The sequence below is a fragment of the Trachurus trachurus genome (genome assembly GCF_905171665.1).
Source record: "Trachurus trachurus genome assembly, chromosome: 8".
Taxonomy (NCBI): Eukaryota; Metazoa; Chordata; class Actinopteri; order Carangiformes; family Carangidae; genus Trachurus; species Trachurus trachurus.
The window spans coordinates 29215722-29355367 of record NC_139905.1 but is presented as its reverse complement, the minus strand read 5'-3'; the positions used below and the strand labels follow the sequence as shown (position 1 = coordinate 29355367).

Genomic DNA, 139646 nt, shown 5'->3' with positions numbered 1-139646 from the left:
ATTCCAAATTTTAGGAGCACAAACAGAAAAGTTAGGGGCACACGCAATAAATTGACTTGCAAAGCAAATATTCACATTTCATTTTTCATTCATGATTCTTACACACAATGGCCTGCCACCTGTAATGACAGATACCAGATTCTTTAAGTTGTCCCTTCCATGTTTCACCAGTGTGAAAAAAAACAGCAAAATATAGGCTACTGGTTGCACAGACATGCCCAAGTAGGCCTAGATGAAAAATTTACTTGCACTGTCCCAAATTTTAGGGGCAAAATGCCTCCATTTAGGGGCAGTCTGGAATTACCATTATTTCTTCACTGTTCATATTCAATTCATAAATTATAAATATAGAACATTATCCAAGAAATGGCTTCTTGGGCTAGCCTAATTTGTTGATAAAGTCGTTAGTACTATTTAAGATTACATTAATTTATGTTCTGGACACACAAACAGGACAGTTTTCAAGCAGGTGTCTTATTTCCTCTCATGACATCATGAATCTAAATCAGCTGAGCTTCAAGGACAGCCGCTCCTCTGGAGATCCATCAAGGCTGAACTGCTGAGACACAGGCAGGACCCCTCACCATGACAACGGGACACGGCCTCCATGGAAAATCTACATCCCTTTTCTCCAGGTTACCACGGCAACCCCAGCATCCTTGATCCCAGCCAGGTCTCCAGCTACAGCAGTTGATGGTAGGCCACTCTTGACACTCAAAATAGCACAAACATTTAATCATCAAATCTCCTTCACATTACTTGTATAGTTGCATGTCCTCTCCCCCACCATTACTAAGTCATCATGTATTTTATTTGATTATTTCTTTAATTGTTATGATTATTAAACATTGCATTTACTCTGTAGTCAGTCTAGATATTTTAATTTCACGCTAGTGAAATGCAAGTTGTTGTCCTGTTATGTTGGGTAAAGATCCAATAAACTGGTCCAGACTTTTTGGGTAGGCTATGTGGATCCCTGATGGGGGCTAAGCCACCAATAGGTTACTGTCAGAGCAGGGGTGTCACTCTCTGTCAGAGACCCGAACTATCCCTTTAACACATAAACATGTTCCACACAATTTTCCTTATGAGAGTTCAATCAAATATACTTTTCAGTGACCCATAATACGTAGGATGTTAAATTCACTCCTGCATAGCTAACTCACTGTGTTGCCATAGTATCGCAGCACAGTGAGTGAGAGAGAGATTTTGTGGTTAATTAATTTGTCCATCTCTATATGTGTGTGTCTGTTCATTCAGTTGTAAGCAGTAGGCCTATGTGCAATTTGGTGTTTGCACTTGGAGTGTTTTTTGGGGCCACAAACAAAATCGTGTTAAGGGCCACCAAAATCCTAGGACCGGTCCTGCTTACTACCACTAGAGCCACTGAAGATAGTGGTGTGGTGGTTTGTGGTGGCAAAAAGTTTTCTGCCTATTCAATAAAACATTTAAAAGAAAGTCTTCATACTTAAAGCAGATATCAGTGGAATGTTTTTGTTAATATAAGTCCTAAATAGTCCTATTTTCCGTCAGCAATCACTTACATGAAGTATTTCAGTCTAAACACGAGTCTCTCCGTCACTCTGCTCTGCTGTAACCCGAGGAGAAAATTTTCCTTGTGGGATACAAGTGTTATCCAATGAGGAGAGAGAACGGCATGAAGGGCTGTGTGTGCAGCCAAGGGATGCGCGTGAATGTGGTGACGTAGCACGAGGACCAATTGATGCCTGACAAGGGCGGGGGCTGCTAACTCATGGTGCGTTCAAAGAAACTCGTACTTTGTGTTTTTCCTTCCTGTGAAGTCATACCAGTTCGATCTGGTACGAGTTCACGGGTCGGAAGTTACGAGTGGCCGTTATAGGGAACTTTCACAGACAACAGGATGGTAAAAACACGAGCTACGGGTTACCTGGAACGCTACCAAGTCGTAGTTGTGACTTGAAGCTGTAACTTACGGTTTCAAAAGCCTGCCTTGAACGCAGCATTAGCCGAAACGGCCGTGAAGCTGATATCTGCTTTAAGCTGTTTTTCTTTGTTTTAATAAGCATTCATGAATGGAGTCACACACATAGCTACAACCGCATGAACAGTCAGTCAGTGGGTGAGTGAGCTAGAGTGTTCTCAGGCCCGCTATCTTTATAGTTCCCAAACACATACCAACAGACAAAATACAGCACCTTGGTGGTTCTGCCTAGCTTCACCACCAGGCAGGACACAACAATCCCTTGTAAATTCCACAGGACACTCTGTCGTGGGAGCTTAACCTTTAACCTGTCCTGAGTGGACTGTCTGCTGTATCTCACAATGCTGTCATCAAAGGGATTAACTGAGTACCACATATCACAAGGTGAAAAGAAGTTCTGTTGGTTAACTTATTATACAACACTTGTAAAAAAATAAATAACATGGGTTAAATAACAGAATGTTCCATCACTTTCCACCCTTTTTTAGCATTTTTATGCTAAACCAGTGGTTGTTGTGTTACAGAACAGTCCTCACCATACTCCACTTTGGGCAAAATCTTTAGGGTAGAACAGGGTAAGTTGCCCCCCTTAAGAACAATTTTCTCTGAAAATATAAATAATTTGAATGTCAACATAATATGTACACAAGAAGTATTCCTAAGTTAACACATTTAGAGGGTAATCAAATCACACCAGACTACAACTTTGTTATTATAAAACAAAATGTAAAATCTTGAAAAGGGGCATCTTACATGGGGGGAAGATGCCCAGCTTACCAGCTCCTTGGTAGTTCTGCAGTGTTTATAATGATCTATATTCTAAGACAGAGTGAACACACCAACATGCTGTATATACAGTATCTTATTATATTCTGAAAAATCTTGAAACCAAAAAGGTAGCCAGCCTACATGACAGTTCCTTTCATCAGAATAGACCCTCATAATTGTGACCCTGGAAAAACATAGAAGTGGGGTCTACTGTATATTAAAACAGTGTGATACAGTATAATCAACTGTGCACTCACAACATGCAGCTGATTAACATAATACAGTTGCAGACAGTTTCATTCTTTTAAGACAATCAAATTATATTATATATTTTCATGTTGAATTTATCAGAATGTGAAATGTCCAATATAGTTTATATAATAATTTACCAGCCAAAATTAGAGAAACTATCAGTCAAACAAATATGTTCTTCCTCATATATTCATAAACATGACCCAGTTCAATCCAATTGATGACAACAACTCTAAAACCGCAGCCGACAACATATTAAGTCAGCAACATGCTGCGACATGCTGACTCTATCTCAGTGAATCTTTTTATAGCTGCCTGGCAACAGACACACAGCCAAACTCAGGGCCATCAGGAAACAACAGGGAATTCCACAGAAGACAAACAGAAGCTAAACAGATGAAATGACAAAACATCAGGGACACTCCAACACACAGGAGAGGTAAAGGTTTATAGCTACACACCAGGAACACACTGGATGTTGTTGAACATCTTGGTTTTCAATTCAGCGACCACGTTAAAATGGACACTCTGTCTGCAGGACAAGTGTCTCTTCCCTCATAGGTACAGATGACCTGCTTTCTATAGGCTATGTGTTTATCAAAAAAAAAAAAAATAGACAGAGAGAGGACTTCTTGATGTCATATTGACACCAAACTAGCAACATAATGTAAAACTATCCCCTACAACTAGGGGATAGTTTTAATGTCTATGTACGGTGCTAGCTACAGGGTAGGTTAGCTTCCTATTTCAAAGTAAAAGCACAAATTCTATCGTCATTATGTTCTATATGTAAAGGGCAACGGGTGTTTTATTTTGTGAAAGTAACTGGAAGTGCGTTGGTCACAACAGCTAGCTTGAGTAGCGCCAAATTTGTCCGAACAAAATTGTAAACAGCTGGTATTTAGACAAATTAACGACACACTGCTGATCTAAACGGCTACTTTCTCGCCTAAAAATGTTTGAAATGTCGATAAAGTGATATATTTACAGAGTTTAGAGCTAAAATGAAATCAGCTTCTGACTGCTGATTTCGGCTCGGGTAGGAGGCAGGCTAACACTACCCATGCACTTCCAGTGTTTGAGCTAAGCTAATTAACGGTGCGCCAGCTCTGCCCGTATCTCCCTTTGTTACTGCACGCACAGTCGAAAGGATGGTGTCTATCTGCTGGTCATGGACTCGGGAGAGAGGCAAGACACGGAAAAAAAATGTTGGCGTATCCCTTTAAATCTGTGCATCTACCAGTGTGCATACATTTTTCCTCTTTCACCTCATTTTCTTTTTGTTTTGCACCTGGACACACACACAGTGGATGTGCATGCACTATTTTACCCAAAAAGCTTTTGCCCCCCTTGTTAAAACATGAACTAACTGCGATAAACCAACATTTTTGGAAAGCTGAGTTCAATTTTACTACCTGAGGCCTGATTACTGCCAGACTCAAGAAATCACTTCAATAGAACCTATTGAAATATCAAATATTAAAATGTGTTTAATGATATTAGAAAAGTAAGAAATTAGGAAGGAAGGGGGCAAATACTTTTTCAAGGCACTGTAACTTTGTTGTCCCCATGGGGAAATTAGTTTTTGACATGCTCTCATACATGCACAGACTTGCTGACAAATTTATACCACCATTCATATATTGTGTAAAATAAAGTATGTATAAGTATAAAAGGACATATAGCACAACCCTTGCACAACTGTATGGGTTGTGCAATATGCCACTTTGTGCAATACACAGGCTATATGTATTGCGAGTGACATATTGCATAACCCATACAGTCAGTCATATTCCAGTCAATCTATAGTCATGTTTCCTTCTCCTTCTTCTTTCCTTACAAACATGGTGGTGCAAGATGGCAACACTCTCTAAAGCAAGACCCTTGCTACAGTATATGTATAAAAGAAGAAGTATAAGGCTACGAAAACCAAACAAATTTTATTTTATAGCGATTATACACTAATACAAATATATTCAGATTTTGCCAATAAACCCTGCCAATTATTACAGACTGGACCTTTAATGGATTTACTTTAACGATAAATACAGTCACCCCTGTGGTGTAATGTCTTTATGGAGAAAGTCCTTCAGTTTTGGAGTTATATTTGAACAGGAGAAAATACTGCCATCAGAGCAGCATTAAAAAAACAAAAACATATACCTGTATACACATGGGATATGACCAAATCCTCTCTGTGAGCCTGTTGTGAGGTTATCCAGTGCAGTCTGGGCTCTGTGCAGGAAATTGCAGCATCTCCAAACAATTCCTGAGCTGCTGACCTGACCCTGGTCCTCACCTAACCTGCTGCTGGGCTCTGAATGAAAATACAAGGTCAGAATTCAGTCATCACAACGTGCTGCGGTAAGAGGCCCATCAGTCCTATCCCTCCATGAAATGTTGAAGCCGCTCTTTATCAACACTTGTCATCATAGTTCGATCGAAGCAGTAAAACTGATTGACATGGTTTATCTCACTCAGATGAGACAATCTAATTGCTGGTTACGTTGGTGTTATCAGACTGACATGAGCATATTCACACTGATGTTAGTAATGAGGCTGTGATAAACTGTTTCAGGCTGGAGTCTACAACATGTTACCTATCGCAGCTTGATTCAGTGGTTCTCAACTTCTTTGGGCTGCAAAAGTAAAACCAAAAAAAAAAAAAAAGGTTAGGTGGTCAGATCAGTGCCACAGATGATTTGGGGGGTGATACTGGACACACCGAAGGTCTAACACTAATCTGCAGCTGCCCACATTATGTTTTTATACATTATCTTTATGCATGAATCATATTTACCTCCTTATCTTAATCTATAATATGTATATATGCATGTATATGGGCATGAAGGTATGTGTATGCAGGTGTCTATGTATGAATATGTGTTTTATTACCTATTTTTTATAATTTTTTTACTTTTACTTATCATTTAGTTAACTAATTTATTTATTTATTTTATCTATTTATTTCTACTCTTAATATTTAATTCATATTCTAATTTTCCCTGTTTTTTCCTTTTTTTGATTACATTTTTATCTTTATTTAGTTAATTTTTTTTAAATTCATTATTATTACTACTATTTTATTTTGTTATTTATTCATCAAATTCTTTATTTTGATTGTCATTTAACTAAACGACCTGTCATTCATTTATTATATGAAGCCATATGTCAGGAAATGTTCGTACATGTAAAAATGACTAAAATGTTTAAATAAAAAGTTGTAAAAAAAAAAAGAAGAAAAAAAGAAAGAAAGAAAAGTGCCACGTCTGTAAGTTTACACACTTGAAGAATAAAGTTGAATATTTTGAAAATGATGAACAGCATGAGAAAATTGTAAATGCAAAAAAAAGCAAAACTATAATTTGATGTAGGTTATGAATTGAATAATAAAAATAGAGATTAGAATAATTTAAGGACACCTGCTGTTGCAGACAGAGGCTGGCAGGTGGAAAAGAGAGAGAGACCATCCCTTCCTCCTCTCCACAGGTTTCCTTCCAGTTCCTTCCACCTGAGTAGCAGAGACTAAACCTCATCAGATCATTTACACAGCATCACCAGCAGGGGGAGTGACGGTTACACGGTCTAACACTGTCAACACAGGCTCCTCATCCACCTGACAGGTGTGTCCCATCAAGACACTGGTCACTGCAAAATGTACCGGTTTATCCCACAGCACAAAGTCAGAGATGTTTTGAGGCAGTTTGTAATTGTCTCATTGTACGATTTCACTATGATTATCAGCACAGTTGAACAGACAGAATGAATGACAACTTTTTAAAAATAAAACAAGGAGGTAAACAAGGTAAAATTGGCTTTTTTTTTGTTGTTGTTGCCAGTCCAAGTGCAATAATCACGCAGTGTAATCAGCATCTTGATGTGTCATGAGCTCCAACACAGATTAAAACACATTGATTCAAATTTGAGAGAAAGACATACTCATTTTTAATTCAACTCAACAACTTACACCCAATGAAAACATAGGAAACCAGAGTTCATCTTGAAGACAATCAGGGCCGTTGCTAGGAATTCTAGGCCCTCTTAAAGAATACTAGAGTGGGCCCCTACCCACTAACTTTTCCACTTTTTTTCTTAGACTACGTATGTATTATCATTTCTTATTTAGCCTACTTTGTTTTGATGCTAATGCAGCATTACTATGAGTATTAGTCAGGGTCTTATGCAGAATAAATCAGTCATACAAAGATTAGACTACTGGGGTTTTTTTGTGGGCCCTACTGGGCGCTGGGCCCCTAGAATTATCATCACCTTTCTCCCCTATACAACGGCCCTGAGACAATAAACGATCACTGACTGAAACAGAGTTAACAATTCAAATCAAAATTTTACACAGGGCCCCCTCCAAATGCTAAATGTTTAATATGGACTCAATGTCCCAATGTCCCAAATGCAAAACAGAGACCTGGAGTGTTACCTATATGCTTGTGGTTTTGCAGGAAAATACAATAATGATACAGATCATTAGGGTTGAAAATAATGAAATCCTGCCAACAGAATATTACTTTGGAATTCAAATACCTTCATTCCTTATGAATGAAAATGTACTAAATGCTAATATTCTGTCCCACAGCATGTACCTATTTCTTTTAACTGGAAATTCAATCCACCATATGTTAGCATAGGGTCGCAATAGAGTGTGTGTCTTTGGATAATTTCATGTGAACGATACATAGCAAAGATAATGTATTTTGCATTTGTTTTGTTCCTTTAATGTGCATGTTGCTTAGACACAATTGCAATTTTCAGTCAACACATATCAATGAACTCATCACTAATGTTTGAATCTACTGTAGAACAACAACAACAGTGTAGTTGTAAACGTAATTTCTAGGGTATGAATCTATTATCCACAGGGAGCAAACGGTGACAGCATGTTATTCTGCTGTTCATTCAAAAGCCACCCCCCTGCCCTCCCCTTTGCCCCATCTCTACCCCCCCTCTCCCCCCTCCCCCCTCCTCTCATTCTCCCTGTGAATCTCTCCCTCTGCTGGCTAATAATACCTCTGTTCAAGCCTGAGTATACAGGCCTTTGATGGAGCCGGCCACTCCAGACTGCCGTGCGTCAGCCGTGACGTCAATGCATCCAAACACACAGGGCTCTGTGTGGAGGAGCAGCCTGCTGTGGGTGGGTTAGCCGTTAGCTGCTGCTGCTGCTGCTGCTGCTGCATCCCTGATGTAGCTCTGCCTGGCAGTGGCATAGCACAGTGAATGAGAAAAGAACAGGAGGAGGGGGGGTGGGGGTGGGGGGGTAACGTATGAATGGAGCATGCTGGGAGGGAGGGAGGGAGGGAGCAAGAGGGGGGGGGGGGGGGGGTGACAGGAGGGACAAAGAGAAAGCAGCGTACCAGAGAGCTCTCATAAACTGTCTGCCATTTTCACACTGAATGGATGTGACATACAGCTGCTCTCACTTGTGCTCACTCTAATATAATCAGGAGGTGATGGATCTTTTCCACCTGAACAGTGTGTGAAAACTTTACTACAATACTCTATTTTTCAATTCCCGCTGTCTTGAAGGGATATTTCAACATTTTGGCTACATTGGGGGATGCCATAATCCCTATAGTTTGTTACCTTTAATTGTCGGTGCAAGCTATTTTTCGATCAGCGGTGCAGAGACGCGAGCTGCTCAGCTAACGCTATACGGAGGCATATGGTATTTCCGGGTTTCCCCCATCAAACTTATAGAATACACAATCCAACAACTCCAAAACTGTCTTGTGGACAAGTTGTGACCTGCACATTCACCACGCTATGAAATAATAATTATGTAACATTATACGACACACGAAGCAAATACTCAGAACTACTTTCGCTTTTGAAGTCACTGTAGCCGTGTCTGGAATGTCGTTCCGGCTACATATTTCCCTCTAAAACAACTCTGTCTCGTAACGTTCCATTATTATCTCATAGCGTGGTGAATGTGCAGGTCACAACTTGTCCACCAGAGCGTTTTGGAGTTGTTGGATTGTGTATTTGATGAGTTTGATGAGGGAAAGCCCGGAAATACCATATGCCTCCATAACTTGTATCTCTGCTCCGCCGATCTGAAAACCGCTTGCACCGACAATTAAAGGCAACAACCTACTGCTATGAATAGGGATTATGGCAATGGGCGAATTTGCCAAAATGTTGAAATATCCCTTTAACGTGTTTTTGTTGTTGTTTGTAATGTTCAATATGAAAATGCATGAACAGGTGGATCTGAACCCACCCCATGACTCCTTCCCGTCAGGGCTTTTTATAGCATCTCCTACATATGTCATATGCATGCTAATGCTAATGCTAACTGTTTCTCCAGGGACCACATACTGACTGATGTACACTAACCATATCATATGGTCTGGTTAAAGTGCCCAGTGTTCAGACATGAGTGCAGATTCAGAAAAAAAAAACTGTAGTTTTGTGAGAAAAGTTTGTAGCAACTGCTCATTGAGAGAGGGAGAGAGAGTTGTGGGGGATAAAATTATCTTTTACAAAGGTTTACTGGTGAATAGTAAACAAGACCCACTGCACAGCCAATATTAGTGATGAGGTTGTAGGTGGATGCAGCAATTAAATCAAAGTTAGCAATCTCACATTATGACTTTGACTTGGCTTTGACTTTTATGTGTTTTTAACTGTGTCCTTACGTAATTTTCTAATGGTGTTTTTAACTGTGTTTCTAATGAAATGTTTATCTTTTTACGTTGAGCCAAAGGCAATTTTTCACCTGGTGGACACTAAAGATTTATTGTATTATTGTATTGTATTGTACTTAGACTTTAATATGGCCTGTCGATTATGCCTATTGATACAAACTGTCCAAATTATAGCAAAGACAGCAAACTTTAATGCACTGGCAAAGCCAACCACAGACAGTCACATATCACTCATCATTTATTTCATAATGCTTTGTTTATTTATTTATGAAGCGTTGACTATGGGACATTGGATGTTGATGTTCCTGGGGGACTGTGTAGGATGAGAATGATGATGCTATCAGTCGTGTCAGTATCCTGCTGTGGACGTGACAGGAAATGATGACAGGCATACACCAGGTTCAGGCTAATTCATGCACTGATGGCTGCTAACTTATATACTAATCATTGTTTTTGGCTGGACTTTTGGGTAGCAGCCTGTAATCACACATATCACCAACTGATTGACTGATAATATATTTCCACCACTGCTCTACTGAGCTGCTGTGGTTTCCCGTCTCCTCTGGAACCGTATGGAAGCAGAGGAGTGCTTCCAGTACACTGAGCTTTGACTTTATTACAGCAAATACACTGCTTTCATTATATGAAGCATTACTACTAAAGAGAGGCAGGGGGTTACAGCAGAGATTAAGATAGATTGTGTGTGTGTGTGTGTGTGTGTGTGTGTGTGTGTGTGTGTGTGTGTGTGTGTGTGTGTGTGTGTGTGTGTGTGTGTGTGTGTGTGTGTGTGTGTGTGTGTGTGTACTGGGTGTGGGTCAACCTTTCTCTCTCTTGCATTATCGCTATAATAAAGGCCTTTAAAAGGATATTTCAACATTTTGGCAAATTTGCATATTGCCATAATCCCTATAGTCTTAGCAGGAGGTTCATTACCTTTAATTGTTGGTGCAAGCTGTTTTTAGATCGGCGGGGGAGTACACGAGCTGCACAGTATTTCCACATTTCCCTCATCAAACTAAATACACAATCCAACAACTCCAAAACGCTCTGGTGGACAAGTTGTGACCTTGTACATTCACCACACTTTGAATAATAACGTATAAATATGTAACATTACGACAACATTGGAGTTGTTGGATTGTGTATTTAGTTTGATGAGGGAAACTTAGAAATACCATGAGCCTCCTTAGCGTAACTCTGAGCAGCTTGCGCCTCTGCCCCGCCGATCTAAAAACAGCTTGCACCGACAATTAAAGGTAATGAACCTACTTTATTAGTTTATTATTAGTTTATTGTGCGTGGACAGTCCCAATTAATCAACTACATCAAATGACAGTAAAAAGGGCAGCTTTAGCCAGCATGGCTAATATTCTGCTGTAGTCCCCGGCTAGATGACAATGGGCACCTTTTTTTTTTATATGTGTACTTCTATGACTATAGGGATTATGGCAAAAATGTTGTAATATCCCTTATTATTAAAATATATAGAAAATATATAAAATATATTATAAAATATATTGTGTCTCCTCTACCTTTCTTCATGTCATAACTTTACAATAAATCCAGTTGAAATCACTGCTTAGATTTCGTCATGTGACATCACAGATCAGACATTAGGTTTAGACCAAGTCTCTTTTTGTTTCCAGATCATATTGTTGCCTGAGGACAGAGCAGTCCTCACACTGATCCACCAGCCTGTGGTTACTAACAACTGGACAATCTGGGTCTTATTGAATTGATTTAAATGAGTGTTTTGTCTCTCCACTGTTGAGTCCTGCTCCACACCTGTGATCACCGCTGCACTGGAAAAATGTGGCAGATTCACCTGACATGCTGACATCCCGTCCTGCTGCTGAGACGGTGTGTTTTTGGATGATAGCGGTCCTGGTTGAGGTGAGTTTGACAAGGTTCTTGTCACATCTCCCTCTGGCTTATTAGATAATAGGTCAATACATCATCAGCGCTTGAAATCATGTAGACAAAAACAAGAGCATCTGAAAGTTATTTGTTGATAATTGCTCTAATTTTAGTTCCTTTCAGTGAACTAACTAGTTACATCAAGCTGAGTGTCATAACACACACACACACACACACACACACACACACACACGCTCCTTCCTTGGCAACCCCACGGTTACTAAGAGACTGATTGCAAAGAGGCAGTGTTTCCATGGCAACACTAGTGGCTGACTCATCTTCACTGCAGTGCGCGCTCCTATACGAGCACACATGCGATGGCTTGTTTGTGTATCAGCGTTCATTCATTTATTTTCCACACAGTGTTGGAAGAACGGAGAACAGAAAATGATCAAATATGATATATGATCTAAATGGGCGTGGAGCATCATCATCATCATCAGCATCATCAGCATCATCATCATTATTATGTGTCTTCCTCTCTTTGCTATAAAGCAATGTAACACTTTGAGAGCCACTGTTGCACCTTGGCTGCATGTCTTGTCCGAGCGGTGCAGTACAGAGCCCCCGCCACACACACACACACACACACACACACACACATAGGCTACACACACTCCCCACACCCCACCACCCCAACCCTCCCACCTCTCACCTTAAAGAGACAGTAACCCCCAGATGGCAGAAGAATTGTATCATTTTGAGTGACACTCGACTCGAGTACGGTTTTGAGGTTGATTTCCATGTTACATGAACAGCTGGAGTTTCTCCTCAGATGATGCCACTCCAATTAACCATGACAACAGAGTTTCATCCCTCAGTCTCTCAGTGGGAGCCTTGACATATATTTTGTTTACTTTTTGTTTGTGACATGATTTGCTGGACCAACAGCTGAAGGAGTAAATGTCAATTTTACAATTTCTCCAGATTGCCGATATCATAATGTATTTGAAATAGCAATATAACCACATGTAATATCCAAGTGCACCTGCAGTTTTTGTTTCATAAGGGTAAAATGTGTCTCAACATTGTTGTGTATTGTAAGCACCACTACCATTCAGGAACTCCACGGCCTACCAATCATATTCTCCACAAATATTACATCATCGTCATTTTTATATATTTCTTTTTCGGTGAAACTGAATTGAATGACCATCCACATTGAAAATGCATATTGCAATCACACTACAATAACCAAAATAGATTTTTTTTTTTTTTGCATATCATTCATTCCCTAATTAAAACTGATGTGAAGAAAAATCCTTGTCAACAACACTGATGACAAGAAATTTAATTTAGTCTTTAGTCTATAGCTGCTAATTGATTTTGGAGCTTTACATTGAGTTTCAGCTCAGTGTTAATCTGCTTCACTCTCTGCGCTCTCAACTAAACTTTAAAGGTACATTGTAGGAATTACTCCCATCTAGCGGGGTGGTATCACAAGCAACTCAATCGTATTTTTCATGCTGCATTCACGTGAAATTGGGCAGACGGACGACGGCAGACAGCCGCTGCACGTAACGGCATAAACAAGCCTCTATGTAAACAAGTGGTCCGTCAGCACGAGGCAGATGTGGTATTGTTTACCTGACCCACGGCTTTCTCTGGACTTCTGTGACTAAAATGACATCTGGTTTGTTACCGACGGCCGTCTGCCCGACTGCAGGTGAATGCAGCATCAGTGTAACGCTCCATTCCTCCTCACTGCGTTACCGCGGTGACTTTTCACAGACCTCGACCTGAGCCGACAGCTCTGGTGTCTCCGCTGAGTTTCCGTGGTTTCCTACCGCCACGTAAAAACATGGCGACACCACATGGCAGCCAGCACCGAGCTTACCCGCTCCATGTAGATATGAATGATATGAACGGCTAATTCAGAGCTGAAAGGAACACTTCAGTTTGTTGATGGGGGGGATTACTGATTAATGAAAAATAGACTTTTGAACAAAATAATCGATTTTCGTGAATAGATAACAGGAGAAGTTACACAATGTCCCTTTAAAGAGGCCTCATGAGATCAGTGCTGACCACAGAGGAACAACAACAACAACACACAGGTAGCTTTGTACAGAGCGCCACAACACACAGGACTGAGAGCTTCTGCAGTGACAGACTCTGAATGTAAACACATGCCCCACAGGGAAACTATGGTGGGCCACGGCAACACAGACATCAGTTGTGTATGCAACACAATGACACAATGGAGTTTTAGAATCACATGTAACACACACACACACACATGCACACATAAAGACATGATGGTAATTGCTCTACTGCTACATTGGAGAAGCTGTAAAGGAGTTGGAGTCCCCTCCCCCTCTATCCATTACAGGGAGTGTTCCTCCTCCTCTTCCTCCCCAGCCTCTGCATTATTAATGCTTTAGTGTGAGCAAAATGACGCGTTCCTGCTTTTTTATATCAGGCTTTGTTCCACACGTGACTCTATTTCTTCATGTGTGCATGTAGTGTATCTCTCTATCTGCAATGTAAATGCACACTTTACATTCAGCTCCTGTGTGTGAGCTGTGTGTTCTCATGTGCACATGGTTTGTACAAAATAGTGCAATGCACTGTGTATTGCACTTGCAGGCAGTCCATGGGTGCTTTCAGCCTTTGCTTTGTGTGTGTGTGTGTGTATGTGGGTGTATCTCTTTGTGCCGGAGGGGGTGGGAGGCTGAACAGGCGGTAAGATTCTATAAATAGAAAGCTCTCCAGCTCTCTGCCTGTTTGGACCCAGAGAGAGAGAGACACACACACACACTCAGAAAGAAAGAGGAGGAGAGGCAGTGAGGCATGGCGTCACTTCCTTAGTGAGGTGATGCCCATAACAGGACAGACCCCAGGAAGGAGCTTTATGGCCGTGATTCCCTTAAATAAAATCAGGCCACATCTGCTCGTGACCTCGCGTCACAGGTGAGTGGGCGTGAGCCGTGAGCCGAGGAGTTCCGTCTGAAAAGTCCAGTTCGCACAGGTGGAAGTCTCACGTTTGACACCATAAATAAAAAGAAAAGAAAGACAAAAAAGTTGAACATTAAACATAAATATCAAAAGCTTTGATTTGCTGGTGTGTGGTTTCAGACAGGTATAATGATAAAATGAAATCCTGGAGCTCCCTGACATAGCATGGCTTTAAAAAAAAAAAAATTCTACTGTTATTTTATATTATGTAATCCAATGTGTTCTTCTTGTGCTTTTATATACTGTTTTTATTGTAATCAGTGCAGTTGTGTCTTCTGTTATTCCACCCCGATGGACAATCAAGATCTATTCTATTCTATTCTATGCCACTGAGGGGGTTCTGAGGACTTTGGCCAGTTGGTTGGTACTGTAGCTGATTAAACATACATTTATTTACTTTTTATTGGAATCAACTGATAGATTTAAAGCTCTTAATTTCTTGAGAACGACAAGAAACCAGTGTAGCGGCTCACATTTCATTTGTCGTAATATCAATCAATCCATCAGACATTATTAGTTAACAGCACTTCACATACAGTGTAATGCAACTGCTTTGCAGAATAAAGGCAATAAAAACAATAACTCTTGTTGTCAGCGAGTGTTTATGAGAGTATATGAATGTGTTTGAATCCTGTGTTCCTGAACTGTGATGAGAGGTTGTAATATGTGGACCTGTAATGATTCTGGTTCTTGCTGAAAGGTAAAGCTCAATTTAAAAGGGAGGAAAAGACTGCTTCTGATTGGGTCTAGTTAAAATGAAAATTATTTTCCAGTTTTGCATGTTGATGTTCTAAATGTTGGGCTGGAAGAAAACAAACAGTTTAATCTATTTTTATATCCACTTTAAATAATCACCAGGAACCCTCATGCATCATCATGAACCTCTTCATATCAAACCTTTCCCAACATTCAGCTATTATTTAACATCTAACTAAAAACAGCATGAAAATAGAACAGTCATTTTATTTAATTTATTTCCCATTACAAATAAACAAATTTGTAACGGGACTCTGCATATACATACAATATGTAGCCTAAATATGTCAGATTTAGCTCTAAAGCTAATTTTCACCTGCAGTCCCGCAGTTCACACTAAAACAACATTAGACAAGAACAAAGCACAACATGGTACAAATACCATATTGATGCACAGTCCACCTGTTCAAACACCTGTAGTGTACAGTCTGAAAAATGTTGAGAGTAGAAATGAGCCCTGAACTAGAAATAACTTGTGCATGTTAGCACGTCCTGTCCCCTGGTCCTGAGGAAGAGACAGATAACTGATATACACAAGCACAAGACAGGCCCATGTTTTATTCTACAACATAACACATCAGTTAATATTCCTTTTGGAATTTCCTTTAGGAAAAAAAAGGTTTTATCAAGTGTGTAAATGAGACTAGAGAGGTTAAAAATCATCAGTTCAAAACTGAACTCTTGGTCTTTGCTTTGTAGAAGACGTAAACATTAGATTTGACTTCTGGCTTCAAAAATCACAAGATTATTCTACTGAATGTCAGTATCATCAACTGCTTTTTTTCTTTCTTTTTCTAATAATCCAAAACACAAAGGAAAAAGCCTAGGGCCGGTCATCCATGCAGCATTTATGAATGTCGGGGGTGGAGCATCTGGTGGAGCCCTAAAAGGAGGGGGGTATTTATTTTTTGCTGTTCTAAGCAAATATGAGCCAGGTCTTTCCCCAGATATTACTGATGCTATGTTTCAGTGAAATCACTTTGAGCAAAAATAACCAAGAGTACTGTTTATCTTCCACTTAATATCTGTATCAGTCAACAACAAATATTGAAAAATAATCCAGATTTCCCCAGTCCTAAAATGTAATCTTTGATGGAGTGTGTAATTTATTTTAATCAGTGGTTATATTTGCATTTTACATTATATTTTTCATTAATTGTTCAGCCCTTGTTGACAGCGTTTAAACAATTGTCTTGTTCTGGAGATGTTGTTGTGTCCCTGACCAAACCTACAGTACACTCAAGACATATCTAAGCGTCTCCACAAAATCACTGTGTCTTCTTGTGTGGACACAACAGTGACTCATCTCACAAACTGAGATGAGTGTGTGGTGTATGGAGGACAGGACAGGACTCACAGGTTCAATCCACGTCCAGTGTGTTGTTGATTGGTTACAAGAAAAATATTCCATATTTCACATATTGTTTCTTGTGTGGATCCCCATTAGTCTTCACCATAGTGATGACTATCCTTCCTGGGGTCAATTTAAAAGGTAATACAAACAACAGTGAAATAATCAAGCAATAAAGTCAGAACACAAAAATATACAATATGCTACTAATAAAGATCATGTGAGGGTTACAATCAATTATGGAAGAGGAAGTTGAGTTCATAATTCTGACTTTAAACTCAGAATTCTCAGAAAAAGTCATAATTCTGAGGAAAAAGGTCAGAACTCACTTTTTTCCCTTCTTTTTTTTTTTCTTTTTTTTTTACAGTGGCCCTAATCCTCTTCCGTAATCGATAGTTTACAACAAAGAAGATTTAAAAAAAAGAAAATAGTTGACCAAAAACAAGTAATAGGCTGAAATCAGTGTAAAACAAAATGTATCTGTGTATAACAGCTGTTGGGGACACTATCTGTTTCAGACACTATTAACATCATCATACTGTTGGGTAAATATCCATTGTGCCAAATGGAGCAACTCTAAGCCTTCCTCCCCTGGTTTTATTAATGATTTAAAGCCCCAGTGTGTAACTTATTTGGCTTTTTATTAGCAAAAATAAATTATTGCTTTCATAAGTCGAATCACATTCGCATACAAATGAAAGCTTTCTCGTACCTTAGAATGAGTTGTTACAAATCGTTACAAATACATAAGTGGGCCACGCACCGAACCGAGGTTGCCATGTTGCATCGCCATTTTTTTACGTTCAATGGCAGCATGACCGTAGGTAACCATAGAAACTCACCGTCTGTCTGACATCTGCCCGACGTCTGCCAGATTTCACGTGAATGCAACATCAAGAATGTGTTCCGATATGCATCCGCACCGCTAGATGGGGGTAATTCATTATACCTTTAAAAAGATAAAGAGCAAATATGCCAAGAAATTAAGCCTGAACTTTGCCCTTCTTCTGCTGTTCTAAATTATAACTTTTTTTTTTTTGCTGCCTGATAAAATGTATCTTTTTTTGTTTTGTTTTTGCTTCATGAATCCCCTAATGCTATGTTTTTGCACTACCATAGCCTACTCAATTTGCATCTGTATATTGTTATCCTCTTTCAGAGTTTGTATTTTCAGTTGCTCAGTCAGTAGAAAAATAGAAAAAAAAAAAATATTGGGGACACTATGACCCCCTCCTCCACGCCCCCGCCTTCAGCATCCATCGTCCTGCAGGCCGAGCTGCAGCCACACAGGTGAGGCGGTTACCTGTGTCCGGCTGCAGAGCAGAGCAGAGCTACAGCTCAGGTTACATAAGAAGCAGACAGACTGAGCTCAGCTGCTCCAGCTGCCTCCTCCTATCTCTTTAAATGAGAGGAGCTGCTCCGCGCTGCGTGCGCGTGTATGCTTGTGCGAGCGTGTGTGTGTGTGTGTGTGAGTGGAGGAGAAATTACGAGACAGAGAGGGCCACTCTGTTGTGAAGGAGGACGAGTCGACAGAAAACACAACAGAGAAGGCTGTTGAGCCCGCAATCTAAAGAGGGGAGGGGGTTTTTCGGGAAGCAGGTCGTGTACCGGTTCTCCCCTTGAAACTGGATTTGATTCTGGTTCTGGACCCGGCCGCTCTTCGTGTATGTATGGACTCGGTAGGCGCATCTCTCGCCTCCCGATAGGACATAACGGGCAGGGCAGCCTCCGAATATTTATTTATTTCAACCCTCTCTGCGCCGCAACATTGGGAGAAACGTGATCGAGAGGCAGCGACGGCAGCAGCAGCAGCAGCAGCTCTGATCATGGATTAATGCCCGAGCCCCATTTTCATCTGAGAGGTAAGAGATGCTGCGAAAAACAGGCCGGGCGCGGAGGCTGTGTCCATGGGCGCAGTGTGTGTGTGTGTGTGTATGTGTGAGTGTGTGATCGTGCAGTGTGTCTGTGCTTGTGATGGATGACGGCTTGTTGGGTTATGGCAGCAGCAGCAGCAGCAGCAGCGGCAGCAGCATCCACACTGCGGCGGCTCCTCGGAGGAGACTGCGGAGGGATCGGGGGGGAGGACGGTGGTGGTGGTGCGGGTTCGGGTGTGCACGGCGCGGCGCTTGCTGCTGGGTTTTGTTCCGGGGCTCTTTGTGTGCGCGGTGCGGCCTGTGGGAGACGGCGCTGATCAGCCGCATCGAGCTGCGTATTATTAACAAACACAATGACGCCAGCGTCTGTCAGTGACGCAACCTCTTCCCTTCTCATCTGTGCAGCAGCAGCAGCAGCAGCAGCGGCTCCATCCCGATGCCCTGTCACTGTTCTCAGCCTCCCGTTCCCTCTGATGGTTCACTTAACGACTGGAGCCTTATAGGTCCATTTTTATTAAGCAATCAATCATCAGTGTGTTTGGAACGTTTACATCCCACCCAATACCGGTGTTTGTGTCCAGTGATCAGAGGCGTTGCAACAGGGCAGGCAGCCCAGGCAATTGCCTATAGGGCCCTGAGCTGGAAGGGGGCCCCCAGGGACGGCTGACATTGGTCCATATCGGTGACAACCTGATGTTGTCACTGGCTGTGTACATCGAATGTTGTGCATAGTCAACCCAGTATCATATATAAAAATGTAACCACCTAGCGACAGCAGAAAACACTGCCGTTTCTAATTATTCTGGCTGGATCTGAAAAAACAACAAGCAAGCGAATGATTATGTACATTCACTGAGCAGTTATTATGAAAATAAAATATATATTTCTTGCTAGAAATGTAATCAAAGGGCATTTTTATGCAGAAACTACCTCAAAATATTGATTTTTCTACTAAAAACTATAGAAATATTTGCTATGTTTTTTGTTCTAATGGCCGGAAACTTGAGTGTCACGTGACTTGGACGCAAAACAATAGGAAAAAAAATAGTCCGAAAAAATGTAACCGTCATACGATTTAAGAGCTGTTATTGTAAACCCTCTATGTTTTTTCACTTTGGACCAACGTAGGAAAGGTATGTTTTATATGAGTCTGAGTTATCATAGTATGCAGAATTGAACCATCAATAGTTTGGGATTTTTGGATTCATTAACAGTTAATGTTTGTGGTCCCGGTGGGGGCTGGGGGCCCTCCAAGTTACCTCTTGCCTGGGGCCTCCAGAGTGTCTAGAGACGCCCCTGCTAGTGATTGTTTTTTTTTGTTTTTTTGGAGGGGCTGCTACAGTCCCCATAATGCAACTATCTCTGGACACTGAGATAACCCTGACGACATCACTATGACATCAACACACTTGACAAGCTCCCACATGGAGGTAGATCCAAGATGGCAACTGATCCATAGGTGACTAAGGTGACTGAAAGAGGCCATAAGAGCAAAAAAAAAATGTTTGTGTTGGAAGATAACTAACAAACAGTCTTTGCTCAGTAAAGTTTCTGTATGAGGCTAACACTCTTGACATTTATCTTAGCATAGGAGCTAAAAACAAAAGACGCTGTGGCCTGTTGCATCGACCAGGAGCCCAGAACCAGAGACAGCTCCCTGCAGAGATCCAGAGGAAATGTTGAATGCTGATATTGTGAAAGTAGTTCGTCCCCTTGAGACCAAACTTTTCTGGTAACATAGAAACCACTGCCTCTGTGACTGGAGTGAGATTTGGTGAAGAATGTATGAAAAAGATGTCGGAGAAACAGTGAAGACTTTCCTGGGCAGGCATGTTGATACTGTCAGTGGTCAGGTGTAGGTTGGACCAGGTACTGTCCACTTGTCTTGGCAGGAAGAAGGTAACAGAGGGACTCAAACAAACGATGCCCTCCATTAAGTTAATGTTGTATTAATGTAAAGGGACAGTTCTCATCTTCTTATTGTCATATTTGCGGTTCGGTCTCCTCGTATGGCTGACCACCATCTCTGTATGTACTTGGGTATGTGTCTGTTCCTGTTTTGCTACAAAACTAATTGTCCCTTGAGACATAAATAAAGTTGTACTTGAATTTGAAGTCATCTTGAGCAGAGATTCTTAAAGGGATAGTTCAACATTTTGGCAAATTGGCCCATTGCCATAATCCCTATAGTTTTAGGAGTAGGTTCGTTACCTTTAATTGTCGGTGCAAGCTGTTTTTAGAACGGCGGAGCAGAGCCGCAAGCTGCTCAGAGCTACGCTATGGAGGCTCATGGTTTCCCTCATTAAATACACAATCCAACAACTCCAAAACACTCTGGTGGACAAGTTGTGACCTGCACATTCTCCACGCTATGAGATAATAACACAACGTTACGAGACTGAGTTGTTTTCGATGTAAATTCATGCAAAACCGCTGATGCCCCCGTTGGGGGCAGTTTTTCGGCAAGCAGTCTCTGCATTTGCCTCGAAAACAACTCTGTCTCGTAATGTTCTGTTATTAATCTCATAGTGTGGTGAATGTGCAGGTCACAACTTGTCCACCAGAGCGTTTTGGAGTTGTTGGATTGTCTCTGAGCAGCTCGCGGCTCTGCTCTGCCGTTCTAAAAACAGCTTGCACTGACAATTAAAGGTAACAAACCTACTCTTAAAACTATAGGGATTATGGCAATTTTGCCAAAATGTTGAACTATCCCTTTAACAATCACTGTGGTACTGGTACTTGTTTGGGGAACAATATTTCATTTTTTATGTATACATTGGTGCATAAGAAATGACAAATAAAAATTCTTGTAATTCTTGTAATCCTCTTATGTAGAATGTCTTAATGATTTGATGCAGTGATAAACAGGTAAAGACATTGGCAGAAAGGAACCATCAGAAATAAAGTAGTTACTGGGGAAGTCCAGAATTAAACAGTATGTAACATACCTGTGAGTCTCATATCACACTGATGACGGGGGTCAAATTGAACACATAATTTTGTGATTATGATTTGAATGTATTCCAAGATCATCAGGCAAAAGGTGAATGTGACACTCAGTAAGCCTGTGCATTTACAGGACCTGAGCACCAGTCACCACAAAACACTGGGGATCCGTTAAAGGGAAGTGCTCATGTCATTGAGCTACAAGGCCGTAAGTCATGTCAGTGACATAAGGAATAAAACATTACTCAACCCTCAAGTCACTGCACAGAGGCTAGCTCTAAAATAAATAGATACAATCTAACAACATTAAATAAATATATGCAGCTGAAAACCCCATATGTGCCCAGTGAAGTGTACAACATTCTAGATGGCTCTAGTTATCTCCATACTCTGCAACAACTGTTGTTTTCCCAAAGTTCCTCCATGAAGCCCTCAGGGAAAATCTAATCTTCTATCTTAATGTGATGGGACACATTACGACACGACATACTACTATACGAGAACCACACCCATGCAATAGTGATGAAAATGTTTGGAGATGTCACTTTCAGATCAAGTTTATTTTCCTCATGGCCAACACTGGATTTCTTGATCTTCAAGGTAAACAGTCGTCAGTTTTTTGGACATGGCCTCGATCCATGATTCAAAGTTTAATCAGGTTTTGGTTTTGAAACCACCTTGGCACTGTTTGCCTTCAGATGTCTTGATATTTGAGTCTTGAATCAAATTTTGGTGTCAACCAGAAAATGATCGCAACCAGGAAAACCAAACAAAGGAAGAAATGAGTATGAGAAGTTTTAAGTAAAATGGAATTCACTGTGAACAGAAAGAATAGAGATTGGCACTTAGATGTTAGGAGGAAGTGGACCACCATGCAGGGCCGTTGCTAGGAATTCTGGGGGCCCTGAAAGAATACTAAAGTGGGCCCCTGACTTTTCCACTTTTTTTTTTAGACTATATGTATTATCTTTTTTTTTTAATTTAGCCTACTTTGTTTTGATGCCAATGAAGCATTACTATGAGTATTAGTCAGGGTCTTATGCAGAATAAATCAGTCATACAAAGATTAGACTACTGGGGGTTTTTGTGGGGCCCTACTGGGCGCTGCGCCCCTAGAATTATCATCAACTTTCTCCCCTATACAACGGCCCTGCACCATGTAAAAGTGGTCCATAGGTTAAAGGTCTATCCATAGGAGACTGGTGGTGGTGGTGGTGGTGGTGATGAGAGTTGGAGCTCAAGGATGGGAACATCTGATTGGATGGTTTAACAGGCATCTGTGGTCACCACATCTCCAACGGCAGAGAAAGACTTTTAAGGTTTGACAGATCACACGTGATTGGATGAAGACCAGAATGAGCTGGTGGCTCTTAGAGGCAGCAGGAAACGCTTCTTATGACTTTGATGCCATGTGCAGGGAGTTAACCTTTCTGACTGAACTTTCACTAAGTTTAATCAGTGTTTGGTTTTAAGGCTTCAAAGCTCAGAGCCGATCAGACATGTCTGAACTGTGTGTGAAACTGAGGGTGTAGTTGATGACTGTTGTGGAAACTCTGTTTTTTTTCTTTCTTTCTTTTTTTCAGCAATTGTGTTTATTAATTTTCAGAGGAAATTATCACAACACTACAACAAATTACACAGGTGCAAAAGAGAACAGTCACAGTAACGCTCATCTTAAATGCTAAATATGACAGGGCGATAGAATGTGTTATTTCCTGAAGTGTCACTGGTGGTCCAATAGCTATCTTTGTTATCCAGAAAAGCACTTCAAATAAAAATTAAAAAACATACATAATAATTACATACAAATATTCAGTCATGAATGGTTGACATTCAAGGCTAGCACACCTCCAATGCTTTCCTCCCCTCTAAGAATATCATCAAAGATCTCCACATCTTGTCAAAAATGGGGTATTTATTTACCCTTCATCAAGAGTTTTTTTTGAGCGCAAGAGAATCCGACAGTCCTGCAAGTCAAACATTTAGGCTTGGTCTGGATATGTTTTGCTTGTGACAAGCAAAAAATAATCATAGTCCTGTTTGCCTTGCTTTAGTTTACAATTTGCAGGATGAATACCAAAAATACACAGTTTGGCGAACATTAATAGTCTTATTCCTGTGACATGTGAAATCATATTCGTCACTTCAATCCAAATAGCCTGGATCTGTGGGCAGTCTCATAAGCAGTGATATAATGTGCTTGTTTTTCTATCATGTTTGTAGCATGTGTCAGGATTATTGGGATTGAATTTATTCAGCTAAATTGGTTATATATTATTAAATGTGGATAGATGATGATATGTGTCAAATACATCCACAATGCCATCATGTCTGTATTCTGCTATGTCAAAGGTGTTGTCACTGACATGTGGTCAGACCACAGTAATGACTGAAACACAGACCAGTAAGACTTTTGAAAGAGCAGTGGCTGAGAGGAGTTCCTTTTCAGATTTACAGTTTACAGTTTCAAACTCTGTAAAAGTGTGTTGTTTAACATGGTTTTCTCACATAATGCTGGGTATATGAAGCTCATCTCCTCGTACTTCACTGACCCTAACCCATCAGGCCCTTAAGCCCCGCCCCCTCACATGCTTGGTTCAGACAGGTGGAAGAGAAGAGAGCATCACTGTGGTTGGGAGAGGAAACACTGGCCACATGTTCAAGCCTCAGTATTTGTTTATGTTGTTTATTAGCTTGTGTTGAGGTTGGAGGAGTTGCAATATGATGCACCTTATCCTGGAAACCATAGAAACCAGCTGTGCAGCAGGATCCTGTGTGTTAGATCACAGCTGGAGGTCTAATGAACTTTCAGAGTGTTAGAGGCAAAAGATGGAGGTGTGTCACCATTAGCATATTGTCGCTTATTGCTAGTGCTACAGTCTATTAGTTGATTAATCATTTTTTACCACCAGCATAAAGAAATGCTGAGTTCAGACAGAACAAGAGGCTCTGAAGCTCCTTTGAAGTAAACGGTCCAAGATTATGGAATTATAAAGGATTAGTTGGTAAGAAGTTATTCATCTGAAGTTATTCATTATGTTTTTTTGTCTGATTTCTTTATTGAAAATACATACAAATGAAATAACACATATATGAATACAGTACAAAGATAAATAAGAGGCAGATAACTCAAATGAGCTTATTTGCCTCCTGAATAGTGAATATAAAGATAATGACAATTGACGATAGAAGATATTATGTCAACCCAAAAATTGGCAGAAAACTAAAATAAATAACAACTGTAATAGCCTACCAAAACAAAAACAAGAAAATGAAGTGAGTTTCAAATGAGATGCATTCAGATCGACAGAATCGATTAGCTTCAAAACAATAAAATAGAGAATTTCATTATAATGAATATAATAATACCTAACCCTTACTGAAGATCTTGTATCATCAGTCTTGTTCTGAGCTATATTGTTACAATACATTTTTAGTAAAACAAGGAATTTTTATGTAATTTAGATGATGATAATGTAACATTAACACCATGTGTTTTATAACCTCCTAGTTTACTTGTTTTTTATGTTTATTTTTAATATAAATGTATGTTTATTTACCTACATATTAGATACATTTTATACACTTGGTTGGTTCAGGTTGATCACTTCGAAAGAACTGTAGATGAACTAGGTAGACTAGTAGTCACAGGAACTGACGGAATTTTTGTAATTGGCGAATTGTTTGTTGTGATTTTATCAGATGACATCATTTGACAGGATCTGACGTAGACATGTACAACTTTTAAACCGATTTTACAGTCACAAAAGCAGGAGGTTTTAATCAGGACAGTGGCTTTGTTGTATAAAGCTGTTGAAGTGAGCTGAACCCCAATAACTACATCTGACAGAGTGGTTCCTCTGGCTGTGCGTCACTGCTGTTTGTAGGTTGGGCCATGAAGGATCCACCTGTTGGAGCCTTCGTTGTCCAGGGAAAGAGGGGCAGATTTCTTGGCTGCGTTTGAAAGAGTCTTTGAAATGGGACAGTGAGGTTATGCCACTGTGACGCTATCAGTCTTCTTCGCATACAGGCTGCGAGGGACAAGACCCCTGAATTGGGACGCGGCTAATGAATCAGTGAGCCTGGTAAATGTGGTTGCGCTGAGAGAGGGAGTCTGTGTGTTCAGGCTTGATATCATGGAAGAAACCAAACCTTCCTGACTCATCCTGAATGTGGGGACAGCTATGTTGAAGATTTGAGATTTGAATTGAAAGGTTTGCTGGATTGATTGTTGATGGTGGAAAAGGTAATGAGGGAGGCTTAAAGGTCCAGTGTGTTATAATTGGCAAGGTTTATTAACAAACTCTGAATATACTACCCATGAATATACAGCTCTGGAAAAAAATAAGAGACCACTCCCAAAATGATCAGTTTCTCTGGTTTTACTATTTATAGGTATGTGTTTGAGTAAAATTCAAATTTTTTTGGTTTTTGTTTTATTCTATCAACTACCGACAACATTTCTCCCAAAATTGAAAAAAAAAAATTGTCATTTAGAGCTTTATTGGCTAATGACTAAACTAGTCTAAATAACAAAAATATCAAGTCTTTTCAGACCTTGAATAATAATAATAATGCAAAGAAAACATGTTCATATTTATTCCTAAAGAACACAGCAAGAATATTTTAACTCAGGAAAAGAAAAGAATGACTGTTGTACATGTAGAGATGCTTTTAAGAAACATTTTGTGAAAGTGGTCTCTTATTTCTTTCGGAAAAAAATAAAGGGTTTTTACCTGTAGCGTCTCATACATATTCAGCATTAGTATCACCACATTTGTAATACTGTGCAATGAAGTGTGGGGAAATACAAACAAAAGTGTCATGCACCCACTGTTCACACTTCAAAACAGAGCCGTAAGAATTCTACACTATGCCCAGTACAGAGCGCACACAAACCAGTTGTTCATCAATGCAAAAATCCTCAAACTACACGACTTAATTAACTACAAAACTCCAGAAGTGACACACAATCTGAGAGGAAATATGTTATTTAGGCAGAGGAGAGTGAGAACTACGCTAAAATCATTTTCTGTCTCAGTCACTGGTGTCAAACAGTGGAACAAACTAGATGATGAGGTTAAAAATCAAGAAACCTGTGGGCTTTTAAAAAAGAAATACGAAACTCTATTCTAGACAATTATAAATTGATTTAAACCCAGAGAAAGGGGTTGAACGTTATTCTGGACTGGCTGTCTGGAGTCCAGACCGCTGCTCTGCTGTTGTATCACGTATGCTAAGAAAGAAAAGTTGTGATGAAATGAATGTAATAATAATAATACATTTATTTGTATAGCACCTTTCACACGAATAAAATTCACAAATGTATTCTGAACGGTAATCGGGGCGGGACCTGATGAGCTTTATGCTCCCGTTTCCCTTTCGGTCATGTTGCTTGTATTGTGTAACTGAAATCGTGTGTGATGAAGTCTGATTCAATTAACATGTCCGAAATAAATAAATAAAATAAAATAAAAAATAAAATACACACTCACAACCCAAAGCAACGGACCTGCGTCTCCCGTTGTGTCCCGGTTCCTCCTCGGCCTGTGTCTCTCCTACTGTTTCCCACAGAGCTCTGCCTTGTTTGAAAGGTGAAGGAAGCCCATATGTTCAAAGACATCGCCTCCGAGACGTTGAATGTGTGTTACAGAAGAGAAACACACATTTCAGGACAGAACAGACATGTCCTGTGATTTGTCAGCCTCCTTCCATATTTAATAGAGGGTAGGCTACAGTAGACAAAACCTGACAGTAATATTCTCAGCTGTCAGGATGTATAAACGTGGATTTAGTTACACAGAAAAAGCCTGGTCGTTACATGTTATAGCACCACAAGCACTGCAGTCCAACTGGAGGAGCTAATGCTACATCCAGCTGACAGAGTAACTTCACTAGCCAGTAAGCTAAGGGGAGCTGGTCTGGTCTAACGCACTTTCGTTACAAGTAGAGCTAATGACCGTGAGTGTGACTGCAGCCTATACTGCCTGCAACGTTTTTGTATGTATTTACATAGAAATCCTCTAGGGGTCAACAGAAGTTCTGGACTATAGCTTTAAATACAAGAGGGAGGGTCATTTCCCCAAAAAACAAACAAAATCCAGCCTGACAAGCCAGACTATATCATTAACATGTCTAGTCTGGCAACGACCGGTAGACCTCGGCTCAATCCAGGGGGCGGGATGAAGGCTGTCTTTCAAACTGCCTCTGCACCAATAGGGTAGCGCTACGACCAATCAGAGCTGACGTAGGATGACGTTAGCCTGACAAGCCAATTAAAATGTATGTCGTCATGGCGTTAAGCCCGCCTAACGACTCTCTAAACAGATAGAGCGCTGTGATTGGTGAACACAATCTGTGTTGGAGACTCGAAAAGTTCCTATGGCTCGTTTCTAGACCCACCTACGGAACAAATATATTTGCTGCCACTAGGGGGCGTCTAGATTTCTAGGCTAAACAAAATCATGAATACAGTCCAAACAGTTGCTATAAGAGCACAGAATGGCCATTATCCACCTCTCTGTATTGATTTTTCGCCGGCTTCCTTGTAAACAAAGGCACATGGCCAGACAGGGGGCAGCAAAACAGCGGAAAGCGACCAAAAACATTTATTTATTGAAATGTGGTGATATCTGATGACCCGCGGCCACTGGTGACGACTCTCTGACCAACTTCACCCATTTTGGAACTGCGGCCGAGCAGATACTAGCTTACAGGTACTTTTACGTAAAGGCCGAGTCGAGTCGAGTTGAGCTGGTACCATGTAGTGGAAACGCAGCTTTATTATAGTGTTGAGTTATTACTACTGCTAATAATACTGTTGAACTGCAAAGAGCAAACAAGACTGGAAAGAAAAAAATTGAGTGAATGTCTATCAGGTGCATGATTGGAAATAATGTAACTCTTCTAAATAGTGACCTTGCAACATCCCTTCTCTGGTAACACTTTATAATAAATACACACTATTAAGCATTAGTTAAGCATTAACAAATACTGAATTCTTCATTTATAACGCATAAATACTCATTAGGGTCATTATCAAAATACGGTGATTTTCCGAGTCAAAAAAGTAAAAAAATGTAATTCAGTTTTCACAAATTTAATTTAGTGGGAACTATTTATTAGCATGTTGACCATGTTACCGACTATAATGGACAACTATAATATTTTTCTTTTTTTTTCATCTATCAAACGTATTGAGTTTTCTGTCATTGGTGTTATCACATGGTAACACCAATGACAGTAACACCAATGACAAATATCTATAAAAGGCTAATTACACAAAATAGTGTCCAAGCTAGCTCAAAGCCAGCATGAGTTAGCACCTTAAAATCTATAAATTATACTTATTAAACTGTTTTTTTTCCATAAAAATATTTCATTATAGCGCAAATCAAAGTAACACCAATGACACAAAAAAAGAACCACATTGAAAAATGACATTTTAATTGGAAATATCTTACTTTTTACTCATGAAAGAGACACTCACAATGTATTGTCTTAAATGGCTCTTTTTCTTCTTCTTTCTGACCTTGGGAGTTCTCTTACATGTTCTTAACCTTTCAAAATAATGGTCTGTGATACCAGTAACACCAATGACACCAAATCGAAGGACAGAATTCTTTTAAAAATATTTTTATTATTAAACAGCCAATTTAGATTTAATTTTATTCATATATTAAGCCCAGTGTTTGCTCATTATTGACCACTTTTTTTTTTTTTTAAACAAAAAAGAGGAAATATTTTTACACTGTCCAATAGCGTTGAACCATGGCAGTGGGACAAGTGTTTTTTTAGGTACAAAGGAAATTAAAACTGAAAAAAATAAAACAAAACAGTAAATATATAAACTGAAATTATCATCATCATTTAAAATGGTTTTAAATTACATAATTTTGGTTTAATGTGGATGATCTTTTTAAATTTTCAAGCATTTGTGTGTCTGGAAAGTGCAGGGACATGTTTTTCACCGTATTTTGATAATGACCTAGGACTACTAGTGAATATTCATGTGTTATAAATGATGAATTCAGTATTTAATGCTTGATAGTGTACTTTATATAAAGTGTTACCCCTTCTCTTTACAGGATCTTAGAGTGTGAGGTCAAAAGGTGTCTCGTAGTCTCATATTGTTTGTTGAATATGAGCCACTCCTTTGTGAGAGTCATTGCTGGATCAGTCTGAGCTCCTGAGATCTGGATCAGGTTTCCAGTAAAGATCTCTCTGCTCAGAACACTTCACAAACACTCACACTCACAAACACGGCTCACTCACACATATTTTTGATAAAGTCACCACAAGTAGCGTCTCAAATCATGATTCGTCCTAGTTTTGGTTTGATTCACATCCTCTCCAGCAGCACAGACAGTGAGACAGCAGAGCTCTGAAGGTGTGAAGTGGTCTGTGATTGGTCTTGACTTTCAGGACTTTGAGGGCCTCTCTTGGGGGGTTATCAGCCTCTGTACCAGTCCCACACTAGTGCAGGTCATCACCGCTCTCTAGACCTATTTGTATAACCTTTTTATTTAATAAACAGGGGACTTTACCCCTGTGGAATACGTCTGTGGTTGTGTTGACAACAGCAGGCTCTCTGATGCGCTGCTGTTTGAGAGGTTTCCTGTCATGAGAGTTTAACAGTGAGACAAGCAGGAAGCAGACAAGCTTTTAGACTCTGATCATCATCAGACAACTACTACTACTACATGATCTTCAAATCTGTGCTATTGTTTGCTGTTGTCTGCTGCTGCAACCCTGTTAGTTTCCCCACTGTGGAACCAATAAAGGATTATCTTATCTTATCTTATCTTATCTTATCTTATCTTATCTTAAAGTTATCTCATCAATATCAACAGTGAATCACAGACAGGGTGCCTCCTCTTCATCTTTTTTTTTTTTTTTTTAACACATATCTTTATTGATTTTTAGTCTTAACACAACTTACTTCCCTCCCCCCCAACCCTGAACTGGAGCCATCAGTTAAAAAACAAAAAAATAATGACATTTCCTTTGGAAAATGAAAAACCGAAACACAAAAACAATATACAGTACACCTGCCTGTCATCTAGTTAAAATTGGTTACATAATCAACTGAAATAAATAGGCGAGAGTGAGAGAGAAATTAAAAAATTAATTAATTAATTTAAAAAAAGAGAGAAACATACTCAAAATATACCTATGCATTTAAAAAAAAGAAAGAAAAAGAAAAGGATAGTATTTGTGTATGTAACATGACAACAAAAGCAAATGATAATACAAAAGGTACAAAAATGAAAAGGGAACCGTCTTACTTGGAAGCAGTACAATTTAAGGAGTCAGTAAGTCAGGTCTTGATTCCAAAAATATGATAAATGAGTTCCATATGTCATGAAAAATGTGGCTTTTTTGTTTGATTGTACAGTCTTTCCATCGCTAAGCAAGAAGAAAGTTCATTAATCCACATATTCAAAGAAGGACAATTAACACTTCTCCATTGTCTGGCAATAAGACGTTTTGCATGTATTAAACAGAGGTTTAATACAGAGGTTTAGCAGCTTATTCTTGTGCGTTTTCAGGGCCAGTGTTTTGGGTATCAGGCCGAGGATGCAGATCTCCGGGAAAGTGTTTGCACTTCCAAATACAGTGAAATAGGGTTCCTCCTCTTCATCTTCATTTACTGTGAAATCTCTGACCCCGATTTCTGCCCAGCTGCAGTCTGGCACTGTGTGTGTACTGTTATGTGTGTGGTTTGACTTAGGTTGTATGGCGTACAGACCTAAGGTGTAGCATCAGAGTGAATAAGTGTTACAGCCATTGTTTAGTTGAATTTAATTTCATTTCATTTCTTTATTTATTGAATTGGGACAGTGCACATTCATCAACACTGACGCATTAAGCAGCAGTGTAAATGTGCCGGACTTAGCACAACTGCTAAATTTCAGCCGCAGTCCCAAGGCAGGTTTCTAAAAAACATAAACACATAAGACTTTAAAACCTTGTCATGGCAAGTCATACAATGGACAATTACAAAACAGAACACAGACAGACAATATCAAGGCAAAACAGACGCAGACAAACAAAATAAGAACAGACAATTTTAACCCACAGTTAAAGAACAATATACCATATGCCCCGGGAACAGACATCAGATTAAACAGTATTTAAGCTATATGGGTACATGTCTGATTTGTTTTTAACCAATGTTTGAGATTTTTTTTTAAAGAGAAAGTAGTTGTCGCAGTTTCTGATGTGTGATGGTAACTTGTTCCAGGACTGTGTTCCTCTTACAGAAATAACCATTTGACAAAATTTAGTTCTACGCCTCGGGACATTACAATCACCTCTTGTTAAGGCTCTGGTTCTTTGTCCTTCATTATTATTTTTTCATTTCAATGCTATATCTGTCTTTGCCTGTTTCTGTTTACACTGGCTGGTGCATGCTCAGTGTATTTAAGTGGTGCAGGGTGTGTTCATACCTGAGCTCCGAGCTGACACTGGCTCCATTTTGTAGATCTGGAGACATCATTAACCAAGCAAAGCAGCCCAGTGGCCCCAAACTACAGGGGGCCCCTCCCAAAAGGCCCCAGGTTAATTGTGTGGCTGTGACTCTTTGGTAATTTGCTGTCTAATACGCAGCATTGAGCTCAGTGTGAATAGAGAAGATGAGGTGGCCGTGGCTCCTGCAGCATATCACCTGCTGCTCAGGTCACTGTGTCACCATCTATTTTAAATACTTGCGTGTCTACAGCTCAGATTTTCCTCTCCGTCCTCGTTTCGTTCGGCAGATGACAACACCACATCACAACAACATCTGGTGATGAGTGACAGACAGATGCTGTGGCCCTTCGTTCACCCTGTCTAGAGAATGTTTGAGGCGTCACAAAGTTGTGTTCAACCCAACCACACAGAAACACCAAGCTTTTAAGGGATAGTTCAACATTTTGGAATATTCGCCCATTGCCTTAATCCCTATAGTTTTAGAAGTAGGTTTGTTACCTTTAATTGTCGGTGCAAGCTATTTTTAGAACGGTGGAGCAGAGCCGTGAGCTGCTCAGAGCTATACGCTACCGAGGCTAATGGAATTTCTTGGTTCCCCTCATCAAATTAATCAAATACTCAATCCAACAACTCCAAAACGCTCTCATGGACATGTTGTGACCTGCACATTCACCACACTATGAGATAATAACAGAACATTACGAGACAGAGTTGTTTTCGAGGCAAATGCAGAGCCGGTGGCGCATCAGCGGTTTTGCATGAATTTACCTTGAAAACAACTCAGTCTCATAACGTTACATTATTATCTCAAAGGTATGGTAAATGGGACCGAGTTTTTCAGAGCATTTCCTGATTGCGTCCAAATGCAATCAATGTCCTGATGTCAAACATTTGATAGTGTCAGCTCATGCACTTATAGTCGTCACGCTATATGGCAATCGTGACTGGTGGTCGGTCAGAAAAAAGAAGGGTTTGTACAAATGAAAAATGTTTGAAACAGATGAAAGTTGAACCAACAGATGAAGTTCCAAACAAAAATAGAGAAATGCATAAAAAACATAAGAAATGAGAGTGTTCACACATCTAGGGTTAGTGTATTGCAGAGTATTTATGTGTATATACAGACATAAATATAATGTGACTCATTACAAACACTTTCGTGTTTTCTCAAACTTTCCAAGCCACAACCAATCAGGATTTGTCATAATCCGGCAAAACAGGGGGTTGGGGGAGCCTTCCAATTGGACCGGGCCATTTTAGAACATAATCAGCCTTCAAATGCGTCCATCGAGGGATGCAGCCGCTAAATTGTGACGCGGCTATGGCGTCTCCAGTGGCGGAAGGCCACTGTCACCTGAACTATGTACAGACTGAGCCACCTTACCTGTGGGCAGAACTACCAGACTACCGGACAGGTTACCAAAGCAGACCAGAGAGACCCAGCTACCAACACACACAGAGGGGACATGGCCTTGCAGGACGTTGTGATTGCATTATGTCTTTACATAGACAATGTCTGCTGCTGTATTACTGTTTAAAATGTCATTTGGTGTTTGTTGGTGGATGCAGTCTCTGGATCCAGATCTTGAGCGTAGATTTAAAACCCGGACATGTGTAATAAATCGAGTAAGCTGCTTCAGTCAATGGTTTTTGAGAGACATGGACTTGGGGGACGGGCTGTGTGACTCATGCTGCTGTGTTGTACATGTGTTGGTCCTCTGCTGTTTGTAGTAGGACTGTGATGGAGGGAACGTGTTGCCATGGTCATCTTTGGCCCCGGGCTCTCTGCAGTAAACACAGAGATAGTACTCCACTCTTCAGCACTGTGCTGGCCAGTGGAAGCTGTCAGCTGATATGATTCAGGGGGTGGGGGGACGGACTGTGAACGTCTCATCACTCAAATACAGCTTAAATAAGGGAGTTTCTACCAGTGGATAATACTGTGTGTGAATGGGACACATTTAAAATGGGTACAGTATATACATATGACACATAGAGGACAATATGTGTGGCGGCCTGGGAAAACCCGTTGGAAGTCGCTGACATTCTATTGTGGCAAATAGCCAAAATAGGTGGAAAAGTACTATTTCCACGATTTTGATATTTTGTGTGATTCTGGTACTTTGAACTCCCTACTACATCGTAGTGAATAAACATTTTAAAAAATGGAAAGTACTTAATTTTATGTTTTTGTGGCGAATAAAGCGTTTCATTTTCAGCTGCTAAAGCCATTTTTCTCACTTTTCAGTTTTTTGGTCATAATAGATTAAAATGCCCATAACTTTTGATCTGAAAGGGCTATCTCAGTTATTCAAACAGTTATGAATAGCTGAAAACTTTTAGTTTATGGAAATATCAAAAAATGAAAATGTCAAAATCCCACCATGTGAAGGGTTTTCAGTTTCAGTTTAATTTATTTGACAAGGGACATTGTAAATTAAAGCAGAAGTAAGCGATCCGGTCGTTTTGGCTAATGCTGCGTTCCAGGTAGGCTTTTGAAACCGTAAATTACAGCTTCAAGTCACAACTTACGACTTTGTAGCGTTTCAGGCAACCCACTCGTGTTTTTCCGACCTGTTTTACCTGTGAAAGTGCACTATAACGGCCACTCGTAACTTCCGACCCGTGAACTCGTACCAGATCGAACTGGTACGACTTCACAGGTCGGAAAAACACGAGTTACGAGTTTCCTTGAACGCACCATAACAGTCCTCGTCCCTACGTCACCACATTTACGGCGTCCCTTGGCTGCACACACAGCCCTGCATGCCGTTCTCTCTCCTCATTGGATAAAGACTGTAGGATACGATAAATGTTTTCTCCTCGGCTCAGAGCAGAGCAGAGGGACTGACAGACCCGTGTTTCAGTCCAAACACTCTATGTAAGTGATTGCTGTCGGAAGATATAACTATTTAAAGCAATACTTACCGATCTGGCATTTCACTCAGCACAGCACAAACATTTGAAAATCAACAGCTCCACCTCCCTCACAAGTCCCACCCACGTCTCCCTCCTGCAGCACCTCCACGAGCCCCCTCCCTCCCTGCTGCATGCGTTGGCATGGCAACGGTAAACAGAACAGGAACGCGAGTGAAACGGGAACAACACAAACAAACACAACACCGGAGTTTTAAACCGTATAAACGGACTCGGTGATGATGACTGATGAGTTTTATAATAAACTGTTGTTAGCCTACTGCTACTGGAGACGCAGGGGAAGTGATTGTTACAGATTACAGTTCTCAACGAGCCGGGCTGGCGGCCGGACCAGCGCCACCTGATGCGCTGGTTCAGGCCGAAAATAAATCCAGACCGAGCCGAGTGGAGCCGCGCCGGTCCGGACTTCAACCGGGTCCGGACCGCTGAGAACTCACAGCGCTAACAGTAGCCTAGCCGTTAGCACAGAGCTAACAGTAGCCTAGCCGTTAGCACTGTTTCTATATCTATGGTTAGCACTGGATGCTTTATAGACACATGTGACTTCCTGTGTTTACGTATCACTCGGGGCTGCTCACTATAACGTTACAATATCAGACATGAAACTCCGCAAACAGCTGCGGCTGCAGTTATTGGTCTTTTAAAAAACTATTTATTTCCAAAAACCTTCTTTCTTGTGTGTTGTGATCCATGGTTGTGACTCTAGTCTCCTCTGCTCATGTCCTGCTACTGCTCTGTCAATAAGCGTTCTTCCTGGTCGGGAGGGGGGAGAGGAGGAGAGGGGTGCACAAAGTGATTACATATTAAGTAGGTTCGGTCGCTCGTCAAATCTTATTAATCGGACCGAATAATATTATTGGTCAGACTTTTCTCAGAATTATATGAGAATGAAAAAATGATGAGTTTTTAACCCTGTTGGGTTTCTCTTACATTTTAATGTATCATCAGATTATTAATAGCATTTTAACTTAGACAAAGAAATGTGCAAAAGTTCCAGAAAGGTAAGTATTGCTTTAAGACTTATATTAACACAAATATATCACTTACTTCTGCTTTAATGAAACATTGTAAAAAAACAAAACAAATGTAAATGCACCCGAATTAGCTAAAAAAGCTAGTTTTCATCGCCAGTCCCTTTGCCTGATGATAAAAGGCAACCTTTAAAAAAAAGCAACAATGAGATAAAATACCAAAGACATATTAATAAATATACATTTGCATTTTCCCAGGCCACCACACATATTATACCAGAAAGGCCCAGTGTAAGTCATTTAGTGTAATTAAATGTGATATGCATTCATCTCTGTGATGTCACTGTGATGTCATCCTTCATTAAAGATGAACCGAAACAGATCGTTCAGGTTTTAGCATTTTGACAGTTGTTTTCATTTTGTCGGATCAGTAGGAAAAATATGTTGCGTTTTCTGGAACGAAACAGCTTGGTAAGCAGACTGTATGAGGGCGGGGGTGGGGTGGAGGTTGGGTGGGTGGGAGGGGGGGTGGGATTTTGCACAATAGAATTTCAGTATACAGTATAATAGAGGCATTAACCCTGAAAGTGAAACTGCAGTCACTTTCTCTCTCTGGATGTGAACAGTCATGTTTATAAACCAGGCCACCACAGATTAGCAGGTGTAATTCCATACACAGTACCTGTTTTTATCTGTACATATTACATTTTTAAATTCATCATTATATTATGTACAAGACAGTCAATCCAGGCTGGTTATGAGGGCTTTATTTGTAAGTCCTGTTATCGCTGCTGTAGCATTATCACACCCTGATAATAACAGATGGACAGGCAGATACTGTAGAGGAAAATACAGGTTTTACTGTTGCTGTGCATCTCTACCTTCCAGTCAAAACTTATTTTAGCCTAACCTGTGACATCTGCGTGTACATATCTCCATGTGTTTCTCTGACAGGTCAGTCAACATTGCTCGGGGTGCTCGCTGTAGCTCGCTATGGTCGACAAAACTGCATTATGTAACGGATGAAGCTCGGTGATGCTACAGCAGAGGCAGAGCCATGAGTCTCCATCTGCTTTAGGGACCGACAACAAATGGCTTGACGGCAACCAAACGTAAAACGCGGCCAGATGTGCTCGCGCCGAGGCGTCTTCTCGATAATTCATACACGGCGCATATATGCAGAAGTATCCGCACGCGTAACCGGCCGTAGCGGGTGTGAATGGCGCAGCTGGTGGTGTCGGCGGAGCGGGACAAAGAGATGCTGTGGTGTGTGAAGCCCTATAGTCAGCAGGTTACATAACTGTGAGCCGTCCTCCTGCTGCTGATACAGTGAGATCACAACAGAGCAGACTGGATGAGGCCGCAGCTTTCATTTACACTGTGATGTGTTTTCACTCAGTGTCCATCTCTGTTCAACACGCACCACAAAGAGCAAGCGGCCCTATTCAGACAGCTGCTGAGCACGGTAACATGTCAGCTCAGATGACCAATATCTCCTGTTTATTATCATGAGCCACAACACATCATCTGAACCAGGATCATTACAGTTCAAAATGTCTGTTGTGTCAGTGATTCTTCATATCAGTGACAAGACAGATTTGAAATTTCAAAATCTTGATTATTTTTTTAAAGGTTTTTGAGGTTTTTGTCAATTGAACTATGTTTGTCACGTTTTTCTATAAAGGTCACAAATTATTTTAAAGGGACATTGTGTAACTTCTCCTGTTATCTATTCATGAAAATCAATTATTTGGTTCAAAAGTATTTTATTAATCAGTAATCCCCCCCATCAACAAACTGAAGTGTTCCTTTCAGCTCTGAATGAGCCGTTCATATCATTCATATCTCCATGGAGCGGGTAAGCTCGGTGCTGGCTGCCATGTGGTGTCGCCATGTTTTTACGTTCAGTGGCAGCGTGATGGTAGGAAACCACGGAAACTCAGCGGAGACACCGGAGCTGTCGGCTCAGGTGGAGGTGGCGTCTGTGAAAAGTCACCATGGTAACGCAGTGAGGAGGAATGGAGCGTTACACTGATGCTGCATTCACCTGCAGTTGGGCAGACGGCCGTCGGTAACAAACCAGATGTCAGGTCAGGTAAACAATACGACATCGCCATGACAACATATTGTCACGTGTATTGTTTTGCCTCGTGCTGACGGACCACTTGTTTACATAGAGGCTTGTTTATGCCGTTATGTGCAGCGGCTGTCGTCCGTCTGCCGTCTGCCCAATTTCACGTGAATGCAGCATGAAAAATACGATTGAGTTGCTTGCGATATACAACCGCAATGCTAGATGGGAGGAATTCCTACACAATGTACCTTTGAATTAAATAGAGTCTGTAGGATCTTCCTGAAAAACTAATTATAGACTATATAGACTACTATAGGCTGCCATTTCGCTCTCTATCTTGATGGTAGTAGCAAATATTCAGAGGAGAAGTTTGAAGGCCAAAGTGGAGAAGGGTTCCATGTGTGTCTGTCAAGGGCAGTTGAGCCAGAGAGGATGGGACAAATTAATGTTGCGTTTCCAAACTGCAATGAACAAAACTACAGACTCTACCGTCACAGATGTTTTTTCTCTTGTCAATTTCTGGAGTCTCTTAACTTTACACACATTTTCGAATCAATCACATCTTGTTTTAGATGTTAGATTAGTCAGTGATTTATTGTCTGCACTTTAGTTTATTTAGTGTATTTAATCTCCATAATGTAGAGTGATACTCAAAAGCATAAAAATTTGCACATTAACACATAATTGAAATGCAGCTGGTTTATAGACAAATAAAAGGATCTAAAAAAGGATATTCTCTGAAGCCAAAAAACAACAACATCAAATCCATCTGGAGCTGACAGTAACAGAGGTGACAGGCAAACAGGAAAATATGTGTTTTACATTAACTTAATTGAAACCATCAGAACTATAAACCACTGTTAAACAGATGAAATGTTTTCTGAAAAAATCACTGACAAGAATTGTTCCTGAGCTTTCACTCTGCGTCAGTAGTTTGTTTAGTTTTTCATGGAGCTGGTGTTACTGTCATCATGCTATGGGAACCCTCAACTCACTAAGATGTGTTCAATGTCCTAAATAAAGTGAGTCAGTGGACACAAAGTCAGTAATATAATAATATTATAAGGGACAAATACAAATAAGTAAAGTATTTCCTGACTTTCCTGGCTTAGACCTTTTTCTACATCTGTCATAGAGACAGTTTTGGCCTGTTCACAATGAGAAAGGATTTAGTGAAAGAACATTTATGTAACGGAGGTCCGCAGGTATAGTCACAGTCACAAGGTACCAGTGAGGAGAAGTGACAGCATGTGGTGGTTAGCGGTACTGAAGTTAAACTCACTCACCCATAAAAAGACGTGCTAACTCACTTGCCAATTGGTCATTGACCTCTTGGCGAAACGGTTAGCATCGTTGCCCACGGTGCGGTATAGACCCGGGTTCGAAACCCACTCAGGGCAGGTCAGACAACATCGGTCACACGTATATGTATCTACTAGGTTTTTGTCGCAATAATGATTTATTTAAAGGGACAACGAGGAGTTTTGGAAAGGCGAAGTGTTTTCACACTACATTTATGAGCCTCTGCGCGCACCATGAAATTCTTTGACCGGCGCGAGACAGACTCATGTTTTAATTCATCAAGAATTAAAGTCAGAGGTTCAAAGACGATCATATACCGTCGTAGTCCCGACCATAAACGGCGATTCGGCGGCGTTATTCTCATGACTCGCCGCAAAACCGAAAGTAAAGAAACGCTGGTCGGCTCGCCCAGCATTTCCACCACCACTAATAATAACAAAATAACGATAGAGACGATTATCGAAAATGGGCCCATTAACAAGTGTGGGTAGCGTAGATTCATCCACATTAACGTGAGACTTTTTTATAACCAAATAGAAACTCCTCATTGTCCCTTTAACTATGAAGTGTTTTTCATGATCCTGAAGAGAGGGAATCTGTCTTTATGAATTTAGAGCTCAGAACATCATACGGGGATTTATATAGGTTTAAGACTGTCTTGAACACAAACCTTGTGGACGGGGGATGAGGACAGGTGTATGTGTGTGTGTGTGTGTGTGTGTGTGTGTGCGTGTGCGGGTGCGGTGTAGTTCTGAACGGGACAAGGAGGAGATTCTGAGGACATCTGGTGGATGAGTGGAGGAAGCAGGAGGGGAGACACTGAGGCAGATTGTCCTCTGTGTGTTCAGTCTGAGATGTGATAATGATGCTCCTCTGATAACTTGAAGGAGACATTTAGACCAGAGACTGACTGTGTCTGTCTCAGCTGCATCACTCCTCTGTTGGATGTCTCACTGCGAATAAGCTCCTTCTTTAATTTTGCGAGAAGGAAGTGCCCACAGTTAAACTGTAATTCACTTTAGAGTGAATTACTGTATGCTGCGTTCAAAAACTGAATGGAATGAGTTGAAGAGTCTGAGCAGCAGCTGTGATAAGAGCTGCTCCACTTCTGTACACTGTCACTGCTTCCTGTCTCATCTGAAATGACAGTGAACAACATCATCACAAAGATACTACATTTCAATTTCTATAATTTGCTATTTCGATTTTTTTAATGGCTCAGTTTTCTCTGTTTGATGATAGATGATTCACCTCAGGGATGCAACTTCTTCTTTCATGCTCATGATCATAGGCGAGGTAGCGGGGAGAAAGGGGACCTAACTATCCAGGGCCCGAGTAGGGAGAGGGCCCATGAAAATCCTGAAATCATTACTTTTTTGTGTGATGTTTTTATTTCGAATGAATTGGGCCCTCCAATTAATTGGTGTCGTAAATTAATTTCAAATATATTGATAACAGAATGGACTCTGTGTCACAGTCCTACCAACATATTGGACATTTTGGGTGCCCCCTCTTGGAGGCGCAAAATGGTTTAGTGTAACGTCAGTGAGCCCAGATTGAATGACCTGGAGGCTAGCTGTTATCAATGCAGCCCAAAAAACATAAATTGGGATATCAGAAAAAGGAGGAGCGGAAAGAAAAAGAAAGAAGGCAGAATTAGGGGAAGCAACTGTTAAAGGGATACTTCAACATTTTGGCAAATTGGCCCAATGCCATAATCCCTATAGTTTTAGGAGTAGGCTTGTTACCTTTAATTGGCGGTACAAGCTATTTTTAGATCGGCAGGGCAGAGATTCAAGCTGTTCAGCTACCATTACAGAGGTTAATGGGATTTCTTGGTTTCCCTCATCAAACTCATCAAATACACAATCCAACAACTCCAAAACGCTCTGGTGGACAAGTTGTGACCTGCACATTCACCACACTATGAGATAATAACGGAACGTTACAAGACGGAGTTGTTTTCGAGGTAAATGCAAAGCCAGTATAGTGTTGAAAAACTGCCCCCAACGGAAACGCGCATTGGGGGCTTTGTATAAATTTACCTCGAAAACAACTGGTAGGGGCCCACTGACATTTGTACAGGGCCCAGAATTTGGTGCTATGCCCCTGGTCATGATGCTTGTGATGAATGAGTGTAAGCAGGTTTTCCGTGTTCCCCAGCTCACCGTGCGTCTCCTCTCTCCTCCAGGTTCCCGATGTTGAACATGTCCACCCCCAGCGAGCTGAAGTCTCCCTGTGTGACTCGTAACGGTATGGTGAAGCTGCCCCCCAGCCAGCCCAACGGCCTGGGCAGCGCCAGCATCACCAAGGGGACGCCCGCCGCCAAGAACCGCCTGTGCCAGTCCTCCTCGGTCCCCTCCATCCTGCCCCCTCCGCCCTCCTCCCTCCCCTACCACCACCACCACCACCTGGACGGCCCCGGGATGCCCCACTCGGCCGCGTCTCTCCTGGGCTCCGACATGGAGCCCGGGAAGCCCCTGGTGGGCCTGAAGCCGGCCCTCCGCCAGCTGCCCCCCCTCACTCTGCCCAAGCCCTTGCTGCTGGAGCGCCAGCTGGTCCTGGATGAGAAGCTGCTCAACCGACTGCTCTGGTACTTCACCACGGGAGAGAAGTGCGTGCTGGCGCAGGTGTGCAAGACGTGGCGCAAGGTGCTATACCAGCCCAAGTTCTGGGAGGGCGTGACCCCCATCTTACACGCCAAGGAGCTCTACACCCTGCTGCCCAACGGGGAGAAAGAGTTTGTCAGTCTACAGGCCTTCGCCCTGCGCGGCTTCCAGTCCTTCTGCTTAGTGGGCGTGTCGGACCTGGACATTTGTGAGTTCATCGACAACTACCCGCTGTCCAAGAAGGGGGTCCGCTCGGTCAGCCTGAAGAGGTCCACCATCACAGACGCCGGTCTGGAGGTGAGTCAGGAAGCTCTCAGAACACCGGGGGGTTACTGGTCATTCTGTAGGTCATGCATCATAGCAGCAGCTGTGAGCAGACAACAGTGTCTCTGGGATATTTGTGTTAAAAGAATAGTTCACCCAACATTCAAATTGCACTCATTATCTACTCACCCTCATGTGGACTAAGGGCTGGGAGAAGTTTCAGAGTCCTCCGTGGCTTCTCTGAGTTACAGGGGTTCTCGGCGTAGCAGTGCATGTCCATATAACGGTTGCAAATGGATACCAACTGTCTTCGTAACAAAAAGACACACCAAAAAACATCCAAATACCTCCATGCTGCTCGTATGTAATGTCCGTCTTGTATTGAAGCCCCGAAATGCGAAATTGTTCCGAAAAAAATTCACTAAGTCTATATTTCAAGCTAGTTTGTAATGGAAGCTCCTCTTCCTGGTCCGTCCAAATCTCGTGAGATTTGCGCAGGCGTCAGTGCGATTACTGACGTCGGCGCAAATCGTGCAAGATTTGGACGAGCACTATGGAGGTATTTGGATGTTTTTTGGTGTGTCTTTTTGTTACGAAGACAGTTGGTATCCATTTGCAACCGTTACATGGACATGCACTGCTACGCCGAGAACCCCTGTAACTCAGAGAAGCCACGGAGGACTCTGAAACTTCTCCCAGCCCTTAGTCCACATGAGGGTGAGTAGATAATGAAATTTCAATTTTGAGTAAACTATTCCTTTAAGAGCCAATTATTCCCATCATTAGGGGCCAGGCAGCCGAAGGTATTGTTTTCACCAGTATCCTTCTTCTTCTTCTTCTTCTTCTTCTTCTTCTTCTTCTTCTTCTTCTTCTTCTTCTTCTTCTTCTTCTTCTTCTTCTTCTTCTTCCTAAGAAATCCTACTTCCCATACACGAAAATTCACCAAACTTTGCACAAAGTTGCAGTCCCATGCCAGATTAGCTCCTCATGGGTGGTGATAATTTCAAAGTTTAAAAACATTGAAAATTCCTAACAATCAACCGTACCCGCTACAGTTTTGCAACTTTCACCAAAATGTAGCCCCAATACTTGAGTAACTTTTGTACGATCAACTGCAGTGCAAATTACAAAGTCCATCACTTGTTTCAAAAACTGTAAAACGTATTAAACCTTTTCTCAATTGTCACCAAATTTGCTACACTGCATCTTCAGACTTAATTCTCCACAAAATTAACACCCCCGTTTTTGATATTTGAAAAACTGAGCTGACAGTGCATGGAAATATTTGACTGTAAACATATACCAGTCAATTATTGCAAAATATATTTCAAATGTTCCTGAATTTTTTTTTTTTTTTTTTACAAAACTTTGGAGTGACTGGCTTAGTCCATTTGTGAAGCCACACAGGTCTCACTCTCAGCCAATTAGCTCCATGAGTTAGAGGCTGGTTCTTGGTGCCAGAGGTTGTGACTTAAAGTCTCATCTAAGGCAACATGGACGTTGGAACGCCAATGTTCTTGTTGTTTTCCTATTTTGTCTCTTGTTGCTCAGAGTTGCCTAATTGCCTGGCCCCGACCACTGCTGCGAAGTAGCTTTAATCTGATCTTGTTTCTGATGTGATCTTGATAAAGACAGTGTAATGTCTAATCCCAGGGCAAGAAATACAACAACAGAGAGTCAGAGTCTCCAGTCTGCTCCACTTTACTTCTGTTACAGATGTTTCACATTAAAAGCTTTAAAGCTGCTCAAGGTCTCTGCACCTTTAATTTGAAACATCTTTTTTTAAAGGGATAGTTCATTTTGGCAAATTTGCCCATTGCCATAATCACTATAGTCATAGCAGTAAGTTTGTTACCTTTATTTGTCGGTGCAAGCTATTTTTAGAACGGCGGAGGAGAGCCACGAGCTGCTCAGAGCTACGGTACGGAGGTTCATGGGATTTCTTGGTTTCCCTCATCAAACTAATCAAATACACAATCCAACAACTCCAAAACACTCTGGTGGACAAGTTGTGACCTGCACATTCACCACGCTATGAGATAATAACACAACGTTACCAGACAGAGTTGTTTTAGAGGTGAATTCATGGAAAACCGCTGATGCGTGTTGCCTTCAGGGACAATTTTTCAGCAAGCAGTCTCTGTATTTACCTCGAAAACAACTCAGTCTCATAACATTCTGTTTTTATCTCATAGCGTGGTGATTGTGCAGGTCACAACTTGTCCACCAGAGCGTTTTGGAGTTGTTGGATTGTGTATTTGATGAGTTTGATGAGGGAAACCAAGAAATCCCACTAGCCTCCATAGCGTAGCTCTGAGCAGCTCACGGCTCTGCTCCGCCGCTCTAAAAATAGCTCCCACCGACAAATATAGTTAACGAACCTACTGCTATGACTGTAGCGATTATGGCAATGGGCCAATTTACCAAAATGTTGAACTATCCCTTTAACACTGAGGAGAAATCACAATAAGAGAATGAAGCCATTCCTGGTGTGAGACCAGCAGAGTGTTGACACGGTGGCAAGCTGAGGAAACAATGAATTTACCAAACACACCATGAAGTGTTAAACCAGGTCTGGTGAGAAATGACCAGCGTCAAACAAGACTTTAGTTTGCATAAGAGTCAGGATGTTTCTATATTAACCTGTTGGTTGCCATGGTAACAGAATATGTAGGACAGAGGTGGTGAAACAGGTGCAGCTTTATTATTGAGTGAGCTCCAGTTCAAGGTTTAAGGCAGGTTCTACTATAATATGCAAATATGAATTATAGGAACTATTGTTGAACAGGTGAAATGCTTTCTGGAATATAGGCCTATCAAAAATATTGTCTTCATAATATTCCTTTGTAAATAGCCCTTACAAGATTTGTTCTAGAGCTTTCAACTGACTCTGTCATTCTACATCAGCGGATAGTCTGTTCAGTCTTTCACTGAGCTGATGTAACTGTTATTATGTTAGAGGAACCTTGTGTTTAATGTCCTCCATAAAGTCAGTCAGTGGACATAGACTCAGACCTGTTTAAACTCAGGGATGTTAAACATCATCAAATCAAACTACAAGCTGAAGTGTCGTTGTGGTAAAGTCACGTGACCATACGTAGTTGGTAAATAGCCTATCATTAACTTTTCACCTCTGATTATTGTAAAGTGGTTCAAATATGATCCTGCTGAGGAAGTGGAGGAAACTAGGACGATACGAACAGAAAATAAATCAGAGTTATGTAAGAAATGTCACTGACTGAGTGACTGAGTGATGATGTTGTTGTTCACTGGAGTGATTTATCTACACAGCTCTGGCTTCCTGAATGCTCTGGAACAACAGGGAAGCAGAGGAGTGCTTCCAATACACTGAGCCTCTCCGAGTGTTCACTTCACAGTAACAACTGAAATCACAGCTCAGTCTTTATGTTTTCGGTGATTTTGTAAGACCACATCAGTGAAATCAGGATGAGAATCAGGACACGACTGCTAGGTTTAGACCTGAGCCATGTCTCAATTCCAATACTTCCATGAGTACACTGTCCTGTACACTATGTACTTACTTCTGTAGTGCGCAAATTTCAACAGTGTCTCAAATCGAATACTGTCATTGTGCGGTTACCAGAACTACAGTAACGTTCTTTTTTTGACCACTATTGTCGCCCGTCAACACATCTACCAGCTCGTATTGTTTGTAATTTCAATTAGCGATAAGGAACACCTTGCTAGCACTTTTTTTTTGCTTGTGTGGGCCACCTGATTAATGCGAGGTGGATTTCGGTATGTTGATTTACATATGACATTCCGCTATGTAGCCAAGATGGAGATCATTGAGGGTGGGAAGTGTCCCTCAGCTTTTTGACCGTTATGAGTGCACCATCCAGGTACTTATAGTCCACTGCATTTTGCCATACTTATCAATGTGAACGCACTTACACATTCAAAATAGTTGGTGTTAGTATGGAAGAAATCGAATTGAGACACAGCTCTGGTCTTGTTGCAGTGCCTGTGTGGAAGATACACCGAGTCCGCTGTAGTCACAAATAATCATAATCACTGTCTGAGCAGTTCCCGCCTGAAGATATATTTGCTCATTATTATATAGATTATTGATACGGCGGGAGACAGGAAGGAAACACTGGGACACTTGGTTCAGAACAAATTTACTGTAATGACAAACTGTAACGCACAGACTTCATGATCAGTCATCAGGTCGCTGAGAACCCCAATAATCACTGATGGGGACTCATTCTACATCACATTGGAAACAGCTGTTTTTGAAACCGCATACTACCGTACTACATACTGCGTTAGTATGTACTGTACTACTACTGCATACTGAATGTGGGATTCAATATGCTACTTCAGCAGACTGGCACCGTTGACACCGCAGTATACAAGTTTCCCAGGATTGCATTTTGCTGCAATCGGCAGCGGTAGCTGTAAAACAGGCGAAAAGCTGTTTTATTTCCCGCTTTAGCGCTGTTATTAAGTAACTTCATTAAGTTTTAATATTTTTTCATGCGAGAAAGTAACTGTTTAGATCCCAAATATACGGCCAGTTTATCCAAATGACGGCTGTATAGAAGTTTGCTCCGATGTTTTTTGGAGAAGTGAAGCTCCGCAATGACCGCAACATCACAGCGGGAGTAGCCGGTCTGGAGAGCTGGTGGGCCGGCCAACCTCCGTCTTCATCCCGGGGGAGAAAACGATCGCTAATTAACTTGCCCGCAGGGTTTTAGAGGTTTACCACCGGCTGGTTAAATTATTTTTAGGAGATAAATGTTGGTCTCATTGATGAAATCTAACAATTGTGGCAGAAGCATTAGTTTGTTTGAATGAAAAGTGAAGCTTCCTGTGTTTATTGGACAGAATCAGTACGACATCCGGGAATTTTTCGCATACTGTGTAGATTTTGCTTTTGTTTGCATACTGCATACTGCATTTTGGCCAAATCAGTACGTACTAGCAGTATAGTATGCGGTTTCGATTACAGCCAGTGATCCTTCCATTGCCCCAATGCATGCTGGTAAACCATGAGCCCCAGCTCCTCCCAGTGCTCTATATATTATGATGATGATGATGAGGCTCTCTAATACACAATCTGCTGTCTGGTGCTGGTGTTTAGAGAACGGTGAGGTCTGGATCGGTTCTGAACCCTGAGGTAGTGGTGATGTGGAGCCGTTGTAAACACAGCAGCAGACCTGTTGTCTCTCCTTCACCTCCACTTTGATAATCTGTGTCTTCACTCTGTCATGTTCCATCAGCACCAACAAAAGAGGTGTAAAGCTCATCATTTAGCGTTTCTCAGATGGCTCTTCATACCTGCTCGGCTACGCTGCTATTCTGGGATGAGTGGATGGTTGCCATGGAGAAAGATGGAACTGTTGGCTGCAGGATCTATATATGGACTTTCCTGCTGTGGGGTGCAGATTCGTGCATTACCATTTTAATGCATCTTCAAAAGGAGAGTGTTTCGTTTTAGAGCACAGTCATGTAGAAACAGGTTTTTGTCAAATTGTATAAAACCTGACTCATCCTGCTTCCTGTTATTGCAATGACAGTTTTATTGATAATTGCAGTTTCTCTCAGAGCAGCTGAGGAAACAGGCTCGGTGTGTGGTCACCTGATGAAAAGAAGATGACATGGGGGAAAAAAATCGCTGATGCACATTAATAAAAAAAACGCCAGAAACTAAGACTAAATGAGCAAAGACAGCAACATGTCACAATTTGCTTATCTGTTTTGGAATAAACCATGAACTCTTGCTCAAACCCCAAAATGTCCCTCTTAGACCCCCGTCTTGAAATAATGGCAACATCAAATGATATGTGACAAACTGAACTTAACAAGTGGAAGTGTGCGCACATTTACAGTTAAACTGAAACAGGCCGCAAGGCAAATAAATAGGAAGAAGGAAATAAGAAACACACGCACGCAGAAATGAAATGAAAATAACATCTGTGCCCTCTTTATTTTTAGAAATGCATTAGAGCTCAGGGAGCACATGTAGCATTTTAACGTCACAACAACGTACCACAGTGTTTATTTTGAGATATAATATAAATGTTGCCCATCTGTGGCAGTGGTGCATGAAGCTCAGACGTATGGAAGGTTGAACTGAGTAGAAAACAGGAAGTGGTTGGTTCCAGACTGATGACACAATAAAACCTCACTCACACTCTAACAGATGTTTCCCAGTGGAGATGCGACTGTATACACCCACCTTGTCTGTGGTATAGTACATTACTGTAGTTACTGCACACTCTTTAGGCACATGCACTATATTTCAGTATTTATATTTAATGTGTTTATATTCATTTGGCATTTATTGTCAGTTATTTATTGTTAGTTATTTTTAAGATAAATACTTTACACAGCAACAAACACACTGTTAAATATTAAACTGGTGTGTTTTTTTTAACAATCCTTTGACATATGTATGTGGTGAAACACTACAGATGAATTGGGTAAAAATTTTAACTAACAGATATCACCATGAAACTTCATATTACTTACATTTTGTGTATTCCAAATTTTGTCAAATTTTATGTTTAATTATGTAAATTAGGCTATATCTAATAAAATATGCACTTATTTACATATACATTTCAAGAACCAAAATCTGAACAATGGATAAAGCTACTTTCAAAACTCTTCACAGATACAAAAACTGTCACCAGCCCTAAAAAATTTTTTATATCGCCATATTTTTTAGGAATGAAACATTGTATAAATCAGGCTGTGAATGATATATCAACAAACCCCTCTGTAAAAACCTTTAGAATATAGAAAGGGATAAAACCTGAAGGTTTGGTGTCTGTAAGTGCTGCTGAAGCTCAGGGTATGAGGAAATATTAATTTTGAGAACGGCCTTTAGATTTGTATTGTAATTGTTATTATCAATTGTACTTTTACGATTTGTTGCTGATACAAAGGAATTAACTATTTTGTCCACATTAATGTTCAAGAGAGAGAGAGAGCTTTACAATGATACCTGACATGACCACCTTAATGTGGATTTTCTACCGTTTCTTTCCACTATTCTGAAAGAAGGCATGTTGAGGAAGCAAAATAGCCTAAAATCCCCAAATTGATCAGTGCACGAAAAAACAATGTTTTTGCCTGTAGTGTCTTGCCTTAATAAATGTCAATCAATGATCCAAAAACTCACCAATAGTCAGAGAGAAGAGAAAGATTCTGAGAAATAAAAACAGGGTTGAGGATCTTGAATCAGCTCCACCTGCAGTAGCTACGACAGTAACATGCTTCTGACACACTCTACTTTTACTTACTTTTCCACTTACCGTATGTGCTTTTCCTATAGAATATTTTTGGTATCAAACTTCATTACAAACAGCCACAGTCTTCTTGCGACTTGGGAAATCTTCAGATCCTTAAATCCAGACCTCTGATTGGTCAGATCTGCGTTCTGACTGCTGGTCTTTCCCCTGCAGGTCATGTTGGAGCAGATGCAGGGCTTGATGCACCTGGAGCTGTCGGGCTGCAACGACTTCACGGAGGCCGGCCTGTGGTCCAGTCTGAACGCCCGGCTAACCTCCCTCAGCGTCAGCGACTGCATCAACGTGGCGGACGACGCCATCGCTGCTATCTCACAGCTCCTGCCCAACCTATCGGAGCTGAGCCTGCAGGCCTACCACGTCACCGACACGGCCATGGCCTACTTCACAGCCAAACAGGTGGGGAGCAGCTGACACTATTATTAAAGCCCCAGTATGTAACTTATTTGGCTTTTTATTAGCAAAAATCAAATATGTCTTTCATAAATACATATTTCACTGAAGTCGAATCACAGCGGCATACAAATGAAAGCTTTCTCGTACCTTAGAATGAGTTGTTACAAGTCGTTACAAATACATAAGTGGGCGACGCACCGAACCGAGGCGGCCATGTTGCATCGCCATTTTTTACGTTGAGTGGCAGCGTGACCGTAGGTAACCACGGAAACTCAACGGAGCTGTCGGCTCGGGGAGAAAGTTTTCCAGGTAGCGCCTGTTAAAACTGTCACCACTGTGTAGTGTGAGGAAGGACGGAGGCACTGGTGTTGCATTCAGGTGCAGTCAGGCAGACAGCCGTCGGCAAACCAACCGGATGTCATTTTACTCGACGAGAGAAAGACGGTAAAACGTGGGTCGGGTAAACAATACGACATCACCATGACAACATATTGTCACGCCTGTATTGTTTTGCCTCGTGCTGGCGGACCACTTGTTTACATAGACGCTTGTTTATCCTGTTACATGCAGCGTCTGTTGTCTGTCTGACGTCTGCCCGATTTCAGGTGAATGCAACATCAAGAATACGTTCTGATATGCAACCGCACAGCTAGATGGGGGGAATTCCTACATATTATACCTTTAAAGGGATAGTTCAACATTTTGGCAAATTGGCCCATTGCCATAATCGCTATAGCAGTAGGTTTGTTAACTTTATTTGTCGGTGCAAGCTATTTTTAGAACGGCGGAGCGGAGCGGCAGGCTGCTCAGAGCTACGCTACAGAGGCTAATGGGATTTCTTGGTTTCCCTCATCAAATACACAACCCAACAACTCAAAAACGCTGTCGTGGACAAGTTGTGACCTGCACATTCACCACGCTATGAGAGAATAATGGAACGTTACGAGACGGAGCTGTTTTTGAGGTAAATTCATGCAAAACCACTGATGCGCGTTGCGTTCAGGGACAGTTTTTCAGCAAGCAGACTCTGTATTTACCCTGTATTTACCTCGAAAACGGCTCCGTTTCGTAACGTTCCATTATTATCTCATAGCGTGGTGATTGTGCAGGTCACAACTTGTCCACAAAAGCATTTTGAAGTTTTGGGATTTTGTATTTGAGATGTATTTGTCTGTTTGATGAGGGAAACCAAGAAATTCCTTTAGCCTCCATAGCGTAGCTCTGAGCAGCCTGCTGCTCTGCTCCGCCGTTCTAAAAACAGCTTACACCGACAAATAAAGTTAACGAACCTACTGCTATGACTATAGCGATTATGGCAATGGGCCAATTTGCCAAAATGTTGAACTATCCCTTTAATAATAGCCACAAAGACAAAAGCCAAGCTGCGTCCATCAATATTTTATAGGTCCTGTATTTTCCTTTTCTTCTGTGTTTTATTTGAAGTGTTGATCCCTAAGCTGCCACAGACTTGTCATCGATGTCCTTTCCTTCCCTGACATCAAATAAAGCTAAATTCCGCTCCACCCTCAGGGCTACACCACCCACACTCTGCGGCTTCACTCCTGCTGGGAGATCACCAACCACGGCGTGGTGAACATGGTGCACAGCCTCCCCAACCTGACCGCCCTCAGCCTCTCCGGCTGCTCCAAGATCACCGACGACGGCGTGGAACTGGTTGCCGAGAACCTCCGTAAGCTCCGCAGCCTGGACTTGTCCTGGTGCCCCAGGATCACCGACATGGCCCTGGAGTACATCGCCTGTGACCTGCACAAACTGGAGGAACTGGTGCTGGACAGGTGGGTGTGTGTGTGGATAGAGACTGAGGTGCAGATGAGTTGTTGAGTTTTTTTTCTTTATCCTTTAATTTGTTTTATCTGCATCTGTTTTATTTGTATATTTGTATCTTTTATATATATTATATATTATATTTTGTGTCTTTATTTATTCCTTTGTACAGCACTTTGGTCCACTGAGATTGTTTTAAAGTGCTTTATAAATAAAGTTAGTACGGTATGGTAGTAAGTGACAGCTCAAACGTTTCAGTAAGGTACTTGTCAGCAGTGTTTGAATTACCCACTGGCTTTCAGTGGAGCACTATTTTCTGGTGCACCACAATTTCTCAAGTCGCATGCACACACTTAGACCACTGTACATACAGTATACAGTGGGTACAGAAAGTATTTAAACTTTAAAACCCTTTAAAATTGAAGAAATTCATATTTTTCCCTCATCAATCTAAACTCACCACCCCATCATGATTAGCTTAGATGTACAGTACTTTATTCATCCCACAACGGGGAAATCTTGTTTTTACATCAGCCAAGATATGAAAGAAAGTAGAGAGGGCTAAAAAAAAAAAAAAAAAAACACAACTCAACAGACAGAAAATATAGACACAATAAAGAATAAAGCAAATCAAACCTCAACCAGGTAAGTACTGAGGATATAAGGATATAAGGTGGCCTGATATAAAAGTATTGATAGGTAAAGTGACTATGGTATAAAAATATTGCAACGCAAGTGACAATGAAATATAACGTATAAATAATAAAAATACTACTACTGCAGATGTGCATGAAATAAGAATACCATTGATATAAAAAATATTGCAAGTAAGTGACAATGATATAAATATACAGTGTGCATGAAAAAAAAATCATAATGTAAGGTGACCATTATATACAAATATTGCAAAGTAAGTGACAGTCACAGTGTAAGTGACTAAAATATAGAAATAAATCATATTGCAGGGGTAAAGTTAGAAGTGTTTGCAAATTAATTTAAAAAGAAAAACTAAAATATCACCTGACCATAGTATTCAGACCCTTTGCTTTGACACTCAGGTGCTGTCAATTTCTTTCATTCATCTTTGAGATGGTTCATTTGAGTGCACAGCAGCATCATTAACAACAGGGTTACTGAGAAAAACATTACTACAGCCGGCCGCAACACCATCAGTGTAGTTTCAAATAGGCACAGTAAGAGCAACATAATAATCAGGCAGGGAGTTTAATAGACAAAAAAAAAAAAAAACAGTTCACATCTGTCTGCCTCTCTTCCACAGCTTCAAGACCAACACAAAAAATCAGAGCAATGTTTAGCTGCTGGGTGACTTGGTTTTAACTTCTAACCGCAGCAAAATAAAACATCTGTCTGCAGCTGGCAGTTCTCTCTCTCTCTCTCTCTCTCTCTCTCTCTCTCTCTCTCTCTCTCTCTCTCTCTCTCTCTCTCTCTGTGTCCCACTCTGTCGCTCTCTCTCTGTCTTTGCAACAAAAAAGAAGAAAAAAAATTGAATAGGAGCCATTCTGTTTACAACCACAAAAAGCAAAGCACGCTATGGAATAAGTGACCTCCGCTCAGGCAGAAAGTCAGATGGCTACTTAAACCTAGAATTCCACTGAAGGCCACAGCAGGAATAAACACAGATCGGTGTCCAATACTGGAGACAGATGTTTGAAAAATGGAATGGAATAAGTGAAAAAAAAAAACACACACACACACAACATTGATATATTATTTGGTAACCTTGTTGTACAGAGAATAAAATTTAACCTTAAAGTGGACAGATTTGTAGAACTCCCCCTCAGTGTCTCCTGGGAGGCTTTCAAGGGAGTTCTTGTTCTTTCTCCTCTGTAATTCAAACCATCGTTGTCAGTGAATCTGGAACCAAAGTGGAAGTAGCTGTTAACACCAAAGAGTAAATCTGAAACAAAACATGAACGTAATGCCTAAAGCAGGATGAGTTTTGTCAGTATTTTTGGTGACGTAAGTTAAACAGGCCTGTACACAGAATAATAGCTTGTGTGAGATTGACTTGTGACTTGATTCTAAAAACTTGCAGAAAAAGAACAAGAACAACTCATACACAGATGATAGATATTTTCATTATTTGTACGAGTTAGCTGTTCATAACACACAGAGCTAAACAGTCAACTAATAAAAGCAAAAGGCCCAAAACCAAGCAGCAGGCCGCCTAACCTGTCAAATTCAATATGAGCTTAGCTAGCACCTTAGCGACCAGCGAGCACTTGACCTGCCAGGTCTTTACTGGAATACACATCTTTTAACCCCTGCCTTTTCTCTCTGTGCTGCTGCTTCAAACTTATATGAACAGTGAACACACACACACACACTCCCTGTATAGAGTGCTGCCAGGGCTGACGTCAAAACCCGGAAGTTTAGCATCGTGCTGCTTCCCGGAAAATAAAGTGAATAATTTTTGCATTGTGTTTTGGATGATGTCAGAAAATCAGCTCTATGTCTAACACAAGTTTGTGATACTTACACGTTTTGTTCAGCGAGATAATCTTCACATATGAACACCTTTTATACCTACTGTATTTAAAGCTTAATGCGATGGACAGAAGTAAAAAGCTAACGTTAGGCTTTAACGGACTAAGTAGTCCGTTAAAGCCTAACGTTAGCTTTTTACTTCTGTCATGTGACCGTGTAGTACTACACGGTCACATGACAGACGTCACATTGTATAATGGGGAAATGGGACTGTTTTTTCTTGTTGAAGAGCCATAAATAACATAAAATAACATCCATAAGAAGACTCTGGCCTGTTTGGGGGTGATGACGTTTAATGCCCTGACAGGGTTTGTAGTCGTATTGAGCAACTTGTTAGCAATCGCCTTTATTACCACGTACGTAAACGCTTCAAAATTCACAAGTAGAGTATTTACTGACGTGTTTTATGTTGTAGAACAATACCTGAAACTTGCTTAAGCTTTTGTCAACCACAGACCTAATTTGAGGTATTTTACCTAAATCCCCTTCAAAAAACGTATTGACATTTAGACGAGGGAACCGGAAGTGCTAAAAGCGCTAGCAGAGTTCCGGGTTTACTGGCACCACTGGCAACACCAACATGTCTCTGAAGAGTCTGAATGAGAGTTCAGAGCTGTTATTGGCTCGTTAGCTGTCCAATCACAGCTCAAAACACACCAGGGTTGCACCACATGTAAATATACAGTAGCCTACTGCGCAAAAGTTTTAGGCTGGTAGCATGAAAAAATGCTGTCAAGTCAGAATGCTTATCCATCATGCAATACCATCAGTGAGGCATCTGATTGGACCCAAATTTATTCACAACAACCCCAAACATTCAGCCAGTGTCATTTGGAACTAGCTTGTATGCTAGAGACTCAGCAATAACTGAATTTACATACAGTAGAGCAACGTCACACAAAGATTGTGAGCTTTGTTTATTTTCATATGGCCAGTGAATGTACATGAGAGCTGAACCAGTGTGTGTATGAACATGAAAGCAGAGTGCAGTGATGTGTGTGAGTAGTGGAGGATGAATGATGTCCTGGATGAGTCCTCATGTAGTGGAGTGACTAACCGCTGCTCAGAATCTACAGTATAGATCCACAGAGGACGACTCCACAGCACCAACAGTGGATACAGAGTCCTGTCGGTGTATACTGTAACACGTCCTGGGGCCTCATTTATCATTGTGGATACACCTTTTTTTACGCCATTTTCCCCTCGTTTTGTGCGTACGCACTTTTCTCCGCCAAATTTGGGATCTATCAAGCCAAAACCTGACGGGGAAAAGTGCGGACATTTACACCCATTTTGACCCTGGCGTACGCCTTTTTTGAGGAACAGGAGGAATTGGCGACACCGTTGCTGAGTCAGAGAACTGCAGTGTGAGAGGGAGAGAGGAGCGGAGTACATTTAGAAGAGCACAGAGGATTTTTTAAAGTAATTGTGGTAGTGGTGGACCGTTGATGCTGGCAATCCAACCCGCTCTATAATAACACTAGGCTTTATGTTAATTGATAAACAGAGCGCATTGTGGATTTTGCTTTTTTGATTAGGCTGTGTGACGTCTGACAAGGATCAAACCATCCAAGTTTAAAAACACACCGGCAGCAGCGCACACTGATCTGCAGCCTAGACTGTTATTATTCTGTCACCTGAGTTAACGAGGTGCACGTGTGTTTGGAGCTGACGAGAGGAGAGAATAAAGAGTGAGACAACACGGCCCTGAGGAGGAACTGTGAAGGACTCAGCTCAGCTGACCTAAACCGAGTCCAGTAGAGCTGTAACTGTGTAGTGGGAAGGCGTGCAAAGTAATGGTAACTATCGTCCTGCTTCCTACATTGTTTTAACATCTAGGTAAAAAAAAAAAAAAGATTTTCTGGGATAAACGGGCAGATTACATAAGATTCTTCTTCTTTCTGCTCCCTTTTGTTGAGATTTGGGAGTTTTTTGTTTTTATTGTAGCTTATTAAAATGCAAGATCATTTTTCTGACTGATTTATTGCCCGTGTATCTGCTTTCGGAGAAGCGGAGAAGTTCCGCTTCTTTCCCCCGTCCTCCGCCGGTTGTCTCCGTTGTCACTTTGTTGTCACAAAAGTTGCTGCGCCACAGAGAGCACATGGCTAATTAAATATGCACGTGCTGACCATATATAGTTGTATATAGGCGTTCCGGGGGTGGAGTAAGAGGTGTGTTCACGTGTGCACCATTCTTGAGTCCTGTGTGATTTATTGCGGAGAGTTGTGCGTACGCACAGTTTGATTGATCTGAAAAAGGTGTAAATATTTAGGGTGTACGCCATTTTCGTCTTTTCGCCGTACGCAAATATTTAGTAGCAGTTTTACACCCTCTTTGATAAATGAGGCCCCAGGTCGTGGTTGAAAATAAATCAGCGTGGAACTCAGCTCTGTAACAATGATGATGCTATTTCTGCTGAGCTCAGGTCAAAACTGCGCTGTGGATCATCATTCGTTCCTCAGCAACAAGGCTGCAGCAGGGCCTAGATACAGGCGAACTCAAGAGTGTCTAATGATTCTGAAACAATATTGTCTTTCCAGAAGCACGTGAATCATTTGTCGAAGAAGGAATGAGAGCAAACATTTGCATCTTTACAGAGGACCTGATGATGCTCATAAATACTCATGCTCCACTCAGCTGTTTTATTTTGAAGGGTCAGTTTTATTCCTTTAAAGAGGGACGATGCAAGATTTGCACCTCAATTAAACTGTGATGATTAAATGACTTATTACTGGGGGGATGGGCGGGCGCTGTATAGCTTAGTGGATTGAGCGAGCACCCCAGATGCTGAGGCTACAGTCCTAGCTGCAGACGGCCCCAGTTCGAATCCTGAATCTGGTGGCCCTTTGCTGCATGTCATTCCCCCTCTTTCTGCTTCCCCATTCTCATAACTATCCTATCAATATCTATAAATATGTACTTTGAAAATAAAAGGCGACCAGACTCACATAGTTCCCCTTTTAATTTCTCTGATCACAGATCACTCGTGTCTCCTCCATGTTTTTCTTCAGGACTACAGCTTCATGTGAACACGAGCTTGCAGTGTGGATAACAATTTTCAACTAGGTTTCTCTCAGAGATGAGGACTGTTGTGTCTCTGGCTCTGCGGTACGACTTGACTGAGAGATGTTAACATGTTTGTTAACTATTGAAGCTGTTTCTCCACTATTTCCTAGAAATAATACGTTAACCTCTGGTGTCACAGCTGGCTGTGCAGAGGGACGCTCGGAAAGCTGACTTGTTGCAGTCTGTGTCGTATCAGGACTCTCCCCGCTCCCCTTTGTTGTCAGTGTTCCTGCTACGTGGTCTGTAGAGGACTAACACTGGGCTTTTGTTTCTAGACCATTTTCTCCAGTAGTATAGCTACTACTACGGTGGCCCTGAGAGCTCAATGCACAAACACATTCAGAACACATCCTCAGCAGTTTGTCATCTCATGTGCTGCAAATAATTAATGGAGGTTAAACTTCAGTTTACTTCTGTTTAACCTTACTTGGATGCTTAACCTTCTTCCTGCACTTTGTCCCAGCCAGTCTCACCTTTTTCTTTTCACTTATTTTATGCCTTGACCGCAATTGCAAAAGGTAGAGAGAGAGTATGTCATGTAGCCTATCATAGTGCCACAGGTTGGTCTCCTACAGTAAGGGCTATGATGCTGTGTGAGTAGCTATTATTTGTCAGGGCCACGGGACATAGGGGTGTCCAGCCAGTGCTCTATTTGTATTCGGTTTCAGATTCGGGCTTTTGAAAAAAACTCCGGATTCGTATTCGGGAAGAAACCGAAAAGTGGGCGCACTGACTTCAGCCGAGCTAGTGCTGCGCCGCTTTAGCTCTCGGCTAACTAGAACGGGAATAAAATAATTGAATCATGCGGCTCTTCTAGACTTTCCAAACGTAATGGGACTGAATAGATCAAATTCTGGTAGTGAAACGAGTCGTTTCGCGGGGGTTGTGACACTCAAAAAAAAAAGATCCACTGTTTTATAGCCGCTTCTTTTCCCATTATTGTCTATGAGAAAAATGCTACGTTGTTGAACGGTGACCCTGGAAGTATCGGTGAGCACTTCCTGTCTACTGTAACGCAATGCATGCAGGGAGTTGCTGTTTCTTAGCAATCCTAACGTGAACTAGACACAAATTAAATAGGGTGACTCCCGTCGTCGCAGCAGCCGGCAGTGCTGCCTGCTTGTGTTTGGCGCTCTACTGTCAGGGTGCAGGTAGCAGGTGGACCGAAATGCAGGAGCATACAATGACAGGTACTTGAAAGGCAAGGTTTATTAGTTCCAAAGCAGGCAAAAAGAACAAAACACCATGACAAACACAATAATCGGACATGGAACTGAAAGACACACAACTTGCAAGACTAAATACAACAGAACTAATGCTTTTTAATTGATTTTTAATGCTTTTTAATTGATTATTTGCAGCACATGTGATGCTTTTTAATTGCCCCTCGGGGATAAATAAAGTCTTTTGAATTGAATTGAATTGAATCTAATCAAGGCAACAAGCAACAGGTGAGGAGACAGGAGGGCAAAGAAACCTGATTGGTGGAGACACACGAGGAGCAGGGCAGGGCTGACGAGGTGAAACACAGGACAGGTGTGCAAGGAGAGTGTGGAGGAAAAACACAGGAAGTAACACTAGAACCAAATGCACAAGAACTGAACTACAAAATAAAACAGGAACTAAAGAAAACAAGAGTCTAAAACAACAGAAAACCAAACCACTAAATGGCGACAGGCTCAGGGCCATGACATCTACTCGTGTTGTGCTTCTATGGCGGATGCACCAACGTTAAGGTGCATTAGCGCCACCTACTGTGTTGGAGTGTGAACCAGAACCACCTGGTTATGTGCTGTTGCTGATCCAAACGTTTCTTTTTCTTTAGAAAAAAGCTCCAGAATAATGAGGAGAAACAATGGAAAGCAAAACTATTTGAGATCAAAGCATTATTTGTGTACTTCCGAATACGTATTCGGGGTTCGGGTACACCCCTATACAGACTGTAGCATGTGTGCAGCTACTTCTGTTTCTACCTGGAGTCCTGGTCATTGGTCAGAGGACGGGGTCCACTCTGGACAGGTCACCACACTGCAAAAACTCAAAATCTTACCAAGAATGTCTTATTTATAGTTAAAATGTCATTTCTAGTCAAAACAAATCTCATTATACTTAAAATAAGTGTATTTATACATATACATACAAGTAGCTTGTTTTTAGACACTTTTTACTTCTTTCAAGCATATTTTCACTTGAAATAAGTAGAACAATCTGATAGTGGAGCAAGTTTTTCTTTCTTATTACAAGCACAAAACAACTTGCTTTCACTGGCAGATTTTTCTACTTATTTCAAATGAAAATTTGTTTGAAACAAGAGAAAATGATCTAAAAATAAGTTCATTTTTAGGTGATGAGTCTTATTTTAAGTGGAAAGAGATCAGTTTTGACTAGAAATTAGACATTTTGACAAGAAATAAGACAAATATTCTTGGAAAGATTTTGAGTTTTTGCAGTGCAGTCTATCACAGGGTCACATACAGAGACAAACAACATGGACAATTCAGAATCTCTAATCAACCTAGTGTGCATGTGTTTGTTCTGTGGGAGGAAGCTGGAGAAACCACAGGTAAAAACATGCAAATTTCACTCAGAAAGGCCCCAGGCACCGGGAATCAAACCCAGAACCTTTTTTTTTTGTTTTTTTTTTGCTGGGAGGCGCACCACTGTCTGTACTTTCACTTTAATCCTTCCTCTGTTCAGCTCCTCTTCACTCACTGGACTTCCTGTACTACAGAAGAGAGAGAGTCTGCTGCTCACACTCCTCACAAGATCTCTCACACAGCCAGTCACTGTTCATTCAGTCACTCCAGAGATAAAGGCAACACACACACACACACACACACACTCACACTGTATGCTTCTTATTGCTGCAGGGATTTCTCTGCTCGTCTGTCGGCGGCAGATTGATCTCTTTGATTTGACTCACCTCTGATCTCTGCTGTGAACCGACTATTACCCACATTTACAACATTCACATTAAAGCATCAAACACACACACAGTTAAACAGTGCTCTGGCATCAAAGGTCTGCGTTCTCTTCTGTTCTGGTTTAAAAAAAAAAAAACTCACACCTCAGCTGATCAGACTCTCTCATGCAGCACACAACCTTTTTGACCTGATGGACGCAAACTCACCACAGGAGGCCTCAGGCATCAGATCTGGATCTGAAGATATCAAAGAAACATACTAAACTCCCATGATTCCATGCTGCGTCATGATATTGTTTTGATAGAGAGAACCCTAGAGTCAGTGTAAACTCTCACATGGCACCTTCTACAGTTCCAGATGAGATGTTTACAACCACTACTACTACCGTGCCCATATATGGAGATCCTGCCGGGTCTCTGTTGGTGTGTTGTATGTTCCTATAAAATTGCACTACATGTGTAGCTAATGACCTTCAGTCCTTAGACACTGGCTGTTTGAATCACAGCTGCACATCTCCTCCATCTATGAGGGCCTTAACTAATAACCTTGGTTGCCATGGTCACGGCTTATGGGAATTGAGTAGATGCTTCTTCATACAGTATCTATGCTGAAGAAAAACAATGAAGGGTGGTGTACAGTCATGTGTGTGGCCTGTTCACTTGTAAACAGGATAAACCACCATGCAACTTACCCTGGACTCCCAATCCGCTCAGTTTAAAGGGATAGTTCAACATTTTGGCAAATTGGCCTATTGCCATAATCCCTATAATCTTCTAGTAAATTTAGTTAATTACCTTTAATTGTCGGTGCAAGCTGTTTTTAGATTGGCGGGGCAGAGACGCTGCTCAGCTACAAAGGCTAACGCAACAAAGGCTCATGGTATGGCAAACTAAATACACAAGCCAACAACATCCAAAACACTCTTGTGGATAAGTTGTGACCTGCACATTCAGCACACTATGAAATAATAACGTATTATGTAACAATACGACACATCACTACACCCATCAGCCGTGTCTGAAATGTAGTTCCGGCTACGCATTTACCTCGAAAACAACTCTGTCTCATAATGTTCCATTATTATCTCATAGCGTGGTGAATGTGCAGGTCACAACTTGTCCATGAGAGCGTTTTGGAGTTGTTTGATTGTGTATTTGATGAGTTGGATGAGGGAAAGGCGAACGCACTGTGCGCCGTGCAGAGCTCGCATCTCTGCCCCGCCGATCTAAAAACAGCTTGCAGCAACAATTAAAGGTAATTAACCTACTCCTAAAAACTATAGGGATTATAGCAATAGGCCAATTTGCTAAAATGTTGAACTATCACTTTAACGTGCTTTGTCTTATGATGACTGCTAAACTCTGCCCATTGTGTTTAATTTACTGGACAAAAAGCTTGTGTGTGTGTGTGTGTGTGTGTGTGTGTGTGTGTGTGTGTGTGTGTGTGTGTGTGTGTGTGTGTGTGTGTGTGTGTGTGTGTGTGTGTGTGTGTGTGTGTGTGTGTGTGTGTGTGTGTGTGTGTGTGTGTGTGTGCAAATCTTATGTTTACACCACTGTTTAACATGGAGGTCTTGGTTTGCTAACATGTGTTGTTGTGTGTTTCTTGTGTTTCCAGGTGTGTGCGTATCACAGACACTGGTTTAGGCTACTTATCCACCATGTCATCATTAAGGAGCCTCTATCTGCGCTGGTGCTGTCAGGTAAAACTCACACACACACACAACGTTATACCTTTATCTTGCAGTATGACTCATCAGTAATCAATATTGTAGCTGCTTCCATCCATAGTCTATAATAACCAGTGCAGCCTCTGTGGGTTAGGGTCAGGGAGAATTTCACATTTTTAGCATGACTTTATTACCAGTTCATTCTGAGATGGCTTAACGTGTGTGTGTCTTTGTGTCTGTGTGTGTGCAGGTGCAGGACTTTGGACTGCAGCACTTGTTTGGAATGAGGAGTCTTCGTCTTCTGTCCCTCGCAGGTTTGTTTTCTGACTCTGTTAAACTGAACACCTTCAGCACTCTCACTGAGATGTAGATATTACTGTAAGATATTTTTTTAAACATAAGAATAGTTGGTTCCTGGATTTCAGTCAAATTAGTTCAGTACTTGATACATTTTCTCGGCAGTGATGAAGTCTGATCATTGAAACTAAGTGAATTATATCTAGTGAAGAATCCTCTGCCTCATATTTATCTGACATCCTATCATTAGTGCACTGACACAGATTTTTCCTCCTGTGTGAATCACAGTTCACATTTCAAAATAAAATCCACAGATTAAAATCTCTGCTTCATAGAAATGTAGTACAGTCAATAGATACATTATTTGTCTGGAGTTAAAATCAGAAATAAAAAAAAACAACATATTGCAAAACTATACTGAAGTACAATACTCAAGTCCATGTACACAGTTACTGTTTTCACAGTGGATCATGCAGTATGTGACCAACTCTGTGCTCTGTTCTGGCTTGTTAGTGCCATCTAGTGGCTGCTACACTATCTTAAAAATACAGTGTCAAAATGCACTATCTTTACACAGTGTCACACATAATACATTTCATCATTCAAAAATCTAATTATGATGGAGTATTAGATGGACACAAAAAGATGAAAGTGAAGTTAGAACAAAAATTACTGAATGTCCTCTCATCTGATTTACTGGTTTCTGCAAATTCATGAAATTAATTTATGTTTTGATTCTCATAATGTTACTTTATTTCTTAGAATATCATGACCAAGACTCAATATTTTACCCAGATTTTTGTTTTTACAAACAGGCCTCATTCAGTGTTTTGTAGCATCAGTTACAGGAAATATTAAAGGGATATTTCAAAACTGTCACTGTCAGCTGTCAGCAGCCCCAGACAGACAGACAGACAGACAGACAGACAGACAGACAGACAGACAGACAGACAGACAGACAGACAGACAGACAGACAGACAGACAGACAGGGGAAAGTTTTTCTCAGACACTTCACAGACTTCGTATTGGACAAACAAGATGTTACATTTGTAAAAAGTAATAGTTGATTATAAACACTGAGCACCATACGCCCTAGTTGAGCATTTTAAAATGGCTTATAAGGTCAAGTATTATAATAGAGTTATAATGCTCTATAATGTGTTATGCTTATTGTTATAAAGCCTTATGATAATTTATGAGTGTTTATAATGATAGTTATACATGTTTATAAGCCAATTATAACACATTATAAGTATATTTATAATGCATTATCAATGTGGGCATTGTCAGTGAGTTACTAACAATTATAACGTATTATAATACCTGATCTTATAAGTCATGATAAAATGCTTTATAGTGTGTTATGATTATTGTTATAAAGCATTATGATCATTTATGAGTGTTTATAACTATAGTTATACAGTGCTATAACTGCATTATACCTCATTATAAGTATAGTTATAATATGTTATAGAGATAGGCGTCAAATAAAGTGTTACCAAAATCTCCCCTGGGGAATGATCGAAAAAGTTTGAGAACCACTGAACTAATAATTTATATCTAAAGATCAGTCAGTTGTTCCAGCTTCCACTGTGACAGTAAATACCCCCCCCCCCCCCCCCCCCCCCCTTCTCCAGGCTGCCCCCTGCTGACCACCACCGGTCTGTCCGGCCTGATCCAGCTGCAGGAGCTGGAGGAGCTGGAGCTCACCAACTGCCCGGGAGCCACGGCCGAGCTCTTCAAGTACTACTCCCAGCACCTGCCCCACTGCATGGTCATCGAGTAAGACCACTGACCCATTCCCACTGACCAACCGACTGACCGACCGCCATACTTCAACCTTCCTCCTCTTTACTCCTCCTCACTCCTCTTTTCTCAAATGCTAGCCAGGAGACTCGTACCACACCGTTCCTCATTACCCGCCCCTCCCCTCCCCTCCCCTCCCTCCCTCCTCCTCCTCCCCACGTCTTCCTCCTCCACACCCATTGAGTAGACTGACCCCCCCCCTGTAGGCGGACAGAGAGGCAGGAAGGCAGATGATGGTACATGCCAGACCCAGAGGATGATGGGATGGCGTTTAAAGCATTCGCGTGAACAGATGCTGGAGTGCAGAGCTTGGCGTGACGTCTTGTCTTGGCAGCAAGTCTCTCTTCAGAACGGACGGACGCTTTTTTCATTCGGAGCTTCTCGACAGACTTTGATTTTATTTTTTGATTTTCTCGGAGCCGAGCGGACACTGAGGGGAAGTCACACGTGCCGACACGCGTGCAGCGTTAAGAGAGACGACGACGAAGGAGAAAAGGGAAATAAATAAAGAACCTTTTTTTTTTTCTTTTTTTTTGGTGTTTTGAGCCGATATTGTGGAACTCACACACAATGCGCTCATACACTGTAAACACACTCACACAACATACTGTATATGGTTAAAGTGAAACAAATGTAAAGTCCTCAACACCGTGAGTATGGACGTTTCTATCTCCATCACTCTGTGTAATATAACTGCTGTTGGTGTCAGGGTCGTTCAGAGAGACGCCGTGCGTCCGCGGGACAAACAGGTACAACAAAGTTGAGGAAGTGAACGCCTCTCGCTCTCCCTCCCTCTGTGCGTGAAGTGTGTGTCATGGACTTTTTTGGGACACCGCCACCTTCTTTTTTCCATTTCTGTGTCTTATCAGAAATCAACAAAAGGAGAAAAGTTAAAAAAAAAAAAAAAAAAAAAAAAGGAAAACAACTGTTTACATTTTTTTTTGTGTGTGTTGGAGTTGCACGCTTGATTGGCTCATTGTTTCTCTTTTTCCCTTCTTCATTTATTTTTTGGTACATGTATGATTTCATTTACAGATTTGAAGGAGAGGCTGCAGTTAACTGTGAATGTTGTGTTTTTAAATGAGGGGAGGTGGTGTGGGGGGTGGGGGGAGGGGGGGTCGCTGACGGAGCAGCTGGTCATACACAGAGGAGGGTCTCTCTTTCTCTCTCCATCAGAACTGAATCATAGACAGAGAACAGGTGAATGTGGTTCTTTACTGACAGCGATGATGTTTCCAAACTAAACCCAAGTCTGATCCATAAACCTCAGTTTAAGCAGCAGGGAGCTTCATAGCAGGGGATGTTCTGTTCCGTTGTAAATGCCGATAGAAACAGGTGATGTTTAGTGTTTGAATCTGAGCTGCTGTGGTTCTGAAGCTGCTTGTGTGTATTCCCCCCATCCCCATCCCAGCCCACCTTACCCCACCCGGGAGGCCGGAGGATCTCAGTATTTAATATTGGAGCAGTTCTCACAGTGTGGACAGGTCAGGGTCAGAGAGGAACAAGAGCTAAGGATTGTGGGAGTTTTTTTCCCTTTCCTGTGAACACAGAGTCAGAGACCCTTTTGAAATCATGTGGCACAATTCAGTCCAGCCAGACGGCAACATTGGTCCCGCTGCTGACTTCCACATCTGGGTAGATTCCTATTGGTTTTTCCAGGGTTTTCTGTGTGTGTGCCAGCATTGGTCCAGATGTGAAAGTCCTGCTGTATATATGGGCCAGAGGAAAACACACTGTGGCCTAATTAAGATTAAGATTAAGATGTACTTCATTGATCCCAGGTTGGGAAATTGAGTGTGTTAATATATCTTGTAGTTGACCTCTGTGGTGTGGTGACTGTGAGGTCACAGCAGTTGACGGCTGCTCTAATCCACTGTTTGTCATCATTTACCAGCCTTTATTAAAGTTAACATCACAGATTGTTTAAAACCAAATTCAAACCTGTTAACATTTGGTTTGTTGATGCAAATGTTGGATTGTTTTTACACAATTTGACAATGCAAACCTAAAAATGACCAACGGAAACAAAGAAAAACCCTCAAATTTCACCAAATAGTCCATATTTTCATCAGGTGTTCATTCAAGTCACAGCTCCAGGCAGCCAAACCATCCTGAGAGACAGTAATCTGTCCTCTTCTTTTTAATTGGGCTGATGTCATGAGAAGAAAAAAAGCCACTGAACATAATAACACATCATTACTAAGTGTGTTTTTGTTCAACTTCTAAGATTTCTATTTGTGCAAAACTATGCAGCAGTTCACAGCAGCCTTTAAAATGTAGTTAGTCACCTTTTGTTCAGAGGAAAAGACTAATATTACTCTAAAGTTGTGATGAACAGTGGTTTGAAATATTAAGTATATAGTGTTTGTGCTGCTGAATATCAAACTGGATACATTTATAGAGCGGCTGATTTGGTTTGATTCCATTGAGGAATGAAAAATGTCTTGTCATTTCCCACTTGAGGCGTAGGTGAGTGAGCTCAGCCTCAGTCAGCCAATCAGCACACAGCATGCTTGGACCAGCTTTCCAATAAAAACAGGTGATTGGCTGTTTATTTTCATGATCAAGTCAGGGAAGAAAGAGCCAGAGCTAAAGTAACACCAAAACTCATACAGTATAGTAGTATAAAATAGTATGAAAAAAGTAATTTTTAAGAATTGAAGTTAAGGTGTCAGCAGGGCCGGCCCTAGGACTTTGGTGGCCCTGAACACTCCAAGGGCAAACACCAAATCACACACACTGTTTACAACTGAATGAAACAGACATACAGACACACACACACACTCATATAATAGAGATGGACAAATGATTTAACCACAGATCTCTCTGGTTTATTGCTGCAATAGTAGTTGTTTGGTTCTCTACATGGAATCAGGGCCGTTGTATAGATGATAATTCCAGGGGCCCAGTGCCCAGTAGGGCCCACAAAAAACCCCAGTAGTCTAATCTTTGTATGACTGAATTATTCTGCATAAGTTAGCATCAAAACAAAGTTAATAAAACGTGATAATACATACTTAGTCTAAGAAAGAAAGTGGAAAAGTCAGGGGACAGGGGCCCACTTTAGTATTCTTTCAGGGGGCCCAGAATTCCTAGCAACGGCCCTGCATGGAATTGAACTTAAAATCCTATGTTATTATGGACTACTGAAAAGTATATTTTAATTGACTTTCATAAGTAACATGTTAATGTGTTTAATGAATTGAATTGATCGTGTGGCCCTGAACAACAGCCTAGAGGGTTAATGCCAGCAGCTCTGGATGCCAGTATCAATACTGAAACCTTTGAAAAGTCCGTAAACCTACCTGGATCTCATTGGTTCTGGTAGATATCACTAATATATCATGGTTGTATACAAACTCAAATGTTATTTGTATAATGGTTTCAGGTTCTAGCTTTCCACACACACCTAAAACTGAGCTGGGCTGACCTTCAACACGTCTTTGTTGTACATTGATGTAAAGTGGATCTGACTCTGTGTGAGAGGGGAAAAATCTAAGAAGTGATGTTAAAGCTGAACAGAAGTTACTGCTGTTAAAAGGACAAGTCCCAGTTGTCATGTTTTCACCCCCCCACCATCATCTGACGTTCAGAGGAAGTGGACGAGCCCGGGCGGGCGGGCGGGCGGGGGGGGGGGGGGGGGGGGGCCACGGTGCTGCCTCCGCCTCTCGCGGTCCTCGGGGACGTTGGAGGACCGGATCAGTGTCAGCCGGTATTAGGTCTGTGCCAAACGCATCGGCGGCGGCGCATGAAATGCGTCTGGCTGCTTTGCGACTGAAGCGGACTGAGCGAACTGTACGGACACGGCAGACCGTGCATGTTTTTAGTCGGTCTGCGTTTCTGTTCGAAGGTTGTTCTTGCATCTCTTCATTGTACATAAGTATATTTATTTATTTACCTATTTATTTATTTAAATTAATTTGTGTCTTGTTTTTTGTGATTTATTTATGGAACAGATATTTTTAAAAAAGGGTTGGTTTTATTTGTTTTTTTGTTTTATGGAACTTGCTTCAGATTTGAGCCTGAATAAGCTTATATGCATTAACTGCTGGTTTTTGTTTCGATTATTTTTTTTATTTTTGAAGTTTTAAAAATGATTTTTTTGTTCTTGACATTTCAGACCCCAAAGTAAAAAATAATCAAACATGTAACACGCATTACTCTGTGACACCAGTGACCGTTAACGTCGTTAATAATACTGACTCAAAGTTTTGAAATCTTCATGAAGAGGATGTTTCCCTCCGTGCGGCGGTGTCATCGACTCCTTATCGCGGTTTGGAACCGTGAGAACACGGGGGACAAACCGCGGTGACGGGTCGCACCCGCCGCCATTTGTTCTAAGTGTGGTGATGATTTACATGAATGCATTTGAAACCTGAGGTCGACCTGCGACACGGCTGAACAATGTTTACTAGAATCTACGGAAGCTTATTAGTGACAAAAACTATTGAAACCTGAAACAAAATGAGCATGATCCAGTGAGCTATAGCTTTAGCACCGGCTCCGTGCTCACTAGCTGTGGTTTGAGAGAGCTTTACGGTGGCATGATACACACAACCTGAAGATGACAGGTGTGCTGATGTGCAGTGGTACATTTTCATTATTATAAGTATTAGACTTCACTCTAATGGCCTTTTGTTATCACGGAAGGCCGCCACCTAGAGGCAACACTTGAGAGTGACTGTAGAGTTTCATTGTTCTCAGTTTGTTTATTACTGATCATCGATTGGCTGCTGCTGAAATTGGCTAAATTGTACTTTTAGGTTTTGGTTTGACACAACTAATGACTAATATGCTAAAATGCTTTTTTTTTAAATATTGTTTTTTAAATTCATTTTTGTCAATTCTTTTGGTTTTCATTGAGCAACAGTCATTTTCATCCTCTGTTTATTTCAAGTGTCAGATGCTCAGATTAAAAATCAGCAATGCAGAGTTGTTTATGATGAATTGAACATTATTGGGCAGTAGTACTTTATTTATTTGAACCTGCTCTGCTCCAACACTCTCAAACCCTGGCTCACAGTCTGATCTCTGATCAGCACACACACTTGTGTGTCTCATGCTCTTTCAGTATTTTAGCGTTTAATGAGCTTCTGACAGATTCAAATGTAAGTTTACATATCATGAACTCTCAACAACTAACAAGGTACATAATCTAAAGTACATTTTCTAAGGTAAATACTTCCTGTCACCTCTACTACTGTCTACGGTCTTTGGTCTACATCTGTCACCATTTTGTTACAATCCTTGTACAGCACAACTTTAAGTAAGCAGTAAAATAAATACTGACAGTTTACTGATAATGTTGACATGAGCAGACTCTGTGCTCTCTCAGTGTCGCTGTGTCTGTCCCACTGGTGCCTGAACTCACCATGCAGCTTCTGCTTAGTCACACAACATTACAACAACACAACAATTTAAGTATGAAAGTTCCATGTTGGCCATATTCAGAAGGTTCTGACAGTCACATACACCCAGACAACCAGACAAACAGGTGTGTAGCAATTCAAAGTGCCATTACAGCCAATAAAGTAATAATTTTGGCCATTTTAAATGTAATAAAGCCAATAATGTAATAACTTGCCAATAATTTAACATAATAACTTTTTAACGTTATTGGTCTAGTTAAAAAAAAAAAAAAACTTTTGACATTGTAATAACTGGGGCTGATAAGGGATATAGGTATGTATCAGGGTAGAAGATGTCACAGTTGTGAAACATTTGAAGTTCTGGACTGTGTTTCTGTGTCTCATCTACACTAAGAAGAGAACACCTACCATGCCTCATGGCAATTTCCTTGGCCGTTTCCCACATATGTTTGCAGACAGAGGAACTAAGCATATTAGTAACACATTAAGGTTGTAACATATTGACATCTACCCTGAAAAAAAAATGGAAAAAATAAAGTGATACACATATTATATAATACATTATTGTATATATTATATTATTATCAGCACCAGTTATTAATTACATTTTCAAAGGGGTTTTTAATACTAGGCCAATAGCATATTAACCAGCCAATAACGTAATAACTTATGTTATTGGCAAAAAAGAAATATTATGTTCTTTGCTCAAACATTTTATTACATTATTGGAAAGGTATTACGTTATTGGAGTTATTACATTTAAAATGGCCAAAATTGTTATGTTATTAGCAGTTATTATATTATTGGCTGTTATTACTGTACATCTTGGATTGCCAATATAAAGTAAACAGAGCAACAAACTTGTTTATCTGCAACCCTGTTTTCTAGAAATTCTGTTTCTATACAGCTGAACAGCTGCTACTGTTTTCTGTAGAAACATGTCCACAGGCTGGATTATATTCAGAGACAACTGAAGATACATTTATTAATACCTACACAGGTGGTTGTGGTGGTGCCCATCTGTGGTCCAGTGAAGTTTGGTTCAGATGATGATCAAGATGATGGCTCAGGTCGAATATTTACAGATTGTGGATGTTTTCTGTGTTGAACCAGACCAGTTTTTTTTTTTAAATCATCCTGACAATCACAAGGGCCAAGAAAGAAAAAAAGAAAACTCAAAAAAAAAAAAAAAAAACTTTTAAAAAGCTAAGGACAATATTTTTGTTTGCTGATATCAGCTACAACAGACCATTTTAAAGCATTAATGTTTCTCCTCAGGTGATGTTTTATTTCTCTAGAGCTCACACAGCTAGATAATAAACTGTGATGGATCTTGCAGTCTTGTTGACAAGACCTTTAAAGTCAGGACAAGGAGTGACAGCAGCAGATTAACAGTCTGGGTATTTTAAGACTGTACTATGGGATGTCAGGAGAAAGCAGTTATCTGTGACTTTGTTGATATCTAGTCACGTTATATGTCAAAAACTTCCTGTTGGGCCCCTCATCTGCCCACACATACTGTCCTCTGTGCATGTGTATGTGGTCTGAAGTCTCTGTGGTCCCATTAAGGACCATCAGCTTTATTACACCCCCCAAAAGGCACAAACCACCTCTGTTTTTTTCTGAATTTCATTTCGACTAAGTAAATGTAAATCAAATAATCAACCAGCAACACGTGTCGTAAAAGTTTTAGTATAAAGAACAACTTTATTGTGATAACACACAGTGAACCAGGGCTGTATTGTGGCCCCTTTGGTGGTGTGGGCCCCCCAGAGTAGTTGCCCTCTATGTAAGTCGGTGCTTTGCGGCGGTGAAGTTGGAAGAAAAGGCCACAGGGTGACCAATACCATCAGGTTTAATACAAAGGCTTTACACTGGACTGAGAAAGTGACAAGTATTTAATTATAAATCAACAGTGTTAACATGTGTATCATTAATACTAATAAAAACATAAAGACAATAATCACACAGAACTGTTAGTATATGTATAAAACACGGGGGTGGGGGTTGACAGGAGGAAGAGGAGCAGAAAGGTCAGAGGTGAGGAACGCTAATATCGACATGACTGTGGAGGGTTTGGAGTCACTGTGGACGACAGGTCCAGTGGAGCTACCTGTCACCATGTTTCCTCTGTCATTTCACAATTGTTACTGGAACTTGTTAGCACGCAGCAGACTCCCAAGTCCATGTGTAGTTAAAGGATCCCTGTGGAGCTGGTACTCCTCTCTGCTAATGGTTTCACTGGATCCCACCACTGACCTACAGGTAGTAGTTACACATGCAGCATGGTGTCAGTAGATGAGAAGGAAAAGGATAGAAAGAAAAAGAAGTAAGAAGAAGAAGAAAGAAGAAGAAGACTTGAGGCATGGAGGGAACAAATATTAACTGAAACACTCTTATTAGAACTCCACAGGTCACCTTCAACTTCTCTACTAACATTATGTATGATCTTCATTCACCTCTGGGTTTGTCAGTTGAGCACACTTTACCATTTCATCATTAACAATCTGAGTATTTGTAAAATTCAAACACAGCCACATGAGTAGTTACTGGAGAAGAACAACACATGTAAATAATAGAGTGAATGGCGTCTGAACTCCATCTAGCTGCTAACTGCAAACATCTAAGAGCAAGGAGTCCAATTCCCCTGGACCGGACTGAACTACCAGACCCAGAACGGACCTGACAGCTGTTGTTTTTTTGTTTCTTGTCTTGTCTCCATGTGGCATGTTTGGAAAACACGTGATTGATGGCAAAAAAAAAATTACAATAAATTAAAGCTCAATTTTGAATGGGATCCACAGTCACAGCTTTTTACACACCATCAGGTTTTGCGGTTGGGTATTAGGATTTATGACCACATTGATGAGCCTCACATGTAGAAATGAAAAGGAAATAATTAACAATTGTGCCACTTTTACTGCACAAAGCGTCTAACATATTCCGGTTCCAGTCTGCAGCTGGAGAGAAAACTGAACTCCACGTTACACTTCATATACTGAGAGAGTGTCTATAACTAGAATGAAGCAGGACCAAGGCACACACAGTCAGTGGGCTGCTCAGCGCTCACCGGTACACAACCACTGGAAATGGAAGATGTTGAATAAACATGGGTTTTCTCAGATGAAACGTATCTTTGGAATATATGTATAATAAACGTAACTGAGGAAATGAATATCACACAAACTGGTTCTCAACTAAGCACTTAGAAACGTATCGTGTGGGCCAGAACACACGATAAAACACCAGTCCAACCACTGCTGGTGCTCACGGCTAGCCTGGAGGCCGGCTGATCTCAATACACTGCAGGTTACGCACCAACTACCTCACGTCCAATAACCCCCCCGCTGTCCCTTTAAAGGGATAGTTCAACATTTTGGCAAATTGGCTCATTGCCATAATCCCTATAGTCATAACAGTAGGTTCCTTACCTTTAATTGTCGGTGCAAGCTGTTTTTAGAACGGCGGAGCAGAGCCACGAGCTGCTCAGAGCTACACTACAGAGGCTAATGGGATTTCTTGGTTTCCCTCATAAAACTCATCAAATACACAATCCAACAACTCCAAAACGCTCTGGTGGACAAGTTGTGACCTGCATATTCACCACGCTATGAGATAATAACAGAACGTTATGAGACAGAGTTGTTTTAGAGGCAAATTCATGCAAAACCGCTGATGCGCGTTGCCTTCAGGGACAGTTTTTCGGCAAGCAGTCTCTGTATTTACCTCTAAAACAACTCAGTCTCGTAACGTTTGATGAGTTTGATGATGGAAGTTTGATGATGGAAACCAAGAAATCCCACTAGCCTCCGTAGCGTAGCTCTGAGCAGCTCACGTCTCTGCTCCGCCATTCTAAAAACAGCTTGCACTAACAAAGAAAGGTAACGAACCTTCTGCTATGACTATAGCGATTATGGCAATGGGCCAATTTTCCAAAATGTTGAACTATCCCTTTAAGTAAACAGGGCCCAGCGGTCTCTCCAGTCTGATGATGTCTGGTCTCCACGACTGGGACGGGGGATTGGAGGAGTGTATGAGCAGCTGGTGTTTTTGTAGCAGTGAGAGAGACGACCACACGGAGCCTCACCTGCAGCCTCACACACTGTCTCACATCTGAGACTAACACAGCGGTCTAGACTAGTTCAGATCCTGAAATCTGGTTACTGATCTGCAGCATGTACACATGGGATTTCCTACACTGGCTAAAATAATCTCTTCAATCAGGTCTCTGTTAGTTTGGCACTTCCACTTGGACTACAAGCCTCTCCAAGCACTAAACACTAAAGCTCAGTTCTCAGTGTCCTCCAAAACCCTCCAATCACAGAGTTCACCATCTTCTATGAGTTACATCATCTGCAGTTTACTCGGTTCTAATGATAAAAGGCCTTTTTTTGTTTTTTGTTTTTATAAAAAGCAACTTAAACCAAAACCTGCACATTGTGACACCACTCGGTTCTCACAGGGTCAAACGGTCACACAGTCTGAACGGAGGGCAGCACTGCACACAGCAGCATGGGGAACTGGTTTGATTGCTGTTAAAGGGATAGTTCACCCAAAATTTAAATTTCACTCATTATCTACTCACCCTCATGTCGACTAAGGGCTGGGAGAAGTTTCAGAGTTATCCGTGGCTTCTCTGAGTTACAGGGGGTCTCGGTGTAGCAGTGCATGTCCATATAACGGTTGCAAATGGATACCAACTGTCTTCGTAACAAAAAGACACACCAAAAAACATCCAAATACCTCCATGCTGCTCGTATGTAATGTCCGTCTTGTATTGAAGCCCCGAAATGCGAAATTGTCCCGAAAAAAATTAAATAAGTCTATATTTCAAGCTTGTTTTGTAGCGGAAGCTTCTCTTCCCAGTTTGTCCAAATTTGACGAACCTTCCGCTTCCGCTACAAACAAGCTTAAAATAAAGACTTATTTAATTTTTTTCGGGACAATTTCGCATTTCGGGGCTTCAATACAAGACGGACATTACATACGAGCAGCATGGAGGTATTTGGATGTTTTTTGGTGTGTCTTTTTGTTACGAAGACAGTTGGTATCCATTTGCAACCGTTATATGGACATGCACTGCTACACCGAGACCCCCTGTAACTCAGATAAGCCAAATTTCAATTTTGGGTGAACTATCCCTTTAAATTAATTCAACATTTCACTTTGAACCCATGTGACCTCATCAGGAAATGCTAATAAGCAAGCACCCGCTGTGGTGAAGTATGTGGACACCCCCAAACACTGCACCTGTGTGAGTATGAACCTGCTGCAGCAGCCTCAGGGTCCAGCGGTCTCTCCAGTCTGATGATGTCTGGTCTCCACGACTGGGACGGGAGGGACGGGGGGGACAGGGGGGATTAAAGTCCTTCTTGTCTAATTGGAGGAGTTGTATGAACAGCTGGTGTTTGTGCAGCAGAGGCCACCGGAGCCTCATGTAGTCACAGAAACTGTATGGGAGGTGGAAGTGTAACTGCGTGTGATGGGGGTCTGGGTCGTCCACATACTTCTGACACCACTGATGCTGGTGTTGTTGTTGTTGTTGTTGTGCTGGCTGCTCCCCTTCCCCTTCCCCTTCCCCCGCCCTGCCCCCCACTACATGTCACCATCCTTCCACAAAAACACATACCAGCTCACATTCAAAAATATATTCATATTTGATGCACTTCCTGTGTAAGACTCAAGACAAAAAATGATCCACTAGTTGGTCCCATAATGAAAAAAGAAGAAAAAAAAAAATCATTTCTCCACCTCATGTTTGATGTGGTAAAAAAAAAACAAAAAAAAAACTCTCGCTCTGATTGGACGATGGAGAGATCAGAGGTGGCTCTCTGATTCACATTTGTCAGCAGTCCCGTTCTCCAGCGGCCAGGGGGTCAGGCCCAGGTCGCTGAAGTCCATGTTGCTCTCGTTGAGCCGTCGTACGCGGTAGGTCTCGTAGTGGATGTTGTGTGTCACGTCTTTCAGGTCCTGCAGGTGAGACCTGTGCAGAAACACACACACATAGACAAACACTCACTACTGCATACTCATAATACTCTGAATCTGAGTTGGTGTATAAAGTTGGTTATTACTTGTACTTGTACTGTAATGGATCAACACTTAAGACAAAGCAGCAGATTAAAGGGATGGTTCAACATTTTAGCAAATTGGCCCATTGCCATAATCCCTATAGTTATAGCAGTAGGTTTGTTACCTTTAATTGTCGGTGTAAGCTATTTTTAGAACGGAGGAGCAGAGCCGCGAGCTGCTCAGAGCTACACTACAGAGGCTAATGGAATTTTTTGGTTTCCCTCATAAAACTCATCAAATACACAATCCAACAACTCCAAAACGCTTTGGTGGACAAGTTGTGAGCTGCACATTCACCACGCTATGAGATAATAACAGAACGTTACCAGACAGAGTTGTTTTAGAGGCAAATTCATGCAAAACCGCTGATGCGCGTTGCGTTCAGGGACAGTTTTTCAGCAAGCAGACTCTGTATTTACCTCGAAAACGGCTCCATTTCGTAACGTTCCGTTATTATCTCATAGCGTGGTGAATGTGCAGCTCACAACTTGTCCACAAAAGCGTTTTGGAGTTTGGGGATTTTGTATTTGATGAGTTTGAAGAGGGAAACCAAGAAATTCCTTTAGCCTCCGTAGCGTAGCTCCGCTCCTCCGTTCTAAAAATAGCTTACACCGACAATTAAGGTAACGAACTGCTATGACTATAGCGATTATGGTAATGGGCCAATTTGCCAAAATGTTGAACTATCCCTTTAAGCAAGAGTAGGCTTTGATTGTGATGCAAGCTATTTTTAGAATAGAATAGAATAAGAGCCATAAAAGGAGCTAAATTTCGGAGGATATTGAGATGGATGACATGCATAGCAGCATGCAATACAAACGCCATGACGGCCTGTTATTGCGACAACAACTGCACTGTTGCGAAGTCACGTTGCTGCTTTGACATTTTATTTACATTTGCTTCGCACATGGATGTGACAGCAGCGGATGTTACGACGTGCACAGCTTTGACGTCATATTGGAGCCTTAATGTCAGTAAATTTGAGTAAAATACAGACTCTTTAAAGGAAACCTTTGCAGGTGTTTGGAGCTAATTAGAGTGTGACATCATTAGGTTACAATAGTGACTGAATTTGGGGTTTTCATTAAATGTAAGACCTAATCATTACAATTAAAACATATAAAGACTTTTTCAGTCTCTGTGTAATGAATACTGTAGAGTACACTGTTGCCCATATAGTTGGAATGAAATATTTGTTTTACCTCTTCTCATGAAATGATCGTTGATAGAGGAACACAAATAGGAATGTGTCTGAAAACAAAATTACTCCAACTTTATGGGCAACAGTATATATGGGTTTCACTATTTGAACTGAATTCCTGAAATAAATGAACTTTTCCATGATAATTGTCATATTAACATCATATTTCTAGGAAGTTAATTCAGACCCCCCGACAATGTATTTGTTCTTAAAGCAGTGTTAGTAGCGTTTTCTTTTTTATTTCAGTGTTTTTAGTTGTTTTGTGATATCATCCAATGATCACACTTGGCATGTCTGAGTGTTTGCTGTGTGTTCTTTCTATCCCACTCACCTGATGAGCAGGTCTCTCAGGTTGGCAAACTCACAGTGTGCCACGTTTTCAACTGTGGAGAGAGGAACAGATTGATTACTCATGACAGTGATAATATGGACATATGGAGCATTCACAGTCTGCTCTGTGTGTTGTGTTAAACATCAGAGTTATTTCCTCTTCTCATCGACTGACTGGTTTTTTTGAGTCATCTGATAAAAATATGGTAGGTACATCAAAGCACTTTGTAAAACCTGGTTTTAGAAGACACTGAATAAAGTTGTGATTAAGGCGAGACACTACAGGCAAAAACACAGTTTTTTCATGCACTATTCAATTTTGAGATTTTGGGGCTAGTATTCTTTCAGAAAAATCAAAAGAAATGGTAAAAAATCCACATTAAAGTTTTATTTTACTTCATTTTGTCTCTTTCGTCAGTAGATTTCTCCTAAATTTACAAACAGTTAACATGCTGTTGTCTGACCCATGTCATGTCAGGTATCAGTGTAAAGCTCTCTCTCTCCTCAACAATGATGTAGGCTCCAGAAATTGTCATTTTCTCCATATCCGCAACCAATCGTAAAAGTATGATTTACAATAACAATCTATGGAATTTTACAGTACAAGTCTTTAAGTTATTAGTAGTCTAAAAGTTTTCTCAAAAAGAGTTTTTCCTCAGACTCTGAGCTAGCTCCACTTCAGCAGCACTAACAGACACCAAACCTTCCAGTTTCATTCCTGTCTATATTCTGAAGGTTTTTACAGAAAGGATTGTTGATATATCATTCACAGCCTGATTTACACAACATTTTATTCCTAAAAGCAGGGCGAAATTAGATTTTTTAGGGCTGGTGACAGTATTTTCTCATTTACAGAGTGATAAAAAGAGATATCCAAAATCCCCTCTGTAAAAACTTCTGACTCTAATATGTCAACAAAATAAAACAAGAATTTTGAAACTAGCTTTATCCATTGTTCAGATTTTGGTTCTGGAAATGTATGCAAATTAGCACATATTTCATTAGATATTGCCTCATTTACATATTTAAACATTAAATTTGACAAAACTTGTAATACAATAAATATTTGTCTCAATGTAAGTGAAGTTTCATGGTGATGTGTTGGTTAAAATTTTTACCCTGTTCACCTGTAGTGTCTCCCCTTAAAATGTTACTATTTGACCGATTCTACATATCACACAGAGGCAGTTAGAAATAAAGACCTGTCCCCGTCTGTCACTGTTGAGATGAAAACAACAGCTGGAAACTGTGGTGGATTCAATTCACTGTAAAGGCCAAATTATTTTCAAAGATGCAGATACAGTACAGAGACACAGAGGTGGATCTCAGCTTCTTGAGAGTCCAGACTGTAACGTAGCTGTACAGTAACAGGTGAATGGTGATACCAGGTGTGTGTAGTGTTACACTGCTCTCTTACCTTCAATGATTCCCCACTTTGTTTTACGGCCCAGCACCTTGTTTCCGTTCACCTGGTGCTCCTTGTCGGTCCCCACCACAGCGAAGGGAATGCTCTCCTGTTACACAGTGAGTGTGTGTTAGTCAGGTTGATCTAAAAACAGACATCTACACAGTCTCCAGTTCTGCACTGTTAAAAAACAACTGCTTATAACAAATAACCTACCTTTTCAGCCTGGCTTTTAACTGAATTTGACTATTTTTATCATTATAAAACTATTTATTATCTTAATTGCAGTATCTCTCTATCCCCTTGATCTATCTATACATTATACATATTTATCTATTTTACTTTACCTATTTTATTTGATTTTTATTCTATAGTAATTCATTCATTCTTATTTTATTTTATCCCATTACACTTGTTTATTTTATTTCATTTTATCTTCTCTCTAGTGTTTTCCCCATTGCAAAAGATGTGGCTGGAGTTACAACATGAGCACCATACGTGCTGGACAGTAATGAAGCAAATTTACTTAAGTATTGTACTAAAGTACATTGTTTGAGTATCTTGCTCTAACATCAGCTGATGAATTTTCTTTTTTTTTTGCTAAATTCTGATACCAAAGAAACCAAACAGTTTCTGCTGATTCATGTATGGTTTGTCTGAGCCGTGTTGCCATAGCTGTACTACATCATGCTCATACCTGCTTGAGCAAATACAGAGAAAACAAAACTTAATGTTGGTGGTTCAGGTACGATAGCAGTGTCGTTTGACCATTGGCTTCGGCAGGGAGAGAATTTGTCACAGATACACTTTTTTCTTTTCATTTCTTTTGTCATATGTTGGGCGCTAACAGATGCAGGAAGTGAAACAAACAAAAGGATGTTCAGCAGCTGCAGCAGCAGAAATAGGAATATTATGCACAGCTGCAGCCACACACCAACTGAAATGACTGCTTAAGACATGGTTTCACATTTTCTGTGCTCAGCAGTTATTTTTGGTTGTTAACCCTTAGAACTCAGGCGGCACGGATCCGTGCCGGTAGCGCACCCTTGATAAATTGCCATGGGAAAAGCACACAACTCATTATATTGACATCATGGGGGTGTGTGTTTATAGGTAACATCTTCAGGCTTTACAAAATGCATTTTTTTGTCTTTTTATGTGATGTTGAGTCAAAGTTATGATTATTTTTATATCGCACAATTTTTTTAAAAACCGGAAGTAGCGATACTCGCCCGAACTCGCAAAGTAGATCGTTTTTATTTTATTTTTGTTCATAAAAACAATGGTTTGAGCCAAGTGAACTTTGAACTGTGACGTATTTGACGTTATTGTTATTGACGACGTGATTTCGACCCGCGAAAATACGAAACAATCGCAAGAGGACCCGCGGAAAATCATTAGAGGAAAAGAGAGCGGCAAATGGGGAAAACGAAAAAAACGACAGGATTGAACGGTATGAATGGATTTGAACCATGGATCAACATCGGACTATGAATATACATCAGGCGTGTGTGTACTAATTTGGGCTGGAAGAAGATGAGAATGAGCAGAAAGAGAGTTGCCATCTGCGGGCGAGGAGTCGTCCTCCGACCGGAGACGCTGACGTGACGACGGCGGAGGAGACGAGCAGCCACGGCAGCCACCCGCTGCCTCTCATCTAACGTAAGTTTGTTTTTGTTTTGAACCTCGTATGGTCTAGGAATTTGATCATAGAAAGCCATGGATGTAAATATGTTTTTCCTCGTGTCAATACAATTATATAGAGCCAGTGGCCAGTTTAGGGCCAGCTTATGGCCAGCTGTGGGCGCATTGAGCCCCCAGCTGGAAAATGTGAAGGAGGGACAGAGCAACACACACAGAACCCGTGTGTGTGTGTGTGTGTGTGTGTGTGTGTGTGTGTGTGTGTGTGTGTGTGTGTGTGTGTGCGCGCGCACGTGTGCTTGTGCTTGTAATGTTTATCTCTGCAGTAAATTGCAAACTAAAACATGATTTGGAGCCTAAATTAATCATATTCTTGAATGCATATTGTGATATTTATCTCTGTGGTGAAATGAAAATGATGGTGATATTTTTCACACAGTAAATTGATAACAAAATGTGGGTGTCTAAAGTTCTTCATGTTCTTGATTGTACTATGCATGTTGTACAGTAATACTAATTCATAAAATTATGTTTATGTAACTGCAGTGCTGCAACTGGGACCAAGACATGATGCATTTAGAGCTTGCAGCCATCAGGAACCAATGGAGACTGGCCCACAAGGACATCGTGGAACTGGTGAAACAACTATGTGGAGTTGAAAAAGACAGGTATTCCTGTAAAAAGATAAAGCAGCCATGCTCCAGCTGCATGTGCTGCAGAGTTCAACAGCTCCAACAGGGCCATAGTGGGACACAGGTCCATAGTGGGACACAGTAGTGTACACAAAAAGTGATGTGTAACACCACTCCCTGGAAGCGTCAGTCTTGTGACGCTCGCCTCTCTCTATTGCTAGACAGACAGGAACTGTTTTGCTGAGTGGCATGCATAGGCTGGCATGAAGTTGTGTCTTGATATTGTTTGTAATACAGTTCTGCATGTTTCCTGTTGTCAGAATAAGTATTTTCAAGCCCTTAAGAATGTTTGATCTCTGTGTTTATGTTTGTGAGAGCACTTTAAATGAAAAAAAGTCATTCGGATTTCAAATATTTCAGATTTTCTGTCTCAGGTTTGTGTATACAGTTGGTTTAAAATATAACATTTTAATTTAATAACATTTGAATGTGACACCCCCTTTGTCTGTCCTGAACAGGAGCTTTTAATTTTATTTCAGTGGCAAGCATGGGCAGATTTTTGAGAGACTTTGGTAGAATGGCATGCCTTGACATAAAATTCCGCCTGGAAATTGAATGAGTTATTTATGTTTTTTATGGTTTTTAGACAGTGTTATAATATATTTGTTCAAGTTTTTATTGTCAGTATATTTTTTTTTACAATTTCAAGCTTTCAAAAATGTTTGATCTCTGTTTTTGTGTATGTGATAGAATGTTAAATTAAAAAAAATCAAATCGATTTTAAAAATTTTGAGTACTTTTTCCTTAGGTGTGTTTATATAATTGGTGAAAATGAAAAAATAATTATATCATCAGATTGCATAGGTTGTACTGAAAAAAATGATATAAGACACTCTGTCCTGCACATTCTTATAGCCCCTGTGTATACGTTTTAACATAGTAATGTAAAAAAGCACATAGAATGCTCTGAGTTCTAAGGGTTAAACTTATTTTTGAGCTAACGTACAGATTGTTTTTCAAATATACATGATGTAGCAGAATCCGCATCAGTGTATTCTTAATTACACTGAGGATGATGAAAAATCAAAGTAGTTTCAATACTTAAGTTTTTTTTTTTTTTTTAACAAATTCTTTAGTGGTTTCACATACAGTAAGTTGACTTAGCTACTTTGACTTGTGTTGGAATATTTGACAAGGAATATATCTGCACTTTCACTCAAGAAGTTGTGTATTTTGTCCAATAATAATAATAATATATATATATAATACTATGTTATGTAATATATGACATATAGTATATAATATAATAATATAATATATAATACACTGAAACAGGACAAGACAAGTAGTGATAAACAGTGTGACCATACAGCAGCCTTTACTGACAATAGAAGGGAGAGCAGCGTGCAGACATTACCCTGATCCTCTCGTTGAGGATGTGCTCCTCTGGATCCTCGTCGTACTCTTTCTGGGGGTAAACGTGAATCCCGTTGGCTGCCAAGTCTTGTCTTATCTGACAAAAGGTCAAAGGTTAAACACAGGTCAGACAAGTTCAGGGCAGGTTCACACTGGAGGCTATGGAGGAGCCTAGTTTCAACACAGCGCTCTGACAGTTTGGCACAGAGATACAGTATGTTTGAATCTTGGTGTAAAAACTGGAGCAGCAATGAAAGGAATATAATACGGCATTCATTTAGAGCCAATGGCCGTGTTTAAAGTGACATAAAAAATAATAAGGCAACAGGACACATGTGGTAGCCTTTAAACTCTTCATAGCAAACAGTAGTGTTTCATGTTTTACTCTTAGCAGTGTTGCACTGATGCAGCCATGAAAATGGTTACATTTTTATTTCTATGAAACAAACACAATATGCATCTCTGAGTGATTCAACCTTCACTTTTTTGTGCTGCTGCATCTACATGAACCAAAATGTCACAATAAAAACTGTGCGTCTGTCACTTTACCTGTGTTATGAGGCTGAAAAAATGCACAAAAAATGCACACAGTGTTAGGTGGTGTGTGTGTGTGTCCCTCACCCTCTCCTTGAACTCCTGTCTCTCCTCGATGGTGAGTGTGTCGGCTTTTGCGATGACTGGCACGATGCTCACGATCTTCCCCAGCCTCTTCATGAACTCCACATCGATGGGGCGTAACCTGGAAACAGACGGGTGAGAGGATGGAGGTGAATGTGTGAAAAGGACTCTAGAGAACAACAGAGGGTGAAGGGAGCCAGCACCGACCTGTGTCCTGTGGCAGGCAGGAAGTAGATGCAGCAGTGGACTCTGCTGTCCGGTATCCTCCTCTTACGGTTCACGTGCAGCTCCTCCCTCAGGTACTTCTCATACTGCTCATTGACGTACTTCACTATGGGCTCCCAGCTGAGGAGAGGGGAGGGGAGGAGGAGGGGAGGGGAGGGGAGGAGAGGAGAGGAGAGGAGAGGAGAGGAGAGGAGAGGAGAGGAGAGGAGAGGAGAGGAGAGGAGAGGAGAGGAGAGGAGAGGAGAGGGGAGTGGAGGGGAGCAGAGGAGAGGAGAGGAGAGGGGAGGAGAAGAGAGGAGAGGAGAGGAGAGGAGAGGAGAGGAGAGAAGAGAAGAGGAGAGGGGAGGAGAAGAGAAGAGAGTAGAGTGGAGGAGATTAGAGTAGAGTGGAGGGGAGTAGAGGGGAGGGGAGCAGAGGAGAGGGGAGGAGAGGGGAGGAGAGGGGAGGAGAAGAGAGGAGAGGAGAGGAGAGGAGAGGAGAGGAGAGGAGAGGAGAGGAGAGGAGAGGAGAGGAGAGGAGAGGAGAGGAGAGGAGAGGAGAGGAGAAGAGAAGAGAGAAGAGAGTAGAGTGGAGGAGATTAGAGTAGAGTGGAGGGGAGTAGAGGGGAGGGGAGCAGAGGAGAGGGGAGGAGAGGGGAGGAGAGGAGAGGAGAGGAGAGGAGAGGAGAGGAGAGGAGAGGAGAGGAGAGGAGAGGAGAGGAGAGGGGAGGGGAGGAGAAGAGAGAGGAGGAGAGGAGAGGAGAGGAGAGGAGAGGGGAGGAGAAGAGAGAGGAGGAGAGGAGAGGAGAGGAGAGGGGAGGAGAGGAGTTTACTATTTGTTGTCAAGAAAAAAACCAACTGGAATGTAATATATGTGATACAGTGTGAACTCTGATGTGAACTCATGTCCTGGAGGTTTATCACCAGTTAGGAACACAGTTCACAGAGGAGGAGAGGTTAGGGGGAATGTGATCTTGTGTCAGTATTGAGCAGCTGAGCATGGGAATATAGTACAGTATACTACTTCTCCTAATAATTAAAAAGAGACATGAACTGTCTCTGGGTCCTCTTTGTTTCCACTGATACCGTGTAAATGTGAATAAAAACATGCAAAAGACCCAGAAAATGTTTTGTTTTCAGCAGGAGCACCATCTCCTGCTGCTGCTCACACCTTCTTGTCTCCAACAACCCTCCTGACACTTACCAGTTTTCGTTGTTGATCTGGTCTCCAAATCCTGGAGTGTCGATGACTGTCAGCTTCATTTTCACTCCCTTCTCTTCAATCACTACACAGAGAGGTAGAGAGGGAGAGAGGGTGGTTACACACAGTCCAGAAAATCCTCACGCTGAGGTGTCAAATGTGCAGCCAGGGAGCATCAGAGGAATACATCTCTACTCAATCACATCCTGGTTTCAGCTTTGAAAGCTTCTGAAAGCTAATGCTTCAGACTTTACACCTGTCATCCCTGTGAACTGTGCAGCAGAATGCAGTTGTCTTTTCAATTTTCACATTTGTTTATTGTGGCTTATTGTGGTGTAAATTTGCATTTTTGCTGCAATCCACCATGTTTACATCATGTGTGTTGTAGTGATGCTCATTCATTTGCACATTAACTGAGAGGAGAATAAAAGCCCACACATAATAAATCACAATACCTTATAAAACTGTGTTATGTGATAGATAAAAAATGATAGCACTGGCCTGCCCACAGTGGATCAAATGTTGACCAACTTGAGTTTATAGTTTGATTCTATTCTTACATTTAAACACCAAGTTCATCATACACCATGCAAAGTTCATTTTGGAATAAGCCTAGGTGTTTTCTGTTTCAATAATCTGCAACAATATCATGTTTGACTACGGTAAATCACACTTAGAGTATCATCATAACACGTAACCAGCACTCAATACAGTGTACATTAACCTGTGTGACAGCGCCATGTTAGTTAACAGTATTAGGCACTTCTAGGGTTGCAAAGGGGCGGAAAATTTCCAGAAACTTTCCATGGGAAGTTAAGTTGGGGAATTTTGGAAATATTCCAAATTGGAAACTTTTCATGGGAATTAAGTGGAAATTGGGGGTAATTTAAACAAACTGTATCATATTCAAACATAAATGTTAATATTTTGTTTTAGATTTATTTGTGAGTAGAACTTTATCAAGTTTTAATTATTGTATGAACAATCAATTCTTCTACTGAACAACAAAAACATGAATGTTGAGTAAAATATTACCCCCTCCCTTACAATATATTTTCCCCAACTATATTTAAGTTCCCTGTTAAGGGCCAACCTTCAATTTTGTAAATGTTGTATTTATTCCTGTTTATTCCCATATATTCCCCTTAATTCCCATGGAAAGTTTCCAACTTTGAAAATTCCTGGAGTTTTGCAAACCTAGGCACTTCATTGTTTATTTGCCTTCACAAAGACAAATAATTCTGCAACTGGATGCTGTTGCTTAGCAGCACTCACTTGGTACCTTTCCTACACATCATACAAAACCGTTTCTCCACAAGTCAACTATGAACTGATCAGTGTGGTAATACACACACTCTTGTGTTTTCCACCTGTGTGTGCGCACACTGGGTTCAGGGGTTGAGACTGGGGTACAGACGATGGTCGGGACTGGACAGAGAGGAGTGTGTTGGTGACACAGTGCAGGTCTCACATGCGTAGCCAAGTGTGTGTGTGTGTGTGTGAGGAAAGTAAAAGACTGTCATTTGAGACCACGGCCATTGTTGAGTAAGCCTGCAGGAATCCCCTCTGGGCGGAAGCATGACAGCAAACATCTGGAACCTGCTTATTAAGCTTTTCACTAACCTGCAATAAAGAGCCTCTATCAGTCAGCCACAGTCAGCCAGTCAACACACACACACACACACACAGCCAGAGGACAAGACCTAACTAGAGGAACACACACCTGACTGCTGAGGCCTGTTAGAGTGGATCTAATGTAAATGACAACAGGAAGTAACAGGACCACAGCGTCTGGTCCTGCTGCTCTGATGAGGTCATCGTGTCAGTTATATTGTTAGCAGTCCCACATCTGTCACATGAAGGCCAGACAGATTCAAATATCTTACTAAATTTGGTTTTGGATTAATGAATGATTTTCAGTGGATGTTGTTATGGAAATGTTTGTAATTTGGTGTCTGACGTCTATTCTATGTGATTTGTCTTGTTTTCATCATGAAAATGTTTTTAAATTTACATTTTGGATCAGATAACTGATATCTATTATACTGTATGAGATATGTCATGTTTAGGTTCAGGCAATGATGAAAGGAGTTGGTTAAGTTTAGTAAAAAGACCAGGTAGAGGCTAGACAGGCCAGATAGATAGAGAGAGTCACCTGTTGAGTAACGCACATTTCCTTACATTGAAAGCCTTGTCGGAATGCTGGGACGATGGCATGTCGGAATGGCGGTATGTCGGAGTGGTGGGATGTCAGAATGACAACATGTAACCAGAATGTAAAATTAGCTGTAAAACTTCCTCCAACAACCCTATGGACAAATTCAAAGAAGTGTCTCAGACTAACCGTCTGGAGGAAGAGCCACTCCATGTTTACCTTTGTATCTGACTCTCTGATATCTGCTTAAACCACATTTATACACATTCACAATCCTGGAAGTGTCATGTAGTCAGGCTCTGAGCTTTCTGTTGCCCGTGGAGACCTGGCTCTGCTCCTCTGAATCAATTGCATCACTGGGTGTTGAGCACTTTTCAGGCCACAAGAGTGCAGACCACACACACATCAAACTCCCTACAACATGGAGCTGCTGCAAAATCAACATGTGTCTTCAGTTTCTGTGATAACTGTGCTGATGTGTGTGTTGTTTGAAGACAGTGGCAGTAGGGACAGGGTATAGGAAATATGGTCCTATCTGTCCTTCCTGACTTACAGCCTTGAACAATGGCTGGAGCTCTTAGAGAACATATGATAATATACGTTTCATGTCTGAAGTAAAAGAACAACACAATAATGTGGTGAGGCCAATATATGTATTTGTTACTATCTCATAACCTTCTGATCCTGCTTTTTTAATGTGACATTATTTTGACATTTTCAAACTATACTTACTCTTCCTGTCCGTTCCCTTTTCTACTGTTTTAAAACCATCTGAATCTGGTTTTGCTTTAAACAAAATAATGACAAAAGAAATGGTCAAAAACCAAAAAAAAACCTGAATATTTTGACTGATTTTTCTTTTCATTTCAATTCAATTCTAACTCGAACTCTTATTCTAACAAAAACTGTTTAGATTTTACAGATAAAAGGTTTTTTTTTCCTTTTCATTCATAAATTAGAAATGAATTACAGATTATCCCATGATACACATGATATAGAATCTCTCCCTCACACACACACACACTCACACACTTTGTAATAGGCTTTCCAGTTGCTGGAGGGTCAAGGTTGTCTAACTGCTCTTAGTTCCCCAGGATTTATTGGCAGAGAGGAGTTCGCATGTTGCAGACGTCTTAACTCCAGATATGAACCTTCAGGGCTGTTTCCACCTGAAGGAGACTTTTTTTTTTTTTTTTACAGAAGGAGCTCAGTCGCTGGAGGACATTAAGACCAGACTGGGTCAGAGGTGCGAGTCTTTACCAACCAACAAACGACCACATCCTGTGTGAAACACAGCAGAGTGACCTGGCTGATGGTGTTTGATCTGTGATGAAGAGCTTAATGTCAGCTCGGCTTCTCACAGGATTTAAAGAGAGAAACAGATCCAGATCCAGTTTCACTCTGACACTCCGGTCTGTGGAGGCGAGCCTCACTTCCTCCTCACACCACCTGGACTTCATGGACTCACTCTCTCATAGACCTGAAGCAGATCTGTCCATACAGACCAGGTTTTTTGGTGTGTTTGTCACAAGAATAGGTTAACCCTCTATGGAACGCATTATGATGCCATTGGGGGGAAAATGTTTGGAGTGTTTTTATGTCTCAAAATAGACTAAATAAACATAATCTAAAGTATCTTTTTAGAAATTATTATTTTTTGGAGGTTTTGGGGATTTGTTGCAACATTGTACCATAACGGTGCATAAGTGAAAGTGAAAGTGTACCATTGTGAAACAACCCATTGAAATGAATGACTCAAAGAGTCTAAGTGTATTTCATTGAAGAATAATTAATTATAATTGCATTTTACAGTAAATTCTATCTTATACTGTACTAGAAATACCAGTTAGTGTATCATCAGAACACATAACCAGCACTCAACACAGTGTACATTAACCTTAATTCTCACTCAAATCTTCCTCATCATCATCATCATCATCATCATCATCATCATCATCATCATCATCATCATCATCATCATCATCATAATAACCTGATGTTTACATTACTGCAACCAAAATCAAATTTATTGTAAGGATCACAACAGAATTATGATGAATGATATGTTTTTGAACATTATATTTACATGCTGCAATGTTGATTCCATAATGGTTCACTGTCGCCTCAAGGCAACATTGCAATTTTCTATAATGGTACATCGTTGCCTTCGGGCAACAGGTACAGTTTTATTTAATAAGCAAATAAATTGCATGGAACTTTTAAAAGTAAAAATGTATTAATCTATTAGTGTAAATATATTTTTTCCAGACAAAAAAGGGCCAGGAAGTTATGTTTTCAGACTGTTTTAGTGGAGCAAAATGGCAAACCTGTTTCCTTTGAAAAAGTCTGCAAAAAAGGGTTTCAGTATGGCTTCCTGAAAGTCATGTGGTAAATTAAAGCATTTTTATTGGTTCTTTATGGTCTTCTCTCTTTTTTAAAGTAGCTATTACAGCATTATATGGGATGCATTGTAGTTTGTGGTCTGTACCGGCTATGACTAAATCCTGATAACTGTGATGTCATCTGACAAAATCAAAAAAGAGATTCAGGCTTCAGCCTTTATTTCAGCCATAATGAGACTGAGAGATGGAAAGAGCACATGCAGCAAAGGGCCACAGGCCGGACTTGAACTCAGACCACCAGGACAAAACCTCAACCTCAACCTTGTAGGTCAGATGGTCAAAGCCACACACACATTTCCTTTTATGTCTCTCATGAACACTTCAGTGCAGACAGAAAGAGCTGGGAATTGAACCGCTCATGATGACACCGCCCACACACACACACACACACACACACACATGACAAGCTCATCAAAGCAGGCTCCATTATCCTCCTAATAGTATCAGTTTGTGTTAACCCCTCACAAAACGACCATCAAGCAGATCCCTCCGTCACTCCCACTAATCCTCCGGGGAGTTTAAATAACACAGAGGATGATGGGAAGAAACCTGAGGCCTGAGATCCTGATAACCTGTATTGTGAAGCTGGCTATCAACTGGTTCAGTTAACCCTTGGGTTTCCTTACAGTTCGTAACATTATGAGAAGCAACAGTGATACAGGGTTCCCATTCATGCTTTGGAGAAGTGTTCTTTTCGACAATGGTACCTTATTTTGTAAATGTAATCAGCTTGTTTCTATGTTTATTCCTCTCTCTCATTCTCTCTCCCAGAAATCTGATTTAAAAATGTGCAGTCTATGGCTCTGATTTATGAAATAATCTCTTAAATGCTTAGAAATTTAAAAAATTATCATAAAACAGCACAAACGTTTTTTTTTTTTTGGAAACAAAATCCTTAGAAGGGTCTGAAAAAGTCAAATAGAGCTCACCTCAAGGACATTTGACTTTTTTTCCCCCATTTTCCATGTGTTTTCCATGACAGGAAAATTGGTGAACCAATGGGAACCCTGTGGTTTCAGTTACAGCTGGATCAAGGTGATCCATCCCAGTGACAGGTGAACGGCTGCCGTAGTGACTGAGGCTGAACCTGAATTACCTCAACAACCTTAAATCCTGCTTCATGGTACAGACTGGCTCGTCTGCCTCTGAATCCTGACCATATTTAGTGTTGGCTGTGGAGCTGTCAGCTCAGTCCACACCAGACCACAGGTTTTCATGTTTCTGTGTTTTACAGTTTAAATGCGACAAGAATTTAAACAGTCGAAGACCTAAGACAGAAAAAAAGAGAGAGAGAGCGTGTGTGTGGGTGTGTGTGTTCTGTCTGTGAAAACCTCAGGCCAAAAATATGAAAACTCATTTATCTTCTGAAGTTCCTCCACATGTACGCACGCACACACACAGCTGTGTGACAGTTCTGATGTGTGACTCTCATAAATTGAGGTCTCCTCATCCTGACTAACAGTGACAGTGTGTCTGTCTACACTAAATCTAATGTAAGGCACTTTAAAAACTATGTCAACTCTGTGTAGCTTCAGTCTGAAAACGCTGGCTGAGCCCACCCTGCGATGTTACCTGAGTAAAACATGTGTCCTGCTAAAGTTAAAGGAGACATATTCTGCCCATTTTCCACAAATTAAAACAGTAATGCCACATGTCTGTGGCATGCTTCGGTCAAAATACCCCAAGGATCAAACATCACAGCTCTTTTCATCCTCTCAAAACAGCCCTGTTCAGAACGGCTGCTTTCAGTGCCTGTCCCTTTAAATGCAAATGAACCACTGCTTGGATTATGCAGATTTGAAAACTAATGACATCATTGGATGACAACTGAGGGAACAGCTCATAAAACCACATGGATTTCAACCCAATGAGCCTGAAAATTACAGATTTTTTTGTCAATTATCACATTTTGGGGGCCAGAAGGCAAGACAAACACCTAGATATATGTTGAAGAGCCTTCAATAAGTGATATTTCCATAATATGTCCCCTTTAAAGTTCTGATGTATCGTTAAAAACAAACAACCAAATTGTGGGAAATAAAGAGACCCATTTCGAAGGCTTCTTCAAATGCAGCTGACAGTGTGTCCTTCATTGCCCGACCTATCCCAAGATTCATTGCAGGACAGTAATGTCAGGGGCACCGCCAGCGAGCCCCAGGATTACACTGTTAAACCTAATTATTGGGTTTCAGCTCAGTTCAACAGCCAACGCTACAACTGTTCAAGCCACAGGCGTTAAAATGTCAAGCTTTTGCAAAAATAAAAAGTTATGTGTTGTCAGGGTTGCTAGGCGACTTGAGATGTAACAGTAAGGGTAACGCAGCAAAGCAAAAATCCTCCATAAACTAGACCGTCTCATTTCGGTTCAGCCCTTGCAGCCTGTGACAGCTGTGCACTGATGCAACAAATCCACGTGAGTTCTTGTGTAAAAATACTGATCCTCCAGCTCAATGGTTCACTCAATGGTTATAGGAATGACCTTTGACCTTAGACCACCAAATTCGGATCAGTTCATCTTTTGGTCCATGTGAAACTTGACAGACGAGACAGACGGACGAGCAACCTGAAAACAGTATTCCTCCGGCTATGACTGTCAGACGGACACTAATGAACTGTCAACCATTCCTTCTTGATTTATGTACTGGTCTAAATAAGATACAGCTGGAGACACGGAGGTAAAGGCCACCTCAGTGAATTCTGCTTATGTCCTACAGAAGACAACTGGAAATCTGGAAACACTTTCCACGATCAAAGTATTCACCAGTACAGTGGAAACGGCTTATAGTGATCACAGATATAGTAATCAACCGCTTATATGGATCAAAAGGCTTGGGACAGAATCATTTCTATACAAATGCTGTTTAAATAATTTGTTTATAGTAGTGCTGTCAATCGATTAAAATATTTAATCGCGATTAATCTCATGAATGTCAGTTTCTGTCACGTGAGTTAAATGACTGCTGTGTGGAAAACCAGGCTGCAGACGGGTGAGTTTGGAGCTGACGAGAGAGGATCGACGACCGTTTCGTTACATTTTTCTCATTACGTGGTCGTGAGAAAATAAAGTAAAGTGAAGTGAAAGTGAAAAACTATACAAATGACATTTAGATGATGTTGAAGTGAAATAATAAAAAATCAGTTATAGTAATCAACCACTTATAGTGATCACATTGACTCTGGACCCACGTGATCACTATAAGTGGTTTCCACTGTATTTAGGTGAAGGGGAAAAGATTAGAATAGTAGCCATGGTGTTGTAGCCTATGTTGTGTTTTGTGACAGCGGAAGGCTGTGAGTTTGTGTTACTTCTGTGATGAGCTTGTCTTGTTGTCACAAAACGAAAATTAAAAAGAAAGTAAAAAAAGAAAAGAAAAAAAAGAATAGTAGCCATGGTCAGAAGCTCTGTGGCACAAACTACATTATTCAGAAAAAAAGCAGATGAGCAGGTTTCGAAACTAACACAACCTTCTTCTGGAAGATGAACCAGGATTCCTGTTCATAAGACAGGAAGTGAAAGGAAAAGTGACAAGAAAGGAGGAAGTGAGATGACATCTCTGTTCTATTAGGACCGTGTGTGTGTGTGTGTGTGTGTGTGTGTGTGTGTGGACTTACTGTGGCTGACTGAATGCAGTTTGACCGTTTTGCAGATCTTCTCCTCGTAGCTGGGTGTGCAGGACTTGCGGCTGACTTTGGACTTGAACAGAGTGTTGACCAGTGTGGACTTCCCCAAACCGCTCTGACCTGCAGACACAGAGCAGCACTGTTAACCACTGTCAGAGTGTGTACAAAGAGTTAGGGTTAATAAAGCAGTGTTACACCAGTGTTATTCTGCCTGCATCTGTGGGTTTTTGATTTGGTTTTATTTTAAAGGCTTACATCAAGCTCACACTCACATGGCTGATGAGTTAGAAGAGAGGGAACTTCCCCCATCTCTACAGTTTAAAGGGACATTGTGTAACTTCTCCTGTTATCTATTCACGGAAATCGATTATTTTGTTCAAAAGTATGTTTTTCATTAATCAGTAATCACCCCCATCAACAAACTGAAGTGTTACGGTAAGCTCTGAATTTGCCATTCATGTCATATGAAGGAAATGAATGAATGAAATGCTGCATTCATGTGCAGTCAGGCAGACGGCCGTCGGTAACAAACCAGATGTCATTTTAGTCACAGAAGTCCAGAGAAAGCCGGTAAAACGTGGGTCAGGTAAACAATACGACATCACCATGACAACATATTGTCATGTGTATTGTTTTGCCTCGTGCTGACGGACCACTTGTTTACATAGAGGCTTGTTTATGCCGTTACGTGCAGCGGCTGTCGTCCGTCTGCCGTCTGCCCAATTTCACGTGAATGCAGCACCGAGTTGCTTGCGATATACAACCGCAACACTAGATGGGAGGAATTCCGACACAATGTACCTTTAACTTTCAATTAAAATTCAGTGTCTAACTTTGGTAATCATCAACACCAAGACGGTTTCCACCTTAGCTGCAGCGAACCACTGACAGTCTCATAAGCACGGATTCAGACAGAGAGGGTTTCTTACATCATAAACCGAAGGACCCAATCCTGGCAAATTGTGGGGGCAGAGGGCGGGGCTAAATAAACCTGGAACCTTGTCAGTGCAGAGAGGAGCTATAGCATTAGCACAACCACTAGCGCTGTGCCAGCTGCTGCCAGTTACAAGCTAACAAACAACATAAACAACATGACTCTCTGCTCTTTCAGCATGGAGAAAGAAGATGGTGGGCGGGGCTTAGGGTCTGATGCAGTCCAAGATAGGCTACTTTCTCCCTTAAAGGGATACTTCACCCAAAATCAATAATGGGCTCCACTACTTCCTGAATTTAAGGCAGCTCCTTTATTTCCTGTTTTACATTATTGGACGAACTGATTAATCCAGGTGTGTCTGACCATTGTGACTACTCAGACACACCTGGATTAATCAGTTTGTCCAATAATGTAAGACAGGAAACAAAGGAGCAGCCTTAAGTTCAGGAAGTAGTGGAGCTGTGCATAGAGCCCATTCACCAATTTTCTACTCACCGTCATGCCAAGGAAGGGTTTGGAGAACTTTCGGAGTCATCAAAACGCTTTTGGAGTTCCAGGGGGGGTCCGGCTGGCAATGGATTTTCATATAATAGAGGCGGATAGAGTTCACTTTTGAATCGTCCAAAACACACACTATAAAACATCCAAATACCTCCATATAGCTAGTCTGTACTGACCCAAGTGTTCTGAAACCGCCACATGAAAAGTTGTTCGGAAAAAAATTATTTGATTTCTGTTTTAGCCTTGTTGTAGTAGTAGGACGAGCAGTACGGAGGTATTTGGATGTTTCATAGTGTGTGTTTTGGACGATTCAAAAGTGAGCTCTATCACCGCCATCATATGAAAATCCGCTGCCAGACGGACCCCCCCTGGAATTCCAAAAGCGCTTTGATGACTCCGAAAGTTCTCCAAACCCAATCATAGAACCTTCAGTGCTGAATATCATTAATTCATCATTGGCTGCTGGTGTTGTTGTCACTGTCAGCAGTTTCAAAGCAGCTGTGGTTAAATCTTTACTGAACAAATCTCTTCTTGATCCAGGATTCCACACTAACTATCTGCCAGTCTCTAACCTTCTATTTTTCTCTTAAGTAGCGGAGTTGTGAGTCATGAGCTTTCATCCCACCTATCTTCTAACAATCTTTTTGAAGTGTTCCCGTCTGCCTTCAGGGCCTGTCACTGTACTGAGACAGTCCTCACTACTGTAGTAAATGATCTTCTGCTTTCAACTGATTCAGACTCCTCCTCTGTGTTCCTTTTTTACTGTACAGGTCTGAGACCAGTGATCACTGTATTTTTCTAGACAAATTGGGGACAAAATTGGTGTCTCTGGCCTGGCTCAGCTGGATTAAGTCCTACCGGCCTGACAGAACACAGTTCACTATATCATCAGAGAGATTTCTACCACTTTTTCCTCATTACTGTTGCGCACTTGGGATCTGTTGGGTCTATTATGGAGAGAAGGTCTACACCAGACCTATTCAAATGGTGACCCGGGGGCCACATGCGGCCAAAGTGCAGCCTCCAAGTGGCCTGACCCAGGGTTCCATCAGAAATGCAGAAAAAACTGAACCATGAGCTTTCAGAAGTTCCCGCAGTATACTGTGAATTTTTCTTCTCGATGCACTTAGAGGTTTTTCGAGGTGACCAAAATGTTTATTTGAATTCATAATGAGGGAAGCAAGTTATTGCTTATACTGGGCACTTTTTTTAGTTTTGTTTGGTGTCTGGGTTTAGATATGATTAAGATGTTTATTTTTTATTTCAAAGGTGGAGTGAGGTATTGCCACTACCGCTGCTTCTATTCAGTTAAAGCTTTTTTCATTGCTTTTATGCACCTTTTGATGTGCCTGTGTCAATTTGTGACCATTTTTTTAAAGGGAAAAAATGAATAAACACCTCAGACTTGTTTTTCAATATATATTAATTTGTGTTTAAATCCACAACCCACTGAAAATGTCTGGCCCAGATAAATTTCTTAGTTTGAAAGCAGCTGTCAGGTGTTGAACAGGTGTGTGTTGTCCCTTCTTTCATGGTTGATGGTTAAAGAAGGACTTATACTGTAGATGACATGAGCACAAACACCGACTGAAACTCACTGGCCTCATTTGAATAAGTTATCAAGTATTATAGAGAATTAGAATTGTTGATTTAAAAATACGGATTAGTGCTAAACTTCCTGTTTTCAACAAGTGTGACAGGAAAGAGCAGACAGCTCTCTAAAACCACTTCCTCCTCACACACTCATACTTCCTCTTCTAATATGATAACATCTCAACACACACACACACACACACTCACACACACATACACACACACACACACACACACACACAAACAAACAGACAGACAGACAGAGCATTTGGTGGTGAAAAGTTAAAAGTGAAAACCCAGAGAGCCGTCAGGAAACATCCAAGTGACCTGATGGTCATCGTGTCAGCTCTGCCATTGGCCGGACCCAAAAGCTTGCCACGGTGGAGAGCTCTGCCGATTGGCTCAGAGGAGGCTGACCTCACTGAAAGAGCTCTCCGATTGGTCAAAAACACAGCAGGGTAGCTGGTTGGAATCAGTGAAAGAACATTTTGGCAATGTTGGCTGACACACACACACACACACACAAAGGAAAGATGCTTGGGAAGCAGTGAGTTGGTGTGTATGTGTGTGTGACCTGGCATAGTGGCAGGTGAATGAAGTGAGAAGCTGCACTGTGAAGATTTTCAGTTTAATTGCTCCTGTTTTGCGGTAGTTGTGTCTGTCCCCGCATCGCCACGGCAGCGATGAATGGAGCGGTTTGAAGGTCCGCTGCTTAGGCTGTTTACATCCCTCAAAGCTGCATTTTTTTTCAGACAGCGTCAGATGGCGACTCAAACATGCACAGAGGAGTCTGTATACTTCAAGCAAGTCAACTTGGTCTCGCGCAAGACTTTAAATTAGATCTAGTTTTACAAACATGTCGGCTTGCTTGAAGTAAATAAACTTCTCGGTGCATGTTTGAGTCGCCATCTGACGCTGTCTGTGGGAAAAAAATGCGGCTTTGAGGGATGTAAACAGCCTAAGCAGCGGAACTTCAAACCACTCCCATTCATCGCTGCCGTGGCGATGCGCAAAACAGGAGCGAAAATCTTCAGATTCCTTCTTTTAGACCTAAAATGTTAGGAAAATACACCCCCGAGTTGAATTTGCCCGGAATTGTCCTTTAATACCTGCTGAATAGGTCTTGTTTAGACAGAATGTCCTTGGTCCTGTGTCCTTCTGTGTGTGTGTAACTATGGCTTGTGGTGTAAAACACTCTGAACAGTCAATACAACTAGTCAAGCTCGATACACCAATCAGACATAACATTATGAGCACTGACAGGTGAAGTGAATAACACCAAAATTACACTTCATTGTGGCACCTGTTAGTGGCACCTGTTAGTGGGTGGGATATATTAGGCAGCGTTTTTATCTATTTTTATTCTACGAACAAAATTTTGTTCTGTGCATTCAGCTGTGTATGTGAATGTATTTCAAGTTAAAGGGATATTTCAACATTTTAGCTAATTCACCTATTGCCATAATAATAATCATCATAGTAATAAATAATAGTCTTAGGAGTAGGTTCATTTCCTTTAATTGTCGGTGCAAGCTGTTTTTAGATCGGCAGGGCAGAGACGTGAGCTCTGCAAGGTACACGGTATTTCCATGTTTCCCTCATCAAACTCATCACATACACAATCCAACAACTCCAAAACACTAGTGGACAAGTTGTGACCTGCACATTCACCACACTATGGAATAATAATGGAATGTTATGAGGCAAATATGTAACCGGAACTACATTCCAGACACGGCTGCTCGGCAGAGTGACTTCAAAAGTCACTCTGCCGAGGCGAAAGTAGTTCCGAGTATTTGCTTCATGTGTCGTAATGTTACATAATTATACATTATAAATTTCATAGCGTGGTGAATGTGCAGGTCACAACTTGTCCACCAGAGCGTTTTTGGAGTTGTTGTGTATTTAGCTTGATGAGGGAAACGTAGAAATACCATGAGCCTCTGTAGCGTAGCTCTGAGCAGCTCAACGTGTGATTCTTACATTACACAACATGGTGAAAGTCAACTTGCACAAACTTGAAACGTGCCTGTTTGGTAAAACATCACACTCATCACCTTAAACTTCATCTGTGTTTGTGTTGAAGTGGCTGAGACTCACCGACCACCATGATGTTGAACTCGAAGCCGGCCTTCATGGTCTTGCGTCTCATCTGGTCCAGGACCGCCTCGATGCCCACGTAGCCGAACAGGTCTGTGCCCCGGATGTAGCTCATCTTCTGACCCGGGCCGGACTGGCTCAGCTCCAGCTTCACCTCCGCCTCCAGCTCCAGCTCCATCTCCATCTCTTTCTTCATATCTCCCTCCTCCATCCCTTTCTCCACGTCTGTGCGCACCTCCACGCGGTTCTCCTCTTTCTCTATCGTGGATGCCTGGGTGTTCACGCCGGCTGGTTGACCCTCGCTCTTCACCTCGTCCTCTTGCTCATGTCCCATAATGCCTCTCTCCTTCTCCTTTCCCTCCTCCATTGGGTTGAGCGGCTCTGTCTCCAGCTCTCCAGCGGTTTCTGTGGGAACAGACGGACATGATGGGTCTTTCTGGAGCTTTGTGCCCTCACACCTCTACAAACATGCAAACATTTCTATTTACAATCATACGAATGAATGATCTTTGATTTATTCAGCAGAGCCAGACTAGCTGTGATTCAATACGTTTTTGTTTCATATGTCCATGTATATGTATGTATGTATGTTTGTATGTATGTATGTATGTATGTATGTATGTATGTATGTATGTATGTATGAATGTATGTATAATATACATACGGTACCCATATATACATATGTATGTATGTATGTATATGTATTAATGTATGTATGTATGAATTTATGTATAATATACATACATAGTATATACTGTATGTATGTATGTATGTATTTAACAGGTTAGATGTAGACTGGATCCAGTTCCATGTTTCTGTATGAAGAGTTACTGGATCAGAGATCAAACATGTGCAAGTCATGTGTGCGTGTACGAATCAAACACACACACACATGCTGATCTACAGGTGACATAAGGCTATATATGGTTCTCCAAGACTGACACAGGCAGTGCACACACACACACACACACACACACACACACACACACACACACACACACACACACACACACACACACACACACACACACACACACACACACACACACACACACACACACACACACACACACACACACACACACACACACACACACAGCTGGGCTATATCTAACAGTGGTCTATCCCTTCTCTTTTCTGTGTGTGTGTGTAGTCTGGTCGGTGCTGTAAGAGGATTGGGTGACACTGACAATCCCCATGAGAACACAAAGCTGTGTTTGTGTGTGTGTGTGTGTGTGTGTGTGTGTGTGTGTGTGTGTGTGTGTGTGTGGACGTACAAAACCTCAGAAATACAATTATGAGCCAGTCGTCTGGAACCAGCGTGACTGATGGATGTCTGTGTGTTGCTGCGTGACTTAAAGAGTTGTACCATTTTACTATGGCCTTACTCTGACAACACACACACACACACACACGTGCATGCACACGCGCACACACACACAGGCTGATGGTTGGTGTTAGTCCACATAATTTAATCAGCTATAAATATCCAAGTGTTGGACCATTGGAACAGAACTAATCCTCCTGAGTCGGGACAGTGAAGGGCAGAGTGATACACACAGGTCTGGGTTGTTGTGCATCCTTACACTCTACTGAAGCAGGAAGTGCTTTACTTTGAAAAGTTACTCTGCTTAAAAACCTTTGGCCTTTTTCCACCCACAATAGAAGGTTTATTTAATGTGACTGACTACAGGATCTGTACTGAAAGATGTTATAGCAGAAAACAGGTGAAAATTCATAGGTTCACCTGCAGGTGTTGTGTTTACATCGTCATACATGGAGCCAAACTGAGCTGTAAATCTCCAACTAAGATATTTTTATATGCTGCATTTTATTTGAAATCGATTTATATTCGAGAAAGTGAAAGTATAGAATACAGTTGTGTAAGATTGTGTGTGGTGTTTTTAATCAGAATTAAAAAAAAAGACTAATAATTAGTTAAAAGAATATTTTCATCAAGGACATTTCTGGCGACCCCATTTGAATTCCAGGCGACCCCACATGGGGTCCCGACCCCAAGGTTGAAAAACACTGTGTTAGAGTCTTAAGGCGGGTACACACTACAGGATTCCTCAAACATACACAGATTAGAAGACCACACACTTGATAACAAAAGACATATCTCACAAGCTCTCTCTCCTCTGATCTTATAGTAACTAACAGGTTCTTCAGCAGAGTATCAGGTTCTTCACACTCAATATTCCAAATCTCTCGTGGTCAAACGTGACTTCAGCGTAAACAAACATGGCGGACGAACAGGAAGATGCAATGGTGGTTGTTTTGGGCCTATTACTGTCATATAAAAAACACACAGAAAAACAAAACGACCATTGAAAAGTCATGGAGACGGCGGGAATGTGGCTGTATGCGTTACAGCGCGAGTCACACGTATTACAGATAGCTTGGAGAGCTGCGCTCTGCGCTCTGGCCCCGGTACCGCGAGTCACCATGGCAACAGGTAAATACAGGTCAGTCAGCTGACTCAGCTCTCGTCTTGATTGGCTGTTGGTCCGGTACACGTGACATTACACACTGTGCGTTGTTAGATCCCCGGTATTAGGCTCCTGTAAAGAAAGGCCTATACTAGACCAGCTCTCCGTTTAAAGGGTAAGTTCTTAAGTTCTAACGGTCATGGACCAGAGTAGAATTTCTAAAGAATGTTTAAGCTGGTGATGAGGAAACTCGCCTAGCTTCTAACTGCCTTCGTCCTGACGTCTGTCCCACTTCCCCAAGCCACTAGTTCTGATAGAGCAGCCCCCCACCCAGAATTAGTAACCCGGCACGCCTGTTAACGGCAGCTTTCCTCTTTGATCCTTGCACTTGTTATTGGCTAGGTTTAATTTAACGGTGGAAAAACAACCCTAGGGACCTGTTTATCTTTTGAAGTGGACACAAAACTAGATTAACCTTTAAGAGTCTTGGCACTACTATGGCTTAGCTTCTTACGATCATGAACAGCATAACAGTAATATTTGAATTTAAACCTCAGACAAAAAGATGAGGATAACAGTTCTCTTGTCTTTTAGGTTGAATATTTATTGCAGGAATTTAGCAGTGACAAAGCAGCATCAGAGCATAAAACAAAAATCAAAAAATAATTAAAACCAATTCTTACCCTATCGATCAACCTTACCTCTGATGAATAGTTGCCCGATTTACAATTTTGGTAGGATACAGGCTTCGGCTGGCCAGTCACGAATTTCCTGAACCCTTTCTGCTGGGGTGATGTTTAGGGCTGAGAACCCCTTTAGAGCGGAACAGCCAACCCTGATAGCAGGGAGTGTGGGGATCACCCGAGACCAAATTACTGAGTGCAGTCTTTTTGGTTGATGGCTAAGTTATATAAATGCACCAGTTCTCGGGGTCCTCGCAGGAGTAGGGTCTGACTAGCTCGCTCTCGCACCCAGTCCTGCCGCACACTTCTATATATAATTTCCTTTAATCATAATACCATAACCATATAAAAAATTATAGCATACATCTGAAGGCTGAGCTTGGGACCCTCAACTTTCCTCGACAGCGTGCTCGGCTCCACTCTGAACACCACACACACTACAGGATTTCTAGTCACAAATATCAGACTGGACAAAATCACTCTTAACCCTTTACCTACTGAGGCTAAAATGGCCATTTGGACATTATATTATTGTTATTATGGTTATAAAATGGTCAGAAAATGCTCTATTACTGAATGCTTTGCCCCCTTTTTCCAGGAATATTCAAACTTGAATTTGTAACATCTGGTAAATGATTATTGCAAACGGTATGGAAGTATTAGCAGTTAAAATAAAGAAAACAAACTTGATCTTTTTAGGGGTTTAGTGAGAAAAGAAATACTCTTACTGCACATGAAGTTTTGATTTGACATTTGAAATAGGGACCTATACATGCTGAGAATCAATCTTAGTCATTTTCTGAGTCTAGTGCTCTGGGTTTACAGTGCAAAAGTGAACCTTATTCACAGGCGAAGAAGTACAAAACCAAACTATATACAATAGGTGAAAAGACACATTATGGTGAATTTAATCGGCCGCTGCCTCAGCAACCGTAGACGTGTGGAGACAAAAAGTCGAGAAATGAAGACGAGACAGTAACCTATGGACACACAGACCTTCACACACAGTATTGTGGCGGGTAGAGGATGTGTATGTGAAAAGCAAACAAAAGTGTGTGTGAGCGAGGAGATGGAGACTGGGGGGACTTAGATACAGAGAGACAGGAAGACAAAAGTCAGTCCAGCACAGCATGTATCTGACTATATGACAAATTAAAGCTGCACTTTAACCCCTTAAAACCCAGCCAGTGGGGTTTAAAGGGATAACTCTTTCATAACCAGAATATTTTGACATGAGCGCAGGCGGGAAGCAATTCACCAAGAGAAATCAAATTTATCCACCACAGACACATCATATCCAAACTTTTATGAACTCAGAATGTATTCAGAGAAATAACTTAAAACTTTGTAATACAAATGAAGAAAAGAATGAGTGAATGAAGCGAGCCAGAAAAAAAGAGGAAAAAACTTTGTCACAAATCTGGCACTGTGCCTTTTGGGGATCATCATGACAAAGTTTTAAATTATTCCAGACGCTTGACCTCTTCGACATTTTGATTGCCGATGAGAACCGGTGTCAGAAAGGAAAAAAAAGAAAGAAAAATCGATCATGGACTTGATTGATTACCATGGCAACAATTGAAGTTTTGAAGCTTCGATTTTTTGGGGTCAGCCCGACCAAAATCCTTTAAAAACCTCAGGTCTTTCATGGCGGTCCAGCTGTACAGAGACTGAAATGATGAGCCTAATGACTTGATATTCATAGTTGATATTCATTCATATTCACACTATTCAGCATAATGCATCCTTCTTGTACTACTGTGGGGTTTGTACATCTTTACATCCACCTGTCCTGTTTTCATGGATGTGATATTACAATAACACTTTGATGAACCTTTTTGGACAGGCTTCGTCGAGATATTACATTTCAGATATCAATCGCCCAAGCCAAGTAAAGATCTGTGTAGCTAGTCACTATACAGCCATCTCAGCACTGAATACTGATCTCAGCATCCCATACTCTGGGGGGCCCCAGGCCCATCACATGCAGACTGTTAGTAGCAGCCTCAGCTTTGCTATTGGTAGATATGAACAATGGTGCACATCATCAGGGGCCCCAGAGGTTTTTGGGGCAGTGTTTGGCTGGTATAGTTGTTCAATTGGAAGTTTATGAGAGTTTATAGTTATAATTGCCAATACAAAGACTCATGTGACCCCCGTTTCCCTGTTTTTTCATCAGTAGGTCTCCTGACTGGTTTATATATCTGCTGTCACTGTGTGGTTTATTTAACCACAGGCTTAAAACATGAATCCAACATGCATACAGTTACATTTACACTGGGACGCTGGGGACATGTCCCCACCACTTTTTGTCAAGAACAATTTTGTCCCCACCACAAAATTAACTTAAAGCAGTACTAAAGAACTTTCAGTTTTGGTTGAGTTTGGCGGCACCTGTGGACCAAAGCGGTAGTGTTTTGCCTGAAGGAAGACTTCATTTCCCATGAACACTAGCGTGAAGCCCTGTAAATATCCTGCATTAAAATTAACAGAAGACATCAAAACTAAGTTTCTGTTTCCAGTGGATCATTTCAAAGTGAAAACACAAACATAATCCATTGCTAAAGTGCTGTTTTGCCTGTTCCCTCCTCGTCGTGACTCGCAAAAGTGAAAGTGAAACTTAAGTGAGAGCAGGGTTCCTACCATGCTCCTCAAAGCTGCTTAGTGCCAGAGAAAGAGATACAGACCCCCTCAGGCCATGACAGAGGTGTCATTCAACTTGTTGTAAGACGATGTATCATCACAAAAGTTATGAAAATATTTTATGAAGGTTGAAAAGTTACTTAGTGCTGGTTTAACATTATCCTAATGAAGAATGACGACAAAACGTTGATAAACTATGACAATAGGCAGCCGAAACAGTGTGCACGGTGCACAGAGCTTCCACCGGAGCCAACTCGCAACAATGTGGCTGCGATTACAGTAGTTCTCAAACTCTTTCTGTCATCTCCCGCTTTGGAGAAAGAGGAGTTTTCAAGCCGCACCGTGGGGAGGGGGGCGAGAGGGGTCTCTTGAGGGCGGCTGGGGGGAGCGGGAGGAGGTCAATTGTACCGGATAAGACAGCACCCGATATATGCTTAATGTTTGGGTGCAACAAAGTCCCTGTTAACAAAATCAACATCTAATCTGTTCCTTGAAAATAAAAAGGAATAAAGTTGGTGACTTGTCTGTTTGGAGCAGCTGCTGACAGATGTGCAGCTGACAGTGACAGTTTCCTCATCACTAAACCTGAGCCACCATCAGATCCTTCCTCGTTCACGTCGTGAGGAGGGACAAAGTCTTTTGGACATATATTGTATATTCTGTGTTTTTCCTCTCTCTCTCTCTTTTTTTTTTTTAAGTATATTTTTTGGTGTTTTTGCCTTTATTTGATAGTGCATAGTGAGATAGACAGGAAAGGGGGAGGCAGAGAGGGGGGGAATGACATGCAGGAAAGGTCTGCCCGACGCGGGACTCGAACCGGGGCCACCTGCGTTGAGGACTGTAGCCTCTACATGGGGCGGCCGCCTTAACCACTGCGCCACGCACCGCCCCGTCTTTCCTCTCTTTAACCGTTTCGTTTCAGTTTTTGCCGGTTGGCAATCATCTGGTGCACCCGCTGTTTCTCTTTTGCGCTTGCTCGCTCGCTCACTCTCGATGAGATCAATGATCTGTTACTGAATGTGCTACATATATGCCATGAAGCATGCAGGTGATGTGTGATATTACTCAGCAGGAGCATCCTGAGATCAGCAAATTATTGACTAACATGTAAACATAGTCAGTGGTGGTGGTGGTGGGGGGGTTCTCAGTCCTGATGGAGTACAGTACATTGTTGTTTTTGGCAGGCATTTTAGATTTAGTCTTAGTCTTAGTCTTTTTGACATAAATACTTATTAGTTTTAGTCAATTTTAGTCATTTCTATATGTGATAGTTTTAGTCGACGAAAGCTCAAAAAGGTTTTAGTCTAGTTTTAGTCATTTTCATTAAAAAAAAAAAAAGTCTTTTAACAAATTAATTCAATAAAGGAATGGTTTTACACATAATGTTTCCACCCAATGGCTTATGGTCTAAGGATTATGCATTAGCCTACACACAGATAAAGTGGTAACAGTAGCCTGGTGCATTCAGTTTTTCTTCTGCTGGATTATATTTAAAATACGTCGTCCATGTATCTTCTGGTGGAGTGACGGGTGACAGGTGTGTTGAGCAGAATGTGCGCGCCGCTGCATGCCAGGTGGTGGACGTGACCACACAAGGATGGGATGCAGCAGCGTTGCAGATACTTGTTGATTTTTAATTGACAGGTTATACGCACAATAAGCAGAAATGTCGTGCATTTGAACGTCTGACCACCCGTCAGCGCCGAAGAAAAGGGGCGTCAACGAAAATATTTCGTCATCGTTAACGAAAACAACACTGGTACAGTAGTAGTAGTAGTAGCAGTAGTAGTAGGAGCAGCTGCAATGTTTTCATTTCATTTAGGTCATCAAATCCTCTCACTGACAGTGGAACTAGAGGAGGAGACAATCCAGCCTGTTAGGACCTGTACTCAGTGTTTTCTCAACATCATCATCATCTCTGCCCACTTAATGATGTCATGACAAGGATCAGAGGGTGACAAAGGATGGACAGTGACGGCCCCTCCCTCTTTAGAGGTGTTAATGCTCTCATGAATATCAACATGTCAGACCCGGGCTGGGGGAGGGGGGAGGGGGGTCACATGTTGGAACATTTGGGCTTTCAGGAGCGTTTGTGTTTACCAAATGGTGTGAAGGCACCGTGGCCATCCCATCCACACCGGGGTCAGCTGATGGGAGGGTCGGCACGGTGACGTCATACACTCACTAATGGTTTAATTGTTTTAACAGAGAAATGTTTACAGTGTTTTATCCCCATCATGACATGAGTTCCTCTGCTGCCTCATCTACATTATAACTGTTTCTCTTTAATCGCTCCTTTAGTTTTCATTGAAACAAGCCATTTTCTACAACTGGTTCCCCACCAGGTAAAAATCTGGAGTTGTGGTGAACTGTACGTGAGATTTTCATTTATCAAGATGTTCTACACAAGAAAAGAAGCAGACACAACTTTTGTGTGGTGGATAAAGAGTTCAGATCTGTGTGTGATTGTTGGATTGTCTTCAAGAAAGTAACAAACACCTCCAGATTCATCAGAACAAGGTTCAGTTTCTTGAGTCAGAATCTCCACGGTGAGTCAAACCACTCACCGAGGCCTCATCAGTGACGGACCTCGACAGCTCAGGTGTGAACCAAGAACTACGTCGACTCAAATCCCCTCAGGCTTTAAGTCCTGTTCAGCGTTACCTTGACCCACAGCCTGAACTTACGGCACATGATGAGTCATGATTAACGGCAGCGTGTGTGGAGTTCTAAGGCAGACTGGCTCTAATGACAGAGTTGACTTGTCTGAACAACCGAGTTACTGATCTGATTCATCTTGACTAAACCTGGAGGACGAAGCCTGGGTTTACATGTCAGCGTGGGTTAGCACTGATCTCACACACTCACACACACACACTCACACACACACACGTGTCTTACCCCTGTAGCTCTGACGGTCTGTCATGTGACAGGGCAGCTGTTTTCTGATGCTGCCGCCACACAACACACAAACAAGTAGTTCCTGTTGTATGCATTGTTTCCAGTGTTGCCGGTAACGCACTACTTACCCACATGGAAAAAAACTATAGGTTTTAATATATGTGACATACATAAAATTGGCCGTTTTCATATATACGCATATATGCTAATATATATGGTGCATATATGCACAGATAAACTGCATATAGGTTTCATAGTATATGCGCATACGTATGTGCATATATGAAACCTATATGCAGTTTATCTGTGCATATATGCACCATATATATTAGCATATATGCGTATATATGAAAACGGTCACATATATTCAAACCTATAGGTTTTTTCCGTGTGGGTAGTAACGCGTTACTCTAATATGACCACTTTTTCCAGTAACTAATGCGTTACTATCTCCAAACCAGTAATCAGATTAAAGTTATTTATCCAAGTCACAGTGCGGTACTATTTTTTTGTCATTTTCCTTAGTAAAAAGATATAGGTTATTTCTGCTTTCTGAGTGACGCCCGTCCACGACAAGTCACGTTTTCAGCATGAGGACAACTCACGTGTCAAGCAGCCAGCGACACAAACGTAAACAGCAATGAAAGGAGGAGAGAGATGCGCGTTTCTAGCTGGAAATACAGTCACTATTTGAGTTTGTGTCAGCTAAAGATGACAATATTAAGGTTCACACTCTGTGATGGCGACAAGGTGTTACTGGGGATTTCCACTGGATTCAGCGCCGTGGAGAGATGCTGCTGGCACGCTGCGCGGCCTGCCTTTTGAAATACTCGAGTGGCTGCTGATGGATCCGGTGGAAATTGAATTACACACAGACTGTAGGCTATATGGGGGTTACAGAGAAAGTCATCAGCAAACCAAAAAGCTGGACTTCAGTGCAAAACCAGTAAGTGAGGGAGAGAAGTTGGTCTGGCAGTAGCCTATGTTGTGGAGCAGGGGTGTCAAACATGCGATCTGTGGGCCAAAACTGGCCCGACAGACGGTCCAATCTGGCCCTCAGGATGAATTTGCCAAGTGTGAAAATTTGAAATTGCACATATTTTTATCAATACGGCTTGGATACTACCCGGTACCTGGTACTTTTTTTGGTATCTGGTGAGGTTCCAAGCGAGCTGAACCTATATTCAAATGTGACATCAACCGAATGCCGGCCACTAATTGGCTTAAGAGTCGTGGGCATGACGTCCAACACAAGCATCAAACCTGCTTTTTACTACATACGTTTTGGTTCTGTTCAGTTGTTAAACCTCTTTTGACACACAATTATAGATAAAGTTATCCCCTTATGTCCCATTCTATATCTCATTGGATCTAATCCCAACATTTTAGTTTCATTTCAATTTTTTTCATAATATGAAAATAAAGTAGTAATAATAGGTTCTGCACCCTTCTAGAGGAGAAATATCAGAACATTTGGAATTAATTATGTAGAGCATGTGAAGTTCTCCTTCATCATCATCAAGTCGTGAAGACAACAGCTGCCAGAAGCACCGATGCACTGATGAGTTTCTTTCTTGTAATCCTGTGCTTTTAGTCTCAAAGTTGGCCCAACACTCCGTCCTCTGTCCTCCGTCCGACGCGGCGGACCCCTTTGATCCTAATCTGAATTTACACACACACACACACATACACACACAGCATCCTCTGGGCTTTGTTTGGTTCACTGTAAACAAGCTCAGGCAGCACATGCACAGGATCTCATACGAGTCCTCCTCTTCATCTCTGCTCGGCTCTGCACGACGATCCGGCTCATCGTCTCTGAACAGCTGCTCCTACAGTTCATAAATGCACCGCGTCTGGTTTCTAATAACAGACTTCCTTTTGTACACGGGTGGGTAGGAAGGAACCACACACACACACACACACACAGACATTTTTCCATTGAAAGTGCTGCACGTAAAAAAACACCTGTTATCAAGCGAAATGCACTGTTGACTTTTAACGGCTCAGTGATACACATCTGGAGTTAATGAGAATAGTGTGATATAAACAAGAAGAGGGATTCACTGCAGCAGGAAACAACATGAAACTCAACTGGATGGACAGACTCAGAAATAACCTCCCTGATCACCTTATTGATCAAAGATGACTGATTGATAGATGGCAAGACGCAGTTGATGCACACAGATGTTACTGTAATGTGTTGGAGTGTGTGTTAGTCTGTTTGCCTGCAGCTCTGTTCAGATTGTGTCATGATGGAGATGCCCAGTCATCTTTTCACAATAAAAGCATGCTGACAGTTCACTGGTAGAGAAGCCTTGGATATGAAGCAACAACAGTAGAGACAGTGGTGAGTGATTCACTGATCTACGAGTGAAAAAACCAGGCTGATAGTTTAACCTTCGTCTTGTGTCAGCTTTCTGCTACCATCTCTTGTGTTCGGGTCGGTTCTGACCCGAGTCTTAAATCAGCTCTAAAACACACTAAAAACAATTATTTATCATCCCATTAGTTTCTCATCTCTTGGTTACATTAGGCTTCCTTATCCATGAAAAGGTTGGTTTTACACTTATGATTTCAGTTCTCATTATTGTTCTTATCGTTATAATAGGGTCGTAACCGAGCCTAACAACACAAATATCATAATTCCGAGGAGTTTCGGAAAGCAAAATGTTTTCACGCTACATTTCCCATGAGCCTCTGCGCGCACTGTTAAATTCTTGGACCGACGCAAGACTTACGAAAGCCAAAACATTTGCCAAGAATGTTTTCATTGATCAAGAATGAAAGTCGGAGGTTTGAAGACGATCAGATACCGTCGTAGTTCCGACCATAAGCGGTGATTCGGCGGCGTGCGCGAAACCGAAAGGAGGAAATGCTGGGCGACTCGACACCTAAATAATAATAACAAAATAACTTTAAAGACAAAACGATATATTTATCGAAATTGGAACCATTAACAAGTGGTAACGTAGATTCATCCACATTAATATGAGACTCTTTTATAACCAAAAGCAAACTCCTCGGGGTCTCTTTAATCAGGACATTTTAGAATTTTGTGAAAAAAATGTTTTTGTTTTATTTTAGAGATTCCTGACAAAGTCAAAAAGCGTTGATGCAATAAACTAATTTATGTGGTACTTTATGCATTTAAAACCTAAAAAGGGGTCAGTGGCGACCCTAACACAAGAGGAAGGTTAAATCCAAACAGGAAGCAGGAGTGAAACTGAACTCTAAAGCAGAGAGATGGAGGCAGAAGCCACCGACGCCAGGCAGGACCACAGTCGTCCTCGGGCCCCGCTGACCCCTCCTTTAAAGGGATCGTTCACCCAAAATTCAAATTTCACTCATTATCTACTCACCCTCATGTCAACTAAGAGCTGTAAGAATTTTCAGAGTCCTCCGTGCCTTCTCTGAGTTACGGGGGGGGGGGTCTGCACAGCAGTATTTGTCGATATAATGGTTGTCAATGGATACCAACTTTCTTTGTCCAAAAAGACACACCAAAAAACATCCAAATACCTCCATACTGCTCGTCTGTAATGTCCCTCTGGTATTGAAGCCCCGACATGAGAAATTGTTCCGCCGGTCAGTGCAAATCACAGGAAGAGCAGTGAACTGAGACACTGGGAGCTTCCGCTACAAACAAGCTTAAAATATAGACTTATTTAATTTTTTTCGGAACAATTTCTCATGTCGGGGCTTCAATACAAGAGGGACATTACAGACGAGCAATATGGAGGTATTTGGATGTTTTTTGGTGTGTCTTTTTGGACAAAGAAAGTTGGTATCCATTGACAACCATTATATGGACAAATACTGCTGTGCGGACCCCCCCGTAACTCAGAGAAGGAACGGAGGACTCTGAAAATTCTCACAGCTCTTTGTTGACATGAGGGTGAGTAGATAATGAGTGAAATTTGAATTTTGGGTGAACTATCCCTTTAAGAGGCGTTACAGACAAGCTGCCCGACAGACACACAGGTTGGAAACAAACCAACACTTTATCCAGATTACCACTTTATTAGGAGCTCAAACTGGAAGCGAGCACAGCTGAAATGTTGCTGACAGGCTCCATTACATATGGAAACTGGCGCCGGCTAACAGAGACAGTGTTCAAGGTGAAACAGGAAGTTAAGTCTGTTAACTGTGAGGGAGGTGTCAACCTTCGTTTTCTCTTCCAGATAGATTTGTGGTCAGGTATCTGATCACCTGACAGAGAAGTTCACTTCCCTCAGATACTGTTTTGATGAGAATAATGTTACCATGGTTATAACATGAAACAACATGAACCTGACTCACCGGTTTAACAAATCTAACTATCACAACAAAACCTAGTTTTAAAAATGAGGATGACAAGAGAGAGGAGCGATCAGACCATCAGTCATTTAAGTCGACTGATAGAGAATGAATCCGCAATAATCAAGTCAGCAATGGGACTAAAACACGCTTATACGAGGTCAGACAAGAAAAAATAAAAACAAGAAACTAAAAACATGACGTTCAAAATTCACATTTAGTACGTTTTACACACAGGAGCTGCAAATTGCTAAAAAAAAAAAATATCATATCAGTGGTGTAGCCTCTCATGGGGAAAACTGTGATAAAGAATCTTAAACTGAGGTCATTGTTTTTGATGCCACTGCAGAACGATTAAAAGTTAGCAGCCAACTTCAATCAGTAATGCTAAAAACCACAGACCAAGCCAGAAATCTAAGGTGTAGTCATGGACTCAGACCTGAATCTGAACAACCACAATAACAAAGTCATCTTAAAAACATATCAAGGATAAAAAGGACTCATGTCTCAGCAGGACTTGGAAAAACTTTAGTAGGCTTGGCTATTGTTAACGGTGTCTTTACAGGTCTCACTAAAAAGTCCATTAGACAGCTGCAGCTGATTCAAAACGCTGCCGCTCGAGTCCTCACACTGCAAAAACCCAAAACCTTTCCAAGAATATTCATCTTATTTCTTGTCAAAATGTCTAATTTCTACTCAATACTAACCTTTTTCCAGACTCATTACCTAAAAATATGGTTGTAATAAGAAAGAAAAACATTCTCCACTATCAAATTTTTCTACTTATTTCAAGTGAAAATCTGCTTGAAAGAAGTAAAAAGTGTCTAAAAAATAAGCTACGTTTAATGTGATGAGTCTTATTTTAAGAATAATGAGATTGTTTCGACTAGAAATAAGAATGTTCTTGGTAAGAGTTTGTGTTTTTGCAGTGCACTAACACCAAGAAAGTGGACCATATCACACCGGTCCTCAGATCTCTGCACTGGCTTCCAGTTTCTCACAGAATAGATTTCAAAATACTGCTGATGGTTTACAAAGCATTAAATGGTTCAGGGCCAAAATACATCTCTGAATACATCTCCTACTCAACTATTAGCCGTCCAGACCTCTCAGATCATCTGGTACTGGTCTTCTATCTATACCTAGAGTCAGAGGTAAACAAGGTGAGGTAGCATTTAGTTTCTATGCAGCCACTATCTGGAACAAACTCCCAGAAACCTGCAGGTCTGCCAGAACCCTCAGTGCCTTGAAATCAACATTGAAGACTTTCATGTTTGCGGACGCCTTTCATTAACTGCACTGTAACATTATTATATCTTTTTTACTATGTTTTAGCTGTTCTGTCTCCCTTTCTGTTTTACTTCTTTTTATACCTGTTTGAATTCTTTCTCCTGTCTATTTTTAAATAATGTTTGCTTTTTATGTTCTCATTTTGCTAATATGTAAAACACACACACAGTTGTCTTTTCTTTTTCTTTTCTTTAACCTTAATTTAGATCTCGAAAGCCATTGAGGGTAAACCCTCATTTCCAATGACTTTGAGAGCACATCAAATCACATAACAATTACAGTAATCATAAAGATACATCAAACAGCAATACGTTGTCTTGTTGCGGAAATGTGCTATACAAATAAACTTGCCTTTGCCTTTAAACGGGGCTGAAAACAACAGCATTGTGCTTACACTAGAAAAGATCCATGCATCACATATCAATTAGATATTAAGTGAGGGGCAGGCAATATAAGATAAGAAGTATCTTCTCCCTGCTCCCTTCCAACCAATAGAAGAAATGTTGTGATGATATTGTCAAATTGTGAAATTGCCTTGGTTGGAATAAATAAAAAGAAAGAAAGAAAGAAAGAGAAAGAAAGAAAGAAAGAAAGAAAGAAATGTGCTACACACATAAACTTGCCTTTGCCTTTAAAAGGGGTTGAAAACAACAGCATCGTGCTTACACTAGAAAAGATCCATGCATCACATGCCCTCCAGTATCAGGCACATGCAACACGTTGCAGAGACAGAGCTGCGTTCACCAACAGCAGCTCAGCCAACAAGCCTGCCCTTTAATTTCCTACCTGCGTCTTTTTATAAACCTAAACACCATGTCAACGGATCACAAGTTGGGAGTCTGAACTCTTAAAGGCTCGGTCGGATTCAACAGTGAGCAGCCAGAACAGAAGAGGCCTAACAACCACCACCACCGCTCCCCTCCTCCTCTTCCTCCTCCTCCTCCTCCTCCCACCCAGCCCCCATTCTGACCGCCAAAGTGGACCAGTCCTGTCAGCCCCTCATTGTTAGCCCAGGAGACTGAGCGTTCCCCCCGCTGATATCCATGGAGAACGACAGACAAAAAAAAAACCTACCTCCTCTCATTCACAGCGGCCGGTGGTGGTGTGGGCTCTGCGGTCGGCGCCGGCAACCGAGACTCTGAAAACACTGAGGAGGAAGAACTTTTCTCTGTGCTGCTCTACACTCCTCTGTCTGCAGGGATGGTCCTGCACTCTCTTTCCCTCTCTCCGAGCGTTCCTCTCTCTCCCTCACCCTCAATCTCCCTGATGGCAGGAGGAAGGCCGAGAGACACAGAGGGACAGAGAGAGACAGAGAGAGAGAGAGAGGAGGGAGGGGGTGCTGGTGGTTAAAAGCAGCTCCAGGATCCATTCACATGCAAATGGCCCAAGGAGCTTCCACTAATCCCCGAGAGGAGAAGGACTACACCCCCCACCCCCACCCCCCCTGTCCTGCCAGCAGTGGCTGAGCTGCCAGTCAGTGTGGGATGGAGGTGCAGAGCTGCAGCTCTGACTGGCTACTGCTTCAGTTCACCTCCCTCTTTCTTTCTTCCTCTTTTTTTTATCACTCTCTCTCCCTTTTCAACGTTTGATTTTTGACTGTGCAGCGTTTTTTTGGCTCAGGCAGGAAAATCTCTTTAAAAGGGATAGTTCACCCAAAATTTGAAATTTCACTCATTATCTACTCACCCTCATGTGGACTAAGGGCTGGGAGAAGTTTCAGAGTCCTCCGTGGCTTCTCTGAGTTACAGGGGGTCTCGGCGTAGCAGTGCATGTCCATATAACGGTTGCAAATGGATACCAACTGTCTTCTTAACAAAAAGACACACCAAAAAACATCTAAATACCTCCATGCTGCTCGTATGTAATGTCCGTCTTGTATTGAAGCCCCGAAATGCGAAATTGTCCCGAAAAAAATTAAATAAGTCTATCTTTCAAGCTTGTTTTGTAGCGGAAGCTTCTCGAAGCTCCTCTTCCCTGTTCGTCAAATTTGGACGAACTGGGAAGAGGACAGACCCTGGTTCGTCCAAATTTGACGAACCGGGAAGAGGAGCTTCGAGAAGCTTCCGCTACAAACAAGCTTGAAAAATAGACTTTTAAAAAAAAATTTGGGGACAATTTCGCAGCTTCAATACAAGATGGACATTACATGCGAGCAGCATGGAGGTATTTGGATGTTTTTTGGTGTGTCTTTTTGTTACGAAGACAGTTGGTATCCATTTGCAACCGTTATATGGACATGCACTGCTACGCCGAGACCCCCTGTAACTCAGAGAAGCCACGGAGGACTCTGAAACTTCTCCCAGCCCTTAGTCGACATGAGGGTGAGTAGATAATGAGTGAAATTTAAATTTTGGGTGAACTATCCCTTTAAGATAGGAATCAGGAAATCAGTGATCAGTGATCATAATGAAGATGAGAAAAGAAAATGCATTGTTCACTAAAACAGCAAACTGGGATTCGATCCCAGACTGGAATAAAATCCTTGCTTACAGTGAGAGCTGCTCTATCAGGTGAGCTACACCTCACTTGCAATATAGATGTTATTGTCTCTTGAGTGTTTCAGAGTCAGCCGGCTGTAAACCAGCTGACCCCGACCTACTTTTATTTTAGTTTTTTTGCGGTCACATCAGCACGGCTGCACCTTCACATGGCTGCCTCAGTCGCGGCCGCATCATTACGCGGCCGTTGTGGCATTTGCCCATATTGCCCTATGGCGCGTCCCTGGTTGTCGCCCTTTAGCCCCAAATTTAACCTTAAAACTAAGCCATGATGCTCTTACAAGAAATCTAACAAAGAAGATGCGTAAAACCCTGTACAGGGGTTGAGTAAGTGTCTTAACATGAATGTAAATAGAGTAAAGGCAGAGTCACCGGAAAAAAATGATGAGTAAAAATCAAGCAAAAAATTAAATGTTGATGTAAAACTCTCTTATAAAAGAGGATTAGTAAATGAGATCATGATCTCACTGTGACACCCTGATTTAATAAAGCATAAGTACATGAAAAACAAATCATCTGTAATATGATTCATATTTTCTATTGTTGCTTGGCAGTTATTGTCTCATGAATCATGCCAAACAGTTGTGACAGTTGAGAGGACAGACGGAGAGATTTGGTTGCTCACAGGAAACAGACGTGGTGGAGCTCTGAGCACAGACGCGTTTCAAACGGGGAAGTTTGAGCCTCTTATGAAAATTATTTCCGTGATTTTCACATCAGCTGTTGCAAAACGTTCACGGTCACAACAACCACCCTCAGCACACAGCTCAGGGCACCATCATCATCATCATCATCACCACACTGGAGTGTTATTGTACTGTTTCAACACGAAAAGTCCAGATTGACATCTCAGGTTAATTTCACCTACAGCAGACTGATGTGACTCATCGTGTTCCTCCTGTTACTGGAGCAACACCATGCCCCCCCCCCCCACCCACCCTACTCACACACACCCACACCCCTTGTTGTTTTTAAAGGGATATGCCAACATTTTTTTTCATGTCTTGCCTCACTCCCGAGTCCATGACCAGCAGATAGACACCATCCTTTCGACTGTGCGTGAAGTAACAAGGGAGATACAGGCAGAGCCGGCGCACCGCTAATTAGCTTAGCTCAAACGCTGGAAGTGTATAGGTAGTGTTAGCCTGCCTCCTACCCGAGCCAAAATCAGCAGTCAGAAGCTGATTTCATTTTAGCTCTAAACTCTGTAAATATATCACTTTATCAACATTTCAAACATTTTTAGGCGAGAAAGTAGCCGTTTAGATAAGCAGCGTGTCGTTAATTTGTCTAAATACCAGCTGTTTACAATTTTGTTCGGGCAAATTCGGCGCTACTCAAGCTAGCCGTTGTGACCAACGCACTTCCGGTTACTTTCACAAAATAAAACCCCCGTTGCCCTTTACATACAGAAAACCACGACGATAGAATTTGTGCTTTTACTTTGAAATAGGAAGCTAACCTACCCTCGATGTAGCTAGCTTGAACCAAAATAAACCGTCTTTGCTTGAACCCTCTATTTTGACCGATCTCGTCCCGTTACCGGCATTTGACCGCTCAAGATGCCTTACCGGTAGCCTGGTTGGCACGACTTTCCAATGTTGATACTCAGCATTGGGTCTGGCCAAGACATTAAGAGAATCCATTTCTCAAAGCGCATCCTTCAAACCTGGTTTACCCGCCCCCCTCAAATGCCTCAGTCTGCTATTGGTCGAAGCCAGAATAGGCGGTGTCGAAGCTTAAACCAATCACACCGCTCTTTCCTCTGTCCGCTGCTCCATGCTGCTGTTTACAATGAGGTTCCGGTTGCTGCTCTACTGCGTCACTTACTTGAACACGCCTCTACCCAGAGCCGTTGGAGAGGCTCGACGTTGATTGGCTCTCGAAAAAGAGGGTGGAGTTCCCGAAAATTCGGGAGACAGAAATCCAGTTAATAGCACGGTTGGCCAGACTAGAAGTCAGCAGCGCTTTTGCGAGGCGTGACGTCACTAGTGTGGGCGCGACCAGGCTACCTTACCGGAGAGTTTTGTCAGCTCTGAGACCAAGATCGGCCCGCCGGTTTCCGTTTAGAGTTGCTGAAGAGTTTCTCTGATGACTTTAGGTGGAGGCAGCTAACACTACCTACACTTCCAGCGTTTGAGCTAAGCTAATTAGCGGTGCGCCAGATCTGCCCGTATCTCCCTTGTTACCGCACGGACAGTCCAAAGGATGGTGTCTATCTGCTTGTCATGGACTCGGGAGGCAAGACACGAAAAAAAAAAAATGTTGCGTATCCCTTTAACCTAAAGTGGCCACAACTTGAATGGTTTCAGGTTAGATCCCTGTTTATCCAGAGAGTGGCATAAAATATGAACCATTTGATCATAATTGCTGGATGAGGTCTTGAGTTACCGCTTAAAAAATGTTTTGTGAAGCCCCAGTGAACATTTGTGGCAAATGTGAGGGGATTCCCTTGGAGAGTTCTCGAGATTGCAATAATCACTAAGTCCAAGTGAATGTTTGTGCCAAATCCAAACAAGCTCCATGAAGACATTACTGAGTCTTCTTCGCCTTAATGAGAATGGGACAGAACTGCTCAGTTCTGCTTCTAGATCAGGCACAGCTTATAAAAACAGTGAAGGGCTCTGAGGAGTTTCTAAACACTCTATAAATGTACTTGTTAATAAGTCCACAAGCAATAGATGTCGCCTCCTGAGAGGTACTAATATATCAATCAAATGTTATTTATATGTCACGTTTCAAACAAATAAAATGTAATTGAAAGTGCTGTAAAGTTTGATTGAAATACAAATCAAAGTATGTAAAGTAAATCAAATCAAAAAGGACCAATGCACACTGCACCAGGAAATACTGTATGTGTAGGTAAAATAATAAAAGGTCAAGAAAAATAGAAACAATAAAAAGGAATACAACCATACAAATAAAATCATAAAAAACAACACAGCGGTGAAAAATGAAAGAAACAAAATCAAGAATAAAAGATAGAAATGTTCTATCATTAAAACCAATACAACAAATACAGTGAGCCTTTTATAACTCATCCATTTGTGTCATTGAGCTGTTTTCATCAGTTATTCAAACTATTAGAAAAACAGAAGCTGTCTTCAGTTTCATGTCTTGGATGTGTGTGAGGGAGGGTCAGGGGGAAGTGAGTGGTTTTGATCACTTGATGCAACCTGTTGACTTTTACAATTAATGTTATTCCTGTGGAGATCCGTGGGATCCCTCATTTTTACACCTGTAACCAGGAGTTATGACACACTATGTGTCAGTCACACTGGAAAGTGAACTGACCCCCTACACACACATGCAGATCACAGAATGGACAGTTTCTTCTGCTTTTCATGCAGCGAGGACAGACTGGACTGCTCACTCAACATCTGACATCTGACAATGTTCAGATCACTGAACCAACGCTGCAGTTAAACCCAATGACACCATCTTCACCATCAAAGCCTTACAGTGTCAGGAAAAGTCCTTTCTACCACACATTCACCACAGCCAAATGCTTCCTTATCGATACACTCTCTGCTCTCTGTGAAGATGCCAACCAGCTCACTGCTGACATGCCTGTAAACTAGTTTTCACATGTTGCTTCACACCAAGTGCCGATACAGAGAAACAAGTTCCTGACAGTATATAAAAGCAGAACATTAGGAGAACTGTTCTCGTGGACCAGAGAGAGAACCCAGGTCCAGTTAGAAGCAGTTTAAAGGGTCTGAAAACAGGAAGGAGAGCGCCGGTCTTTACCTGGTGTGGAGCCTCAGCAGTCAGCAGTGACACACATGTACAACTGGGCAGGATGTCCTTTCACTGCCAGTGTGTGTGTGTGTGTGTGTGTGTAAAGGGGCGTGGCACTGTGTGTGTGTGTGTATGTGTCAGAGGATGATGCATTTCCTGCACTGTGCGGGAAACTGTTTCCTGGTAATATCTTCTGCTGTCTCAACACCACAGTACTGCTACATGTATAATTATTATTTCTATTCTATCTATTAGGTTATTACTATATTTTGCTCCACGCAGTTGGCACTGTGCTCCTCTGCTTACATGCAGGAGCTATCAATAACCAAATGTACTATATCAATAATGAAAAAGTAATAATCAACGGCATGGTCCTCCTCATAATATTCCAGATTTTAAAGCGCAGTTACAGATTTCCATCCACTTGTGGGCAGCAGAGCAAACACAGAACCACAACAGAGACATTTTAAAAGTTGTTAGTGTGACAACAGTTACAGTTACTTAATTGATGTCTTTTTCCCCCCCCTTTTTTTTTTTTTTCCATTTTTAGGTTGCCTTTAACATCTGACCAGGGTTAGGGTTAAGAAAGAAAGAAAGAAAGAAAGAAAGAAAGAAAGAAAGAAAGAAAGAAAGAAAGAAAGAAAGAAAGAAAGAAAGAAAGAAAGAAAGAAAGAAAGAAAGAAAGAAAGAAAGAAAGAAAGAACATATTGATCCATGTGTCGTGGTGTTGGTTTCACCTGAGAACCTTGTCTCTTTTGGCTCTGTGTTTGGTCTCCACCAGCTCCTGAGAGTAGTGTTATCTGGCTGAGTCTGTCTGCTGTGAAACTACAAGCTAAACGAGGCTAATGTGATGTGTTTACAGGTGTTACCACATAGAAGAAGAGGTACACAAAGCCTGCACTGTCTCCTGAGGGAGATTTGTGAAACACTGGATTCCAGCTGGAGCATGCCTGATGACGTCAGCTTAGTTCCCACTGAACTCTTCCAGAATGATTCAGCCCATTTCCTTTGACTTTGACTGTCTTGGCTAGGTTTATTGTTGTTGTTTCTTACCTTTTGTGCCGTAGCCTACAGCCCATGTTTATATAGTCCTGAATTTATTGATTTGTATGGGAACTAAATACTAAATTATACTCTAAAATTCACACCTAGCACTTTCTGCTGTCCGTATCAAAAGGATCTGTGATGACACAATGGTACTGATGAAGGAATTTAATAAATAATCTGTGTTTTATTTTTAAAAACTGGCAAGACGCTCCATACTGTTCCTGTGTCTAGCACTGTCACCTCTGGCAGCCATGTTGCAGCCTGAACTCCCGGTGGAATCGAGGAGAAATAAATAGCCGTTCATCTACGACACGGTGGTGAATGAAGTAAAACATGTGAGTGAAAAGGAGGAGACACAGCGAGAACCAGTAGATCTTCCCTGTCTGTGCTTGGTCGCTCACCTGCTAGAGTGTGTACCACACGGGCTGAGTCCTAACCACAGTGACCTGGCTTCAAATCCAACCAATGACCACATGTCATCCCCCACCTACCCAGGACTTTCCTGTCCCTCTCTCTCATTACCTGTCAAAATATAGGCAAAGAATCTGCCCTATTTATAATACACATTAGAAAAACACAAAAAATAGACTGAATGCAGTTCTTTTTCTTTGTTTTTCTTTTAAGAAACGTGTTTTTATATGTACTAAGTCATCCAATTTAAAACCATACTAATTTACAATTATACATTTACATTTAAAGCAGATATCAGCTTCACGGCCGTTTCGGCTAATGCTGCGTTCAAGGCAGGCTTTTGAAACCGTAAGTTACAGCTTCAAGTCACAACTACGACTTGGTAGCGTTCCAGGTAACCCGTAGCTCGTGTTTTTACCATCCTGTTGTCTGTGAAAGTTCCCTATAACGGCCACTCGTAACTTCCGACCCGTGAACTCGTACCAGATCGAACTGGTATGACTTCACAGGAAGGAAAAACACAAAGTACGAGTTTCTTTGAACGCACCATGAGTTAGCAGCCCCCGCCCTTGTCAGGCATCAATTGGTCCTCGTGCTACGTCACCACATTCACGCGCATCCCTTGGCTGCACACACAGCCCTTCATGCCGTTCTCTCTCCTCATTGGATAACACTTGTATCCCACAAGGAAAATTTTCTCCTCGGGTTACAGCAGAGCAGAGTGACGGAGAGACTCGTGTTTAGGCTGAAATACTTCATGTAAGTGATTGCTGACGGAAAATAGGACTATTTAGGACTTATATTAACAAAAACATTCCACTGATATCTGCTTTAATGTTAAGTTTATAATAAACCTAAATTAATGCTGTATTGAAAGTTGAAATGTGACTTTTGCATACTGTTACACTCCTACTGTCCAGAAATCCAGTGTTTTTGATTATTCTTTATTTTGAACATATTAAAAAAAAAAAAAAAAAATACAAAGAAGACCAATATTCAAATCAATAAACAACCTATGCTTGAGCTTTCGAGGAAGCCGAGCCTTTCATTTCCCAGCCCTTATTCACCACACTATCATTCAGTATTCAAAGCCAGACAAAATAAACCAAAGTTTATAGACTTTCTTTAGTTTTATAATCACCTATCCTTATGCAGTCAAAATAATATTCCACATTCCAACCTACTTTTCCTCATCCTCATATGTTTTTGTGCTATTTTTGAGGTGCTTCTCCAGACCATTCCACAGTTTCACCCCACGTACTGTTATACACATACTTTTCAGAGTTGTTCTGATGTTCTTATTATAATGTTCAGTTTATAATAAACCTAAATAATTGCTGTGTTGTCAGTTGCAATGTGACTTTTGCATACTGTTACACTCCTACCTTCCCAAAATCCAGTATAAACTTGTGTCAGTATGGACAGATGTGAGACAATGACTGACGGCTTTGTCTCCTTGCCTGTCTCTCTTCTCCTCTCCTGTCTCTCATTCTCCTTTTATGAATGACACAGGGCCGGAGAGTGAACGCCGAGGTGACAGCATTCCTGCATCACCCACATTATACCATTCCCAGACACTTGACATTCCCATCCCACTCCTTCGTCCCACACTGCAGAAGTCCAGCTGCTCAGTTAGCTTCCCCTGCACCATCACGTCACACTATCAATGTCTACTCCACTGTATACACTGTGTGAAAATACACGTACTGGGAGACGAGCATCGTTCCCTCCCTCTCACTGCGTCTGCCCCCAACATCACACTGGATACTCATGAGAAAGAAGTGTGTGTTCTGCTCAGAGACGCCGCAACGGGCCAGGCAACCCAGGCAATAGGGCCCCGAGCTGGAAGGGGCCCCAAAACAGGGCTGACATTGGTCCTTATCAATAACAAAACTGCTTTAGACACTGCAACGTCGATGCATCGGGAAACCCCAGCATAGGGCCCCTACTATAGCTGTTACTGGCTAGTGGCTGTTAAGGGACCCCAATATTGATCCATATCAATGACACAACCTGAAACCCCCGTAGACACTGCAGCGACACGTTTGGAATCTCCTTAATGGGGCCCCGACTTAACAGCTTTCTGACGTACTTTCAGTTCTTATCAAACCAAAGCAAAAATGAAGCGAGCACATCCTTCAGGGCATGCAAAAAGAACAAAAAAACATGAAGATGAAGAAAAAAGTAAACAAGAAAGTAGTAAGTTCAAACGTGTATCTGACATATTTTTAAAAAAAAGTTGTGATGCCACTTTGTCCCAGTCTCACCAAGCACAAGTTTACTGCACATTAATAGTTTATTTAAACAGTAATTAACAGTAAGCTGACTAGTAACTATTTGTATTTGGAAGAGGAATATATTATATATCTCCTTGAATTTTCTGGTATAGCCTAAATGTTACGTCAAACAAAAATATTAACATGGAACACTGCAATTGTTATCGCAAATGGCTGTTCATTAATTATTCCATACATATCTTAATGTTGAGTGTGTAGCATGCACATTTCGTGCATGAAAATAAAGCAATCTGACCAATGTGGATATGGGACCAAAGATCACTAACTTTCTTTTTTGCTTGGTTCAGAAAACTTTGCACATTTCAGTTGTGTTTGTTATGTTATACAGTATATTGTATGTAAAGTTTTCTATAGTCTATAGTGATTTTTGCACTTCTGTAATTTAAAATAAAAGATTTCTGGATTGAATGATCTTCCTGGTGTTTTTGGGCCGGGAGGGCCCCCCTGGTCACTCCTGCCCTGGGCCCCTAAGGTGACTAGAAACGGCCCTGGTTCTGCTGTGAGAGTGTTACAGTTACTGTAGTAATCACTGTACATCAAAGACATCTACGGCAGTAATACAGGCTGCTCATTTCAATTACCTCCTTTTTAATTTATTCATGTTTAGGTTTCTGGGAAAACAAGCAGTGGCGCGGCATCACGCAGCGACGGCTTTGATCACCATAGTAACTACATTGTTCACGGTCACATTGTGTGATTGGCTTCAGTATTTATCGGCGCAGCAGAACGATTTAATCTGTCACAGTCAGGTGACTCGCCACCACAGACCCAGTTCACCCAGAGCCGGTTCAGGCTGCACTGGGTTCAGTTTACACTTTCACCAGCCGGACTCAATATCAACGAGCTGCAAACTGTGGTGGAGCTCAGCATGGACTCCATCGCAGAATATTAATGTTGTTTTCTCCATGCATTTCCTCAATTTTGAGATTTTGGGCTATTTTTCTTCCTCAACATGTATTCTCTCAGAAAGGTCAAAAGAAATGGTAGAACATCCACATTAAGGTGGTTATTTTACTTCATTTTCTCCACGTCATTTCCTTTGTATCCGCAACCAATCGTAAAAGTATGATTTACATTATCAATCTATGGAATTTTACAGTACAAGTCTTTAAAGGCAGTTTTCTCAAAATTAGTTTTTCTCTCCACTTCAGCAGCACTTACAGACACAAAACCTTCCAGTTTGATTCCTGTCTCTATTCTGAAGGTTTTTACAGAGGGGATTGTTGATATATCATTCACAGCCTGATTTATACAATGTTTTGTTCCTAAAAACATGGTGAAATTTGATTTTTTAGGGCTGGTGACAGTATTTTCTCATTTACAAAGTGATAAAAAGAGATATCCAAAATCCCTTCTGTAAAAACCTCTGACTCTAATATGTCAACAAAATAAAACAAGAATTTTGAAAGGGGCTTTATCCATTGGTTCTGGAAATGTATGCAAATTAGCACATATTTAATCAGATATTGCCTCAATTACATATTTAAACATGAAATTTGACAAAACTTGTAATACAAAAAATATTTGTCTTAATGTAAGTGATAAACTTGGGAAGTTTCATGGTGATATCTGTTAGTTATTTTTTTTCCCCCTATTCGCCTGTAGTGTCTCCCCTTAACTCCACAAGGCTCCAGTGCTGCCCCCATGTGGTGACACAGTGCAGCTACAACACAAACACACACACACAGATTGTGTACGTGTGTGAGACACACCGTGTGGTGTTTATCGGAGCCATCTGTAAACTCTCTGTGAAGCAAAACTAAACTCCATCTCCCATCAGCACTGAGAACAATGGTGGATTGAACCATCACACGCTCCTGCTCTTTCACTCTAAGCATTTTCATGACAGTACATGTGTGAAGCACAGTCATGCACCGTCTGTCGTTATCTTGTGCTGAAATCACAAAGATGTAATCGCGCTCATTTACAATAACATCAGTCAGTTTGCTGTGGATATTTTGCATTAATGTGAAATGTGCTCCCAGCAGCACCCACTGTGTTTTTTCACTGGCCGTGAGGTGCAGATACACTCAGTGAGCACTTCATTAGGAACATAACACTAACACTGGGTGGCTCCGCCCTGTGTTCAGCCCCGATTCTTCATGTCAGGGACCCACCAGATGTTGGAGCTAGTATGAACCCAAGATGATACCAACACATGGCCATCGCCCACACATGCATCAAAAACATCCCACAATGAGGAACTAAGGGGGATAAGCTTCATCAGTTGGCTGATAACCCCTGAAACATTTTCCTTCTCCATCATCCTCAACACTCTCAGCCACAAAACAGATACTATACTTTCTAGATTGATTTAGCTGCATGGATCCATGTGATGTGACAAAAATGTGATTATCTGCTCACAGGAAGCAGGATCACTTTTTTTGAAATAAAAAAAAAACTCTTTTCCAAGCAAGGCCTGGCCAAGAAGGCAGCAAACAAGATACATATACACACAAAGAAGAAGGGACAGACATGAGAGAGAGAGAGGAGTGCACTGACTGTGCATGTGTGAAGAGATACATAGACACCTAACACACAGACACACACACACATGGGCTGATTGTCCAGGAAAAATCAACATGATTAGGAGTTATTCATTTCTACCATTTACCTCACAATTATCACAACAAAAGATGTAGTTATCACCACTGTGCTGTGTTTGTTGGGGTAGGCTACTACAATCATGTTTTTCTTGGTTTGTTTGTTTATTTGCCACAGCTGTCAATAGGCTACTTATCATCTGTGAGTGTGATCAGTCGATCCACAGCTGGTACTGATCTTTTTTTGGCATGTACTAGGATGTCATCTTTGGGTGAACTTTTGGGTGGGCAACAACAAAATGGGAAGGGGAGGTGGGGTACAGTTACAGCATCTAATATTTCATCCCGTGAAAAAGAAAAGAATAATTAAACTATGTGATTTTTTTATTTAGATTTTATAATGAGCATTTGTATGATGAACTAGAGAGGAAAACTTACTACAATAGAATAGAATGCACAACTATGACAGCTATATTATACACAGCTATAATGTGGATTTTTCATTGGATGTGCAGATGATTCAACTGGTTGGGCAAGGCCTGTCTCTGGGTGGGCAATGCCCACCCCAGCCCATACGTCGTAGACACGCCCCTGTGATGCAGATGGCAATGTGTCATCAGTCTCACAAACTCTATTAAAGTTCCAGCTTCTGCCGACTGCAGACAGCAGAGTGTACAGGCGACGGCCCCTCGGGGCCCCGACGGCTCACCTGGTCTCCCAGTCTTTGCTGCACTGGACTGGGTTTGAGTCTGGCCTGTGGGCCTTTGTGTATGTGTGTGTGAGACACTGGTTTGTTCATGTTTGTTCATGTGACATCATTTCAATTGTGACCACAGTTGTAGAGTGAACATTTAAGAGATAGTTCAACATTTTGGCAAATTGGCCCATTGCCATAATCCGTATAGTCATAGCAGTGTAGGTTCGTTAGCTTTAATTGTCGGTGCAAGCTATTTTTAGAACGGCGGAGCAGAGCCGTGAGCTGCTCAGAGCTACACTACAGAGGCTAATGGGATTTCTTGGTTTCCCTCATCAAACTCATTAAATACACAATCCAACAACTCCAAAACGCTCTGGTGGACAAGTTGTGACCTGCACATTCACCACGATAATAACGGAACGTTACGAGACAGAGTTGTTTTCAAGGCAAATGCAGAGACGGAAAAACTGCCCCTAATGGGAACGCACGTGAGCTGTTTTGCCTGAATTTACCTCGAAAACCACTCCGTCTCGTAACGTTCCGTTATTATCTCATAGCGTGGTGAATGTGCAGGTCACAACTTGTCCACCAGAGCTTGTTGGATTGTGTATTTGATGAGTTTGATGAGGGAAACCAAGAAATCCCATGAGCCTCCATAGCTCTGAGTAGCTTGTGGCTGTGCTCCGCCATTCTAAAAACAGCTTGCACCAACAATTAAAGGTAACAAACCTACTGCTATGACCATAGGGATTATGGCAATGGGCCAACTTGCCAAAATGTTGAACTAGCGCTTTAATTGAAATGATGTCACAGATAAACACGACGTTCACTGTATCTCTGTTATAGATTCTCTCTTTTACAAAGCCGCCCTGAGGACTGTCTGTTTCCCCCCCGGGCCTCGGTGTCATCATGGAGGTCCATCCCCCCCACCCCTCCTCACTCACCCCCCCACCCACACACACACACACACACACACTGGAGCATCAATCAGCGGAGCCTGTGTGCTAATAGAGGCTGAGCAGGAACAATAAACGCTCTCTGGACGCAGTGTGAAGCATTAACTGGGAGGGGGAGGGAGGGAGGGGGGGTCTCTGTGAGGGTCAGGGAGTTGATAGTTGATGAGGCTGTACACTCACACTGCAGGCAAACAGACACACCCAGCACTGTGGCCATACAGAGGATCACACATACACACACTAAAACGTAAACATCTTATCTTGGGTATTTCCTCACAGAGGAGTGGGTTTTTACGACCTGTTGATAGGCCGAGGGGCGACGCAGCTTACTTCCTTCACCTGTGGGTTCATCGTTCTTTCTATCATTTTCTCCTCCTTCATGTCCTCACCCTCTTTTTTTCTTCTTCCGTCCTCCGACTCAGAGTGTGCGACACCAACGCAAACTGGGAGTGTGTGTGTGTGTGTGTGTGTGTGTGTGTGTGTGTGTGTGTGTGCGTGTCCCGGTGTGACCAATGCTGTTGTTGAAGGGAACCGTCACAGCTCTCGAATTACCATAGTTTCCTGTTTGCTCAGTCCACACACACACACACACACACACACACACACACACACACACACACACACACACACACACACACACACACACACACACACACAGGTAGGAGGATAAACTAAAACAACTTTGCATCTGGAATGTGTTGCCCCTGAAGGAACAATCCCATAATGCATCAGTGCATCGTATTGTCTTTTCACTATTAAAGGGACATTGTGTATCTTCTCCTGTTATCTATTCACGAAAATCGATTCTTTCGTTCAAAAGTCTGTTTTTCATTAATCAGTAATCCCCCCCATCAACAAAGTGAAGTGTTCCTTTCAGCTCTGAATGAGCCGTTCATATCATTCATATCTCCATGGAGCGGGTAAGCTCGGTGCTGGCTGCCATGTGGTGTCTCCATGTTTTTACGTTCAGTGGCAGCGTGACGGTAGGAAACCACGGAAACTCAGCGGAGACACCGGAGCTGTCGGCTCAGGTGGAGGTGGCGTCTGTGAAAAGTCACCGCGGTAACGCAGTGAGGAGGAATGGAGCGTTACACTGATGCTGCATTCACCTGCAGTCGGGCAGACGGCCGTCGCTAACAAACCAGATGTCATTTTAGTCACAGAAGTCCAGAGAAAGCCGGTAAAACGTGGGTCAGGTAAACAATACGACATCGCCATGGCAACATATTGTCACGTGTATTGTTTTGCGGCTGTCGTCCGTCTGCCGTCTGCCCAATTTCAGGTGAATGCAGCATGAAAAATACGATTGAGTTGCTTGTGATATACAACCGCAACGCTAGATGGGAGGAATTCCTACACAATGTACCTTTAAACAAGACAAGAGGGGCATTTACTATTATGGGGTGCCACCACAACTTCACCCTTCAGCTAATACAGTATAACACATGTTCACACATCCCATAATGAAACTCAATGGTGTCCTTTCATCACAGACCCTCCCTCTCTACCTGGTAAACACTGATGCAACAGAGCTCCTTCAGTGTCACACTGACTCGATGCATTCAGGCGCAGACCTGAAGTGCAGGACACCGGCGTTCCGTGCATAGGGGCTCACAACCGAGCACGCAATCACCATGGCGATATATGATAAACAGGAGAAAATAAACGTAACATGGACAGCCGTGTTAAGTTTTTTGGTGTAAACTTGTCGTCTGTGAGCCCCAGATGAGATGACATCACTGTGACATCATCAGTGTTATTTTGTCAGATTGGACAAAGGATATTACACAGCTGGATGCAGACCATGTTTCTCAGCCGAAGGGTTAATTCTTACTACAGGTTGGTCCTGTAAACGTCTCCGTACAGCTTGAGCTAAGAGACAGCCATTATTAAACCAAACAAGTGTCTGCGCGCACACACACTCACACACTCGTACACACACACACACACACACTTGCGCAGACAGAGGGGTCTATTAAAGATGAGTCAGTCTCTGAAGCTTTGCTCAGAGTGATACTTGAAGCTTTACAGTTTCCTGTTGATGTGAAGTTAAGTACAGTACTGTGTGGGCCCGGACCCACAACAAAACGTACAACGACAACAAACACACACACACAAATGCACACACATACACAGAGCTGAGCAGCTGGAGAACCTCCAACCTTAACCCAATCAGGATCAGACAAAGGACTTGATACGACTCTCTCACAGCTCCGCCGTTTGTTATTTTAAGTCAGAAGGTTTATGTCTTGTGTATGCTTTAAAAATAATGTGGAAATATTTGGATTCAGTGTAAAAAATCTGAAGTGAGTCAGGCTCAAGAATGACCAAACCTCTGAGTCACCTGACAGGCAATGTAAACACTGTTATTTCAAAAAGCATAAGCAGTTAAACAAGTCATAATACTGTTTTCATGCATTGATGAAGGCTCACTATTTGGTAAGATCAAAGTGCTGCTTTCTACTCATTCATTTTACTAAATAGTTACAACCATCTATAACTGGTAAAAGGAGCCTTGTTGTAACACTTCCACTCTTTACAATAAGAATCCTTTAAATGTTAGCAACTGATCAATGAAAGGTGATGAGGGGAGGATCAGATCAGTGTGAACGGCGGATAAAGAATAAATGAGCATAAGGAAGATCACTGAATGTGTTATAGCCAGGGGCGGGTCCAGTATTTTCTGGTGGGGGGCACAAGGGGTAACAACAGTGAATTTGGGGGGGGCACCCAAAAGTAACAAAAATGAAGGCTGCCATTGGCCGCTCTCTTGAATATTTATATTGTACAGTTACACACTGTTTACAGTATGTCTTCATCTTGCTTTTATTGGCCATGTTGAATCTTTCACCTTGTAAGGAAGATGCCTATATGACCTTTCCATTTTCCACTTGTAAATCAGAAGAGAGAGAGATAGATCTTGTGAGATCTGTCTTTTGTTATCAAGTGTGTGGTCTCCTAATCTGTGAATGTTTGGGGAACACACCTGCACACAATACAGCAGAGAGAGAAGAAGGAGAAGAAGAAGAATTTTTTTTTTTTAAGTCTTATTAAAGGTAATGTGGAGAGTGGCGGTGCCTCAGCGCCCTCTATTAGGATGGCTGCTGACAGGAGATATGATCATGTGATTTTTCATAATTTGATCTGCAAAATGAGACTTTCTGAGGTGCTGATGGACATTCACTGCTAGAAACCTCACAAACATGTGATGAAGCAGCAGGTATAAAAGTTGTATGATGGAGAAAAATGTGGGCTCACTATTTGGCGAGCAAGAGGCCACTGCTGCCCTTTTTTTCTTATCAAAAGTCTTATAACAGCTTATGAATGATTTATTAAGTGTTAACAAGCCAATAAAACATTCACAAATCCTCTATGGGGCGATCACATTGTAAATTGGTATACAACTGACAAGGAAGCAGTGACGAGTAACTCAGACATTTCCTGCTGTCAACATGAAGACCTGCAGGATGGCCAGGGGCTCAGACTGATTTCTGGGTAGTACAGTCGTACAGTCTGTTGTCATTGATGGATCATAAATCAGCAGCTTTTTTTTCCACCTGATACTAAATCACACACACTTTGCTGCTGAGCTGAGCTGAGCTGAGCTGCAGCGCTCCGAGGAGGTGAAGACGGTCGCCACGGAGCCAAGCGCTGACAGAACACCAGCCCCCTGTGGCAACAAGAGGCAGGAATTTAATAACTAGTCTCATCATTTCTTTCATCCTTTCACTAACTCTTCCTTTCCTCTTTGTCTCTATTCCCCTCTGCACCGTCTCTCTTTCTCCTACACTCTTAGAAATAAAAGTGCTAAGTAGAACCATATAAGGTTCTTCGGCTTGTCCTCATAGACCAGAGCGGCTTTTTTATGCAAATGAGAATGACTGATGCATCCTGGGTAATTTAGGGGCAGCGCCCGGCATCCCTCCATTGAAAAGTTCAGCCTAAACTGGCTTGACAAACTAACTAACAAAAAGTTGGCTATTAACAGGCTATTTACAGACAACACTTAGCCAAAACCTACCCGGTGATTCCACCAAATACGTGTAGATGTCTGGGTAAGAAATTTCTGGCCACTTTGTGGGGTCATTGATCATTGTGGGAGGCTAAATGAGCATACCGGTAGATTAATTAATTGTAATTTTTCAAGATAGCGTGAACGGTGGGTTTCAAAGAGGGTGTCAAAATAATTATGAGACATAGTGCTACAAAAGAAACAAAAAATTAAACATTCAAATTGATTGTTAGTTAGTCTAACAATTTGCAATTTTCTCATTTGCATAAAAAAGCCGCTCTGGTCTATAGGAGAACCCTTTTTGGCTCCTGGTAGAACCTTTTTTAAAGGTTCTCTGGATCAGAATGGTTCTTACTGGAACCCTTAGTGTTACCAAGAACCCTTGAAAAACCCTTTCTTCAGGAAATGGTTTTTCAGAGGCAAATGGTTCCAGGTAGGCAATGCAATTTTATTTGTATAGCCCATTTTTACAAACAGTTTGTCTCAAAGTGCTTCACATAGCATCATAACAACACCCTCAGGTAGAACCCCGGCCCTTCTAGAAGAACCCTTTTAGGACCCTTATTTCTAAGAGTGTACCTGCCTCTGTCTGTCTCACATTAGAGGGATTAGAAGTGAATGCTGTCCCCCCACCCCTCCTCCCCCCCGGGGGCCCAAGTCCACATTACAAGGACCTGCAGATGCACATCATGGGAACACCCTCATGTGAACCGTGCTGTGGAGGAGATAATCGTTGGGGATAATGGCAGCTATGTAGGTTAGGGTGGGGTGGGCATGGACAAGGTGAAACAGGGTATGAAGAAGAGGGACCATCAGCGCTGTGATGGATCTGGAAACATGCACAGACACACACACACACATGACTGAGATTATCAGCATTCTCTGTTCAGTCTGGACCTGCATTTATCAAAATCCTCATCATTTCACTCCAGAAAACTCTACATAAGCGGAGTCTTATTAGACGTTTATGAAATAACTCACCACCCACTTAAAGCTATAGGAGTCACCGCTCAGAGCTGGTTACTGTAAACTACACTTCAGGACCAGCCAATCAGCTGCAGGGCACAATAAAATGAAAGCAATATTTGATTTCTGCAAATAAAAGCCAAATAAGTTACATACTGGGGTAGGGCAGTTCGATTTTGCCCAAAACTAAAATCTCGATTTTCTTCTCTCAAAAATCGATTTTCGATTTTTTTGTTAAAGCAGATATCAGTGGAATGTTTTTGTTAATATAAGTCCTAAATAGTCCTATTTTCCGTCAGCAATCACTTACATGAAGTATTTCAGCCTAAACACGAGTCTCTCCGTCACTCTGCTCTGCTGTAACCCGAGGAGAAAATTTTCCTTGTGGGATACAAGTGTTATCCAATGAGGAGAGAGAACGGCATGAAGGGCTGTGTGTGCAGCCAAGGGATGCGCGTGAATGTGGTGACGTAGCACGAGGACCAATTGATGCCTGACAAGGGCGGGGGCTGCTAACTCATGGTGCGTTCAAAGAAACTCGTACTTTGTGTTTTTCCTTCCTGTGAAGTCATACCAGTTCGATCTGGTACGAGTTCACGGGTCGGAAGTTACGAGTGGCCGTTATAGGGAACTTTCACAGACAACAGGATGGTAAAAACACGAGCTACGGGTTACCTGGAACGCTACCAAGTCGTAGTTGTGACTTGAAGCTGTAACTTACGGTTTCAAAAGCCTGCCTTGAACGCAGCATTAGCCGAAACGGCCGTGAAGCTGATATCTGCTTTAAATGACAAACTATTTTGTGTGCTGTTTGTGTCTTTTTAAATGGACCTAGAGTCTAATAAAAAAAAAAAATCTATCTATCTATCTATCTATCTATCTATCTATCTATCTATCTATCTATCTATCTATCTATCTAAAAACGTGACGTCAACTGACTGCCTTCCACTGATTGGCCAGAGCGTTGTCACCGGAAGAGTCGCAAGCGCGACGTCCGACCATACGTCCGTCACGAGAATCAATACCGCTCATTTTACAGTAAAAACACACCGACAAACTGTTGTTATTCTGTCACCTGAGTTAAATGTCTGCTCTGTGGAAAACCACGCAGTCCGTAATCGAGACGACACGGCTGTAGTCGTTGTTATATGACGACCCCGCCCCCGCTGAAGAACTCAGCTGTAACTTAGAAAATCCTTGTCATATCACAGTACCGCTGTGATATGACGGCCGAGTCGAGCCGAGCCGAACCGAGCAGACCTGTAACTGTGTAGTGGAAAAGGGCTGTTGGTCTTTTCGGCAATGAAACCCTCGCTGGTCATAGCAGAATGCCAACATGCTTGTTTACAGTGTGTGGGGAGAGCAGTGGGAGAGCGTGATGGGAGGAAGGAGGCGGCAGACGGCACAGTCATTACGGTAATTCAGCGCAGCGCAGATTCATGAACGGGGGCTTACCGTAATTACCCTAGTTACAGTAAAAAATCGATTTTTAGGATTTCACGTTTTTAACATCGTCCTAGGCAAATAATCGCGATTACGATTTTAAATCGATTAATCGAACAGCCCTATACTGGGGCTTTAAATAGTTAATGATCAGTTCAGGAGATTCTGCGTGACATCCTGAACAAACGCTGTACATGTCAGAGTCAGACATGGAAATTAAAGGAATATTTCCTTGTGACCTCTGACCTGACCCTTCCCAACAGGTGTGGGGCTTCTGATTGGAGGAGGCAAAGGGCAGCCGTTTTCAAACAACCCAACAGATTGCAAACAAATCCGAGTCGAGCCCCGCTGCAGGCGACTGGTGCTACCCCCCCTCCCCCCTCACCCCTCACCCCTCACCCCCCACCCACCTACACCCTTCAGTTTCAGGATGGCTGAAGCTCCAGACGGGGACGTGTACTAACCAGCCTCTGACCGAACACACAGCGGCACGGCAAACATGTGAAACCGGAGAGCCCCGGCCTCAAACAGCACTCACACAACAAGACAGGAAGAGGAGGGAGGGAGGGAGGGAGGGAGGGAGGGGGGAGAACTTTGTCCCCTCCTGAACAGACCTCTGCTGTGCCTCCCCCTTCTGAACACCTCATAAACACACTGTCACTACTTCAGAGAGGGATGGGACCGTTCACATCAGGAACACACACACAGCTGGCGGACACACAAACACATCCTGACAGGAGAACATGATGTCACGAGCAGCTGCGCCGTCTCCCATCGCACTCATTCACGCCGCCGTGAGCTGTCAGCGGAGGGGCTCGATTCATTCTGTAGATTGTTTTGTTATGGCGCTCAGGGCTGAACTGGGATCAGTGGGGAGGGGTTGTCATGGGGTTGGGCATCAATGTGGCGGCTGGGGTCAGTTTTCATAGAGACAATTTCTTAAATAGAAAGCAGTTCCACTGGAAACGGGAAACATTCACTTACAATTGCATGTCATTACTCGTTGTTTTGCATCCTTCAATTCGCTAGTTTGTCCATATGGAAAAATAAATGTTACTTTGCACAGAGACAGTTACTGTTGATTAGGTCTGGGTACTGCCATTCCATTCCGAGTAGAAACTAGTCATTTCCATTCTTCTTATAAGTTCCTAGACTTATAGTAACCGTTCACACAACGGCTGCTTTCATATCTTCAGGGATCCCAGTAGCTACCTGTCTGCTACATAAGTACGTCATTCATACTATACATCAACACAGCATAGAGACACAGGCGAAATTACTGGCGTGGCTATGACAGATGGACTGTGGCAAACGTTAGAAAGTATGGCTTCACTTTAAAAGAGAAGTCAGTGAAAGGACATTTCATGTGGGAAGGTAACTAGCTGCAAGACAGGTTGTACATTTAAGCATTTAATACAACATGGCATCAAACTGAAAGAGAGTGCAGCGTATCATCAACAGTGTAGGGGCGCATTACTCAAAAAAGTACTTTATTACACATTACTCTCAAAAATAGTAATGCCTTACATTACTTTATTACTCCCTAGAGAAAGTAATTCGTTATATTACTAGTTATATTACCCGTTACTTTTTTTCCCTACTTACTCTAAAATTGCATTCAAGAACCTGCTTTCAATCACGGAAAGTAAATTAACTCGAGCGGTAATTTTTTTTCGATCTATCAGCTGTGTTCACCGTTTCATGTGTCATAGTTATGATGGTTAGACAGATGAATTAGTCTCTAACACATCCGTAGGTCTGAGTCAGTTTGACATGTCAGAGTTTTTCAGAAGAGGGGCAAGTCAGGTTTATGTGTGTGTGCTGAAGTTGCTACTAGCAATTTAACGCAAGTAACGAGCTTGGAAAACTGTAATATGATTACTATTTTCAGAAGAGTAATGCCTTACACTACTCGTTACTGAGAAAAGTAATCTGGTTACAGTAACGTGTTACTTTGTATCGCATTACACCCAACACTGATCATCAACACCAGCCACAGCCAGTGCTAGCAACATTAGCCCCTCGCCAGCAGCCCCAGTAGAGCCCTGCACAGAGAGAGAGCCCATCTAACAAGCAAAACGGAAACTTCTGCTGGAGCATCAGTCCGATGACACCGGATTCATCCTGAGCATCCGAAACGGTGGCTCAGAAAGACACATTTAGGCAATTCTGAGCAACAAGAGACAGAATAGGAAAACAACAAGAACATCAGCGTTGCAACTTCCACAGTGCATTCGCTAAAGCTTGAAAACACAACCTCTGACACCAACTCTGACTCGTTGAGCTAATTGGCTAGAGGTGAGACCTGATATGTGGCTACACAAATGAACTAAGCCAGTCATCATGGAGACAGCAGCTGTCAAGGCAGATTTTAAAAGTTGTCAAGATGTCAAACATATTGTATCTTGACAGCATGGAAATGTTGTGTCACTTGTTTTGAACAATAAGTGATTTGCTATATAGCCTACTATCTGATGTTTAAAATGCCATTGACTACAATTGTTCACATGGGAGCAGAATTCAAAATGTTTTCAAAGATTCAGTTTTTGAGATAAAATTCGGACATTTGCCAAACTTCATCAACCACGACTCCAAAGTCAATTTTTTTCAGGAAGACTGAAAATGTATTTAGAAAGAATTAGCTGGTATATGTTTACAGTGTTTACCATTTTAATGCACTGAGGCTCAGTTTTTCAAATATCAAAAACCCAGGCCGTATTTCTATGGAGGATAGTCTGAAGATCCAGTGTAGCAAATTTGGTGAAGAATTGTTTGAATGAACAAAAATTGTGGGAGGAGAAGGGTTTAATAGGTTATACAGTTTTTGAAAAAAAAAAAAAAAACAGAGTGATGGACTTAATAATTTGCACTGGAGTTAACTGTATAAAAGTTTAAGTTTAAATTATTGGGGCTACATTTTGGTACGGTTTGTTTGTTAGGAATTTTTACAGTTTTTTACAAAAGTTTTTACATTTAGACGCTTGCTGTGCAGTATAGGCTGCCTGGCCCCCATTAATGAATGAATCCATGGACATGGATCCAGCTGCGTGCCAAAGTGATTTAGTGAAGTCAACAAAAAAGAGCCTGGATTCTACACCATCACGAGTCTCTGTGTGAAACCAAACCACTGTGATCCTGAGGGAGCAGCTCTGGTCCAACTCTGACCCAGGGTCAGTCCTCAGTGCACTGTGGTACCGTGTCACTATGTCATTGAAACTGATGCAAAACACATCAGCCATTGATGACTGATACTGATGCAGAGTGGGACAGAGAAAGGTGGATGTAATGGGGAGGGTAAGAATGCAGAGGGACATGGACACAGTGTCTGTGAACAAGTAAAATAGCTACTGACCTAACGACAACCACTCCTGTAACCGTGGTAACAGCACACAATAGCCTCAAAACAAAAGATGGAACAAATTTCACTGACTGGAAGTGTGGTCTAGCGTCATCAATTATTTTTTCTAAAAGAACGATGACCCAACAAAACAAAAAGGAGCCAAACACTACAGGTGTATCATTGTTTGGGTCTGAACACTTGATGTTCAATATTATTTGTTCTCCTATTACAACATGTAGCTGTTTCAGACCTGTCACCATCATTCACTCCACCTGCAGCAACCAGTAGGACCCACAAAAAACCTCAGTAGTCTAATCTTTGTACTGTATGACTGAATTATTCTGCATAAGACCCTGACTAATACTAATAGTAATGCTGCATTAGCATCAAAACAAAGTAGGCTAAATAAAAAACGATAATACATACGTAGTCTAAGAAAAAAAAGTGGAGAATCAGGGGTTAGGGGCCCACTTTAGTATTCTTTAAGGGGGCCCAGAATTCCTAGCAACGGCCCTGGTGGTGAGCTTTCCTGTTCTGTTCTGTTCTGTTGTTGTTCATAACTAAAATAAAATTACATATATATATTTGGGTTGGACTACATCATATCAAATTCTGGACACCACACCACTTCTGGGGATCTGTAAATTCAGATTGGAGGTATTAACAGACACATCCTCAGCAGCTTTACATAAGACTTCCTGTCTCTGTTGGTTATTTATTTAAAACTAAAATAGAGAGTGGGTCAATGACACAGTTTGTCTTTGTGTTGTTGTCCACACACACTGACCCACATCACTGCAGGGGCGGGGGGGTTCCCTTTATTAGTTAGAACAGTGGAGGTATGACAGGAAATAGGAGACAGAATGGGGGGAACAGACACTCATTAAATGATCGTCCCGGATCGTCGGGAGTCAAACTGGTGATCTTTTTGCACGAGGGCTGGAGGCCGTACGGGACGTGCACTCTAACCACCCACCCACCACAACACCCCAGCAGTGTATTGAAGTATTTCTGCACTGTAGAGCCTCTGATCCACCATCTGTTGAGTCTTCACCTCTCCCTCCCCGTGTGTCCTTCCTGTCTTGTTTCTGTCTGTCCCTGTGTTTTAAAGGGATAGTTCACCCAAAATTCAAATTTCACTCATTATCTACTCACCCTCATGTCGACTAAGAGCTGTGAGAATTTTCAGAGTCCTCCGTTCCTTCTCTGAGTTACGGGGGGGGGGTCCGTGCAGCAGTATTTGTCCATATAATGGTTGTCAATGGATACCAACTTTCTTCGTCCAAAAAGACACACCAAAAAACATCCAAATACCTCCATACTGCTCGTCTGTAATGTCCCTCTTGTATTGAAGCCCCGACATGAGAAATTGTTCCGCCGGTCAGTGCAAATCACGAGAGATTTGCAAATCACGTGCAAATCACGAGAGATTTGCACTGACACAGGAAGAGCAGTGAACCGAGACACTGGGAGCTTCCGCTACAAACAAGCTTAAAATATAGACTTATTTAATTTTTTTCTTAACAATTTCTCATGTCGGGGCTTCAATACAAGAGGGACATTACAGACCAGCAGTATGGAGGTATTTGGATGTTTTCTGGTGTGTCTTTTTGGACGAAGAAAGTTGGTATCCATTGACAACCATTATATGGACAAATACTGCTGCGCGGACCCCCCCGTAACTCAGAGAAGGGACGGAGGACTCTGAAAATTCTCACAGCTCTTAGTTGACATGAGGGTGAGTAGAAATTTGAATTTTGGGTGAACTATCCCTTTAAGTGGACTCTGCTTAATCTAATGTGTGTGAGGTTTTCCTGGGTCATTGTACCTGGCGCTCACTCCTGTAAGGGAGCCAGGGGTTTGAGTTCAGGTCAGAGTCGGTCAGTCATCTGAAGCCTGTCACTCTGCCCATTCCGCATCTTTCCGTGTCTCCAGCACTGTCCATCCTGTGTGTGGAAGTTCGGGGCCTAAACAGCCCAGGCTGAGCTAATCTTATCTGATGCAGGAAACACATTTCGGGGCCTTGAACCAAACAACTGGACAGGAAGCTGGTCTCTAATCTGGCTGATGGGAAGGACAAACCCGTGGGCTGAAACAGCAACAAACAGAGCCAGAGAGGAGGTTCCCTCATGAGAAGATATGATTGGCTGCTTCCTCATGAGGGCAGAAAAACATCTAGAAGAGCTACGCCAGAGATGCATGTTTGGTGTTTTTAATGAAGATCAAGGAAACAAAGGAAGTATAATGTTATCAGGATGGAAGACATTCGGGTGCACTTCATTATAATATTATTTACATTCTTTGTAATCCAAGACATACAGAATGTCCTCCTGTATTAGCTCCTGCTGGCACTAGAGTTAAGGAAGGGGAAGCTGTTGGCCAAAAGAGATCCAAATGAATCACTGATATCATGAGGTAATAGACAATAGAGTGTGTTTACTTGTATTTGCAAATGATTTCCGAATAGATTTATGCAGGCCAGGGTTATCATTGATGTGTGGAGAAACTGCATCAATACAGTTTGAGGACTAAAAGGTGTCTTTGACTGTCCTGACCATAGAACAGTGGAGCAGCTCATTACCTTTGGTACTGAGGGGGTCATCACCGCCTAAGCATGTTTTCAGTTAGGTTCTCCCTCATCTCTGATCCTGTTTGTGCTATTCATTGACAGGATCTCAAGGCACACTGGAGTGTGTTCACTTTGGGAACCTCAGAACTGCATCATTGCTCTTTGCAGATGATGTGTCACTGTGGGCTTCATCAGAATATGACCATTTGTTTGAAGCAGCAGGGATGAAATTCAATACCTCCAAGTAGGAGGAGGTTCCAAGTGGTGGACTGCTCCCTCCAGGGTGGACGTGAATTGCTTTCCCAAGTGAGGAAGTTCAAGTATCTCACTGCTTTGTTCATGAGTGAGAGTAAGATGGAGCGGAAGATCTACAGATGGCTCAGGATGGTGTCAGCAGCAGTGCTGAGGCTGAACCAAACCATTGAGGTGAAGAATTATCTATGGCCATGAGATATGGGGCGGGACTAGATAAGCTTTTGCTTCTCCCGCTTTCCCTTTCGGCCATGTGTGACATGCCCGAAATAAACAATTTGATTGATTGATTGATTGATTGATTGATTGATTGATTGATTGATTGATTGATTGATTGATTGATTGATTGATTGATTGATGGATGGACGGATGGACGGATGGATGGATGAATGGACGGACGGATGAATGGATGGACAGACGGATGGATGGATGGATGGACGAATGGATGGATGGACGGATGGACGGATGGATGGATGGATGGATGGACGAATGGATGGATGGATGGATGGATGGATGGATGGATGGACGGACGGGTGGATGGATGGACAGATGGATGGATAGACGGATGGATGGGTGGATGGATGGACGGATGGATGGATGGATGGATGGATGGATGGATGGATGGATGGACGAACAGATGGATGGATAGACGGATGGATGGATGGACGGACGGATGGATGGACAGATGGATGGATAGACGGATGGATGGATGGATGGATGGACGGATGAATGGACGGATGGATGTTCCCTTCAATACCTCAAAGCAAAAGGACCCAGCCTATGAGTTGACATGTGATCAAGGTCTGTCATCACTGAGGATCTTAACTGAGGACAGTTAAAGTAACATCAGTGTTTTTGACTATAATACAACAGATGAGGAAAACTAAAGTTCACCCGTGGTCTGTCACTAACTAAGAACAGACGTACAGTATTTACAGTTGTTTCATCTCCTGCCTAACATCTGTTCTGCTCGTTAAATCAATCAGTCACATCCTGTGACATCACAACAGATCACTGATGAGCACTGGGGCAGAAGTTATCTGACGCAGGTGGTTTTTTTGTTTGTTCGTTTCAGATGCGGCCCATTATGAGTTATTTCTGGCCAGGGCAAACTAAAAATCTGCTATCTGGAACAAACTGGACAAGGATATGACCTGAAAGTGTTTCAAAGTTTGTGGACTGTCAGTGAAAACTGACGGGAGTGAAGACGCCCTCATCCTCTGCTTCAGAGAGGGACAGCCTTGCATCACCAGACGGCAAGTCTCTGGTCGGTAATATGTAAAAAAGTAACAGAGCAAATTGAAGGAAAACAGAAAAATAAGATGGCTTCATATTAAAATATGAGCAAATATAAAACAGAGGGAACTACAAATAAAGGCCTCTCTCTAATAGAAGCATGCCTCCAATAAGGGCCAGTACCCTGGGC

The 139646-nt window shown here is 41.7% G+C and overlaps 2 protein-coding genes across 2 annotated transcripts; one reads left to right on the top strand and one right to left on the bottom strand.

Annotated features, from left to right (window-relative positions):
• Nucleotides 1-41402: 41402 nt before the first annotated feature.
• Nucleotides 41403-63786, top strand: fbxl16 (F-box and leucine-rich repeat protein 16; the record flags this gene model as incomplete). Its single annotated transcript, XM_083978088.1, has 6 exons — nt 41403-42110; nt 49514-49756; nt 51284-51549; nt 61651-61735; nt 61953-62016; nt 63638-63786. 6 exons carry the CDS (start codon nt 41403-41405, stop codon nt 63784-63786), a joined length of 1515 nt encoding a protein of 504 aa, XP_083834214.1.
• Nucleotides 63787-74377: 10591 nt separating this feature from the next.
• On the bottom strand, nt 74378-117760 carry septin12 (septin 12). Its single transcript, XM_083978091.1, has 10 exons — nt 117697-117760; nt 97201-97605; nt 92064-92192; nt 83898-83979; nt 82698-82835; nt 82494-82611; nt 81874-81969; nt 78196-78292; nt 76780-76831; nt 74378-75158 (listed from the first exon to the last, which is right to left on the bottom strand). Exons 2-10 carry the CDS (start codon nt 97565-97567, stop codon nt 74993-74995), a joined length of 1245 nt encoding a protein of 414 aa, XP_083834217.1. The 5' UTR covers nt 97568-97605; nt 117697-117760; the 3' UTR covers nt 74378-74992.
• Between the last annotated feature and the right edge of the window lie 21886 nt (nt 117761-139646).

Bases quoted from the DNA above. Each gene is read 5' to 3' on its own strand.
- septin12 (XM_083978091.1), bottom strand. From the start codon at position 97,567: ATGGAGGAGGGAAAGGAGAAGGAGAGAGGCATTATGGGACATGAGCAA. The intron at 92,193-97,200 runs GTGAGTCTCAGC...CTGTGTCTGCAG, and splicing joins GTTCAACATCATGGTGGTCG to GTCAGAGCGGTTTGGGGAAG. The intron at 83,980-92,063 runs GTAAGTCCACAC...CTCTCTGTGTAG, and splicing joins ACTGCATTCAGTCAGCCACA to TGATTGAAGAGAAGGGAGTG.